The following is a 110,668-nucleotide window of genomic DNA, read 5'->3' on the forward strand; positions in this document are numbered from 1 at the left end:
AGTCACAGCGATGATTTGAACATACTTTCAAGTTACCATGGCCACGGCAAGGGATGCGTCAGTATGTATGCGTACTTGCAATACTGGCGGACGCAGATGTTTGTTCAAGATGTTTGACTGAACAGATTAATTTTTATAGATCGTTTGTATTTTTATATATGTTGTCATTTGCAGAGAGTGACTGATCTCAACAGCATATAACCGAAGTAGGGAAACATCTGCGAGATTGTAATTAATAAGGCCGTCATGAGTGAGATGTCGGCCAGGGTATGCTTTTGCTGCGCCAGAAGCAATCAACTACAAGAGGTGGTCACGTAGATGAAGTACGCTTCTCTTGTCTGTAAGAACATTGTCTGTCTTGATCTTGTTGGTTTTGCCTGCCAGGACATCAATGGTATTAGAGGTCATTCGATCCTCACTCACAACCAGTTTATAGCCAATACTAGCTTTTGACAGGTCTTCAAATCTACTCAACAACTATTCAACATACATGTTTGACGTCTCTTCTGACTTCTGTGCAGAAACACGTACATCAGCGACAGGAGATCTTGTGAGAGTTGGACGATATGGTTGGCTGAGTGCTGAGCTCTAAGTTGATGGCATATAACATAAAGGTGGGACTTGGCCGGTAACGTACGATAGTTGACGCTTAAGTATAGTGCAAGCGGCAACAAATATGACCGGAAACATTTTACATAGTACGGCCGGTTACTCAGCTTCTGCTCGAATCAATGTCTTTAGTACACTCTCGTTTCTGAGAAAAGTCATATGTCGCGGTCCCATGCTCAGGTTCAGTGACATTATTCTCTCTCAGCGCGTCTCTGAATGAATCATAATCTTTGCTGTTTTAGGGCACTATCCAATTCGTCTATTTACGAAAGTCCTCGTAAACGGCATTGTTCTATTGTGTATTGATTCATAGATTGGTTCCATCCTGGCTATTACAATAGGCGGGTTTTGTGATGGCCATTTCCATATGCCTGACGCCCGAAAGAGAGGCACAGTCATGAAGCAAAATGAGCGTGATGATGCCTTGAAATATTTCTTTTTTGTTGTTTGCCAGTAGATATAATACGTAATTACGATAACCGCAACAGTGCTAGTTGTTGCTCAGAGATACTGCCCGACCATTTTACCTTGCGCCCAATGCCAATCGTACACCTTATTTAGGTGAATAGTACGGAAGATAATGATATCAAAATCATAGTGACCCTTAAATTCTGTTTCAAGAGACTCACAGGCAGAAACGGTTTTGCTACAGCAGCAGTGATAAGTGGTCACTCGCCTTTGTTCCGTCGTCAGTAGTGATATGTGGCACAAAAAGTTAAAAATCCCACTATAGAAACAATGGGGAATTTAACATGGGAATGGCACTATAGGGACAAGTGGACAAATGGGAATGATTTGATATGGGAATGGCACTATTCGGACAAGGGTGACAAACGTAAATTTAACATGGGAAAAGCACTATTGGGACAAAGGGAAATGTAACTTGAGAATGGCAATTTAGGGACAAATGCGAATTTAAAATGGGTGAGGTTTTTATGGACACAAACAATACATACACAAACAAAGAAACAAATACGTATACAACGCAAAGACAACAAACGTCTTTGGGCAATAGCGAAAGAATATATCTTTTCTAGGTAAGTGAGTGGCCATGAAAAAGGTCGTTTGGGGTTCTTCTCTTGTTGGAAAGTCCTATGGAAAAAATCAAGCATCATTTATAGCCCCACATTGTAGGACAATCTTATGGAAAAACCCTAGTGTCTATTTATAGCATCAACTTGTAGGAATATCCTACGGAAAAACCATAGTATCTATTTATAGACTCAACTTGTAGGAAAATCATATGTAGAATCCTTGAATATACTTATAGCCTCAAATCGTTGCACTGTTACAGGTGGCTGACGTCAATTGGGTGGTTACATAGTAACAGTGTTCGAGTTAACCTCACTACTCGCTTGTTTAAGTTAGTATGGGAAATTCTATATTAAACAGACCATAGAGTTAATATGTGGGGGAGTCTATGGCCTCAAAAAGAGTTTTAATGAGTCAAAAGGACTTACAGGGTCAAATGGGAAGGATAATCTCTAAAGGATTTAAGTTTAAATTGTCACATTATAACACACACACACACACACACGTCGATTTGTTTTAGCTTAAAGTGTACGCGAAGAAGTTGAAATCCGACAGAATTGCAAACAGACTCTCAATCACCTTATATACAATGCACACCCCTTGACACACTTTGTAAACCACCTTGTATTTACTTAGAGTGTAAGCGAAGAAGATGAAATCCAACAAAACTACAATCACACACATCATATACCATCACAAATTTATCGTGTTTAATCTGACTGGGATGAACTTTTTGACTTCCATAATTATGTTCGTAGGTCAGCAGCCATGTACTTAGCAAAACGAGAATAATTCTTCTTGTTCTCCCAAACTGTTGATGCCTAGAGTATTTCAAATTCTGGACACAAGATGACATTCACCGTGTTGGGTAGAACTTCTACAAACTGAAGTTCTACTCGAAGTTGGACGGATTTGATAAGGAGGAAGTGGCCCTCATCGCTGCCTTAGTCTGGAGTGAAATCAAAGGCTCACAAAATGTCCTGCATAATCGTCGTACGAAATGACGTGGCTGCTATTAGTACCTAACTGTCCCGTAGCTTCTTATAGGAACAATTAAGATCACAAGTAAGTTTTTGGTTCAAAGCAATGTTGGAAGGGCCTGGTACGAAACGTCTGGTCATTTCGATTGAATTCTATCTTGGTCACTTTGTAGTGCGTAAACTCGAAAGGATTTTTAGTGATGGCTCCGTTCAGAGCTTCACTGCTGACCATGCCAATGACTGAACGCTTGGGTAACTATCCTCGGAAAAGATGATCTTTTATCTTGGCTCGGGGTAAAGCGGCAATGGTGAAGGTTTTCACTTCCACTCTTCATATGGGATACTTGGTGGTCGTTTTGCTCAAAGTGTGACTGATGTCGTTTTCCACTTATGGTAACACTTCTATACGTCGTACGTAGAGTCGGGCTTTTTGGTTTGTACTCGTTCACATTGGCCATGAAATGGAAAACAGCACTGCTTCGAGTCAGTCACAGGCAGACATTCACTCCGTTTTATAAATACTTGTCGTGCAACTACATGTCCAAATTCAAACGATCCATCAGTTCATAGTTAGCCCCTGTAGAATTTTCTTTCGATGGTCGTTAAATCCCGCATTGTGAGGATTGCCATCTTCTGTTAGGGATGTGTCATTAAGCTTCCACATGCATTATTTTAACGCGCGTCGAAAGCGTTCCACGATGCAGGCTTTCATTTCGGGATTATTGGTAGTGAAAAATGGATGTCTCTTTTCTTCAATTCTTTTTGGAAAGCTTGGTTCAGAAAATGGGTGCCTAGTCTGTTTGCCAGTTTTAAGGGAGACATCGGTTAAATCAGCTTATCATTTATGATCAATACTCACCACTTTGGTGCGACTTCTGGATTATTGTTGCCAAATGGGTTTGTGTAACGTGTACGTTGCTTGGTCTTGCAACCATCGTTGCACCTGGGGTAAGCGTATACTATTCAGTTGGCTTCTGGCAGTACAATACAATTGTTGAACTCTCCGTAATCCGTAAGATGGGCTGGATTTTAGTAACTGCTAGCTAAAAGGTTCTCCATCATGGCGGCTCAGTAAGTCACCCACTGTTCACTGATGCTACTCTTGTTGTCGTGGGGTTGTTTCGAAACTGCCTGACGTGTATGTTGTGCCACAGAAGTCGGAGCCGAGGGTGGTGATGATGGTATTTGTGGCAAAGGGGTCACTCTTTCTTGCTTTCTTTTTCCACTTCTGGTTTCTCTTCTCTCTTTTCGACTTCTGTCGAAGTATGAGTCGACATCATTTTTTTATTAAGCTAAGCTTTGAGTTCTATTCGTTACGAAGTGGGTGAAGGGGTCAAGAAGGACGCTTAAATCTTTCTAGGGATGGGAGCCGACGGTGTTGGAAAGATTTCTCGTACGTCTCCTTCTGACATCCGTGTAGGCGAGTCTGTCTTGACTGCCTTGAGGTGGTTGTGGCGGTGGTGGTGGCTGGCTTTTCATCATGGCCTTGAAATCTTTCAGTGTCGGTATAGTAGTTTTTTTAGCTATTTTGTCTAGAGCTTTATGGTGAAAGAGTTGAAGGCGTCGCAAGTTTAGAAGTACAGTTGCGATTTTTTTGTATCGGTGCGATTTTTCGGTATCGGTACGATCTATCAATGATTGTAATTCGTGTTGTAACTGTGACATCTCAGTCAGATTATGATTGGGAGTTAAATGAGGGTTCCGTTGTGCTTGCCAACAATAGAATTCCATCCATCGTTTGTAGGGCACTAAAGTTAACTTTCGTCCTTCCATGAAATTCCAAAGTACACGTATGACGTCTTTTAAAGAGAAGGGCTTCTTCTAATTTTCTAGCTCTTCCTTCTCATCTCGGAGCGTTGGCAAAATATTCCAATCAACCAAAACGGGAGCAACCACTCCTCTAAGCAAGCGTCTTAAGAGCCAGGGCGAAATTCCTCAGCGTTGCACCAACATCTTTTTTTTTTTGACTGATGGCTATCTTCTTTTTGACCATTTGGCAAGGAACGTTTCGATACTTTGCTAAGCGTTCTTTATGATGTTTAGACATTGGTGTCGTTCCTTTCAAGACATTCACTCAACATTCACATACGGAATCGATGATATATTTCTTGACTGTTCCTTTTTTGACAGGAGAGTGACGGTCTTGGTGTACATTTCTTTTGGGTGACATAGTTTTATTACAGGTGCATAAAAGCACTGAAGTGAATCGCCTAACACGGATCATTTTATACTGGAATACGTCTTCACTGATTGTCGGTATGTCGTATTATTGTCATGATGGGCATCACTCGACGTTGAGTGGTCTGGAACGGACTAAATCGTGACAGTATTTCTTGTATAAATCCCGTTAACTCGAACATTCCTATCTTTCTTGGACTTTGGTCTTGGTGAGAGGACTTTTATTTCACGGCTAATGCTGCTGATAAAGAAGAATGATGGGGTCGTCGCCGGAGAAGTTCTTTAGAAACGGGTTTCCATTTTTTCATCAGACTGGGAAAGACGCGTATCAAATCGGGTTTGGCTGGCACCACGAGCAGTGGCGAAAATGAAGAAGATGCTGGAGACACGGTCACCGAAGGTCGCGGTTTAGGGGAGTAAAGTTGAGTCCGGGCAGCACTGCTTCTTTTTCGGATAGATTTTTTCTTGGGACTTTTCTTTACTGGGGATTTGACCTGGTCCTGCATCTCTTTTTCGTTTTCGAATGTCTTTGGGGAAAGGCTTTTTCATGAGGTTGGCTGCTGCTGTTGTATTAAGATCCCATTCTAGGACGAGGATAATTATGGCACCTCCAAGAGAACCGCTACATCCAGGTTTCAAAATGATTTGTTTTTTTAGTTGAGTATCGATTCTGGGATGTGCCACTTGCGACAAGGCTATTTTATGTTTATCAACAAAAAAAAACGTTTGGTTTGATAAGGGATGAATATAGTCGAAGATGACCAGATGTGTTTGCACCGTGTCCAATATGAATACTGTCTGTCTGTTAGTGAGATAGTTAAAAGCTCATGAGCCAAACCAGACGAAATTTTATATTTAAATACAATGAAACTCAGATGATTTTTCATTTCTCTACTCATCTCAGGGGCGCAGTTAATCTCCTTTATGTTTGCTTCACTTTGCAGTGCCAAGATGGTTAAAGCTTATAAACTCACAGCCACAACTCGAAAGTACTTGTTGTGCATCTCCACAGTAGATGGTTTGGGAGGCATCAGAGTGATTGACATTTGAACAGGTCTATGCATGAAGACCATCCATGCCAGTACATAAAGACCCACCCTTGAAAAAACGGACATCAGTACTTCATAATTGGAAATCAAAGGAAAATTCATCTTTAATTCAGTTATATGATGTTGTTGTTGTTTGGGTTTAATGCCTTATTTCAGTGCATATACGGTGGCCAGTTTAACAGGTGGAGCTGAAGAACCTGGAAAAACACTGATCAGTCCACAGGAAGCTACTGACAAGCTTTCTCACATACCCACATGGGCTGAGTCCATAAACCGAAACCATGCGGACAGAGTTGTAATGGCAATGGTCAGTAAAGCCGAGCACTTTAGATCATTCGGCCACCCAAATTTATGATTAGAAAATTACAAATATCATTTTGAAAGATTGTGAAGTATTCAGTGCATATGTCTTTAGAAAAAGTTTGTGTGCTTCTGTTGATTAAACTGTATGTAGATTGTTAATGCAATATGATAGTTTTCAGCAGTATGACATATTGTTAATACATGATTATAGATTTACTTTAGCATTACAGATTGTATAGTATGCAATCAGAAGATTCTTGAAAATGCAATTAATCTTTTTAACATTCTCTTTCAGCAATGGTTAGGCAGGGTGCAGGTGGGTGTACAACCCCACTTCCCTCTCTCAGGTCAGGTGATCTTCGGGACCTCTTTGAACTTAATCATACATAAAGAAGGAAGACAGTTCCTTCCCTGTCTCTTTCTGAGTTAAATTGGAGTCTTCTGTGGGTCCCTCAGATCTCAGGAAGGCTGTTTACCTTATTCTCCTTTGAGACATAAGGTTTGCAGGCCCCCTCCTAAGGGAGGCTATAAATGGGTGGATAGTGAGTCATGCTCTCCCATTAGAGAGGAACAGCACCTTCTCTTTTCCGCCAAGACAGAGCAAGCTGTATCATTCAGGAGCAGAACTTTCTCACCCACAGCTTGGTTCAGGCTGAAAGTGAGTTGTACCCCACCCACCTCCCTTAGGAGGGGCCAGCATCTTAAATCCCTGGAGCCTATTGTCGGTAACAGGATCAAGCCACCCAAAAAAGGAAGAGCTTAATTCCTATAGGATGTGAGACCTTTCCCAGCCTGATCATTTCTTCGGGATCATGGAAACATTTTTGAGAGGTTAATGCTGCATGTTGTCGAATATATCTTCCTCTTGTGGCTTTGGGTCCAGAAAGGAGGAAGTCAGTGATTTTTTTCCCAAATGCTCCAGGAGGGTAGAGAGTCACTTTCCTCCCAATTGCAGAGCCTTCTACTACGGACATTTTAGCTCCATGTCCGGAGTGAACGAATTCAGGTCTCTCTTACCACCAAAGTCTCCTTTGCAGGAAACGGATTCAGGTCTCTCTTACCACCAAAGTCTCCTTTGCAGGAAAAGGATTTAGTCCTGAGTCCTAGGAATGATTCAGGATGAAAACATTCTTACTGTCCTCAATGTTTCACAAGAGTTATACAGAACAGGAATGCCCTTCCTTTGGATCCCATGCCTCCTAGCATCCATTGGAATAGGCAGCAGAGGAGGATGAGAACTGGTCTTTTGACGAAGTGGTAAACGAGGCATACTGTGTTTTGTCTAGTGATCTGTGTCCCAACCCTTCAGACTCTAGTGACACTAAAATTCTTTCAAGCTTGGAGAAACTTTCTAGGTCTAACTGTCAACCAAATCTTGTGTTGCCTCTCACTCGGTTACGATTTAGGTGCTTTCACAAAGGCCATGATCATGTGTTGGAATGTCTGTCAGAAAACAGAAAGGGAAACCCTCCTCCATGCTGAGATATTTGGTCTCTGCTTCAGACTATATGATTGATATCTGTTCATGGCCAATGAAACCTCCCACTTTGGATGCTGAACAGAGTCTAGTGTTTATTTACATGGGGACAAGAGCTTGCCTCGCAGATTTAACACTGGAACCTTGGGGCAAAAAAAAATATTTTCATCATCATTTGTGTGGATGAATTTCAGGACAAACATGATTAGTATGTGTCCCTTTGGACAGAGTAGTTAAGATTCTGTCCTTGTTTGAGGTGCCAAGGGCAATGACTACATTGTCCGTTCATCCTTTTCTTTCTCTCCTGGGGACCTTGTACTCCACCATGGACATGGTTCCCCCAGGTAAAATGCATTTTGCCCTCTCCATTTTCTCCTTTTGACAAACTGGAAACTGTAAAGGGACCCTTTCATTGCTCAGATTTTTCATCACCTGTTTTCGTGGACAAATTGAGCTGTTTCTGACTGGAATCCCCATTCGTGCATTTAAACCACACTCCTATCATTTTGCAGATATATCCGAATCCGGATGTGGCACTCATGTTGAGCTGGAAAGACTGATTCTTCAGAGTTCACATTCCAAGAAGAATCTATCTCCCACATCAGCGATTTGGAAATGAGAGCTATCTTCTTAGCCCTTCAAGGGTGCATCGATAAAATAAAAGTTCACTGCATGACACTCCCCTGACAATACATGAGTGGTAGTGTATATTAGGAGACAAGAAGTCACATGCCCCTTCTTTCTGTGTTGAGAATTGTGACCTCTTTTGCTGGATGCCCGAGGTTTTAACAAATGCCAGCTTTAATCAGTTACTCCAATTCAGATTGTGCTCCAGTCTCACTTGTATCTGCATAGGGGTTGATCGAGTTAGAGCTTTTTGCTTTTAGCTGGCAGCTTCTAAAGAGAGTAGAAACGTCTTTTCCTCTTCCTAAAGGGTTCACCTGATCTTTCAGCATCCACTATTTGAAATGGATGGCATTTCCGATCAGGGGAGCTTATCAATCCCTTCCTGAGAGGGACCTTTCCTTCTTGAAATTAAACTCATGAGGTTTGAGCCATTGCTACCTCATGGGTCTGTCATTAGTCTCTGGAGGATGTGATGAAATCCACATTTTCATGATCTGAAACTACCGTCTTCTCTTTTTAACTTTTCTAGTTTACCAAAGAAAGGGCATATTTTCCTTGGGTCTGATTGTTGTAGCTTAAAAAGTGACCCATTTTATATTATTTGGTTGTAGTCGTTTATTCTACCGGCCAACCATGGGATCATCAGCCTCCTCCAAACTAACAGATTCAGCTATGCAGTGACAACAGGTTTTGTATTACTGATATTAAAATGTATATTGGGAGGGGGGTAGAACTAATTTTCATAATGTAATACTTCCTTGTTGCAATTGCTAGATTCCCCCTTCTACCTACAGTGATGTCCCAATAGTTTAGGCTGCATCCTAAAAAGAAAGGAGGGCAGTGAACATGGGCAATGTATCTGTGGGTTGGATCAGGGGTGATGTCATATTCTAGGATCTTGTTCATTCTAAAGGTAGGACAAATTTTTGTCATCCAGTTGGGGCACTTTTCCCCCAGAAAGCTAACAGCAATGCAATAGCAACAGGTCAGTTAGGGTATTTTCCACCAAGAAAACTACAAGCTATGCAATTGCAACAGGTGAGTATTACATCACTAGTTTTACCCTACAAACAACTACATTTAACAGTTGTGAGAAAATTGTTAATACTGGATGTGGTAAATTAACAATTGAATGAAGATTATTAATACATGTAGTATTTCAAATTGTTAATAAATAATTATAGATTTATAATAAGTATGACAGATCTTTAATACATCATGAGAGATTTAGAGTAATATGACAGACTACACTAGTACAACAGATTGTTAATACATGATTCTCTTTTTGTAGGTATGGAATTATGAAGTACAATGAATTTCTTTCATGTGAAGATGAGTTCCTAGCCTTGAAACTGTCAGACTAACCTTTGACCTTTTAACCTGTCTGTGATGGATATGGTGTTGGTTATTTTCAATTTTCATTTAATGATTCTACATTTTTTAACAAGAGAAATTCAAAAGATTTCCACAATATAATGAGTTGATCTCATAGTTCCAAAACATATTTATTTATATTTATATTCTGATAAATGTAGTAATTTTACTGTAAGTATTGATTGCTTGATTTCTTAAAGTAAATATAATATATTTCATTATATTTGAAATATTCTATGTTATTTTAGATGATGCAATAGATTGCTTTGTAATCACTGAGGATTTTTGACCAGCATCAGTACACAAGACCATCAGTACACAAGACAGCCATGTAGCTCACTGTTTAATTCCTCATACTTTGTACAATAAAACATGTTATCTTTGAGTCTTGTGAATCTGTCTGGATGCTTGGTTTTTAAATGGCAAATTTTGTCTGAATAATTGACTGTTTCCCAAATTGCTTAGAATGATTGGAGAGCTCATGTAAGTGTTCAGGCTAAAACCCAAATAGATCCCATAAGGTGTCAAATTGACCTTAAGCATCTTTAGGAATACAGTTCCATGATACTTTTGTTTTGGAAAAATGTCTATTTGTTTGGAAAATCATTGTTAATTATATGTATTATAAATGTCATTGCTTAAATGATATACCCATCATTACATAAATTATGTGCCCATCATTACATAAATTATGTGCCCATTACATAAATTCTATACCCATCATTACATAAATTCTATACCCATCATTACAGAAATTATGTACCCATCATTAGAGAACTCAAGATAAAGAGTACTTTTTCCAAGTCTGATCTGAAACCATGTATCATATGCATAACTGATACATATTTATCTACCTTGCTGTCTAGTATGGCATTCAACAGTTGCAGGTGTAACAGCTATGCTATATTTAGACTTGGTGTACATTGAGAGGAGATGGATGGAATCAAAGTCAAAGAGAAATAACAAGATAAAAACATCTTTTATTTTGAAATAATCACTTGAGGTGTATAATAAACACGAGTTTAGTAACTTGATCTGGGTGTTTGTTGTCTCATTTAAAAGTAGCTGGATACTGAATCATGTTTTGTGAGATAGATCCAATGTCTCTTCCTTCAAGTTAATGTACCGAAAACCTAAGTGTCAAATAACTGTTTTGAGCCCTAGAAAGTCCTTGAAATTGGTACCCAGTTTCCATTTCCACAAAATGTTTGAAACTTTTTTTCACCGATTAAGATATTACATTATCTTGCTATTAATGACAGGACTGAGTTTTGTATCGAATTATATCTATGACAGTATTAATGACAGGACTGAGTTTTGTATCAAATTATATTTATGACAGGACTAAGCTTTGTATCTGATTATATTTATGACAGTACTGAACTTTGTATTGGATTATATTTATGACAGTACTGAACTTTGTACTGAATTATATTTATGACAGTATTAATGACAGGACTGAGTTTTGTATCGAATTATATTTATGACAGGACTGAGTTTTGTATGTGATTATATTTATGACAGTATTAATGACAGGACTGAGTTTTGTATCGAATTATATTTATGACAGGACTGAGCTTTGTATCTGATTATATTTATGACAGGACTGAACTTTGTATTGGATTATATTTATGACAGTACTGAACTTTTTATCTGGTTATATTTATGACAGGACTGAACTTTGTATCGGAATAGATTTATGACAGGACTGAACTTTGTATTGGATTATATTTATGACAGGACTGAACTTTGTATCTGATTATATTTATATTGCACTGAATTTTGTATCGAATTATATTTATGACAGTACTGAACTTTGTATTAGATTATATTTATGACAGTACTGAACTTTGTATCAGATTATATTTATGACAGCATTGAGCTTTGTATCGGATTATATTTATGACAGGACTGAACTTTGTATCTGATTAGATTTATGACAGGACTGAACTTTGTATCTGATTAGATTTATGACAGGACTGAACTTTGTATGAACTTTGTATCTGATTATATTTATGACAGCACTGAACATTGTATCGAATTATATTTATGAGAGCACTGAACTTTGTATCAAATTATATTTATGACAGTACTGAACTTTGTATCTGATCATATTTATGACAGCACTGAACTTTGTATCGAATTTTATTTATGACAGTATTAATGACAGGACTGAGTTTTGTATCGAATTATATTCATGACTACTGAACTTTGTATCTGATCATATTTATGACAGGACTGAAATTTGTATCGAATTATATTTATGACAGTACTGAACTTTGTATCAAATTATATTTATGACAGTACTGAACTTTGTATCTGATCATATTTATGACAGGACTGAACTTTGTATCAAATTATATTTATAACAGGACTGAACTTTGTATTATATTTATGACAGGACTGAACTTTGTATCGAATTATATTTATGACAGTACTGAACTTTGTATCAAATTATATTTATGACAGGACTGAGTTTTGAATTGAATGATATTTATGACAGCACTGAACTTTGTCTGTGAGGCAGATACTCTTGTGACTAATTATTTGGCAGTTCTCTGAAACAAGGTATCCAGTGCTACACTGTATAAATACATGGTTCCCAAGTTTTTTCATGAACTTGGAAAAGAATCTGTGAATAAAGGTGGTTTTATTTTTATATTTTTAAATGAACTAAATTTCTTTGTGTTCCATTAAGCAAACAGATATTCGTTGACCCTGTATTCTCAACATTCACTTGTGCACTACATGTTTTTCATACCATACCATATCATATCATACCATACTGTACCGTACTGTACCGTACTGTACCATGACCATTCCACACAAAAGATCAGACCACACCATACTATTTGAACTTATCCATTTAGCAGTGCCCATGAAATTGATTGCACATAGTAGTCTTAGTTTTCACTTCATTTATCTCTTAATTGATTAATCCTGTACGAAAAGTATCGGCGTATTGGTTCCTTTAACAATTTTACACAGTATGACCTTGATAAACTGTCATTACGCAAATGACACCCACATTCACTGATAAAAGATGGCAAATGCAGTCAAAATAGTATTATTGTAGGAGCTTTGACCTTAATTACAAGCCCATAAATTGATGATTGATATTTGGACAGGGTTATGGTCACGTTATACAAGGTGTACAGCAGCATAAACACACTCATGATTCCGACAGATTAAATCAATTTTAGTGCTCCCCAAAGTTACATCTATGGAATAGTGAAATTTAATTACTTTGGCCAAAAAAAAATTCACAGTAGGGGATGAAAGGAAATGAACTTGATTATGAAGTCAACAGAATCAGGACTTTATACATGGGAGTATATTTTTTTAACATTAACAGACAATATGCCTTCAAATAATTAACAGTTGTTTTCTGTAAGTTTTGGTAAATTTTATGTATAAAATGGATGGAACTTAAATAGTAAGCAAATTCTATGCAGCAAAAAAGAACCTTTTCTTTGTAAGTACTTACTGTTATATATACATTAGTTGGTCATAATTTTGTCCATATTTTATCAATTCATAAACTAGGATCTTGACCTAAATTAGATACCTTACTAAGTAAAACGTAACCTTCCTTTTACAGTGTAATTGGATATTGTCAGATCTACAGATGTGGTCATTTTGTTCATTCAAATTAACATTTTGCAAATGAACATCCCTAGCTATAGCTTACCTCTGAGTGTAGTAGAGTGATGGTCTTTCCAATAGTAAAGGGGCCCCGAGTGGTCTAAAGTACTCACCATTGCCATCTCACCTCTGTCTGCATGGCTTTGAGTCTCAGGTTTGGCCAATGTGGGTATGTGAGAAGGCTTGCCAGTAGGTTCTTGTGGTTCAGTTCTTTCCAGAGTTTTCGCCATGTATAGCATATCTTATGCTACAAAATGGCATCAAGCCCTACACAAACAACAAGCAACAGTGAAAACGGACATCAGTATATAGTGCGTGCACAATGTTACAGGTCATGTACTGATCCTCCTGTTAATCATTGAGGTTTAAAATATATAAATATTCGCTTGTCAATGGATCCTAAATTCATGTATTATCCTCAATAGAAGCCTTTTGGATATTTAACTCAAATTTAAAAGAAAAATGAAAATATCAACCATTCATTTCATATGATAGCAGGGGCCATTTTGGGCCGAGTGGCCTAAGTACTCACCTTTACAGATCACTCATGCATCTCATCTGTCTGCATCAGTTCCTATCTTGGCTCAACCTAAATGGGTATATGAGAAAGCTTTCTTGCCAGTAGTTTGCAGGAAGTCATTGGTTCTTCCTTCACCAATACTGGCTTCCATGTACGGTCTATTTTGTGCTGCAAAATGGTGATGAACCCCACACAACTAAAATTATACCTTAGATTTTGGTGTTGAGTAATTAAGCACCGCCATTTCTGTCAGATATATATGGTTCCATTCAATCACTCATGCACCTTAAGAACAGTTTTTTGTTTATGAAGAGGCATTTTGTTGTGCACATGTGACAGTGTCACTTCAATTTTGAACATGTACAGGAAATCAGTTAACGTTGAGACACGTATAAAATTGTATGTTTCATCAAGATGTCATGTGCCACATGACACCAGCTGACCAAAGAATGTGCTCAAGAAGGTAAACGTTGATAACTTTTCCTGTGTTCCCACTTTATATTTGATGAAAGCCACAATTCATGGATATTTTTCTTATGGGAAAGAGGTCCCATTGTCTTCCCAGATGGGAGATTGATGGCTCGTTAAATTTTTGGTTTGTAGTAAAATCCTATAGTCATAAGCAACCATCTTGAAACATTTAACTGTTACTGCTTCATCTAAAGAGAAAGTCATATTGACATGGGGGTTTCACTGCAAGACTTCTTATGATGTCTAGTTGGTCCTAAATAACAAAAGATACCATTCAGCCATACAGTATGGTCACCTTGACAGTCTTGTTACCAATACTCCACCAGAGGTCTTTGTATCTATTATAGTGGTCTCTATTTATACTGCAGCAGTCTCTATTTTTATTAGTGCTCTGTTTCAATTACAAAGGTCTTTATTTCTATTATAGAGGTCTCTTTCTATTCCAATGGTTTCTATTTATATTACAGTGGTCCCTTTCTATTAGTGGTCTCTATTTCTATTACAAGTACAATGGTCTCCATTTCTATTATTGTAGTTTCTATTTCTGTTACAGTGGTATCTTTTCTATTACAGAGGTCTCTAATTATATTACAGTGGTATCTATTTCTATTACAGGTCTCTAATTTCTATTACAGAGGTTTCTATTTCTATTATAGAGGTCTCTAGCTATGTCCATTAGAGAAGTCTTTAAATCTATTACAGTGGTCTCTAATTCTATTACAGTGGTCTCTATTTCTACTACAGAAGTCTAATTCTACTACAATAAAAAAATATTGCTGGCAATAATAGTGTTTATTCTCGTGTAAAAAATTTCCAATTAATTATTACTGTTGGCCCCTAAACTTAAATAAATTCTTTGTTATCTTCAAATTGGTTATTGCAAAACAGTGCTTTTGCAAGAGGTTTCAAAGGAGATAGCTATTGTCTAAGAATAATTATTATCAAAGTAAAATTTGAGTTTAGATCACAGGAAGCTAATTATTTTATGGGCTATTTTATGAATATTGTAACCAATCTATGTGTGGTGGTACCATATGTCAGATATGTGCAATGCAACATACCTTTTTCATCAGATTTCCTCTTGGATTGAATGTGGACAGGATGTAAGCGTGTTTTGGCTGTCTTATCATAAAGTATACTAATTTCATCAAGCATGATCATGAAGGTCTATCGGAATAGAGCTAGTAGTCTGTACCCTGTATTGTAATACTTATAATTTATGGGGTTTTTTTTCCCTCAATAAACTACCAATGAAAACATAGGATATATAAGAACTACAAGTCTGTAATGATTCATGATCTGTACGAGTTATTTTTCCTGCCTTTTAGCAAAAAGTTGGGAACATAATATCTGCATTTCTGTCCATCCATCTTTGTTGCCATTGAACTTTCATTTCTGCTCATTAATGTTAAAGCCATTGGAGACTTAGGGATGAAATTTTGTATATTTAATATCTTTGTTTAAAGCCATTTGAGACTTACGGATGAAATTTTGTATATTTATACTTTGTCATTTAAAGCCATTTCAGACTTTGGAAAGAAACTGTATATTTATATATCTTTCTTTAAAGCCATTTGAGACTTACGGATGAAACTTTGTACTGTATATATATTGTTGTTAGAAGGTGTGTTGTGTATGACATTGAGCACCCTATTTAAGGTCACAGTTAAATATTTTAGGTTCTCAACTGCAATTTCTTTTCATCTATAAAATCACAGATCTCTTTCAGTTAAATAAATGAAATTTAGCATACTTATACATTATCGCTAGACAGTGTGTCTGTCATACCACATTGGGGGTGACTTGTCTTCAGTGCACTCTTTTTCACAACAGTTCACTAGAAATTGTGAGACATTAGTTGCATTCACAACATTTCTGCAGTACACTGCATTATTCGCAAGATAAATATGCAATGGCAATGACAATAATGAAAACTACAGGGTAAAAATGGTTTCTTGATATGAACATCTCCTTTAGATGATCATTACATGTATAAAGCTTCAAAGTGATTTGCTGAAAACGTTGAGACTAGCTATCTTAACAAGATTCTGTTGTATGCCACATGCAACTCCAAGTCAGAAGGGAAGTAAGCATGCTGTTTATCAGGTTTCAGAATAGTCTATCAAAAACTTCAGCGACTTGATGCATTCCTGATATTTTGTGATGGACAGTACTTGAAAAGGGCAGAGAGATAGACAAACAAAAAGAATCCTATACGGGGTGTATGGGATTCTTTTTGTTTGTCTGTCTGTCACCATGTTGGCAGGTGTGATTGGTAGGGAACATGTCGAGCTCAGTGTGTGGTAAAAATATTTTTGATCAGATGATAATTCTACATTGAAATAGATTATAAATATACTGTTAAAAGCATTGCAATTGTAATAAAAGGACAATGGAATAAGGCCAGACTGAGACCAGAATGGGAATCAAACTCTGACCACATGTCCTGAATAAAGAATTTCAATACATGTGTCTCCATTTCATCGTTACCAAAATTAGAGAACTGTCATCATTCGGTATTCTTCAGGTAATATCCATAAACTGGATTTGATAAAAATCCATTTATTTTTGTTTTCTTATCATGCTCAAAAGTGATTACAAATATATGAAAAACCTCTTAGTCATGGCTTTTGATCTTGAAATCAATGTGATGGCCTCTGAGTTTCAGAAATCTGTGTCCAAATAATATCAACTTGTTTTATGATAAACACCAAATACAGAATCTGATCAGAATTCATTTGTATATAAGTGCTGATACACTCAATGAAGTACAGATGCAGGCAATGACCTCTGACTTGACCCCAAAGTTACAATTGCACCGACATTGCTGGTTGTCAGATCTGCACCATTTACACTGAAGACCAATTGCACATTACAAAAAGTCCTTTTGTGAAAACCCCATGTCAATGCCACTGCTCCTTCTCGATTTTTTAGATGATCACTTTGGTTGCCATGTTGGAGATCATATCAGCATCATTTTCATTCAGGACTCACTTGTTATAGTGTTAAAGTCAAAGCCCAAGTAGCAATAACTAGTTTGTAGTTTATTCAAATCCAGATAAAACTCTAGGAACATTTTTGGCTTGACGTTATCAAACACAAGATATCAATATCTACCGTTTATTTTTTTTTTATCTGTTTAATTTTAGTTACGTTTTTAACCCAAATATTATATGGTCTTTCTAACAATACCAAATTCTGAATGGATACTTTGTCTTTGAATGTGTTGACTGTACCTATTGGATGCCACTTTGTTTAAAACCCAATTGTTTTTGCTTAGGAATGTGAGTGAAATAATAAACCATGTGTATTGATGTGGAACAAGAAAATCCCATGCTTGGCCACATATTTCATGGGCAAAACTTCAGCAATGTCTCAATCCTGCCAACAAACTATTTTCTTTTCCATTGTAGGAAATATCTTTGTCCTTATTTATGATATTCAAACCTGTATTTCCATTTTTAGGTGTATATATTTTTCTTCGCTCACTCTATTTATTCCTTTCTCAGGGCCCTGAATGGCCAAGTAGTCTAAAGTGCTCACTGTTCCAGATCACTGCTATCTCACTTATTTCTGTGTGGGTTCGAGTCTTGGGCTTGGCTAACGTGGGTACATGAGAAAGCTTGCCATTAGCTTCTCATGGGTCACTGGTTCTTCCTCTGGTTTTGCGGGGTTCTTTCCTTACCAGTTATACTGGCCACAGTGTTAGCCTATTGGGCTGAAAAATGGTGTTAAACCCCATAATGACAATATTCATTTCTCATTTTCCACATTAGAATGAGCAGATCTTCAAATTTTATAAGACTTTATACGAGCTCTTTTATACATACATGTAATGAATGAGGAGGCAAGACAATATACCCTCTTTTATACATACATGTAATGAATGAGGAGGCAAGACTATATACCCTCTTTTATACATACATGTAATGAATGAGGAGGCAAGACTATATACCCTCTTTTATACGTACATGTAATGAATGAGGAGGCAAGACAATATACCCTCTTTTATACGTACATGTAATGAATGAGGAGGCAAGACAATATACCCTCTTTTATACATACATGTAATGAATGAAGAGGCAAGACTATATACCCTCTTTTATACATACATGTAATGAATGAGGAAGCAAGACTATATACCCTCTTTTATACAAACATGTAATGAATGAAGAGGCACCATAAAAGTGGCTAAAACAAATTACATACAACAAAAAGTAGGCTTTAAGTATTAGTTTTGTAATTTTGCACATTAAGTGACCAGTTGCTATTCTATATTCTGTGTCATCCATACAGTATTGTATACCTGTTACCCTCTACAACAAATGGTATGCATGTTCAAGAAAAACTCTTCATCAATGTTTGAAAATGATGGAAAAAGTGGACATTGATGACTGTTGAGTGAAAACTAAAATTATTAATTAGTAAGTGATAATAAAAATTTGGGTACAGAGTTTGTTTCCAAACTAGACTGCAAACTTGCCAAGTCACATAAAAATCACAATTTTAATGCAGAAATGAACAAAAAAGGAATCAAAATCCTTACAAGGAAACTCACAGTAATTTAAATCTTTATTTAAATATGTTTCCCTCTTATGTCCTTGATTGTAACAACTCTGTGATATTACTAGAGTACCCATTCTCCAACTCTATGATGTTGATAGAGCACCCATACTCTATCTCTATGATGTTGCTAGGGTACCCATAGAGTACCCATTCTCCAACTCTATGATGTTGCTACAGTACCCATACTCCATCTCTATGATGTTGCTAGAGTACCCATTCTCCAACTCTATGATGTTGCTAGAGTACCCATTCTCCATCTCTATGATGTTGCTAGAGTACCCATTCTCCATCTCTATAATGTTGCTAGAGTACCCATACTCCAACTCTATGATGTTGCTACAGTACCCATACTCCAACTCTATGATGTTGCTAGAGTACCCATTCTCCAACTCTATGATGTTGCTAGAGTACCCATTCTCCATCTCTATGATGTTGCTAGAGTACCCATTCTCCATCTCTATGATGTTGCTAGAGTACCCATTCTCCATCTCTATAATGTTGCTAGAGTACCCATACTCCAACTCTATGATGTTGCTAGGGTACCCATAGAGTACCCATTCTCCATCTCTATGATGCTGCTAGAGTACCCATGCTCCAACTCTATGACGTTGCTAGGGTACCCAAAGAGTACACATTCTCCATCTCTATGATGTTGTTAGAGACCCACAGAGTACCCATTCTCCATCTCTATGATTATGCTAGAGTACCCATACTCCAACTCCAACAAAGTTGTTTGCAATAATCCGCAAATAAAATGCACTGATGAAAATAAAAATCTCTTCATTTTCATATGGAATCATTCATTGACTGACAAAATACACAATTTGAAGCATTACATGTACAAGCTAAATTTGTAAAAGTGTCTGACACAAAACCATTGTAAACTTTAACAATTTTTTTTATCAATGCAGTAATGCAGTCATCAATCACATTTGCACAGAGTCGAAACACAAAATCCATTCATACTGATGGCTTTTGCCTTAATATATCTTAAAAAAGTCAATATTTTGATTTAGTAGATATAAGGTAACATGGTGGTGGATAGCTGAATGTATTATCATGGTAAATCACTGATGTACAGCAGAGAGAGTAATGGTCCTAAAACAGATCCTTATAGAACACCTGCCTTTGTAATTTTCTTATCTGAATGTGCATTAAAAAAGAACTTGATGTTGTCTGCCTTCAAGCTAGGATTGAAACCAAGTTACACTTTCATTGCATCTGATTAAAAAGATAATTCATGTTCAAATAGCACATTTTGAGACCTTTTTGCTTAAGCCACTGATTGTGAGACAATTCGATGTTTTGATGGTCTTGAGATGAATGGTAAAGAATGTCTGAATTATTATTTTCACTATAAATTTTTGAACTATTATATTCCTCTAACTCATCTATGCAATATATTGATGGTAATAAGAAAGCTGACTGCACATTTTTGCTAGTATTAAAAAGGTTCTGCATAGACTCTCTTTGGGGAGAAAAATTAACAAGTCTGCAAACACCCTTTTGGGTAGAACTATGAGCAAGTTTGCAAACTCTCTTTGGGAAGGAAAATATAATGTCTACAAATACTGGGATAGAAATAAGAACAAGTCTGCAAATACTCATTGTAATAGAAGTATGAACAAGTGTGCAATCACTGGGAGAGAAATATCAAACAGGTCTCCAAGCTCTCTTTGGGATAGAAATATGAACAAGTCTGCACCTTTGCGATAGAACTATGAACAAGTTTGCAAACTCTCTTTGGGATGTAAAATATAACATCTGGAAATATTGGGATAGAAATATGAACAAGTCTGCAAACACTCATTGTAATAGATATATGAACAAGTGTGCACTCACTGGGAGAGAAATATCAAACACCTGGTCTCCAAGCTCTCTTTGGGATAGAAATATGAACAAGTCTGCAAACTCTCTGGGATAGAAATATGAACATGTCTGTGAACTCTTTGGGATAGAAATATGAACAAGATTGCATTCGCCATTTTCCTGAAGGCAGATTTTATTGATATTCATGATTCGTTTATGATATATCTATTTAATGGTTGATATGGGATTTGATACAGGTGTTCAGTCTCTATATCAAACTCTCAGACTGAAACAAATAATTGTTTTCTCTGATGTCCACTACTCGATCATGATGCATTTTGAATGTCATTCACACTATAAAACTGCAACGATTTGGAAAGATTAAAAAAGGGGTAGGTAATAAAAACAAAACTCCATTTTATTTTCTTTGTCATTTTATATGGTTTATGAATACAACTCAGAATATAGCTATGTAATATCAGGCTTAATTATTCTTTCTGACTATTCAGATCAAATCGTGTACATAGTTTAGTGCATCTGTCTGTTGGATGACTGTGAATTCACTTCTTTTTGTTGGTATCAGTTTCTATTGTTTTATGAAAAATGCTGTTAGAGTGCAGACCTGCCAACCCTGACAAGTCCATCTCAGTAAGGCAGTTGATTTTTTTTTTCGTAAGTTTGACCAGTTTTCAGTAATGTGTAACAAAATACCATAAACTGTTATTGTAAAGCTGGAAAACATAATTAAAAGTTTGGTATTCGGAACGTGCAGAGATGATATTATAAACATTATGTTCAAGTTAAAAGTTTGTAAAGTACGCATAGACTTTATTTACCACTAGTACAGTTGCACATATTTTAGTTCCAAACCCTATGGAGCTCAATGGCTTTTTGCTATCTCTCAACTTGATGTAATTCTTGGAAATTCTTTTTTCCATTTCACATGACAACGGCAATCATATTTCCCGCCACGAGTCATACTCAAATTGGCATGTGATGTCCAATAAACATAATTGTGTCCCTTCCAGCTTTTATTCACAAGAATCTGAATATTCCTTTTTATTTTTCTGTGTTAATTATTAACACTTTTCAAGAGGCTTATTTCCCCTTTTGTCATAATCATGCATCTCTTGCTGGACGCCATTAAAAAAAATAATCTATGATCAACAGTTTGCTCATGCAGACGCTTCACATTAACAAATATGTGCAGTTTAAAGCATCTAATGTGCTGCTGTAAAGTTAGACTGGTTCCCTGACCAATTTTACTACTTCTAACATGAAACCCAGATCCAAATCAAACGATGAACAAATTTTCTGCAATTTTCGGTAATGATCATTTTTTCTTAGTTTTTGCTTGTATACTGTAAGTCCATCTTTTATGGGTAAATTTCGTAAGACTTAAGGCAAAATCATAAGAGTTGGCAGGTCTGTTACAGTCATACATCTGGGGAAATGGCTTCTGTTGTTTCCAGAGAAGATTAAATCATTGTGGGTCCTTACAACATTTGTAATTGGTACTGATGAAGAATCCATGAATACTGGAAGCCAACAAAAAATACTGAATTCACAGTACATACTAAGCATGTTGACATATATAAAAATTATTCATACTACTAATTTATGCAAGGTTCTAGTTCTGGCAAGGAACTTATGTAGCTGAAGATCTAAAGAATTTTAGGGAAAAACCCTCACTCACAGCTGTTATTACATTAAACGAATTCTGAATGTGTAGAGACTAACTTATTTAAAAGGTTTTGCATTGGAAGCAAAATAAACAAAAATATAAATTAAAAGAAATACAAAAGCCTGAGCTGTGGATGTGATTGTCCTGCTTTTGGAGAAAGACATATACAATCAGATACTAGGCAATTACTAGATTCATCATCAAAGATAAATTTAAAATAAGATGTAACATACAGAATGAAAAGAAAGTTTCTAAAACAATTGGCAATGCCATTATGAAACTGACAAAATCTACTTCCTGATTATTTTATATCTTTTTTTACTTGCCTAAAAGAATACATGTATAATGCCCTAACTTAATTTTTGATGAGAACACATTCTATATCAGTGACATTAAAATTGCTTGCATTTTTTTTTAAAAATCCGTTTGTTAACTTTTGACATGAGTTGTATAAATAACCATATGTCTGTATATGAATTTTACAAACAAAATATATCTTCACGTCTTTCTATCATGGTCACAACTCATCCTTCTCCTTGTCAGTAGATCTTACTTCCATCACAGAGTTTATTATTTGGCTTGTACTCACTTCTGATCCATTATCTGTATGTTCAGCACCAATATCTTTAGATTCTTTCAATGCAAATTTACTTGAAGATTGTAAATTTTGGTCATCAGCTTTTTTATTTTGTACCTCATCTGCTATTGCATCGTCAACTTCATCATCTTTCATTGTGTTCTGTACATTATTTCTTTCTGTTATTGTTGTTGTTGTACCTGCTTCCTCCATTCTGGAAAACACCCTTCTAGCATAGATATGTGACACCTCATTGTAGTTGGGATCCATAGTGTACCACATAGCCAGAGCACATCGTTGACCTTTCAGGACTGCTTCAACACCGTGAAATTCTCCAGCATTAAAAGCAACTAAACGACCACACTTAGGTTGCACAGATACCTAAAAAATCAAAAGAAAATTATAAAAACACATATATCACCTTTCACATAATGCATCGTTACAATACAAAAATGTATGTTATCATAAATAATAATTAGATTCACTTCATTGTAAGCATGATCACATGTTAAATGTTTGGAGCATTAAACTTTTAAAAAAATCATATATTTACATAAGACATACAAAGAAGCCCAAGTGGGTCTGATACTGTTCACCTAGTTACAATTAGACTAACCAGTTGATCATTTCACCAAGCAGGTTAAAGGAGTATTTAAGAACATACACAATTTATTTCCTGGATATCATTTTGATTTGATCTATTTATTACATCCCAAGAGCAAGTGTTTCTAAAGATAAGGTATAATAAATATGCACAGTCTCTTGCATATAAACAGTCATCCAAGATAATTAGAAGTGATGGGTATGTGAGAAAGCTTGCCAGTAGCTTCATGTGGGTCGGTGGTTCTTTCCAGGGTTTTCCCAGGTTCTTCCTCTACCATTAATACTGGCCGCCATGTATAGTCTATCGTGTGCTGAAAAATGGCATTAAACCCTGCTACAACAACAACAATGGTTTTAAGTGCATGGTATGGTTGAAAAAGTAAGTTTGATAGGTGATTAATGTATACCAAGATCAGCTGTGTTAAAAAGTCAGTTGACCACTATTCACAGGTTTGACTGCACAGTATATGGGAAAACTGTATATCGGTTCAGTGTGACATAATTACTGGGATCTCATCACTTTTTCCACAACTGAAAGCCTCTGTGTCTCATTTACGAAAGGATGCAAATCATTTTATCATTTTCTTTCACTTCATGTTATTAGCAAAATTGTGTAACTATTTTTCTTTGTTATTATTTAGTACGATACACCTAGGTAAAATGTGACATACAGATTAGATCATAATATAACTACTCTTTTATTTTGAGCTGCGAGTAGCAGGGCTTGAAGAAATTTTAGAGATCCACTAATCCAGTCAGGCAAGTACTCAGCATTATTTATTCTGCCAGACATAACCTTATTCATCCAGATAATGTTGAAAAATAAAAGATGATGATGTTAACAACCTCAATTTGATAATGTGAGATCATTTGTTTTCTGCCCAACCAACCTTATTCTGTGACCCTTCTAACACCTGTTGTAAGTAATTATAAATTGAGACCATTCCGCTCTCCTTCTGCTAAGTATTTACTAGTACTGATGGATGAGAGTAAAGTGCTTGTATGAGTTAGAGCAAAACAAAATGTAAAGTTTAATTCCAGTAGAAAGTGTGGACTTGTAATGAACATAGTTCACAATATTCTCAGCAGAACATCTTGTACATTAAAGAAAACTACTGATCAGTCCTGAATCAATACACATCCAGAAATTTGAAAATTTGCCTGATCCCTGATAATTTTCACTGGCCATTTTGAATTGGTGTTTGTGTGTGTGATTTGGATTTTTAACGTAGCTTTAACAATTATTCAGTCATATCACTACGATGTCTGCAGTGAGACAGTTTATAGTGATGTCTAGCACTTGGGCATCATGCCGCAGACATGTAGCATGATGTCCCACCCAGTCACACTATCCTGACACCAGGCCGACCAGTCCTAACACTAACCTCTTAATGCTGAGCGCCAAGCGAGGCAGCTGTTAGTACCATTTTTGTAAGTCTTTGGTATGACTCAGCCGGGGATCAAACCCATGACCTCCCACATCCGAGGCAGACGCTCTAACCACTAGGCCACCAGGGCGGTCTTGAATTGGTCATAAGAGTTAGATAACTGATAGATTTGAGCAGAACACTGTTACAAAGGAAACTAAACGTTAGTATCACAATGCTCCTTGGTTTGGCTCCATCATACAGTTTTACAAAAAAGGACTCTGGTTTGGCTCCATCATACAAATGTATGAAAACAGATTCTTTTAGCTGGCTCTATTGTATAGATGTATGAAAATGGATTCTTTGGTTTGGCTCTATCATACAGATGTATGAAAATGGATTCTTTGGTTTGGCTCTATCATACAGATGTATCAAAATAGACTCTTTGGTTTGGCTCTATCATACAGATGTATCAAAATGGACTCTTTGGTTTAGCTCCATCATACAGATGTACGAAAATGGATTCTTTGGTTTGGCTCTATCATACAGATGTATGAAAATGGACTCTTTGGTTTAGCTCCATCGTACAGATGTATGAAAATGGACTCTTTGGTTTGGCACCATTGTACAGATGTATGAAAATGGACTCTTTGGTTTGGCTCCATTGAACAGATGTACAAAAATGGACAAACATAGACTCTTGGCTTTGCTTCCATTGTAGAGATGTATGAAAATGGACTCCTTGCTTTAGCTCCAGCATATGGATGTATGAAAATGGACTCTTGCTTTGGCTCCATCTTACAGATGTATGAAACTGGACTCTTTGGTTTGGCTCCAACTTACAGATGTATGAAAATGGACTCTTTGGTTCAGCTCCATTGTACAGATGTATGAAACTGGACTCTTTGTTTTGGCTCCATCATAAGATGCATGAAAATGGACTCTGTGGTTTCTCCCCATCTTCCAGATGTATGAAAATGGACTCTTTGGTTTGGTTCTGTCAGACAGATGTTTGAAAATGGACTCTTTGGTTTGGCTTCATCATACAGATGAACAAAAATGGGACTCTTTGGTTTGGTTCCATCATACACATGTATGAAAATAGACTCTTTGGTTTGGTTCTATCGTACAGATGTATGAAAATGAACTCTTTAGTTTGGCTCCAGCAATGAGCATACACATGTATGAAAATGGACTCTTTGGTTTGGCTCCATCCTACCGATGTACAAAAATGGACTCTTTGGGTTAGCTCCATTGTACAGATGTATGAAAATGGACTGTTTGCTTTGGCTCCATTGTACAGATGTATGAAAATGGATTCTTTGCTTTGGCTCCATTATACAGATGTAAAAAATTGGACTCATTAGTTTGGTTTCATCATACAGATGTACAAAAATGGACTCTTTGGTTTGGCTCCATTATACAGATATATGAAACTGGACTATTTGGTTTGCCAGGCTCCATCATACAGATGTATGAAAATGAACCTCAAACATAATTTTAAGGAAATAGTGGATCATTTTAATTGACTAATGGCTTTTATTATAAAAAAAACACAGCTGGAATGTTTGAAATAACAAACTGCATCTGAAAAATATATAATAAAAAACTGACCAAATGTAGAAAACTGACCTGTACAGATGTATTTGGATAAGCAAAGAAGAAATCTCCCCCTTCTATGTCCTCATTCAGGTACAAAATTGCACTGGAAAAAAAAAAAGATTAATAAGGTTGTGCCAGTCTGCATATGTGTGAAATATGTATAACTTGGTGTACCTGGAGTGTGTATATGTGTGTAACTGTTGTGTTTTGGGGAGCTTGGAATGAAATGAGATTTACAGAATAGTTAAATGCACCTTAAAGGGACTTTCAATTATTTTGTGGTCTGTTATTTACAGGAAAAAGTTAAACTTTACAAAAATAATAAAATCTAGCCTTCCAGTATATATCCTAGATAGAATTTACCAAGTCTGACTTATTTCATAAAACTCTTTGGAGATATGGTTAATATCTGAAATAGAAAATATCATATGAAAATAAATGAATGGCAGATTTGCCTCTGCATTTGATGAACTATAAGTCACAATCAAAGAAGCCTCCGTCTGTATGCATTCCTCTACTACCATATATACTCACTTATAAGATCGGTCACATTGCATACAACATAGACCTGATCTGCTGTTGCATAATGTGCTGACAGATTATGGTCCATGTTGGTCTACTGATTACCCCCAACAAACTGCGCAGATTTTGGCCCAGTCTGTTCTACTGAATCCTCCCAACAAGCTGCATAGACCCAGATCTACTGGCACATTATGAGATGGCAGATCTGAGTCTCTGCATTTACGAGTGTCAAAATTTCCTTTGCCCTCTCCATAAGTGGAATTTGCCAGAATCCTTTCAAAAGGTCAAATTTGGTGACAAACATGTGTTTTGCATTTCCAATTTTATCTATGCAATCATTGATTCTTGGCAAGAAAAATGGATCAGTTTTGGTCACACTTTTCACTTTTCTATAGTTAGTGCACATACTAAAGTATTATGTTTTTTAGTACAAGAATACATGGTGAACTCCAGTCACTTTACTTGGTTCCATAAAGTCATTCTTAAACTGAATTTCTTTTTTTCAAACATTCATGTTTAAGAGGGTTCATCCTGTATGGATGCTGTTTCACAGGTGTAGAATCTACAATTTCATGGTCCTGGTAGATTTTATTTGCTTGTTTAGGAACATCTTGAAACAAGTGCTCATATTCAAACAATAGTTGTTTCATTTCACTCTTTTCTTCTGGATGTAGATGTAAATTTTCAGGTCCAGATTATTCAGTATATCTGAATTTTGAAGACTGACTACACCAAAGTCACTACAGTCCAATTGCATTCCATCTCTTAAATCCTCACTGTGTGGGACAGGTAGCACTAAATTGACTGCGTGATTGACATGACCATCTCAATCAACATACTCCTTAAAGTTGTTGTTGTTTTTGCCTCGCAGGAGAATTAATGAAATAATTTAAATCACTTCCTTTCTTTTCAGCTGTGCAAGGACCTTAGTGCTTAGCCTGAAGTGGATTTTGAGGTAAGGGCAAGAGAGCCACAACTCTATAACCAGGCAAAAAGTTTCTTTCTTTGGTATTTTTGTCATGCCATAATTTAATTTTTGACTGAGTTGAGTGCAGATTCATTCTTGCAACTTCATAAGCCTTATATTTAAAATTAGAAATGTATTCAAGAAGATTAATTTGTGAATCTTCAACTGAAAGAAGTTTCTTTTTAACAACTTCAATGGTCAATGAACAGCATGTCCAAAAACTAGTTCAAATGGACTGAATCCTAAAGATTCTTGAACTGATTCCCTAACAGAAAACAATAATAAATGAACTCCAGATCCCCCACCCCACCCAATCCAGTCCATTATCATGCTCAGGGTAGCAGAGTTATTATTGGAGATAAGCAGGTCATTCTAAATCAGTGAGTTTCAGAATCTGTCAACTTCTCATCATCCATCTCATGGTCTGGTCAAATATTTGCATTAAGATCATGATCCAACACAGCAAAATGGTTTGTATGACCTCTGAGAACATTCTCAGTCAGTATTGCCCATTGCCCCTGCCAGGGTATAGGACACCCACAAGAAATTGCCAGAGGCTTCTGTCCTTGCCATTCCCTCGAGCTGACTCCAGGTGTGACCCATCTTAGTAATGTCCACCTCAAGGTCGCGTTGACAGGTGTTTCTTGGTCATCCCATTCTCTGCTTGCCTTGAGGGTTCCATCTCAAAACCAGTCTGGTAATGTTGGTTGGTGGCTTACATAGAGTGTTTCCTATCCAACCCCAACTTCTCTTTTTGATCTCGTCCTCTACCAGAAGCTGGGAGGTTCTCTGCCACAGGTTGGTGTTGCTGATGGTATCTGGCCAGCAGATCTGGAGAATTCTTCTTAGGCAGCTGTTGATGAAGGTCTGAACTCTCTTTACAGTCAACCTGGTGGTTATCCAGGTCTCTGCTCCATACAGTAGGACTGACTTCATAGTGGAGTAGAACAGTCTGATCTTGGTAGTCAAGGAAATTTCTTCGGAGCTCCAGATGTTCTTGAACTGTATGAAAGCTGCTCTCGCCTTTCCGATCCTTGCCTTGACATCTGTGTCTGTGCCACCTTGCTAGTTGATAATGCTGCCCAGGTATGTGAAAGACTCCACCTCTTCAAGGGGACTTCCCTGCAGTGTGACTGGGTTGTTACTGGCATAACTGACCTTGAGGATCTTGGTCATGTCTTTGAGGATGTTGATCCAACCTGTGCTGATGTGGCTGCCAGTATGTCGGTCTTGTCCTGCATTTGTTACTGACTATGGGACAAGAGTGCTAGGTCATCAGCAAAGTCCAGGCCCTCAACTTGACTCCACAATGTCCACTGGATCCCATTTCTCCACCCATTGGTGGATGTTTTCATAATCCAGTCGATTGTGAGAAGGAAGAGAAATGGCGACAGCAAGCAGCCTTGCCTCATGCCAGTCCACACTAGGAAGCTGTCTGTTTGCTGTCCTGCATGAATGACTCTGCAGGACATTCTGTTATAAGTGTTCTTGATCAGGTTCACCAGCTTGGTTGGGATGCCGTAGTGGCAAAGAAGTTTCCAGAGTGTCTGTCAGTCTACACTTTCGAATGCCTTCTCATAATCGATGAACTTGATGTAGAGTGAAGAATTCCACTCCAATTATTGCTTAACTATGATGCAAAGAGTAGCTATTTGGTCCGCACATGATCCGTTCTGCCGGAAGCCCTCTTACTCATCTTGTAACTGTGGGTTGACGGCCTCCTTCATCCTCTCCAAGAGGACCTGGTCAAAGACTTTCCATGGTACTGACAAGAGTGTGATTCCTCTGTAATTGGAGTAGTTGCTGAGGTCGCCTTTCTTTGGGATCTTAATGAGGTGTGCCTCTTTCTCAAGTCAGTCGGTATTTCTTCTTCATCCAGATCTTCTCAAAGAGGGGGTATAGCATTTACACTGAAGCCTTTAGGTCTGCTCTGAGAGCTTCTGCTGGGATGTCATCAGGTCCAGCTGCCTTGCTGTTCATCAGCTGGGTGATTGCTTTCCTGATCTAGTCTCTGGTGGGATTGTCACAGCTTATGGAGAGATCTGCGTTGGCTGGGTGGATTTCTGGGGAATTTAGTGGTGCTGGCCTGTTTGACAGTTCTTCAAAATGCTCTGCCCATCTATTCATTTGGTGTTCTGTACTTGCCATGGTCTTTCCCTGCTTGTCTTTTATGGGTCTCTCTGTTTTGCTGTACTTGCCAGACAGCTTCTTAGTGATGTTGTACAGCTTCTTCATGTTACCACTTCCGGCCACTTCTGCCTCTGCTGCCAGTCCTTCAAGGTAGTTTCTCTTGTCTATCTTGATGCTTCTTTTCACCTCTCTGTGGGTGTCAGTGTACTCTTTTTGTACTTTTATATTTTTAGTTTTTGTCCTACTGCTATTTACTGCTGCTTTCTTCTGTTTCCGTTCCTGAATTTTGCGCATTGTTTCAGCTGAAATCTATTCTTTCTGCTGGTGTATCATGGAGCCTAGTACTTCTTGGCATGTTGATTTTACTGCCTCCTTAACTTTCTGCCATCTGTTGTTAGCACTGTCTTCCTCATCTTCAAGAAGCTCTTGTAGCACTTGGTACTTGTTGTTAAGTGTCAGTCTGTATTCTTCTTTAGTTTTTGATCTTTCAACAGGCTGATGTTATATTTTGTTTTCTTCTCTTTTGTGTCCATCCAGTTCTTCTTCAGCTTAAGTTTCAGCCTTGCAACAACTAAGTGGTAGTCAGATGCCACATCTGCTCCCCTCTTCACCCTCACATCTTGCAGGGATCTTCTGAACTTCTTGGCTATGCAGATGTGGTCAATCTGATTTTCTGTCACATGGTCTGGTGATATCCATGTGTTCTTGTGGATTCTCTTGTGGGGAAAGATGGTACCCCCGATGACCAGGTTGTTCACTGCACAAAGGTCTGTGAATCTCTCTCCATTTTCGTTCATCTTGCCCAGGCTATGGATCCCCATGACTTGTTCATACCCTGTGTTGTCTGACCCAACTTTGGCATTGAAGTCACACATGAAGATGCTGATGTCTTTGTCTGGGAAGTTCTCTACTATGTTCTGTATTCTTTTGTAAAACTGGTCCTTATCTTTTTCTTTGCTGGTTCCCATCCTATTAGTGCAATATATGATTGCTTCAACAGCATGAGCCCCACCCCATGTCTATGAGGTGCATTATCTTCCTCATGTCCTGAATACAGTAGCATCTCTCCTGTCATCAGCCTTCTTTGTCCAGATTGAATCCATCTTGTCTCGCTAATGCCCATAAGGAAAGGTTGTAGTTCCTTATCTCTGCTGCTACCTGTGCTGTTTTTCCTGCCTCATTCATTTCCTCACATTCCATGTTGCGATGTTAATTCTCCTGTTTGATAGAAGAGTGGTCTGCTTTATGGCTTCTGCGGGCTCGTGGCTTTCACCACATAGCATCATAAGTCTTCCAGAAAAAGACGTGAACATTTTCAGGGTTCCTAGATTTGAGTAGCAACAACTAGATCAAGACCTCTGTTGAATGATCATGTTGTACAGCTTGTGGTAACAAGTGCAAAATAATCTCTGCCTCTTCAGTATCATTAGCCTCATTCCAGAAATCAAGACCACCCAAAACACAGCAAGTACCCTTTATCACTTCGTTCCAAACTGGGAACTTGTGCTATAGCTTTCCATTAGCAATAAGTTTCACTCAGAATCTAATAGAGGCAAGTTTACCTTTCCACTTGGCTGCTTTATATTTTGACCATATTATTCTCCTCACTTTGGTAATCTCCTTGGGACAATCCCTATGAATATGTACTAATCTCCTTGGGACAATCCCTATGAATATGTACTAATCTCCTTGGGATAATCCCTACAAATATGTACTAATCTCCTTGGGATAATCCCTACAAATATGTACTAATCTCCTTGGGATAATCCCTATGAATATGTACTAATCTCCTTGGGATAATCCCTACAAATATGTACTAATCTCCTTGGGATAATCCCTATGAATATGTACTAATCTCCTTGGGATAATCCCTATGAATATGTACTAATCTCCTTGGGATAATCCCTATGAATATGTACTGACTTGTTGATCAGATTCTTAGCACTATTCAGGATCAGTTTGGTGTTCTGATAATCCATGAATGCAGCAATTATAGGATGATTATATCCTTTGTCTTTGTGTCCAGAACCACGAGGCATGTACCTCCTACCGACACGATGTGCACATTTTTATATTAACTTCCTTGGGGTCAAGATAAAGCTGAGAGCTTTAGAAAATCCTTAATTATGTCAATACAATGTTCCCCCAATGACTCATGTATCCCTCTAAATTAAAGATTGCCTCTCCTATTTCTCGCATGCAGATCTATCAACTTGTATTCCAACAACTTTACCTTTTTGTTGACAGTTTTGTTCTACGCAAGCAGAAGACCCAGCGGGCATTCAGTAACACATACATTTTCACTCAAGCTATCAATGTTTGATAGCTTCAAGAATAGAGTTACTAATTTTTCATCCAAAGAAAGGCTTTTGAATTAAACCAATTCTACAGCACTGCTAGGCCCTTATCACATGTGTGATGCTGTTCTCTCCAGTAGTCCTCCTCTTCATTTTCTGCACAGTTTACCAAGCAGATTCTCTCGATTTGACAATTGGTTCTGCATGTGCTGCCATCTTTAACATTTACGTATGGGGTAGTCTTAATTAGAATACAATTGATTATCACTTCGTGTGGAATTTTAGAGGCATAAATAGCAATATGCTGAATTTTCCAACTTTGAGAATTGATTTTCTACAGGAGTATACCACATGTTGATATGCAAGTGCTGTGACATGTCCATCCCATTCAGTAACAAATTCAAGTTCCACAAAATCCAACTTAAACCAGCAGCCAAGTTTGTTTTATCAGCGAGTCTGCCATGTAAAGTGCCATATGTTTTATTGGGTGATACATTGCAACCAGTCATTCTTCGGGTGGTGTTTTGACTCTGAGTTATTCTTTTCATTGCATAATGGAAATTAAAAAAAAAAAAAAACAAGAAAAGAAAAATGAGAGAAAAAACATTCGACACTTCTTGTGCTATAAAGTTCCTTTTGCTTAGCCTCACCCTATTTCTCCAATTAAGTTTAAAAGGAAATGAATCTGAGAGATGTTGAGAGACTATATACTACTTACTGAACCCAATCTTATGACAGCAACATGAAATGTATATGACTTTGCAGTCTAATAATTTAGACTTACATTCAAATGGTGAATATTTAATGGAAATCTTTTTCACCTCATCAACTTCATTTTGTATAATGTTTACACAGCTAGTTTCAGCCAATGAACATACAAAGCTGAATATATTTTCTTTTTTGATTTTCCTAAAAATGTTTGAGAACTAAGAGATTCAATGATTTGACACTTTGTATTACATTTTGTTTCAGATTATCATCTTTTGCTATCTTTACATCTTTTTCTTTCATCTTTTCTCTCTCTCTCTCTCTCTCTCTCTCTCTCTCTGACAATATGAACTTTCTTTTTATATGTAATCAATGTCAAACAAATCAAATGTTCACAACGTCAGTTTTGGATAAGAACGTCCCTGCAGATTCTAGAAGAAATGTTCTCATCAATGTCAAACATGAAGAATTCTGTATCAAAGGAATGGATGACTCACTGAGAATTGCCTATATGAACTGCGAGGGTTTGGGGGGACTCAGTCAAAGAGGGGATGTTGTGAATTGCCTATATGAACTGCCAGGGTTTGGGGGGACCCAGTCAAAGAGGGAATGTTGTGAATTACTTAAGAAGGAATACTCAGCATATCTATTGCAAGATACACATTTTTTTAAAATGATGGGAGACATATATTAGATCATCTTGCGTTATGAATGTATCGTCAATTTTTGGGGCATTTTGCATCCAATTCAAAGGTCCACTATTGTATTGAATTGTATTTAGTTACCATACATAGTGTATGAATGTATCATCAATATTTTGGGCATTTTGCATCCAATTCAAAGGTCTGCTATTGTATTAAATTGTATTTAGTTTACCATACATAGTGTAAAAGTAGATGTAAATGGCAACAAGATAGTTTTAGATATTTCAACTCAAAACTACAGGTACACACTTATGAACATTTATGGTCCTAATGTTGACACAACAAATTATTACACTGATGTGAGGCTGTCCGATATCGAGGATTTAAATATTGGCATCTAAGTTTTGGAGGATACTTCAACCTAGTTATGAATCAAGCTCTCGATACATATAATTACAACTCAGTAAATAAGGCATTAGATGCAGTAATTGGTATTTGTACTGAATATAATATAATTGATATCTGGTGAGAAAGAATTTTGGATTCAAATTAACGACACACATGGAGAAAGAATAACCCCCTCAAGGTTAGATTCTTCCTAGTTTCAGAAACTCTTTTTACTATGGAAAATGATGCCTCTATAAAACCAGGTTATAGAACAGACCATTCCCTAGTCCAACTAATGCTTTCTTTTCGAAAAACAGAAAAACACAGAATATTTTGGAAATTTAACAGCTCTCTTTTGAAAGATTTACAATACAAGTGCTTGTTAAGGACTCAATTCAAGAGTACCAGTCCAGAACAAATATGTCTCAGGCCACAGCAAATTATAACATGGAACCAGATACAACTTCTGAGATTAGATTCTCCATCAATGGCCAATTATTTTTTTAATGCTTTTGTTAGAGGGAAAACTATTTCTTATGCTTCATAAAAGAAAAAAAAACATGCTCAACAAGAGTATCAAATTACAAATGAGATTACTATTTTAGAAGAGTAAAACAATATAAATTATCTACATAAAGAAAGGAAGAAGAGCCAGTCAGTGGAAATTTTTGCCAAATAATGGAATGGGTTAGAGTAAGATCTAGGCAAAATAGATTGAAGATGGGGAAAGGGTTTCCAAATATTTCCATAATTTGGAAAATAGGAATTATACAAGTAAGATGATGCCAAATTTAACTAAACAATATGGAACATTTACACAAAATGAGCTAGAAATCTTAACAGAAACTAATTTATACTATTAAAAACTAATGTGTTCTTATGACACTGTAGACCCAGTTGATCTTGAAGCATCACTGAATTTTTCAGATATCCCTAAAGTGGATAGTACACAAAGTAAATCAATGAATGGCCCAACTTTCCGGGATTTTCCCAGGTTCTTCCTCCATTATTAATACTGGCCACTTTGTATAGCCTATCGTGTGCTGAAAAATGGCACTAAACCATACAACAACAACAACAACATTTTTCAAAATGTCCATCACTGTTGTATCCTTCTTGCATTACTATATATACTTGTTTACACATCAAGTCAAACAATGAACTACAAAAATCCTGATCTGCTATAGCATAGTGTATCTACAGATCAGGGTCCATTTTGTTTGTTCTATTGATTACGCCTAACATATTGCACAAACCTTGATATCTTGATGCATTGTGTGACAGCAGATATAGAACTACGCAGTTTACAGTTGGACTTACATGCTAGTAAATATGGTATATTTGCAATGGATTTATTCAGGACTGTGAAAATTCACTATACACTAACTCTTTGTTTTTTTTTCTCATTTGCATTAGTCACGTTTTACAGCATATAAAAAGTTGAGAATCAGTCCCTTAGAGGGACTAATAATGTGGATTGCATTAGTCTTTTTTTAAACTGCATACAGACTTTATAGCATCAGTCCCTTAAAGGAATTTGTGTTATTGTTTCCATTAGTCATCTTTTACTGCATACAGACAGTAAAGCATCAGTCCCTTAGAGGGACTTTTGTTATTGTTTAAATTAGTCATATTTTATGGCATATTTTTATCAGGTGTGAAAATCATCAAGTCAGGTGAGAAGGATCTACTTGGAAGAGAAAGGTTTGTAGCAGATGGTCTAGCAACAGAAGAGGAGTGTGCAAAACTTATAAACCTCATCAGGGTAGGTCCATCATTTTAAATTTTCATTTTTTTTAATAAAAAAAGAGATTTCACAGCTTAATTTGAATTTATAGAATGAAACTTTCTTAACAAGTTGATACAAGGATATTAGAGACATATCACACATCCATCAATCAGTTACTTATTAATCACAATCCATACATAATACTGTCAAAACCTACATTGGGTCATGTTTAATTATGTAAATGCACTTGTACTCATAGCATAGCAGACTCAGCATTTTCTTAATACTTGAGTAGTTGTCATAGTACAGCTATCATTCACTATAATGTGATTGTTGGGATAAATAACTGCCGATTGTTATGCACTACTTTGTGATATAGTGAGAATGATCAGAAAATGACCAGGGAGTGAGATAAATGCCAGTTATATATATAATTATAATTTTAGTTTATGTAAATAAAATACATTTTTTTCACTTCTCTTATTTGTGCATTTTATTTTGTCATATAATAATATTTTGAAAAGGAAATAGATATAATATTGTTTTTTTTCCCAAGCCCATATTGCTTACATTTGATAAACTTTCAATTGTCTTACATTTGATGGACTTCAAAACCCATACTGGCATCCATTTGATGCATTTCCCACCCATATTGTCATACATTTAATAAACTTTGAACCCATATTGTCCTACATTTGATAAACTTGCAACCCAATTTCTCTTACATTAGATGGACTTCCAACCCATACTGGCATACATTTGATGGACTTCTCACCCATGCTGGCATACATTTAATAAACTTTGAACCTGTATTGTCCTACATTTGATAACTTTCAACCCCTATTGTTATACATTTAATAAACATTGAACCCATATTGTCTTACATTTGATGGACTCAACCCATATTGGCATAAATCTGATGGACTTCTCACCCATACTGTTACACATTTGATAGAATTTCAACCCATATTGTCATATATTTAATAGACTTTCAACCCACATTGTCATATATTTGATGGAGTTTCAACCTGTATTGTTACACATTTGATGGACCAATTCAAATACAGTGGTTTGACTTAGGGCATGGGGTTCATAGCAGTATTGCATTATATCGAGAATCATGTGATAATAATGCCACTATAATGAGGAAGAACTATGTACCAAACTTTCATAATGACTTTAAAAATTAAAAAATACCATCCAAGTTTCTAACATTTTCAGTTCGCACTTTGATGAACAAAACTTCTTCTAATATTCCAGGGGGGAGAAGGGTAGAGGGAGCTTAAAGCTGCTTTTCAGGAGTAAAAGATTTCACAGCAAATGCTGTAGTAATGAAAGGACAGAGGTATCACCACTTTTGTCCTTGGTCAGTTTTTATTTTGCACCAGTAGGGAATCAAAATAATTTGTAATTGCACACTTCAACTAATATTGTTGAAACATTTCCTATACAAATTTACTTTCATATTTCACTCTCTTCCACTCAGAAAGGAGGACTGTATGGAGATGGTTACAATGGTGAAACCTCCCCACACACTGATAGTGAGATGTTTCTGGGAGTTGATGTTTATTGAGCCAGCAAGGTATTTCTAAGTTTGTGTTTTACAAATGTTCTTGCTTTTATTTTAATCATGTTTTCACCATTTCATGCTTACAGAGGCTTGCAGTGGATATTATATTATTTTTATCATGAATATTATTATTTCAAATGTCTCTTTTGCTCTAGCTGAAAAATGTATAACAACATTTTTTGTGTGTGATTGTAATTTAATTAAGAATGTACTTTGACATATTAATGTAACTTAATGACATTTTAATCATAAGTATTTTACAAGTTATTACTGCACAGATATCTGCAATTACTTTTTCAAATGTGGTTCTTGATAACAACTATCATGTTTAATGAGAAGTTCAAAAAATGGCACATGATTTTATTTCCCTGCTTTAGTTTCGATATATGAAATTATTTCCCAACCTACTAAACTTTAATTTGTTAACAAGCCCTGTGGCATCTTTAATAATCCAGAAAGAACTTTTCCAAGGTTATTGTATTCAGTTGTTTTGGTGTTGTTTTTTTAAAACCAAATTTACTTTTAAGAGCAATATTTCCAGATTTTTTTCTAAAGGAAAAATGTATATTTCTTTCTGAATGCCTTAAACTTATTTGATTATTTAACACTGAAATGTAATGTTTCAGCTTGGATACTATCAATCCCTGAATTACTTAAAGCATTAATAATGTATCATTAATCATTAATCAGAAGTGTAACTAATTAAGACAGTACTAATTAAGACAGTAGGTTGACCGGAATCAGTTTGATTATGTTAGATAATACCAAATACTGAAATATTATTTGAAACTCTATTACGACTCTTGTATGAAACAGATACATGCAAATTATAAGTTTATTATGTTGACTGTTATGTTTTGCAGATAATTTGCTCCCATAAAACCCTTTATTCACATCCTTTGAAATCTGATTGTGAAATCTGAGTGGAGTTTGTGAATATGTCAATCTGGTTATTTCTTCTTGATTGAATTGCATACCTTTTCAGCATTGCTGCACAAATTTCACAAATAAGCCCCATAGAAATATATATTAATTTCTATATGGTTTCTTTCAGATGTTTCTAAAGTATTTGGTTATTTTGAAGCTCTTTTATGCAGTACTGGTATTGTTATTTTTTGGTTGGCAGACATCGAGACTGACTGACATAAATTCTCTTATCAGTTTGTTTATCTTAAACTGCACTCTCTTTACCACCTTCCCATTTGCTACATGCTGTCTTTTTCATAATCAAAAAAATACCACTTTACAATTCTTCATAGCAATAATGTAAAAGTTTGCAATTTGACAATCAAGCCCATATATATATATATATATATATATATATATATATATATATATATATATATAAATTCCAATTGGAAAATTATCAGAAAAAGGAATTTCATTTCCTATTCAAATTATCATCTTTCTAGGAATCACATTATGCTGTGAGAGTGTGCAGTGAAAAACTTTTGAAATTTAAATTTTTGTAAATAGGTATTTTTTAATAAAAGAGGTAAGGCATGATTAAGATGCTTTTCAAAATGAAAATTTACATTTTTTCCTCCATCAAATTTATCTAATACATTTCCCATCACATTCGTCCTGCCCTCCCAGAATTCTATATCTTCTATAGACAAAGGGAAGAATCTCTTACCCAGTACTTACAATTACCACTGCTAAGTGGCTATCCATCTCCATGGGAAGCATGTTCTTGTATAAACTGGATTGGAATATTTCCACACCACCTCCAAGTTAATGCAAAACATTGTGACAACTCTATCATCAATATGTGTCACTAGCAATTTTTTTGTCTTGCAGAAAAATAAGGCAGTGATCATGTTTGAGAGTTCACAGCCTGTATTGCAATGGGCTCATCTAAGATTATTCACCTATTTCTAAGTTTACCAAACCCTCCTAAAGCCAGATTCAAGAGTTTGATGTAGTTTTCCATAAGTTTGTATGGGGTGGTAGGAAAGATGAAGTAAAATGGAAAGTTTTATATATTAAGAGAATTTTGAAGCAGTTTGAAAATGTTTAATATAAACAATTTTTTTGTTTGTATATTGATTGAAACTCACTTGGGTGAAAAAACTTATCACCTCTAAACATAAATGAAAAGAGCTTTTTGCAACTTCCATACTAAATATAAACATGTTTTTCACTTTTGGTATAGATTTTATGATAAAGATGAGAAATACTTTGATTACATTCTGTACTGATGTATTTGCAACATATTGAATTACATAAGAAATTTATCATAGAAAACTCTGATGATTTCCTTAAAACTCCATTATTAATGATTTCTAATATTTTTAACAAAGTGTCCTCAGACTGAGATTCTTTCAAGCTAAAGTAATACATAGAATTTTACCAACAAATACATTTTGGAAAAAACTGAAAAAGTCCCTAAAAGCATGTTATCTTTATGTAACAACTCGTTAGAGACTTTATGTCATTTAGGTTGGAACAGTTCCAAAACTCAGTCATTACTTATTAGTTTTATTGGGTGGATAAGGAGTAAGTACAATCATCTGCACAATGTTCAAGTTTGAATAAGAGAATTTATTCTTGGCATAATAAACTAAAGACAAAAGAGCTTCATATGTATGCGTATGTGTGCATAACTTATGTGTGTATATATGTGTACATGTACAAAGTGGCTACAATAAATACTTTTCTCTCTCTCTCTTTCCCTCTCTTGTAGCCAATATTAAATTCTGTATTGAGTTTAGAATTAGAATAGGAATGTACTAGTGTTAATCATTGTTCCCTGTAAAGTAATGTGCACTCGTACTGAAATGTGAGGTGATCAGTAGAATTTGGTTCTCCAACCTACTGCTACCTATATATGGGGAATAATAAACATGAATAATAAGGAAGTTAAACAAAACATGTTTAAAAAGGCTGTTCTGATAAAATTGTGTTCGAAAAGTTTTGATCCACTACTGCCATTGAAAACAACAAGCACATTAATTTTTATGGGAAAAAAACGTTTTAATCTGAAATTATATGAACACTTCAAAAGCAGATTGCAACTACATACTAAACTTAAAAGTCTTGCATGACAATTTAATCCATTAACTGTTCTCAAGAGTTTCAGTGTGTGTTTGAAAATAATACTGTATTAACTAATGTCATACTCTGATACTTAAACAGGTAATAAATTAATGCTATATTAAATAATTTTCTGTAAGGAAAACTGCTTAGGCTTGGCACTGTATTTAAAATAATAAATCACCAGCTATTTTTAATTTCTTGCTCACACAATTTTAAAAGTTTGCATGGAAATAAATCCCTGAAAATTGAACAAAATCTTTTATTTAATAAAAACGTTTTTGATAAAGTGCTTTATTTTAATCCATATTGTTTTTGCATGAAAAATAACTACCTACAATTCAGTAAGGCTGAGACCTAAAGTTAGCATTTTGTGGTTTTCACTGTTTATCATTGAGAGACAAATACAGCTGTAACTTTATCTAATTGAATTAATGATCAATCCCATGACTGCAATATCCACCAACATAATCTAATTAACAATAATAATTTTGTAATTAACGTGGTCATAATCATAATCTGTTGAGATTGTTGCAGAGAAATGTATTTTATTAAATCTATTTTATTAAATCTATTTTATTTCAAATATTTATGGCAGGTTGCAAGTAATCATCATTACTGAAACCTCACAAGTCTTCATCTCTGACTCATAGTCCACAAGAAAGAATTATGTATACATCAGTGCTTTCGGTAATAGTGACTTTCAGGCCTCTCATTATATCAATAGCTCTGCTCCAAATACCTGACAAGAATGGTCACTTGCAGACATCTACACTGGACACAAGAGCTCCCCTCAAGTGTTGCAAACTTACATCTCAGTGGTTCATTCTGTTGTGCATTTCAGCCTCAGGTGGCAGTAAAAGTTAATTTGTTTGGCTTGGTAACAGTTCTCAGCTGATGTGTCATACCATATGTAACCAGAAAATAGTACACCACTCTATTGTGTCAAGAGAAGACCCAAACAAATGGCTGTGATGATACTTCTGTACCTGATGATATTACATTATAAACTTTCAAATGTTGATTCTGTGGAATATTACTTAACCCAATACGTAAATTTGGTAGACCATTGACAGTTAAGCTCAAACAAGCTGAACATTAGAATATTAAAAATAACATCTTAAATCAACTTGCAAAGAAAGTTATTCTAGAACTATCCTTTTGGTAATAAATTAAACATTGCATTAATTATCAAAGCTATTAAAGAAATCACAAACATAATGTATCCAGTTTGCATGTTAATAGATTGTAAAGGAAAGTTAAGAGGCACAGAAGAATAAGTAGTGGAGATGGCAAAAATATTTATTTAATTAATTATCTGAGTCTAGAGATGACCATAAAAATTGTTAAATCCATGAATGAAATCCAAACTTTTTTGAACATTTAAAAGCAAAAATATTCAGAAAGGAAACTTTCTAATTTGTTTTGCTGTAAATGATGTGATAAGAAAATTAAGTCCACTGCAGTTTATGATAAAACTCCAATTGGATTGTGTGTCAGTTATTACATTTGTCACACAGACAATTGTATCTGTCAAATTTATTCATGCAAGCAAGAGTAATTGTTTATAGATCTGTTTTCATTTAAAAACTGGAAGATATCTACCTTTCTGTAATTTTCAAATGAGAAAATTAGTTTTCTGTTATACTCGCTTAGCTTGACTTCATTGCATAAACAGTATTCTCTTCACATTGTAATTTATATAAAATAATTGTTCTACATGTATTATAATTAATATTTTATCTTCACAATTAAAACAGGCAGACAACAATGAGTTCTTTAAAAAATGAATGCTGTATTTAGTTGGATAAAAGAGTTTGCAAACAATATTATTTTACAAAATATGTTAAACCTTTGAAACACTAGCATTACCTTTGGTTGCCATGGCAACCAAATTAAATCTATAATTATTTTTCTGTTTCATTTGAGTAGCATTGGTTCCTTATCAATGAACTATAAGTAAGTGGATAGAATTACATTTTATATGGAGACAATTTGTGATTAATAACACTACAGAAATACTGCATCATCTAAATAATACACAATACTGAAATGTATAGACATGTTTGAAAGTACAGTTGTAATTACCTAAAAGCCCTAGGCCTAAAAGTTATGAATCGAAGATATAAGTGATATGTAGACAAAAATATAACTGTCTATGCCCACATCTTGTGTGTGTGATTTGGATTTTTAATGTAGCTTTATCAATTTTTTCAGTCATATTGCTACGATGTCTCCAGTGAGACAGTTTATAGTGATGTCTAGCACTGGGGCATCATGCCGCAGACATGTAGCATGATGTCCCCCACAGTCACATTATCCTGACACCAGGCCGACCAGTCCTAACACAAACCTCTTAATGCTGAGCGCCAAGCGAGGCAGCTGTTAGTACCATTTTTGTAAGTCTTTGGTATGACTGGGCTTGGGATCGAACCCACGAACTCCCGCATCCAAGGCAGACGCTCTCACCACTAGACCATTGGAGCAGTGCCCACATCTTGAATAACTATATTTTTATGGAAAAGAATCCATTATATTTGATTTTTTACATCAAAAACCTTTCCACACTTTGTCTCTATTTGGTTGCTCTAACAATCTTGAAGACGCATCACTTCCAATGACATTTTTAGTGTTAGCAATCTGCATGCATATATGAATCATTCCATACAATTTCTCCTGAGTCTGAATAAATACTAGTTCTGAGGCAGTAACTTGGATTTTTCTGAAAAGTCTCTATTGGCTTGAAACAACTATGCAAGTGCTGATAGGGCAGTAAGAAGCAATTTATCATTGGTAACAAGCTCATGCACAAACAAAATATCACTACCAAGGTTAATAAGGATTTTAAATATTTCAAATTTGGCTGGTCCAACAAATTCCCAAGATTGTGCTACTAAATGTTTAGTGGATATCATTACTACCAATTATTACACAATAATAAAACTTGTTGAACTGCTTTGAAACAAAAACAAACAACAATATATTGGCTAGAATGGTTAAAAATACAACACCATCTGTACAAAGATAACTAAATACAGGACACTGAAATTATTACCTTGTACATTCACAACAGAATATTTGATACAGGAAACAAGAACCATGCAGTGATCCAAAACAAAAATTATGGCCAGTGTGTTGTGATTAAGATGGGTGAGACATTCATGGTTTTGCAATTATACAACACTGATTGGTGAAAGGTGTTGTCTGAATAATCACTAGTCAATTAGATATGTACTGGTTCTTTTGCAAAAAAAATTGTGTATTATAGTGATGCAATGATTATCCGTATTTGGCTTTGCAAACTAATATCACATAAACATATAGATATTAATTAAAACAATAAGTAACATTATACAATGACATATTATATCATATTATTATGTTCTTCATCTTGGAATACACACACACACTATATATATATATATATATATATATATATATATATATATATATATATATATAATTTTTATGAGTGTATTAATACATGCAAAATCCAACTGCAATGTTGACAATAACCAAACCAAGAAGCATGTTTTGAAGACACATGAAAATCCCAAACAAGTGAAAATTATGTAGAACTCTTAAAAAATTATTTAAAATTGTACAAGCTTAATGGCTATGAAGAAAATCAAACCTGTTTTTACATTACTAAGCATTATAATGGAAATTTTGATGTTGATAAGAAAGAAACGATACATTATTTTCCTTGTTGCCTGATTGCCATTATATGTTTAAAGAAGCAGTGAACAAGGAAAGGTCAACCTTTTTGCTTAATTAATTCTTAATGAAGTTCTTCAGTTATTTTGAATGTAACATATATACTATCAATGATGACCAACCAAAGTATACCATTTTGGAAGAATCAAACAAAACAATAAAAAATAAAACTAAAAACAAATATTAGATATCTAACCCCATCCCCCAAATACATTATTTCATTTAATAAATCTAGATAATGATACACAAAAAAATAATGTTTGATGATATTACAATTGACCACAGTGAAATAAAAAACAAAAACGGCATCTATGTAACTCAATCGAATTATGATGCACTAAATCATTTGTTGTGTAAAACATAATTATTTTGTGATGTTTAAAAGATGTAATCAAATATTTGACTATCACTGATATAGATATAAAAAGCAACTACTTGTAGATGTGTATAATAAATGCACAACAGTTCCTTGATAGTCTTTGATATAAATCAACTTGTAATAAAACAGGTATATGGGAAGGAATTTGATTAGTAGTAATGGGAGAATATTCCTTTCTAATTCACAGCACAACTTTTATTATTTAAAAAGAAAACAAGAAATGTATCTAAACGTTTACAGTTCTTTTAAGTGGGCAAAAATGTTTTAAAAAATTGTGTGAAAGACTGGTTTCCTGGATATTAATAATAATTTCTACTGAAAAAGATGCAGAAAGCTCTGTCAAAACCCAAATACCCCCACCCACTGATAAATTTTCACAAAGTGAGCCAGGCATACATTTCCCTATTATCAAAGTGAAACTTAGGTCCACCTTCTATGAAGCTGGAGGATAGGATGATAAATGACGCCTCCACCAGCATGTCTTGTCTCTGAACTGTTTGATGTAGAAAAGACAAAAATAATAGCAAACATACCTATAATGTCTCTGTGTAAATGAAGTCTTTCCTACAACACAAGTTCCATCTGGATGCAAGTCACAATTATCTGCATGGACTGCATGACTAAGGTCATCTGAATGATTTCCTGCAGCTTCTAAAACAGTTAAAACCATTATTTCAATGCAATCAGCAGATTACACTTTAATATTTATTATCAGAACAGCCAGGGAGATATGCATTTTGTCTGGATAAATGACTGTTCAAATGAACGATAAGAGTTAACTTAAATCATGATGACATTCTGCTGGCTTGGATGAGTGAAAAGTACCCTATGAATAATCAGCATTACTTTATATGCTACTTAAATTCAAGCTCCCTCAATTTCATAAGATTTTGTGCTTTGTTACCATAGCAACATGAAAATATTATATGTGGAAATTCTAAGTGTCAAAAAGCAATACTACAAACTTGCTTGACATATGTACTAACATTAACTGAAATACAATGAACAGTTTGAATATGTTATTCTCTAAGAACCCAATTGTTAACAGAAAAATGCACACAGTAAGATCTATTTCAACCTAGCCACCCCACCCATGCAAATTAAACACTGGGAGAATAACAATTCTAAGATATAATGCACTTACCTTCTTTTGCAGTGCGGCATACAAGATGTGTATAATCAAAGTAAAGAGGACGGCTCAAATTTAAGAATTTTTCCACCAGATGGCGCGACATTTCACTTTTATCCAATGCCAACTGGACAACATTCATTGATATCACTCTCTCTTGTACAAGCTAAATTATTGAGTGCAATGAAAAAAGAGATAATATATGTAATGGATTAACTAGGTTAATCAAAATAATGACCAATTTATGTGTCAACATTAAAAAAGCAAATCATAACATGGACATAAAAATAAATAACAAGTATGTAAATCTGAATATGTTCAGAACTGGATACTCTTACTAAAAATCTGTCCTCTGGAGTATTTTAAAATGCTACACATATCAAGTGATAGAGTTTATTTATTAATATCCTCATCTGTCACCAATATTCATGAAGATCAGTTCATTTAATGATATCTTCATTTGTCACCAATATTCATGAAGATTAGTTTATTTAATAATATCCTCATTTGTCACCAATATTCATGAAGATCAGTTCATTTAATGATATCCTCATTTGTCACCAATATTCATGAAGATTAGTTTATTTAATAATATCCTCATTTGTCACCAATATTCATGAAGATCAGTTCATTTAATGATATCCTCACTTGTCACCGATATTAATGAAGATTACTTTATTTAATAATATCCTCATTTGTCACCAATATACATGAAGATTAAATCTGTATGAGAGTTTAATCCACACAGTAAATATCCTCCTCCACCTCCACTCCTCCTCCTCAAAATCATCATTGTAAAATAGCACATTCAAATAAATCAAGGAATTAAGAAATCAGAAAGAGAAGGTCAACATAAAGGAATGACAAACACAATACATTTCAGAAATCAAAGTCAAAATATAAACTGGAGACATGTAAGTAGCTCTCAACCACATTAGATCTTACTTTAATTTTTACAGTGTTAAAATAAATTCAACTCAGAATGCTAAGACAGGGCGTTTAAACTTCATTCCATCATTGATTGAATTACAGCAGATTATTGATATGTTCTCCAAGATGGAGATGTGTAATTCTGAAAAAAATGCATTATTATGTTTTCTAAGATGGAGTTATGCAATACTGAAAAAAAAAACATTCCAAATAAAACAGAAACCTATAAATAGAATGTGAAGCTGCATGTTATATTTTAGCACCTTAAACGTGTGCAAACATCAAGCCATTTTTGAATATTAATAAGCTTAATATTGCTACGGTTAAGAGTTATGGTAAAACTGTACATGTTGCTATGTTCTGAAACTGCAATTATTTCAATATGAATAATACATTCTTAACTTGGGACAATTTCTGGTACTTGATCAAATAGCATTTTTTGGAGAAAACATAACGTCTGTATATTTATTCTGTGTTAGACCTGTCTATAAATGCAACCCAATAAATGTGACAATAATGTGCAGTGGCAAGGATTTCAGAATATAGTGTTGTTGGAATTGGAGAATATGTTTAGAACAGACAGTGATTCTGAATAAATAGGGTCATGAAAGCAAAAACAGTAAATGATTTGCAGGAAGTGTAGCCAGGGTTTCAATTGAAATGGTTTCACTGAATACGGGAAGTATACAACAAAGAGAGTTTATACATGGATGATCAAAGTACTGAGAGTACTGATGGTTTGGAGGCATTGAAGTGACACTCATTGACATACGGTGGGATGGAAGAACATACCTCCAGAGATATCTCATTCATGGTCCTTGTTATTATTGTACACATACTACTCTAAGTAATCCATGTTTTCTAACTTTCCTTCTTTATGGATCAAAAGAATTTAGATTAACATCTTGAGTATCAAGTGGTGAGTTGAACTATTCAAATATGTCATGTCTGCTTAGGTTATCTTAGTCACCAGGTCAGACAACTGTCCTGTAGGAAAGTTCACACTGTCAATATTTACAAAATCAAAAGTCAGGTGACTGCTGTATTTCATAGCCAACTGAATGTTCTTAGCATGGCTCATGATTACTTATCCCTGCTACGTCATAATAGCCTTGACTGAAATTCAGATGGTTGATGTTGGAGTCAACGGTACTATTATTAGTACTAAACCCCAAAACTGAGATTTACTTATAATAAATATGTTGAAGATCTGAATTTTAATCAGGACATACACAATAACTACACACAAAAAATAAAAATATATCAGATTCATGGAGCATCAAAAGAGGATGGCATGTAGCTTCCCTTACCTCTTTAGATGCAGTTCTCGGGAGAACAAAACTACTGATGGTGTCATTACAACAAAATTTGCTTACATTGGTTAACACTGATTCATAAATTCAATTTCTCATCGGTTATGAATTGAAACAAAGACGCACATTATGCATTTAGTCAGCTATTCAACATTTGATATCAGTGTGACTTTCTATGGATAACTGCACCCATAACTTGTTTAGAATAATGTACTGCATTACAAAGTCTCATGTGATGCTGTCATCACTTAAGATCAGAGGTAACATTTTTTCTTCATACGGTAGTCTTTTCTATCAGATGACAAACTGGTGAGTTAAACTTAAGAGGAATTGTTTTCAATATTCTTTTATAATTAAATGAATCTTGATATATAACTTGTTTTGACCTCCTGGTATTTAATATTCATAACTTGAAGATGGTAGCAACAAATTCATAAACTAAATCTAATATTGTTTACTTAAAATTAATTAATTTTGGTATAATAATTTATTCCAGTTTGATTAATTTGGCTTTTGAGAAGAAATCTATCCGAAAATAAATCTTAAGATGAAAATAAAGATAGCTTTTGGAATGCTAAAGGAAGTTTCTTTATGTGGTTTTACCTATAAACTTTTGTTCTCTTTTTCTGTGTACTAATTATGTTACTCTGCCATATAGTTTTGTTATAGGGCTAATTATGTTACTCTGCCATACAGTTTTGTTATGGGGCTAGTTATGTTACTCTGCCATACAGTTTTGTTATGGGGCTGGTTATGTTATTCTGCCTTACAGTTTTGTTATGGGGCTAATTATGTTACTCTGCCATACAGCTGTGTTATAGGGCTAGTTATGTTACTCTGCCATACAGTTGTGTTATAGGGCTAATTATGTTACTCTGCCATACAGCTGTGTTATAGGGCTAGTTATGTTACTCTGCCATACAGCTGTGTTATAGGGCTAGTTATGTTACTCTGCCATACAGTTGTGTTATAGGGGTAATTATGTTACTCTGCAATACAGTTTTTTTATGGGTCATATGTACAACAGTATAAAAGGTAGAAGCAGTTTTATAGAATGTAATTCAAAACAAGTGATGCAATACAAGAACCTTCCAATATGGACTAGTCTGTTTGTAAGCAGGCCTAGAAAAGTATGAATGAAGATATAAATGACATTTTATCTGCGTATTTCAAGTTGCTATCCATATATTTTTTACATGGGTCAAATGTACAATGGAAAGTGTTTCACAAGTGATATCACATACGAAAACTCCAGTAAGGGGACATAAGCCATCAAGGGGATGAAAGCATGCTAAGAAGAACATGTGGGAATAGAGCAAGTAGAAATGACATTTTAAGTGTACATTGTGCTCAAGAAACTAAAGTTTAAAATGAAATGACAGGTATCAATCAGAGTAGAGTATAGCTCTTACCTGGTGAAATAACATATTTATATGAATTAAGACCAATGGCTCAGAAATACGTTGATACAAGTGAAGAGTGAAATTTGGTAGAAACTTTAATTATCAAAGACAAACAAATGAGAATTCATGTATCAGTTAGTTAACTTCTTAGTAACTATTTGAAACAAAAACATTCTGTATGATAAGTAGACACTCTGACCAGTCCATTTCAGCTGATGCTTAGGACCAGTCCATTTCAGCTGATGCATATTTGCATCTCAGGTGATTCACCTTTAAGTGAAGGGCAGTTAGCAATGAACCTATATTAAAATGATAAATAACATTTGGTATCAAAAGAAGACACTCTGACCAGTCCATTTCAGCTGATGCTAAGACCAGTGCATTTTAGCTGATGCTTAGGACCAGTCCATTTCAGCTGATGCTTAAGACCAGTCCATTTTAGCTGATGCTTAGGACCAGTCCATCAGCTGATGCTTAGGACCAGTCCATTTTAGCTGATGCTTAAGACCAGTCCATTTCAGCTGATGCTTAAGACCAGTCCATTTCAGCTGATGCTTAAGACCAGTCCATTTCAGCTGATGCTTAGGACCAGTCCATTTCAGCTGATGCTAATGACCAGTGTATTCAGCTGATGCTTATGACCTGTCAATTTCAGCTGATGCTAATCTGCATCTCAGGTGGTTCACCTTCAGCTGAAGGGGCAATTAGCAATGAAAGTATATTAAAATGATAAATAACAAAACTTGTCTTAGCTGATTTTATTAACTATCAAGATATTGATTTTGTTTTGGAATCCTTTTGAATGCAATTTCAATTAACAAGGCAGAGATGGTATCTTGATGTGGTCTCAGAGTTGAAGAAATTGATATTACTATTCATTTATGTCAGAGTGTAATGGGACAAATAAGAAATTGTTTAGAACCAGTAACTTTACCAAAATCATTTGTACTGAATAAGTGGGTGACAATATTTTTCTGGACACTTTGTTACATTTTGAAGATTCTTCCAAGATTATTAATGTCTGCAAGAATAATTGGCATTTGAGATCAGAATCACATCTATTTATACTTGTTGTTTCTAAATGAAAATCAAATTTGTTGGAATGCGAAGTGGTTCATGTACACGAAATTATATCATTTTCTTGTTGTATGTGCTTTTATTTCATATTCTGATACTCAGAGTTACACCTAAATATAAGATAGCATCCAATCTTCAACCTTGTTTTCAGAAAGGTGGTACTGCTTCTGAAGGAATAGAATTGATAAAATATATTCAAAACTCTGAAAGGGAGAAGAGATCAGACACAAAGGAAATGCAAAAAGCTGAAAAGTAAATAGAGCTAAAAGTAAATGAACTGGGTAGAACTTAAAGAAAGGGAGTCATAGCATCATCAGGTTAAAGTTTGGGAGGGGTTTCTTCTAACAAAACAAAGGTTAAGTTCACACTTCCAAAATTTGTTGAAGGTCATGATATTGCAGTTTTACTCCAGTCTTTTGAAAAACTTGAAAAAGTGCATGATTGGCCAACAGGTAAATGGGTGATCTGCCTAGTCCCACAGCTGATGGGAAGGCTTTAGAAGCATAACCAAGGCTGGATGATGAAAATCATACTGATTATGAAATGGGGAAGAAGGATATTCTGAAAAGATATAATCACAAAGCAAATAAGTATCTTTTACAATTTAGAAACGCAACACAGGAAAGATTAATGAGACATTTAGCGAATTTAGGATTCATGAAGCTGGTAATTTATATATGGGTGTGAAATTGAAAAGATTATTCCCACCGTTAATGAGCTCACCAACATGATAATAAGAGAATTTCTCAGAAAAAGTACTTTAAATGAGCTGAAAATTTGGTTAAATAAGTCAAAACCTAAATGGATGGCTGAGCTAGAAGATCTTCAAGTAGTGTATCATATGGCCCTCTGCAATCAGTCTAAAAACTGATAGTTTAGTTCCATCCAGGAGACAGATGGCCAGCAAGTTTGTGTTTAAATTCAGAAGCTGATTCAGATACGGATAAATGTATATGTTATCTTGGCATTGGCAAGGTCTTATTCAAAGAGACTATTTGCCAAAGATATAGCAATAATGGGGTCATAGATTTCCATTACGTTAAGTTCTAGAAAGCATAAATCATTCATCACATTATTGCCTCCATCTAAGGAAATATTGATTTGATCAACTATGAACAACTGGTTACTGTAGCACATGTACAGATTTCAAGACATTACACAGCTTTTACACATGACAGAGGGAAGGGTGAATGGGAAAGATATAAATGTTTTCTGGGATACTGGAAGCACAACAGTTTTGTTTGAACTGAAAATGTGATGTCAGATTAAGTGATTGGTCAAAACGTGTATGCCCTGAAGCATGAATAAACATTGTATCTTAAGAATATTTCAGTACTTCTTTTGGCCTGGTATTTTTAATGATGTGGCTGAAGCACTGTAGATTCTATCACAATTGTTGAAAATGGTATGCATAAGATTGGAGTGCTCCTCTTGTACAGAGTGTTGCTCCTCTGGTGCAGATTCCCTAGACAAAACATCCAAACATATCGATTTCATCAGATCACAGATCGGAGATATGAATACATACTTGTAGCATGTGATTATGTTACTCATTACCCTGAAGCAGTGCCTTTGAAATTTCAAGAAGCCAAGGTTAACCCCGATGTTTCGCCCAGATTGTAGTAAGATAATGATTAAATAACTAATTATACATTGAGTCCAACTGCAAATTGCACAGAACCAGATTTGCTGCCATATAATGCATGGGCAGATCTAGGTCTGTACAGTTTGTTAGGAGTAATCGAACAATATAGATCCATTGAATCTGCATTATGTTATGGCATATTAGGATCTTTGTTTGACTCAACTTATAAGCAAGTATATATGATAGGTCTGCTCTTAGATCTTGGACATCTACTTGCCCGTTTAGTTTTTAAGGGGAAGGAATGTGTAATGATCAGCATTATTCTGTTCAGCATTGTGTCAGTAATATAATACTTTCATTTTCTGTCTTTCTTAGGGGTTTACATCTGTTAGCATGGGCTCATAACTATAGGGCTGGAAAGTTGTCAGGTTTAGATACACCTTGTGGATATTAGACTTTTAATTTTACACCTAAAAATAGTGTAAGGTGTGTTATTGTTTCTATGGAACAATGCAATGACTAGATTCAGAAGTAATAGGTATCTCCATTCTTTGGGACCTCGAGTGGCTGAGTGGTCTAAAGCACTCTCCATCACAGATCACTGCCAGCTCATCTCTGCCTGCATGGGTTCGAGTCTCGGGCTCGGCCAATGTCAATATGTGAGAAAGCTTGCCGGTAGCTTCTCATGGGTTGGTGGTTCTTTCCAGGGTTTTCCCGGCTTCTTCTTCCACCATTAATACTGGCCACCATGCTTAGCCTATCTTGTGCTGAAAAATGGCGTTAAACCCTATAACAACAATAACAACAAAATCTCCATTCTTTTCTTTTTCTTTTCTCTTCTGTCTTTCTTATGCATATAATATACTCAAGCCTCTAGTTTTTTCAACACGTATCATTTTTGAAACAATCCATTTTTCATGTTTTCACCAGTAATGCTTGCATACACATCAAGTGTTATTTTTTTGACATTTTGTTCCAGAAGGAATGTTCACCATGAAGAAGGAAGACATAAGGGCAAGCAGATGGAATCGTGAAGACCAAAGCACCTCTTAAACTGCTTGGATTACCTGTTTGCATCAGCCACAAAAGGTTAACCCAGGTCTGGTGAAAATAAAGGATTCACATTTTTACAGGCACTAGGTAATAGATGGATGATTGGTTGGTAAGTCACTAGAAGTTGTTAAGAGCATTGAGTTTCTGATTCCTATTTATTAAACTTCCTCTGAAAGTAGAGGCCTGATGCCATTTGAAATTAAAGGCTAGTAACTGCTGTTGTTGAGAAGTGTTCAGCCTTCCCTTTCATGACTAAAGTCATCAGAGGAAGGAAAGTAAGACGGAGAGGCAGCTCCTGTGTTGTATAATTCTGTACATCCTCAAATCTACCACTGAAGTGCAATGGCATATCAAAGCACACTGATCTCAAAAGAAAAGAATGACGTAGTTTAATTGAACATCAACAAAGTAGATCATCTCATCTCAGTAGGTACAACTTTGCTTAAGCTGTTTGGGCACTAGCTACAGACATGATGTGTAACCCTGTTATTTACTAATATATGCAATACAGGCTGTGAACTCTCAAACATGATCACTGCCTTATTTTTCTGCAAGACAAAAAAATTGCTAGTGACACATATTGATGATAGAGTTGTCACCATGTTTTGCATTAACTTGGAGGTGGTGTGGAAATATTCCAATCCAGTTTTATACAAGAACATGCTTCCCGTGGAGATGGATAGCCACTTAGCAGTGGTAATTGTAAGTACTGGGTAAGAGATTCTTCCCTTTGTATATAGGAGATATAGAATTCTGGGAGGGCAGGACGAATGTGATGGGGAATGTGTTAGATAAATTTGATGGAGGAAAAAATGTAAATTTTCATTTTGAAAAGCAACTTGATTATACCTTACCTCTTTTATTAAAAAAATACCTATTTACAAAAATTTAAATTTCAAAAGTTTTTCACTGCACATTCTCACAGCATAATGTGATTCCTAGAAAGATGATAATTTGAATAGGAAATGAAATTCCTTTTTCTGATAATTTTCCAATTGGAATTTATATATATATATATATATATATATATATATATATATATATATATATATGGGCTTGATTGTCAAATTGCAAACTTTTACATTATTGCTATGGAGAAATGTAAAGTGGTATTTTTTTGATTATGAAAAAGACAGCATGTAGCAAATGGGAAGGTGGTAAAGAGACTGCAGTTTAAGATAAACAAACTGATAAGAGAATTTATGTCAGTCAGTCTCGATGTCTGCCAACCAAAAACTAACAATACCAGTACTGCATAAAAGAGCGTCAAAATAACCAAAATACTTTAGAATCATCTGAAAGAAACCATATAGAAATTAATATATATTTCTATGGGGCTTATTTATGAAATTTGTGCAGCAATGCTAAAAGATATGCAATTCAATCAAGGAGAAATAACCAGATTGACATATTCACAAACTCCACTCAAATTTCACAATCAGATTTCAAAGGATGTGAATAAAGGGTTTTACGGGAGCAAATTATCTGCAAAACATAACAGTCAACATTAATAAACTTATAATTTGCACGTATCTGTTTCATACAAGAGTCGTAATAGAGTTTCAAATAATATTTCAGTATTTGGTATTATCTAACATAATCAAACTGATTCTGGTCAACCTACTGTCTTAATTAGTACTGTCTTAATTATGTCTTAATTAGTACTGTCTTAATTAGCTACACTTCTGACTAATGATTAACGATATATTATTAATGCTTTAAGTAATTCAGGGATTGATAGTATCCAAGCTGAAACATTGAGTACATTTCAGTGTTAAAATAATCAAATAAGTTAAGGCATTCAGAAAGAAATATACATTTTTCCCTTTAGAAAAAATTCTGGAAATATTGCTCTTAAAAGTAAATTTGGTTTTAAAAAAACAACACCAAAACAACTGAATAACCTTGGAAAGGTTCTTTCTGGATTATTAAAGATGCCACAGGGCTTGTTAACAAAGTAAAGTTTAGTAGGTTGGGAAATAATTTCATATATCGAAACTAAAGCAGGAAAATAAAATCATGTGCCATTTTTTCAACTTCTCATTAAACATGATAGTTGTTACCAGGAACCACATTTGAAAAAGTAATTGCAGACATCTGTGCAGTAATAACTTGTAAAATACTTATGATTAAAATGTCATTAAGTTACATGAATATGTCAAAGTACGTTCTTAATTAACTTACAATGACACACAAAAAATGTTTTTCATACATTGTTCAGGTAGAGAAAAAGAGACATTTGAAATAATGAAGTTCATTATAAAAATAAACAATATAATATCCACTGCAAGCCTCTGTAAGCATGAAATAGTGAAAACATGATTAAAAAGAAAGTAAGAACATTTGTAAAGCCACAAACTTAGAAATACCTTGCTGGCTCGATAAACATTAACACCAAGAAACATCTCACTATCAGTGTGTGGGGAGGTTTCACCATTGTAACCATCTCCATACAGTCCTCCTTTCTGAGTGGAAGAGAGTGAAATATGAATGTAAATTCATATAAGAAATGTTTCAACAATATTAGTTGAAGAGTGCAATTACAATTTTGATTCCCTACTGGTGTAAAAATAAAAACTGACCCAGGATAAAAGTGGTGATACCTCTGTCCTTTCATTAATACAGCATTTGCTGTGAAATCTTTTACTCCTGAATAGCAGCTTTAAGCTCCCTCTTCCCTTTTCCCCCCTGGAGTATTAGAAGAAGTTTTGTTCATCAAAGTACAAACTGAAAATGTCAGAAACTTGGATGGATTTCTTTTTTAAAAGTCATTATGAAAGTTTGGTACATAGTTCTCCCTCATTATAGTGGCATTATTATTCACATGATTCTCGATATAATGCAATACTGCTTTGAACCCCATGCCACTGTATTTGAATTGGTCCATCAAATGTGTAACAATATGGGTTGAAGCTCCATTAAATATATGACAATGTGGGTTGAACATCTATTAAATATATGACAATATGGGTTGAAAGTCTATCAAATGTGTAACAATATGGGTGAGAAGTCCATCAAATTTATGCCAATATGGGTTGAAAGTCCATCAAATATAAGACAATATGGGTTGGAAGTCCATCAAATGTAAGACAATATGGGTTCAACATTTATTAAATCTATAACAATAGAGGTTGAAAGTTATCAAATGTAAGACAAATTGGGTTGCAAGTTTATCAAATGTAGGACAGTATGGGTTCAAAGTTTATTAAACATATAACAATATGGGTGAGAAATCCATCAAATGAATGTGAATATTGGTGGGTTTGAAGTCGATCAAATGTAAGACATTGTGTCGGTTGAAAGTTTATCAAATGTATGCAATATGGGCTGAAAAAAACAACAATATTATATCTATTTCCTTTTCAGAACATTAATATATGACAAAATAAAATGCACAGATATGATGATGTGAAAAAATATATTTAATTTACATAAACTAAAATTATAACTATATATATATATATATATATATATATATATATATATATATATATATAACTGGCATTTATCTCACTCCCTGGTCATTTTCTGATCATTCTCACTATGTCACAAAGTAGTGCATAACAATCGGCAGTTATTTATCCCAACAATCACATTATAGTGAATGATAGCTGTACTATGACAACTACTCAAGTATTAAGAAAATGCTGACTCTGCTATGCTATGAGTACAAGTGCATTTACATAATTAAACATGACCCAATGTAGGTTTTGACAGTATTATGTATGGATTGTGATTAATAAGTAACTGATTGATGGATGTGTGATATGTCTCTAATATCCTTGTATCAACTTGTTAAGAAAGTTTCATTCTATAAATTCAAATTAAGCTGTGAAATCTCTTTTTTTATTAAAAAAAATGAAAATTTAAAATGATGGACCTACCCTGATGAGGTTTATAAGTTTTGCACACTCCTCTTCTGTTGCTAGACCATCTGCTACAAACCTTTCTCTTCCAAGTAGATCCTTCTCACCTGACTTGATGATTTTCACACCTGATAAAAATATGCCATAAAATATGACTAATTTAAACAATAACAAAAGTCCCTCTAAGGGACTGATGCTTTACTGTCTGTATGCAGTAAAAGATGACTAATGGAAACAATAACACAAATTCCTTTAAGGGACTGATGCTATAAAGTCTGTATGCAGTTTAAAAAAAGACTAATGCAATCCACATTATTAGTCCCTCTAAGGGACTGATTCTCAACTTTTTATATGCTGTAAAACGTGACTAATGCAAATGAGAAAAAAAAACAAAGAGTTAGTGTATAGTGAATTTTCACAGTCCTGAATAAATCCATTGCAAATATACCATATTTACTAGCATGTAAGTCCAACTGTAAACTGCGTAGTTCTATATCTGCTGTCACACAATGCATCAAGATATCAAGGTTTGTGCAATATGTTAGGCGTAATCAATAGAACAAACAAAATGGACCCTGATCTGTAGTAATGTAACAAAGTTTCAGCTAAGTACAGGAGGAGACACAGAAGAGAGGTGATCTCAGAATACTTATTACAGAAGCATAGCTACTACTGATAGGGGGGCCTTGAGTGGCCGAGTGGTCTAAAGCGCTCTCCGTTATGGATCACTGCCATCTCACCTCTGCCTGTGTGGGTTTGAGTCTCAGATTCAGCCAATGTCGGTATGTGAGAAAGCTTGCCAGTATCTTCTCGTGGTTCGGTGGTTCTTTCCGGGGTTTTCCGTGTTCTTCCTCCACCATTAATACTGGCCGTCATGTATAGCCTATCGTGTGCTGAAAAATGGCGTTAAACCCTACAACAACAACAACAACTACTGATAGGCCACCTTCTCCAATGAAATACAATTTCTGTGTCTCATCATTAACAGACTGAGGCAAAAATGGTTACTTGGTGGCTCAGATATGTTTTCACATTTAGGAAAATGAGGCCAATTTGTACAATACTTGTTATAAATTCTGTTCTTACGTATGGGTCTAACATTTGATTAATTGAATATTACATTATTAATGTATTCCCCCTTAAATTTTTAACAAGTATTTTTAAGCACACAAAAATAACACAGACAATTGACCTGAGTTTTCTAAGGTTACCATGGTCATAAAACGTTTGCAGAATCTCAGTGTTGTCCACTTCAGATGGATGTATGGTTCTTTCCTCATCCATTTTATTAAGAAACTCCTTCACCTGTCTTTGCGACTTGTCATCATCATTCACGTTTGATGTGAGGTGCATAAAAAGGCTACACCTTTCATCTACCCAGGATGGATTGACTCCATGAAGATCATTAGCCTTGAAGATCATGAGACGACCGCATCTGGGTGCCACAGATGTCTGGAGTATAAATATACATCACAACATCAGATGAAGTGCATGCAATTACCATGAAATCTTTTAAAACAATAAAGACTTTAAAACCTTTATGATCTATGAATTAATACACACATATAATAAAGCAATATTAGATTTTGTCAGAGAAAATACTATAATCAGAATTAAGCAATATGCTCATTAAAAGTACATGTAAGTCTGTATATTCAAAATAAAAAGTCCTTTATTTCGTCAAAAATTCACCATAATCATAGATGTTTGTTTGGAGAAGTTTTTTTTCTTACGCAGTACAGAAACAATTACATGGACTTTGCAGGGAAGATGATTCATTTATATGATTGATTATCTGTCAAAATTGTTTCATGTCCCATCAACACACTCTGGGACTACTTGTTTGAACATGACTCTCTCAATAAGACCAAAGCTCTACTGGCTGTAAAAAAGTCCATGTAGCCAAGATAAAACCATTTCTTCTTTTTAATTGCCAAGTGTTCAAACCATCTCTGATATTCTTGAGCATTAACAAAAAAAGATTTTGGAATCTGCCACCATGGTGGTCATAATGGATGTAGGATTGTCATTATTTTTATTTAGGTTCAATGAGACATCAATAAAAGTCTCTTGTTAAAACCCTGTGCAAATATGACTAACTATTTTGGCGTAGCAATAAAAATGGTTTTAAGATGGTTTTCATAATGCCTATATTGTATGTAAGATTAGTATCACAATCCTCTAGGATCAAGTGCATACTATATTGTTAAAATTCTTGTGATGAAAACACTAAGTTGATATGGCAATATATTAAAGTGGAGCAGTGACAAGATTTTCAAGATAGCTGCCATGTAGTCATATTGGATGTCAGGTCACAATTTTTATTTAGCTCCAAATAATCAGTTTAAGAAGAATTTTGGTGAAAAGTAAATGTAAATATGACAATTCATCTAGAAGTAGTGATAACAAGATTTTAAAGCTTGGTGGTCAGACCTGTACTAATTTCATTTGGGACTATCTAGACAACATATGGATCTTTTGGTGAAAACCCCACATGAATATAACTTTCTGTTTGGAAGGAACTGATGCACGGTAACAAGATTTTACAGATGAATGCTACAGTAGCTATATTTGATTTCAGATCAGCACAGTTTTCATTTAGAGTTAAATAAACATCATAATACACCTCTCAATGAAAACCCCATGCTTATAGGACCATCCATCTAGGGTGTAGCAAAAAAATTTTTTAACATGGCCACCATGGTGGTTATATAAGAGGTTAGATAGACTACCCTAACTTCACAAGCCATAATATGCAATAATTTCATTTCATCTCATGGGTTGGTTATCTGTATGCAGAGAAGTCAAACATTTATACATATTCTGCAATATTTTATGAACTTAGAAAAAAAAGAGGTGGATCGAAAGGTGAAACCCTTTCCATCATTGTAGGATATTCAAAATCAATTACATATGCAATGAAAGAAAGGAGTTGGTAGATGTGTAACCTGAATTTGTTTCCACTTGTCCATGAAGTAAAGCTGTCCTGTGCCATCTGTAATATTTGTCAAATAGACCACTCCACTGAAATAAAGGGAATATGCAACAATTCCTTCAGTCTAATTCACAATTCCATAGATAGAGAAATAGTAAAACAAAAATTCTCAGGCAAGACCAAGAATGAATTTAATGCTTGCTTTGTACTATTGTTTAGTATGGCCTTGTTGCTTTGTAGGTTCAACTTCATTTTTCAGCATGACAGACAATCCGTAGTGGCCAGTATATTTTGTGGAGGAAGAACCTATCAAAATCCAGGGAAATACCATCAACCCATGGGAAACTACTGGCAAGCTATCTCACATATCCATGCTTACCAAAACCAAGAGAGAGATTGAAATCTCAGTGACCTGCAAAGGCATTAGTGCCTTTGACCACTTAGGCACATGGGGTTCCTTTTCATATTGAACTGGTACCAAAAACGTTATTAAATATAGTGTTGATATAAGCATTCACAAATTCATTGCATTGTTTATGACATTGCTTGTCTTACATGTCACCAAGTTCACAAGGCCTTATAGTCATGTAATCAAAATGGAACTACACAAAAAATGTGTCGACAGTGATATTGTGAAAATATCTTCATACAGTAAATTCATTTATTTTATTACTATTAATTATGTTTCTCTGAGAATACTTACCCAGTAAAATTAATGTTTAGAAATGAGACCCACTACCTCTCAAACTGAGCACTCCATGAAAGACAAAACTTTGGTTTGTCCTGTTTATATACCATATAGAAAAGGGGAAGAAACTCTTACCCATTTTCTTCCTTGCTACACTAGTTGTCTTTTTTCTCATGTGAGAAACCTTATTAAAAGATCAATAATGGAACTCAAATATGCTTATGATTACTAGATTTGAATATTGATCTTACTTTGTTTAATTCTTGTATTCAATAAAAACTAAATACTATAGTTGTTTTTTGTTGTTTTTGCTCATGTGAGCAAGATGTCGCTCACGTGAGCAAGATCTTGCTCACGTGAGCAGATCTTGCTCATAAGCATGCCATTTTCACATGAGCAGACTTGCTCACATGAGCAAGATCTTGCTCTTAATTGTTAACAATTGCTGCACATGTGATTTTATTATTAGAATCTATTTGCCCACGCGAGTTCTACCTAATTTGCATGTTAAATTGCATATGAGACTAACCTGTGTTAGATCTCACATGAGAATCTCATGTGCAGAAGGGTAGGCAGTTTTGGTGTGGGATACTGTTCACATTTCTGGACACAGGAAGAGAAAACCCCATCTAGGTATAATTGCTTGCTAATAATTAATCATCAGCTGTCAGTCATTTACATTAGGCCTCAGTCAACTGACATAATTAACATCATGGTCTGGTCTTCAGTACATTTGATTCATAAAAAATGTGCTGTATCTGGTGCTATTCCAGAACAATTAATCTGAGGACCAGTCAAAGGGTCAACAAAACACTTAATGTGTTGAATATACTTTGGCAATTTGATGATGTAAACCAAGTCTTTTTCTTTTTTCAGCTTTTTAAATCCACAATGTTCAATTATGTTTTGAGTCTCTGACTTATCCTATCTGAACAAAGTGTACCCATCAGGACATTTTTAGGCGCACAAAGTGAAATTTAAAACCATTTTGCATCCATGTATTTCCAACACTGCTGTGTCTCAGCTTAAGTCATTAAAAAGTCAAGGAAAATGGTAATTTATCAGATAAATTAAATAAAAATAGATTTCCAATTCATTATTTTCTTTGTTATCTATTTTATTAAAAAGAAAACCAGATTAACTACAGTGAAGTTTACTTTTGATAAGTCTTAAATATCCCATTTTCACATTTCTGACCATTTCTATGTGTTTGTCATTATTAAAGTTATAAACTTGATGAATGAGAGCACGATTTCATAAATGTAAATACTGGCATATAAAAGAGGTGACCTTACATGTATTCTTGATCAGATAAATGTGAAAACCTGTCGATGCAGCCTCCATCTTCCTGAGGAATACAATCTTCATGCCGCTTTTTCTCTGAAATGTGAAAATGTTGATGCATCCATACAACATTCATGGATGATAATTCATCAAGAATAGCAAAGAGTATATAGCATTCAATTACCATCCATACTTGCATATGAGTCGAGTCCAACTCCAGACTGCAGACCCATATCTACTGTCACATCATGCACCAGATATCGGGTCTGTGCTGTATTTTATGAGTAATCAGTAGAACAAACGAAATAGACCCCAATGTGCAGGTACATTATGTTACAGTGCATCAGACTCATTGGTGTTTGCAGTTTGACACGACTTATAAGCAGACATATATGCTATTCTAAGAGACATCTATTTAACTCTAAATTGGACAAAGTCAAGATGGCTTCCTGCAAAATGTCATTGGTACCTGTAGGATATATCATTAAACCTTTTTAATTTGTCACCAAAATAATGAAGCTTTTCTGAAGAAAATATATTTGCCTGTTATATTATATGATGTGCAAAAGTAAACTAACTTTTATGAACAGACCACCACAAGTCTATGACATCTCACTCTCAAAGCTTTTCATGGCTTCTTAATTGCTGCTGACTAATGATCTGGATCTATAACCATTTAATCTGTGTATTAATGTTCCATGTCGAACTCATGCAACTAATCTTATGACATCATGTGAAGCATAGATGGGAAAGTGATGTTTCAAATGGATTTTATCAATAAGCTAACACCAGACAGTTGAATAAATAGACAAACAGATATTACCTGTATTATAAAAATAATAAGAAAACAAATTACTTAAACCACAATAAACTAGTAATACATGGTAAGTTTGACACAGCAGTCATACATGCTAGATTCATCACTGTAGTAATACATGCTAAACTATATATTGTTGCAATTGACATGTGATACTTGCCACTGTAAAATACATGCTAGACTAGACACTGTAGTAATGCATGCTAGACTTATCACTGTAGCAATGCACGTTAGACTGCACGATGTAGTATAACATGCTAGAATAGACACTGTGGTATTACATGCTAGACTTGACACTATAGCAGCAATAAATGCTAGATCAGACTTTTAGGTTACTGCATCTGTATGGGAAAATATGAACGAGTTTTGGGATGGAATACTGCACGACCTTGTGAATGCAGTATATCCTTCCGACAAAAAGAGTTCATATTTTCCCATACAAAGGCAGTAACCTTTTAATTATATGCTCATTTTTTAATTCTACATAAGGTGTAATTATATAAACACAATACACTATAAGAAACAACGTAAATGAATCTATGCCACATTCCAAACTAAATACACAAGCGCATATTCATCATTACACAAATCAACATTATTACTGCGCACATAACTCCGCCCAGATAAATTTGAACTTAGTCGCGCACTCGACATAACTTTTGAAAGAAAATGGCGTGTCTAGTTAAAATTGAAATTTGGAGTCATATTGTGAATGAACGTGCATTGCAACAACTTTTTCATTTGATCTGGAATGAATAGATTTTGGTATTTTTCTTGATTCTAGGAAATTTTGTGATTATTGACTGGATTTGTATGTGACAATTCCAAATGAAATACATGAGATTTAATAAGCTAGGGAGAAGCGTGTTGACATCTGCAAATGTGTTTCTGTTTCTGTCATTAAATGTTTGAAATCATGATGTGGGAAAAATAATGAAGTCTTTCAAATTATCAAAAAGACGCTATGGAATTTAATGCTTATTTCATTTTGAGTGCAGTAAGGATTATGCAATTGCACTTATCATCAAAATTACAGCACAATTTCAAAATGTGTAATCCAGATTGAAAACCTATGACATGGCTCATGTAATTCAGATTTACAGAATTAAGAAAATACATTTTGAGGAAATTCAGGATGTAAAACTGTAAGTATATTTTATTTTGCCATTCTTATCACCAGCTAAAGAAGAGAGTATATGACTTGTCACTTGTATGTTATTTGTTAGGACATTATCTTGCGTTTGTTATATAATGTAGCTAGCCTAAATCCATAACATTGTATCAACGTGGAATGTGCCAAAGCAGCTGGTATGTGGCAGTCCATGAAACATCTGTTTTAGTTCATTCAGAAACAAATTTAAACAACCAAAGAGCCTCTTACGCGAGTGTACATGATTTGTGTACAAAATCAAAGGTGCTGGCATCTGCATCCATTGTTTGTTTACAATAGAAAGTAGTTCTTTTATGCACGTGAGTGCTATATGTGTATTGTCGCATGAGTTGAGTATTGGGTAATATTGAAAGATTCTGACAATGTAAAGTTAACGGGGGAAAAATGAGCATATAATAAAATGTAATAATACATGCTAGACATGACACTGTAGTAATACATGCTAGACTAAACACTTTACAAATACATGCTGCACTTAGTACTCTTGCAATAAGTGCTAAACTAGATACAGTAGACTAGGCGTTGCAGTAATATATGCTAGACCTGACACAATACATGGTAGACTAGACACTGCAGTGATACATGTAGACTAGATACTATAGCAATACATGCTAGACTTTACGCTGTCTCAATACATGGCACACCAGACACTGCAGCAATACATGCTAGATTAGATACTGTAGTAATACATGCTAGACTTTACACTGTAGCAATACATGGTAGTCTAGGCACTGTAGTAATTCATGCTAGTCTTAATACTGCAGTAATACATGCTAGACTTTACACTGTAGCAATACATGGCAGACTAGACACTGTAGTAATACATGCTAGATTAGATACTGTAGTAATACATGCTAGACTTTACACTGTAGCAATACATGGTAGTCTAGGCACTGTAGTAATTCATGCTAGTCTTAATACTGCAGTAATACATGCTAGACTTTACACTGTAGCAATACATGGTAGACTAGACACTAGTAATACATGCTAGACTTTACGCTATCAATACATGGCAGCCTACACACTGTAATAATACATGCTAGATTAGATACTGTAGTAATACATACTAGACTTTACACTGTAGCAATACATGGTAGTCTAGGCACTGTAGTAATTCATGCTAGTCTTAATACTGCAGTAATACATGCTAGACTATACATTGTAGCAATACATGTTAGATGTGACACTGTAGTAATATATGCTAATCTTGACACTGAAGTAATACATGCTAGACTTTATACTGTAGTAATCCATTTATTGATAGTCTGCTTCCTTTTGGGGCCTTTAGGACATTTTATGAACTCTGCAAATTGCTTAAGGATGACAAAGTAATTATGCATATATTATAAACGTTATTCTGCTATCTTAATTTCTAGTCTTCTAGTGTTGTAATATTTATTGTTATTTCAGGCAATGTTTAGTTTGCTTGTTCAACAAAGTTTTAGATGTTACAATGCAACTGTTTCTATTATTCAAGACCTCAGAAATGTTCCTACCCCGTTTCTCATCTCCTTCTCTGCAAACAATCTTGGCCTGCTTGATGAAGAGTCCAGTGGAGTTGTAGTAGGCAGAAATGTATTTCCGGAATGATTCTATTTTTGTTAACAGAAGGCGTAGGTATATTTCATTCTCATGTTTCTTGGCTACAACCTGAAAGTAATACCATTATTTGTGTAGTATTATCAGGATGTACATAAGCCAATGGGAAGTTTATAAACTTCACATTTATAAAATATATTATCATTCTGGCAAATGATACAATATGAAAAGGGAACGAATAGTGTTGAGTATCATTTTTGAATCTTTAAGTTGTAAGTTATAAATACATAATTATCTGGTTCAAGTAATGTCAAGTTCAGGAATACTCTTCTGAGTAATGAAAAGCAATCTAAACTTTAAAAAAGGCAAAGAGGGACAAGTTACTGTCATGGGTCAATGACCATTGGCTTGAGTCACCACCAATTGTCTCGGATTTTTTTAAGGTTTGCAAAATGACTATTTCAACTACTGAAAGCTGTATTGTTTTGAAGATAACTTAAGGTTTTTTATTGTTGGAAAAAGTAACAAATAATTCCTAGAGAAAAGCTGAAAAAGAATGCGCACAATGTTCAACATTGAAATAATATGACAACATATTATCTCTGTAGAACCCAAGAACTACAAACAATCTTCTCAAACATGTAACACTGATCTGATAAGACAATGCACACTACTCTATATAAAATCTAATAAACCAATATTTTCTTGTGAAATATGTTTCTTTGATAATACTTACTTGGATTTGTGAGGTAGTTGTAATTCTCCAAAGATATCATGATTGGATAAAGTATTTGAAGAAGAAATTTATACAATCTTCTCAGTGTGTAACACTGAACTAATATGACAACATACTCTAATCTTTGTACAACCTAAGAGCACAATCAAAGCAAGGAAATTTGTCAACAAGTTGTTTATGATTTATATTTTGTCAGTTTAGTTAGTTGCAATGTCATGTGTTAAATTCTGACATTGGACTGTTCCAAAACCAGTAACTAATATTCCTTTCAGACTGTGCCTGTTTTGTTGAAACCCACCACTGCCTTTCACCTTTTTTCATAACAAACTGCTCATAAACAACATGAACACTCTAAAAGAGTTTTCATTTGGTCTCACTAGCACATCAAAAAAGATGTGGGGTCTAACTTTTCACACTTGTGTACACAGAATATCACAGTATCTCAAACATGACCTAAATATAAAATTGAAGCTGACGGATGGTTTTGATCTTTATTTACTGGCACATCAGTACAATTAGGTTATTCATTTGGCAACTAGAGCAAAGTGCTTTGCTCTGGAGTACCCTACAGCAGTCATCCCAGGCTGATCCAAGGGTAGGATTTTAATCACGTTGAACAATACCCAATGGGCGACATATTTTGTACCCAATGGGCGACATATTTTGTACCCAATGGGCTACATTTATTTTTTTTTCAATTTTGAGGCATGTCATACAATTGGGTCATGCAGAAAAATATGAGTAGACCATCATTACATGAAAGTAAAAACAATATTGAGTAATTTTTCTGTTTTATCCTGATTTGAGAGGAAATGCAACTTTAAAAGCATACCTGTTTAAAATCATGCATTTAAATACACACCTGCATTATTTCTGGAATGGTAATCTGTCTCACACCTGTACTGTCTGGCTTCCTTTTCTGGAGAAAAAAAAACTCCAGTCAGCTCTTATTACATCCAACACAATGGCTTCCATTGGCATGGTAAGAAATCTGTTAATTTAGATTAAGTTACATTTAAGGTCTTATTGTTGTCAGACCTGAATCATTGGATAAGAGGAATAAATCATAAAAAAGATGCCTAAATAGGCAAGATACATCTCAACTGACTGACATTGCTTAACAATCCAATGCAAAGAAGTTATCAAAGAAATCTGGGCCAGCAAGAGGTTTCCTTAAGAAATGCCTTCCTATTCTTTTGATTTTGTATGAACACAACTGTTTCAAGGTTTCTCCAGTTGTTGTATCTTCAACTGATCTAATGCTACATCAGAACAATTTGTCCAATATTGCAAGACCTCTATGCACAAATAGTTTTTGTGAAAGTCTGTAAAATTCTGAGAAGTATCAGTTTTAGGCAAATCTGTGTAAATGCTTTTCTATTTGCAGTGCTGGCACAATAGTTGATGGTGGAATAGTGTGATTTATTTCAATCTGAAAGGCTTTCAAACTAGGACACTGTCTATAGAATTTGTAAATTCTGTTCATCTGTGTTTTGAATGAAGTTATGCAGGATTTTCAATTAGATGGCAGCTTGGCATCATATAGCTTAAAACTTTTAAAAAATAATGTTAGCAAATTATATTGAGAGTGGTTTGTGAAAATAACTTGTTTTAAGTATATTTTTGGTGGTGGTAGCTATGTTTCATGTCAAATTGGTATCGTTTGAACAAATAAAACTTTACATTCCCAGAGAAGTACACATGGCAAACTGAAAGTAAAATTATGCAGACAAAGTTGGATGAGGTCAGCCTAGAGGTGCGATGAAGTACAAACCAGATTGAATGTTGCATATTGTGATGTCACAATGAAAGCAGAATGTGTTGAAAACAAATTTGTGCCACACTTTGATATGTTATGATAGGTCCTCTTTTCTTGACACAGTTTAATATCTGGCATCATTGTACATGATCGTACTGATCAATAATTTTCGTCTGATGTTGTTGTTGTTTTGGCATTTAATGCCAGACAGACAGTATAACTGGCAGACAGTATAACTGGTGGAGGAAAACCCTATGAAAACCCTGATCAGAACCACCAGTACAATACATGTGAAGCCACTGGCAGCTTTCTCATGTACCCACAATGGCCAAGCCCAAGACTCTGACCCACATTGACTAAAGTAGGGAGCCATCTGGGATTATAGTTTTCATAATAAAGTTTTGGGATGACATTTAAGGTGCTGAATAATCAACATTTAGGATTGAATAGACATTTTTAAAACTAGTTTAGAATTCAGTTTTAAAACAATAATTAATAATTAATATACTTAATATTTAATTTAATTAAAATAAAAATGCTTATAGAATACATTCACATACTCTTTACCCTAAAACCAGGAACCAGTAGGAGGATAAAATAAGAAACATAACTTCATTGTATGTGTACAAAGACTCTCAAATATATTGCTAAAATGAGACACATATAAAAATAAAACATGCTAGAGAGAAAATGTCAAATGTGACACAGAAAGGTATATTATATCACTAAGAGTAATTATGTAAAAAGACAAATTCAATGGTGAGAATCGTGAAGTACAAGGAAACGAAGGACAATATTCCAAATGATTTAGGTAACTATGACATCAGACTGGGATCATATTTGTGTTTTTTTCCAAGACATCCAATAACTAAATGGAGGAGTGAATTCACCTTGGACTATGGGCCGACACCAGATAAAATGAAAGTGAAAGCTGTAATAATAGCCAGTATAATATTATTCATATTAAATGTTGGAATTATATTAAAATTTTCTAAAATGAAATGAAAGACTTTTAGAGAATCATATATTTTAATAGAAATTACAGATGGATATAATCCATCTAATTAAATTATTGTCAGCTCACTGAAAGTGAACAATGACTGACAGACTCAATTTGTAAAAATAGAACTCTCTTTCAGCAAAGATTTATCACTGAATGTACAATAACTTGGTTTGCTATAAGCAGATTTTATGAGTAACGTTTCTATTTTTAAGTTGGTTTTGTTATCTTAACAGTATTTGCTTACTCTGATGAGGTCTGATATGAATTCACAATGATAATCACGGAGGACACCATCAACTGCAACGTATGATGAACCATTCAATTCAGCCGAGTGAGCAACTATGGTAACCCCAGATCTTTGGGAGTATTCCTTGAATTGTTGGTGGTTGTAATGAGTATTATTAGTCTCCTTTGAAGATGGAGGTTTTCGAATCCAAGCCTGGAAATAATCCAACCATGGTGTATACAAAATTTAATTAAGAGAGGTACAATCCAATTTTTAAAAAAAATTAAAAAGACTTAAACAAGAAAGTTAAATGCTTTTTCATAAATTGTCTTACCTTCACAAAAGATTTGACATGAATGGAAAAAAATTGAAATAATTGTTGCCCATGTTTAGTTGTTAATACACAATTTTATATACAATGTGGATATACAATGTGGACAAATGGAAGAGACTCTTACTCATTACCTTCACTTGCCACCACTAGAAACATAATTTACTAAAAAAGTACACTTCCTGTGAAGAAAACATTACATGATCACATTAAAATCTGGAGGCAGAATGAGGAGGAGACTGCATCAAACCTCTGCCATCAGTATCCTTTGACTGTCTGTATTCCGTATTAGAATGATAAAAAGACTTTCCTAATATGGCCACAGCACAACTGATGGTCACATATTGCAGAGATGGAAAAAACTGTGACTTGAACGAATACAGTGAAAGAACTACACCCATGACAGTGAGATGGTTGTGCCAACTTCAAATGGATATGCTTGATGCATGTGCTCTATTCAAATAGAACCTGCAGATTTAATCCTTGTCTCAGTCATAATAATTCTCCAAGATAATTTTTTTTAGAGTAGGTTGACCATGTATGCTAGCAAATTGCTTCCATTATATCTATGACTTAAGCATTGTGATTGAACGTGATACTGACTGAGATCACTTTAATCTCCTATGTGGATATCCTTATGAGGAATATCTGATTAGTTTAGGATATGCTATGCAGATTATCAACAGGATATGCTATGCATATTATCAACAGGATATGCTATGCATATTATCAACAGGATATGCTATGCAGATTATCATCAGGATATGCTATGCAGATTATCAACTTTAGTCACGTTGCCATAGCTTGAGATGTTATAACCTCTTTTACTTCATTAAACGGAAACATTGTCAGGACCCATGGTTCTTCTCCATGCATTTCAGTCTCTCTTGAAATGTCAATGGATGGAGAGAGAGATAATGATATAAATGTCTACAGTTGGTTCTTAGCTATAAAATGTACCCATGGCATTAGGATCACAGAGTCATCCAATCTGAACTAAAGATAATTCAGGTGCATTGACAGGGCATGCAGCTCACTCACTCTGCAAGCTAAGGCTAGACCTATATGATAGCATGTCTTGCATGATAACAGATTCAGAAGGTTGGGGCTAAGGGAATAAAACTAGTCAAGTCAAAACCCATTAAAGATTCCAACATTGGCGAGTTATGGTCATTCATGTCAAAGATATCCAGCAAGTCTGATATGTCTTTGATGTGGCATGTACTTGTTCTGCCATGATGCCTGAATGTGTTGGAAATCATGGGGACACATATATTGATCATAACAGGAGCTCATCTTTCCTCCTCAAAGAGCCAGATAAAGTTGGATGATGCCATTTTCTCTTCATCATTCCCTTAAAACTTGTCATGTATCTTGTAAACCTGATATAAAGTACCTTGTCCTCTGGGTTACTTTCTTAATTTAGTTTACTGTCTCTAAATATTGTTATGTCTATTTCAATTTATTGTTTGTCTGTTAACCTTAAAATATTTTTTATTCCATTACATGCTATTGTAATGTAATATTGTTTACTGGATTTTATTTTTTTGTTTAGAATTAAGTTCAGTTGTGTTTGACCTGATTGAATCTTTTTAATTTATTTCATTGATGTAAATACCTAATAATAGAAACATTGTATCTAGTTGCTGACCTTAAAATCAGTGACAGTTTTGGTAAATAAGATTTTAAAAAAATATATTTTAATTCTTTCTCAGAGTAGGAATCAATAAGTCGAGCCAGGGCCACACCTGGACTGCGTGACATGAGGCACATGTTAATTCGTAAACAAACTTCAATTTCTTCTGGAAGGATGAACTCTTGACCCCTATCAGGAATCTGTTTTGCATTTTAGTTAGTCTTATAACTTATGTTATGATAAGAATTATATCAGTCATGCCTTAACACTTGATAAGTCAAGTTGTTTTATGTTGTGACCAGTTTAGGACTGAATTTTTATTTTCTTCAAATTATTTAATTTTAAGTGATTGTTTTCCCTGGAAATACAAAAGTGCTCTGATAATTCTTGGACAAAGACATTTACCAGAATTTATACAGAATTCAAAAACTGGAATATTTTCTGTGATTCAACAAGAGACTGTTGACACATCTGCATTTCATAGGTTATTACAGATGACATTGCCTTCCATCTTGGATTTTCATCAGGATTTGAACTGTGATTCACTTAGAACTTTTTATTGATAGAACTTGTTTTGTAAGTCTTGGAATATAATTTGGATTTAATTCACAATACTGTAAGTTCTTCTTTTTTATTTTTTTTACTTTGTAGTCTAGGGAAGTAAACTATTTGTTAAATTTTACAAAGTTTGTTGTCCTCACTCTTTTCTGTTACTTCTTTTAAGAGAATAGACATAACAACATATACAAACTCAGTAAATGTGTAAAGGACCTTTATGTGGCTATATTTGATGCAGGAACAACCCATTAAAATTAATTTTTACATCTTTGATTAAGGGTGTTTTTTTTTATTTGTGAATTTGTAACATAGCTTTAACAATTTTAGTCATAGTGCAATGATGTCTGCAGTGTAGCAGTTTATAGTGATGTCTTGCACTGGGTCATCATGCCACATACACATAGCATCATGTCCAACCCAGTCACGTTATCCCGACACCAGGCTGACCAGTCCTAACACCACCCTATTAATGCTGAGCGCCAAGTCAGGCAGCTGCTAATAACATTTTTTAAAGTCTTTGGTAAGACTTGGCCGGGGTTCGAACCTGCAGTATCTAAGATGTTTTCAACCACTTAGGTTACCAAAGCAGTCTTTGCTTAGAGGATTATTGAGCAGGATTTGTATGTTCATTGTTTTCTTATAGTATGTATATACATGTGTGTGATTTAGATTTTTAACGTAGCTTAAACAATTTTTTAGTCATATCGTTACGATGTCTGCAGTGTGACAGTTTTATAGTGATGTCTAGCACTGGGGCATCATGACACAGACATGCAGCATGATGTCCCACCCAGTCACATTGTCCTGACACCAGGCTGACCAGTCCTAACACAAACCTCTTAATGCTGAGTGCCAAGCAAGGCAGCTGATAGTACCATTTTTATAAGACTTTGGTATGACTCAGCTGGGGATTGAAACCATGACCTCCTGCATCCAAGGTGTATGCTCTAACCACTAGGCCACTGGAGCGGTCAGTATGTATATAGGATTTTCACTCTGAATGTCACATCAGGAGAAAAAGGTAGACGTTTAGAAGAATTGGCTATAGCACCCATCATATGACATTACACCTCAGACTTATTTACTGACTACATTTCTTTAAAATGCAGTATTTACATAAATATACATGAAACATAATGAATCAATTCGATGGATTGAATGCTTTTTTTTATCAGGGTCATTAAAAAACTATGCAGTGAAACTTGAAATAGTGTCTTTTTTAAATATAATATTACTAATCAAGGGTTGTAAAAAAAATTTGGTTAAAGGTAAATACTGCATTTTAAAGAAATGTAATCACTTCAAAGGGAAGTTAATTCTGGAAACTCATTTGCAACCTAAATGGAACCCATTTAGGTTGCAAATGAGTTTCCAGAATTAACTTCCCTTTCCCATTCCAATAACTGTACACCTGATCCGATGATAGAAACGTTTGCCAAACATTCCTTTCTAAAGGGAGAAAGAAAATTATACTGATTTTATGTAACCGTATCAAATGACATTGAGTAATTGAGAAACATGGTATTTTATATTGCCTAGCAGCCAATGTATTATTTTGTGGAAAGTGTTTTCAATTTACTATTGTAACAGGTCCCCAAATTGAAAAAAATTCCTTGATATGTTCAAAAAATTGCAAGAGAACTATGCTTTTCCATGAGGTTTCAAGAAAATCTGCTGCTGATTATGAATAATTATCATGCAAGTAAGATTTGGTTTTCAAACACAACCAGCTAGTCATTTAAAGAGCTGTGAAACCAGTCTATGTGTGGTGGTATATTAAATATTGTATTTCAAAGAATAAAGGTTTATGATTGCCTGAAAATAATTGCTGTAAATTATTCACATTTTTTTGCAAGAAGCCTATCTATGAGCACATTATACACAATAATAGGCTTGAAGTTTAGAGAATTTTAATTTCATTGCTGTTGCCACACAGGTACGTTTGGTTGTAAACAGGGACATCTCACTAGGTTGGATTTTTTTTTGTGGGATCAATAATGCTATTTTTCTCAGCATACCAATTGTATCATTATAAAAGTTAGGATGTCAGTGTGTTTAGCAGATATTACCATCAAATTACAGTACTTTGTCAAATACATTACAGTCCATGGGATGTGAATTGGATAAATTTGCTCTATAATGTTGAGCCTGCCAGCTGCACTGAAAGAAGGGCAGAAGAAGCTGTATTTTTCTGCCAAAGCAGAAGGATGGCTGAACATAAGACTGGAAGGCTGGCTCCATGGGCTGGCCTGGAAAGTGGACAGATTGGATTAATGGGTCCTCCATGTAGATTTGTACACAACAGAATGTACAGTTGCCATGTATCACACTCCATTAAAAGGACTGATTCTTGCTTGACTGATACGTATGCCCACCTGATGGATGGACCAGAAGGTCTACTACCAGAATAGGAACATGTGTCATGATGGCTGGTAAGAAAAGATGAGTGGCTTAGTTCTAATTATTTTGTGTGTCATGTCATAGGAATACTGGTTGGGTGTAGGGGTGGAAGACTTATTTCAAGAAGACAATCTCCTAGCCAATTCAAAACAGCATGAAAAGTGTCCAAATTACAGACAGGAGGACAAAAAAACACCATAAACGAAAGCAACTGCACTTCGTGTCTTGAATAATATCCTTGCTTGAAATTACAGTAAGGTATTAGAGAGGTGTATCACATGCTTCCAGCACCACTGTATTGTTTGCATCTAGCTACCTGGATGGTATGAGCCTCTGATGATTTTGATCTTTCAAGTTCTGACTCCTGCCCGTGACTGAAGACCATGTTCATTCTGACCTGCAAACACTACAATGTGCTGTTGATGTACACTTCACATGAACAAGGCAGGTGGCATGATTCCAAAAAGAATGAAGCTGACAAACTTAAAAACATTAAAAATGTTATCAAATAGAAACCGACAAATAAGGTTACAAGTCCCTGCAGAAACTGTAAACCATAATACATATATAACACCACGCTTATTTCAAGGATGGATAGAATTAGCAAAGATCTTGAAGTTTCCATACAGTCAGAGTGGGATAATATTAATCATACCATACCATAAGTTTAAACTGGTAAACATTCAATAGCAACTTAATGGTGGCAAGAGCAAGTAATGGGTAGAGTTTCTTCCCTTTGTGTTATAGAAAAAGGAAGACTCTGGGCTTCCATTATTTGAGAGATAGCAAAGCTTATTTCTGAATGGTAATATGATTGGGGAATGTATTCAAAGAAGAGACCATTTTGTTTCATTGAATGACACTGACCCTTGATTCCCAAATCAATAGGATTCTTTCTTATCCCAAGACTGCAAGCCATCCACAAAGTTTGGTATCTTTAGATGGTGCAGGACAACTGTCAAGGTACTTTCTTGAAAATAAATGGCTACAGACTTAAGGATGGATGACCAGTTGGCTGGAAAGCATCATTACATCATACACTTTGCTATATGACAGGTGTATAAAAGGAATGCATATATAGCACAGGAAAGGCAATTTCAGATTAATATAGCATCCATAAATGCACTTCAATAAATTGTCACTATTCCACAGAATTACTAGCTATTCCACACTCTATGGTTTTCTTTCAAGCTGCCTTACACAAGAACCATGCATAAAATTATTCTGCCCTAACAATGGTTACCAGAAGTAGTATTGCTCTTAACAACAACCATACATTGTATTAGTTGTGCAGTGATGAAAATGGGGGGGGGGGTAAGCTAAGCTTAGTGTTCAGAAAATTTCCTTATACAAAACACTTAACAAAAATGTTTAGGAATTTTCAATATGCTTATCACTTTGCATGGGAGAAGTACTGTATAATCGTTGTGACCTGCAACCTTTACCCTGCAGATGGTCATTAGTTCAGTCAACCATATAGCTTAATATGAACACAGAGTTGTGTTAACCTTTAATTATTTGCACTTCAGACGTTATGATCTTAACCTTAAAAAAGAGTGTGGATCTAAACAGTACCATATACTCGATTAGTTGAGTCCATCTGCAAACTACACAAACCCTGATCTGCCATCTCATAATGTGTTGGACAATCTGTGTCTGTGTAGTTTGTTAGGAGTAATCTGTAGAACAAACAACATAGGCCCTGATCTGCAGGCACATTATGCTACAGCAGATCAGGATCTGTGTTGTTTGCAGTTTGACTCAACTTAAAAGTGAGTATATATGGTAATTCCCTTACTCATGTACAAATAATAGCAGAAAAAGTTTATTCAAATTTTATCTCAAATGACCAAAATCTTAAATGAGACAAACAAAGTGTAGATGGAAAATTTGATGGATGGAAGGCTGAATGAAGACACATACAATGGAGGGGGTGGGGAACAATATTTATCCATCTAATTTTGTATGTACCCCATGTATTTGTTCAACACATATGAAGAAGGTGTATTATGATTACCTGGATCATGTAACTGAATTACTTACTTTTCTGGCCTCATCCATTAGTTTGTCAGATGACAGGGCATATTCAGTTTTAACATAGTCTATAATTTCAGTGAAAATCTTCCTTCTTTCATAATACTGTTTGGCTTCCTGAAAAGGATGGTGAAATGAGTTGACAAGTTAAAGCTACTTTCAGGCAGGAAAATCTCATCCTTCACTAGCTAGAATCCTACTTTTTTATGACCAGAATTTGCTGTCAGGAATGCAGTAATTTAGCATCATCCTTGCCACCAAATTTTGACCCTGTGGTGGGATTTGTTAATACCATGCTAGTGCATACAGTGGGGTATATTACTCTCTCAAGTAGTACTATAGTTTCTGTACATGACTTAATAATTATTGCTAAATTTTAAATTATTTAAAAAAGGTGACAATGTTACAGCCAGACTGCAACCAGAAATGCAATGCATCCAATCCATGTAGGTGGGAAATAATCATGTAAACATTAAGAAAGATTACACCACACTCACTTATTTAGTGAAATTTGTTTTTGTCCAACAGAATTATACAACATTTTCATCTATAGAGATAATGTGAAATGGACAAAGGCAAGAGAACACAAATCATTCCCCCAATACTTTACTAATATTTCATTAAACTGGAGAATGTAAAAAGTCATTTGTAAATCTGACATTTCTCCATTTACATAGTATTTCAAAGTTTATGAAGGTATAGTTAGTTTTGTGAATGTGATTTGGATTTTTAGAATAGAATTTAAAAAAATTCAGTCATATCACTATGATCTCTGCAGTGTGGCAGTTTCAAGTGATGTCTGGCACTAGGGCATCATGCTGCAGACATGTAGCATCATGTTCCACCCAGTCACATATTCCTGACACCAGGCTGACCAGTCCTAACCCTAATCTCATAATGCTGAGCACCAAGTGAGGCAGCTGCTACTACCATTTTTATAAGTCTTTATCATGGCTTGGTTGGGGTTCGAACCCACTACCTCCTGCATCTGAAGTGGATGCTCTGACTATTTAGGCCATCGGAACAGTGATCAAATAGTGTACAGTTTATAAAGGTATAGTTAAATGATCAAATATTACAAAGTTGGTAAAGGTATAGTTCAATGATCAAATATTACAAAGTTGGTTAAGGTATAGTTCAATGATCAAATATTACAAAGTTGGTAAAGGTATAGTTCAATGATCAAATATTACAAAGTTGGTTAAGGTATAGTTCAATGATCAAATATTACAAAGTTGGTAAAGGTATAGTTCAATGATCAAATATTACAAAGTTGGTAAAGGTATAGTTCAATGATAAAATATTACAAAGTTGGTAAAGGTATAGTTCAATGATCAAATATTACAAAGTTGGTAAAGGTATAGTTCAATGATCAAATATTACAAAGTTGGTAAAGGTATAGTTCAATGATCAAATATTACAAAGTTGGTAAAGGTATAGTTCAATGATCAAATATTACAAAGTTGGTAAAGGTATAGTTCAATGATCAAATATTACAAAGTTGGTAAAGGTATAGTTCAATGATCAAATATTACAAAGTTGGTAAAGGTATAGTTCAATGATCAAATATTACAAAGTTGGTAAAGGTATAGTTCAATGATCAAATATTACAAAGTTGGTAAAGGTATAGTTCAATGATCAAATATTACAAAGTTGGTAAAGGTATAGTTCAATGATCAAATATTACAAAGTTGGTAAAGGTATAGTTCAATGATCAAATAGTGAAAAGTTTTGTGAGAGGCAGTATAAGTAATTCCTATACAGGCCAAGATAAACAATGGCCAATTCATCCATCATATATTATGTATAAATGTCACTTCTCTATGGTTATTCATGAAATGTATAATTGATTTTCATGCTTGAAGACTTCATGAATCCTTTAAAATATAAGGTTCAATATTTTTAAATCAATTTTTATTATATAATGAATGGGTCATAGTTTAAATGATTTCATACATATAATGGAGGTGCCTGGTGTCATCAAGTTTTAATAGCATTAAAATGGCCCTTGTAGGGCCAAAATTTGTGAACAGTCTGCATATAGGAAGAGGGATACAGAGAGGCTTTGTAAAGTTTTATAAGGATTAGAATGGCTTTTGTGTGGTCAGTCTGCAGAGGAAGTGGGACATAGAGATATTGGTTTTGAGAAGATGCAATGTACTGTATACCTTATTATGTTCACAAGTTTTGTTTTAAAACTAACTTTTGTGTGAAAAAATTGCATAATATAAGAAATGCAAAGTACTGCCATAAATAACCTATATTATTGAGCGTTTGGAAATGCATATACTACAGTATGTTCATTATTCATGGGTACAGTCTACATTAAGTCAACAAAACTGGACAGTGCTGTTGTTCACACTTTGTTCTATGATAATTCACACTCTTATGTGCAATGGAAATTGAACTCTGGGTTATAACTGCTGACTAAGGTGTTTAGAGTACAACCTCAAATGGAATAAAGTGCCCCTGATGGAAACCAAACTTCCTCATGTAGTATGCCTTGTTCCTCAGCATGATCTTATGGTCAGGTTGAAATAAGAGGAAAGTAGCCACAGCTCTTACTGCTTTGTCCACGTCTTTCACTGAAACACAATAATTATAATGTTTAGCATAAATGGGATACCCTTCAGTAATAAATCAGCATAAATAGGATACACTTCAGTAATAAATCAGCATAAATGGGATACACTTCAGTAATAAATTCAGCATTTTCTTTGCCATTACCTATACTATTCTCATTAATATCACTAACGTAAATTTTTAACATTTTGATGAGCCCAACATTTTAATGAATTTAATGTGTCAACTGGTGCTAAAATTGTATACCCTCTTAAGTTATGTAATAATAATAATAATAATGATAATAGCAATAATTACTTAATTTAATGATTAAGACACTATTAGTTCCATGGAACTAATGAATCCTCCTTGTAGTCCTCTTTTACATGCATAATTACATAAAATATGTACATTTTTGCACATGATAAATAAAAGCATTGAAAATTGGTTGTTGGATAGGCCTAGGATCCATGATTAAATGCACCATAAGTTTTGTAAACTACAACAATAATTTATTTCCCTACAATTCAAAGTGAACATTTGAAAAGAACTTAAAGTATTGTGAATTAAATCCCAAACAGTCCTAAAAGTTTTATCACATGATGCCCAAATGTATGAAGTTCCAGTTGAATTCCAGTAGCGATCCAAATATGTTCCAATATTGAATGTGTTGATTTTCCTATATTCTCGAACATGCTAATGTGCCCATGGCCTGGAGTGTAATTATGTGCTACAGTCTTTTGATGTATCACAGTAATATAATCCAAAATGTCCTTGTGTGAATTAACTCTAATTGCAAATTAACGTTCCAGTGAAAGAATCTTACTGAGCACTTTATGATTCTAGTGAATAATAAATTTGAATAAGTAAATCCACCCAAAGTAAAACTGAAGACAATACAGTATTGATTCTGCTTCAGAAATTAAATGAGTACCATTCATTTAGTAAAGAAGATAATATACCCTTCTAAGGCAAAACAGCTCACAATGTTTTGGCTTGTCTCCATATTCCAAAAATGTCATAGTATTGAATTTTCAAAGTACATGTATTATGCAAGAATCAAATCCATGCCCAGTTTAAAAGCATTTATGTAATGTGTTGAATTTTGAGTAAGTATTGAACGTTAAAATCGAATACATTGTACATTAAAATTTTATTACAGTCAAGCCAGCAAGGTTTTATGTGAAGGTTTACTTTGACCCTTTACCATGTCAGTTTGTTAAATTTCATGGGAGAGGGAGAGGCCAGCATCTACAGCTAATTTAGAATTGACCTGGGCATCACAAAGCTGTCCTGGAAAAGTAAACATTAAGATGCTGACCATACCCATTTAATGAGAACGCCATGTCGAATAGTCATTTAACAGAAGGAAGTTGGTATGTGTCATATTTCTCAGATTCTAGGCTGTCAAAATCTTGTGGAAGAAATAATTATCTTGCTGGAAAAAAAATTAGGAATGGCTGATTATGACTGGATAGTTTAACTTAAGGCGTACACCCTGGAAGAAATGTTGAATTTATAGTAGCAACTTTTGCTGAATTTCCTCAGTCCGAAATTTTTCTGCAAGAGAGCAAGACTCATCTGACTCCGGGGAAAAACTAAAGAGTAGTTCTTTTCTCGTTAAGACAAGTAAGGGGACCAGGTGGCTGTCTTGTAGGCAAAGACAGGCCTTTAGTGCTAGGATGCACATTTTCTTGGAAAGAACAGCATACCGGTACACAATTTTAATTTTTCATGCAATTTTCTGTTTTGTTTGTTTTGTTTTATGCAAATGTATTTGATATGCCTAGGATCCATAATATCCATAGTTTATTTGATTTCATGGAAATCTGTTGATATGCTAGAGTTGTTTATGCAATTTATTTGTTTAATTTTATAGTTACTAGTTCATTGATAGAACTGAATGATTGCATGCAATCCAAATTTTCAGATGTGTATGATTTCATAAGGTTATATGAATTAATTTCCTTTGTCTGTTAGGATGATACTCATTATCATGAATTAATGATAATTGCATATTTATATTTGATTTTTTTTAATGCATAAAGAATTTTGTAGGTTAGGGATTGCCATGAGCTAGATGTTAGTAAATCTTATGCAATATTAATCGATAGCATGTATCATATTGAGTGGAACTGACTAGGTTGTATGTCTAAGGAATCATGTGGTAGCATATGCAGAGAGATATGGGAATATTTATTTATATACACCACTCACATTTAATCTATGGTCAGTTGCTGTGAAGCAAGGGTGATGACCTATTGAATTAAGTCAGACTTAGATGTACATTACAGGTGGCATATGTAACTAGAGATAATGATTGTACCTTACTCAAAATACAGTCTAAATTTGTAAGGACCATTAACCATTAAGGTCACCTTACGTCAGAATTTATGTGGTGTTTGGATAGCAACTTTATGCTTTCTGAGTAACAAAAGTGAGAGAATTTTATATACATATTGAAGGTGATACAAATAGAGACTGAGTGGTAATCTTGTTATTCAGGGAAACAGCTCTCTGGAACAGTCTGTGACAGTCCAAAAGATGAAAGTCCAGATAAGAGTTCAATCAGTTAGGACAGAAGGATAAAGAAAGATCAAACATATACATGTGAGGGTGGGAAGATGTGGGATACACAGAGACGAAGACGGGAAGTGACACTCAATGATGCAAATCAGGCATGGACATTGTGCTCATTTCACCACTCTCGTTATCATGATGAAATGAATCAATATGTGAACACTGCTATTGAAATTCTGTAAATGTAAATTTGTTTGAATTGAATCTAGCACTATTAGTTTATGTCACTGATTAAATTGTTATTTTATTGGCTAAAGTGGGCCTGTATTGTATTATTTCTTCTCAACAGTTAAGCTCAGTTCTCTGTTGATGTTCTATCTATCCATTCACACCGGGAAATAAAATTGAGGGAGGTCATCCTCTAGTTAACAATATCCAAATCTAATTAACCACCCCTCTTTACCAAGAAGGAACATCGTTACAATTAAATTATATAGTTTGCTAAAAGTCTATTCTTAGTCCTTGTCATGCTTTTGATTAATATATTTGCCTTTGAGTATCAGAACCTATTCATTTACTGCATAAAGAATGAGTGGAAGTCCCTTTTTGTTTAAATGTATTCTGTCCATATAGTCATGAGGTGTTCCAGCATCAAGTCAGACTTTGTATCAAATGTATTTTCAATGTCAATCATTTTGTGATCTCATTCACTGCAAAGCTGCTCTGTTGAGGCATTCAGGTTTCAAACAGCAGTGTCAGTTCTAGAAGAAACTGTGCTAGTGAATACCTTACAATCTGTGTTATCCAATTAGATGTTACTGTAAAACCTGTCTTGAAAGACCACTGCTATGTGAGACCACCTGTCTTGAGAGACCACACTCTCAATGCACAAATGTAATGATTATATAGCAGTATGACCTGTTATGAGAGACCACCTGTATTGAGAGGTCATATTTTGACAGGTTCTACTGTCTATAGATATATATATATATAGATATGATAAAAATTGTCTTCTATTTGTTAATCACAATGTTGGTGCTAATATCATTTCCTCCAACACTGATAATAATGTTTCTTGGATCACATCAAGCACATGACCAGTTACTGCCCTAGGTAATAATAATAATAATAATAATAACAATAATAATAATACTGACTTTATTTATCATTTTACTTTGGCCCAAAGTTTAAGATCTCTTTCACTGACATATTTAATAACTGAGTCCCCAATCAGCAGTGTTTGTTTTATTGAAATTTCCTGACATTTGAGGTGGATTGATTTTCTATCATGAGAAGAATCCTTGGTATTGGAAGAGCCAAGTGCTTCACTGCAAATATTAGAACAGTGATGCTCATCATTAAACAACATTATTGTGCCCTGAACTATCTCCACAGATTCATTCTTTTGATCTCCTTTAAATGATAACTGTGAAATAAACACTGATGACTTTGAAATGATGACTATAAGATGAACACTGATGACTTTCAAATGATGACTCGAAGATAAACACTGATGACTATACTCAGACAGCAAGTTCTGAAAATGTGTAACCAGGATATCAGTAGTCACATTTACATAAATAATACAGTAACTTTGCTACTAAGGAATTATGCAATGCTGCCAAGTGAGTGTGTGGACTTAAGATGTTTCCCATTCAATTTATTTGGAAACCCATTGCTGTTGGTAGGTGTTAGTGCTAGATTAGTTAAGAGAATACCTTGTACTGGAACCTAGATACACATCTTCTTGCCATTGGTGTCTATCATAAGGCATGAAAATACATATAAACACCCTTGTTCAACTAGAATTAACGTACCTCCAAAATATTTATAGTTTCATCCACCAGTAATTTGTGAAAATTTTATGTCACTAATAGTTTTGAAATGATTTATGAAAAAAAATGATTGAAAAGTCCAACAACCCAGTGTTTCATTGTGATTTTTCATAGTACAGAATATTGAATATTCCTTTTAAACTGTTTGATATACTGGGATAATCTTCCAGGAGACTTAAGATATCTGAATAATTGTTTCAACTTAATATTTCTTGAACTGGTATCACATTTTGTGGGTTTCTTTTAAAAATAACATTTTCTTTGGTACTTAACTTAAAATCAATGGTTGATTGCTATCATAAATGAATAATTGGTCTGTGAATTTTTAATTTGTTTCCAACAGTAGTCACTAAAATTGTGGAATGAAAGATTTGCTAAAATTTAATGATGTTAAAATATTGCCATTTACAATATCTGCTTTGGTCAACCGGCCTGCTTAGCTTTTTATCCCCATGCAATTAAAACCCAAACTAGAAACAGCATGTAGGTGGTGTATTGCAACATGTACTGGACAAGTGGCAAGCGTACGTGTTCAGCTTTGCATGAACAGTTTTAACTCTATTTGTTGTGTAATGTGAAAGCACTGTCTATGACAGGATGCTTTCTGTCACAGCTGGCCAGATTTGCATGAACAGTTTTAACTCTATTTGTTGTGTAATGTGAAAGCACTGTCTATGACAGGATGCTTTCTGTCACAGCTGGCCAGATTTGCATGAACAGTTGTAACTCTATTTGTTGTGTAATGTGAAAGCAGTGTCTATGACAGGATGCTTTCTGTCACAGCTGGCCAGATTCTCCAAAGTGGTTTTTGAGAATAAGTTGTTTAATTTTTTCCTCATTTTAGCAATGTTAGCCATATTGATGGCAAATCAGTGACAGCCCTTTATGCCAAGATGCTCTGGACCCAAATTTGGTCCCAAAACATTAACAAAAGCAATCATTGATGGACGAATGATGAATGATGGATGCAAGACTGTACCATAAGCTCAGTCGACCTTAAGTCCTAGTGAACAAATCTAAATTTGTAAATTAAACAGAAATATTGGTAAAAATGAATTTAAAAAGTCTAATTGGATCATCTACATATTAAAACAAGTTAACAAAATTCAATTTGTTTGCTAAAGATGAGTTTTGCTTAATAACTTAATCAACCTTTTTGGCTGAATTATTTTTTTCACAGAACAGAAAAATTCAAAATGTCACATGTTTGTTGGCAAAAAATATGCTAGAAAATAAGGTTAAAAACTGGAAAAAGATGAAAGTCAGGATCAGTTGCCCAAACCTTTGGCCCCTACTGGGGCATATGAATAACTAATTTGGTCTTTTTTGACTCAATAACTTTTCAGCTCGTAATGAATGGACAGAGAGACATCACAAACCCAGCCTCTGGGTGATGTAATATGATATATACTTGATAGGTTATTAACCCTGAATGTTCCAATTTACATCTTTGAAAATGCCTTTTATGCATTTTCAAAACTTCAATTTACTGGACATGGTAAAAACCAAATGCGCATCTATAACATTTTACAACAAATGATTGAAGAGTTCCTCCACTGCCAAAAATTTCAGTAATTTAACTCTACACACTAAGTTTTGTGTCAGATAAAGTACAAGTACTGTTTATGTTTTTTTTTCTCTGTCTCTGATCTAATGTTGCTTTTGACAATTCCCAAAATGGACATGTGAAGGGTCTGTTTTAAGACATGGCTTGGGGATGTGTAGGGTCTATTCTAAGACATAACATCGCCATGCATATTGTTTATTCAAAGACATGGCATGTGCATGAGTACTGCCTATTCTAAGATATAACACAGGCATACATAGGGTCTATTCTAAGACATGGCATAGGCAAATGAAGAGTTTATTCTAAGACAAAACATGGGTATATATAGTGTCTATTCTATTCTATGACATAATGTTGGCATTTGTAGGGTGTATTCTAAGACATAACTTAGGCATGAATACTGTCTCTTCAAAAACATGGCATGTGGATAAATACTGTCTGTTCAAAGAAATGGCATGTGCAGGAGTATTGTCTAATCAAAGACATGGCATGGGCATGTGTAGGATCTATTCTAAGACATAACATAGGCATGTGTACTGTGTAATCAAAGACAACATAGGCATGTGTACTGCCTAATCAAAGACATAACATAGGCATGTGTAGGATCTATTCTAAGACATAACATAGGCATGTGTACTGTCTTATCAAAGACATAACATAGGCATGTGTACTGTCTAATCAAAGACATGGCATAGGCATGTGTAAAGTCTATTCTAAAACATGGTATGGGCATGTGTACTGTCTATTCCAAGCAAAACATGAGCATATATACATGTCTAAGACATGACATGGGCATGTAGGCATCTATTTCAAGACATGTCATGGGCATGGGTTGTGTCTATTCTAAGAAATAACATGGGCATGTGTAGGGTCTAATATAAGAAATAACATGGGCATGTGTAGGGTCTAATATAAGACATAACATGGGCATGTATAGGGTCTAATATAAGAAATAACATGGGCATGTATAGGGTCTAATATAAGACATAACATGGGTATGTATAGGGTCTAATATAACAAATAACATGGGCATGTATAGGGTCTAATATAAGACATAACATGGGCATGTATAGGGTCTAATATAAGAAATAACATGGGCATATATAGGGTCTAATATAAGACATAACATGGGCATGTATAGGGTCTAATATAAGAAATAACATGGGCATGTATAGGGTCTAATATAAAACATAACATGGGCATGTATAGGGTCCAATATAAGAAATAACATGGGCATGTGTAGGGTCTAATATAAGACATAACATGGGCATGTATAGGGTCTAATATAAGACATAACATGGGCATGTATAGGGTCTAATATAAGACATAACATGGGCATGTATAGGGTCTAATATAAGACATAACATGGGCATGTATAGGGTCTAATATAAGAAATAACATGGGCATGTATAGGGTCTAGTATAAAACATAACATAAGCATATGCAAAGTCTTATCTAAGACATGGAATTGCCATGTGTACTATTCAAAGATATGTTATCACAGGATTCATACTAATTTCTAAAACAAAAATATACCAAACATTAATTAAATGCACAAAACTTGCTCATCAGATTTTCCTGACATACCTTTTTTTTCTCTAAATTTCTCCAATAAATGGGTCTTTGACTGTGAAAGGTAAGACAGCTTTTATGATTGTTTTGTAGATTTAAGACATGTTTATTGCTTTTCAAAAGATTTCCATGAATAAATGAAAAATGAGATCCAATACAAATATATGAATATACAGGAATTTTCTTATGAGCTTCCTTATAATTGCATGGCTATGCATTGCAGTGGGTGGATTTTCATTCACCATGGTGCTTGCAGAAATCTGGACCTTGCTTGATAGTATTTAGTACATTCCAATAATAATCATAAATTTAAATCTTAACTTCTAAGAAATTTAATTTCATAACTGTAACTCAATTTTTTTTGTAATTCTACTGCCTAACTGAAAACAAAGTTTCTCCATAGACTTTTGGTCACTAACTGAATTATATTTTGATCTTGTACTTACCATGGAAGTATGTACACTGGAGATAATTGTAGTGTTCACTGACAAAATTGGGCTTAAACTCTTCACCAAAGACACTCAATTTCTCCTCACATTTGTATTGACAAATCAAAACAACTAGGAAATGGTCTGAAAAAGAAATGTTTACTGATGAAGTTATGAGTGAATGTACACTTACAATTTTACAAAAATAATTCTACATCAATTTAAATTCATTTTTCTCAAGTTGTGCAGAACCAATAATTAACACATCAGTAATTTCCAGAGGCAGGTAATATAATTAGATGGTGCAATGCTATATCAAATATAGGTCAGACAACACATTTTAAACTATATACACTGAACCAGATTAGTTCTCTAGGTAGGTCTAGAACTAAATTTATAAGACAGAAAAGTTGTTTTCATGCAAGGTAACCTTGATCATGGACTTGTTTTTAGCCCAACATCAAAAGGTTTCATTTTTTTACCACAGTGTATTAATTACCATCGATTCTGGTGAAGGTGGTCGATAATTTACATTTTGTTCAGAAAAAAATTGTAGCTTTCAGTCACAGTGACCTTAAACTTTGATGCCAACATAAATAAGCTAGCAACATCGTAAGTCCAAATTTCATGACCTTATCCTCTAATAGTTTGATTCCAAAATGGATAGTTTTATTTAACCCAAACTTAATGCTATCTACAAAGTTTAATCTATGGTTGAGATCTAGAACTAATGGTGCTGTGTGGAAACTATCTATCTTCTCTCAGTTCACCCTAAAAATATTTAGACTAAATTTGCCATGCTTCTTCCTTATTCCGTGTGCAAGCCATATGCAACAGTGACTGTAGATAGTGTAAAATTTAAGTTATTGTGCACAAACGAAGAATGTAACAGACAGACTGACAACCAACATCATATGATAACATGCTGTACATTATGACAGGCATATAAAAAGAAAAAGCCTGGATACAGAAACATGTTAATGCATTGAACTGTCCCTTGTTGTGACCTTGACCTTGAATCAGGTGGGATGTTTGTGAACACACAAGACATTGACAATATATCTAACAGGATAGGTTCATTAAAATCTTAATGAGCTCAAAATGGATACCTATATACAGATAGAAGTCAATGATTTATATTTGTCCTTGCTATGACCTTGAGACAGAGGTGTGACTATGGTATGTGACATGCTGTCAATTCGTGACATATGACTGCTTAAAGTTTCATAAAAATATCTTGAGTGAATCAAAAGATCTACTCTGGACATTGGTACAAGTGAGAATACCATTTTCCCTGGATGTGATCTTCACTTTGATGTAAATGACATGGTTGTAATAGTGCAATACACATTATATGCATGGTATACAAATGGTTAAATTTCATTATAATATATTCGATGCTTCAAAGGTTATAGTCCTGACAAAAATGCATTTGCATTTGTGGTGGAAAGGATGGCTACGGTAAGTGCCACGCTGTTTAGTCCTGACTTCGGTAAAGATAAAAAGTGTATATTTCCAGTGGAAAAAAAAGTTACTCCTCAAAAGAATTAGAACCAATAACTACATTTTTCCTTCCCGTGACCTTGACTTCGAAGAGAGGGGATTTGCTATAGAGTACAAAACACCTTCAAATGTAGACCTCGAAGTGGAAGGTCGAGGCTAAAGCATGTGAAACATAATATTTAGTCCTGATATTGACGTACGCATATTATCATATATATATATATATATATATATATATATATATATATATATATATATATCTTTTTGGACGCTGCATGGCTAACTAATATCTATCTTTTTGGCAGCTGCATGGTTCACTGTCTTATATATATATATATATATATATATATATATATATATATATATATATATATATATATATATATACCACAGTGTTGGCCAATTCTGCGCATCCTGTAATTCTGAGTAAAGACACGTCATTTCTGTAAAAACATTGGTTGGATCAGATGTTGCTTTGGGTCCAAAATCTCATTAGTATCAAGAAAGAACGATTGACCTTCAATTATGGAAAGTGATATTCATTAAGTGTACAAAAATATCCCACATTTCTATTCTAAATGCACGTAAAATGTGATTGCTAAATGCCAACATGAAGACCCACTCCATGACCTTCTTGAACTTGTAATCCAGAAAAACCTATTTAATGTTTATCTTTTAGACTCGTACAAATAAATACCTTATTTAAAAGATGGAAGTGTTTACCTTAGACTAATACTGCATATTGATCCAAGTTTCTAATTTTGCAATAAGTTGTCACACACCAACTTTATCATCTGCTATCCAACTTGTCAACTTGCCGTTCGAGCGAGATTCGAAAGAAATTACCCGGCGCATAGACTGTTTCTAAATTCTTTAGTATTTTTCCCATAAATGAGATGGTGTAAACACATTACATCCAATTCATTGTTGTTTCTCTTCAACATAATAGCTTATAGCTTTAATAAAATGTTACACTTTTACTAATTTGTTAACAAGATCGTTTTAGTTTGCTTAATATCTCTTACCATTTGTTGGTATTATTATGTTGAATTTTTAAAAACCAGCTATGAACCTGACCTAATTGCTTTTCCATAGCCCAGTGCATGCATATCTTTTCGAAGCTATTCACAGAATAGGCCGATATATCACGAGTCATGAAAACACACGGGTGTTATCCCGTGTGTCCAAAATTAATATTATTTTGAGGAGAATATTCCTGTGAGAATTGCCTCTTTTCAAATGGTAAGCATTGCAGTATCTTATTTTCCTCAATCAGTCGAATTCGGAATGCGTTTTGCGTCAATATTGGTGATGGAAACCTTGCATGCACAGAAAAGCACGATAGGGGTGTATATTGGCAATAAAGTTCTCTGCAACCATTCAAGGTCCAGATATTAAGAGACACCCACCCACCCTTAAAAAACCGAAATAAACAATGCACGAGAATTATTTTATAAAATGATAATCTTATATATAAACCGTTGAACAGACAAGTCAGTGTTCCTTGTCCAGAATAGCCAGTGATCCTTATGGAAATCAAACCAGCAGTACACCTTTTTCCTACCCATCTTTTCTTTCGACTGCTACAACCAATCCAAAAATGAGATCATACATGTCATTCGTGTTCAACACATGCAAGCATTCGCATATTTGTCTTACATAATGTCGTGAAGTAAATTTATTCCACTTTTGACAAAGAATCATTAAGCTATTTTCACACTAATACAGCCAAAAATATGACTGTCTTGGATTGCAGATCTTCACATATATTTACTGCTAGTCTTCTGAAACATATGCCGCGGTTCTGGCAGCTAAACGGATTGGAAGAAATCATGACTGAAGAATTTTTACAGAGTACAAACAATTAAATATTTCAGCAAAAATCTTGTAAATTATACAACTCATAACCGGGCTAAATAGCATGAAACAAAAATAAGTACTCTTTTACACCATTTAGGATAACATTTCTACTTTTGTTTTCCTAAAATTAGTTTCATCAGTACCCTAAAACCACTTGCACACTAGAACGAGCTTGCCTTTGCATCAGTTGTTCAGCAATCAAGTAAACCATACATTTGAGCATGCCCAAAATGAATCAAGTACCCGCCACAGCATTTGTGTCCACAATAAATCAAGTACCTAACATAACATTCGTGCCCACAATAAACCAAGTACCTGCTACAGCATTAGTAAAGTCTGGATGCCCTTTGTGACTGTACGGCCCCTCACAGGCAGCTCGGCATTTTTCTTCCTCTTCAAAATACAGCCTCAGTGATTCCTCCATGTGTTGAATGGTACTTGTCCAATCTGAGGCACGGTATGCATGTAAACCGCTTGCATAGGAATTCTGAGAATAATAATGTGTCGCGAAAATGTTTTAACAGTCTAACATTAAAACGTTTTCGTTCCACAATTATCTGCGTTTTGCTCTTACCATTTGTACAGTTTGCATTTAAAGGAAGAGCGTTTATTAAAATAATCTCTCGTGGGTAAGATACAATTTGGCATTTCTGCGAATTAATTTTCCACTTTTTCAAATATTCTGCAGTTTTGAGGCATGTTACTTCTTTAAATTTTCTTTATGTTTATCTTATAGGTAACAAAAGCGATTGAAACATTAGAAGAAAAAAATAAAAAATGTGTCAATTAGAAGGACTTGTGCTTGGACCTTGTGTGGACATTTTACATGTCTAAGTATCCTTTCAGATGAAATAGGGTTGTGTATCGAAAGCTTCCAAAGCTACGTCTGAAGAACTCTACTGTAAAGGACCGATCGTTTAAAAAAATCTTTTGGGGAGAGGGAGGCCTTGGTGTCATCCATTAATTATGTCAACAAAATGGGGGGGGAGGGGGTTTGAAGAAGTTTGACAATTGTTGACATGGGGGAGGGGGGAGTTCAAGATAAATTGACGTCAACAATGTTATTTTTTACAATAAATTTAATAAATCAAAAAATAGGAAATTAGCCGGTGCGTTGGTATGGCACACACTCGCTCGCCCGTCAACAGCCCATCAGTTTAATCCTAAACCGGTTGAGCTCTTGCCAAGGAAGTCATAGTCTTGCATCATCATATTTTGTTTTTATTCAATGTAGATTGTAGACTGTAGACAGATTAACCACATATAGTATTAATCTGAAGAAATTAATGAATGAGCCACTACGCCCATTATAACAATTGAGGAACATTTGGCTTTCCCATGGGAAAATGATAGAAGCTAGAATATAAAGTCTCGATTTTTTCACGAATTCAAAGTGTTATAGTCAATTTGAAATCTGTTAAACAAGTAAAAAAAAATGTATTAAAATTTATTTGTAGACCTTTTAATTTCGATAATTCTATTTTTAACATAAAAGCCAGCCGTATAAAATATTGTTAGTTTGGGGGGGGGTAAAAAAATTTTGACATAATTTTATTAGGAGGGTCACTGAAAGTTTGACAGTTGTTGACGGGGAGGGGGGGGGGTAAAAAATTGCCTAAATATTGTTGACATAATTAATGGACGTCCCCCTTGAATTTCCACCGAATTTTATAATTTGTTTCTCATTGCAATTTCTTCACAACTAATATAATGCACCGAAGCAGTTATTTTTCTACAAATCAGAGCAAAAATATTTGTCAAGTCATATGGAGGTAATCATTATTTTAAAAATCCCAGTCACCCTCCCCGACCGCTGAAAATTAAATGGACAATCCCTAATATTAGAATACTTGCACAAAGCAAGATGTTAAATGACCTACGCACAAAATAGAAGCAAATAAAAATATAATATCTGAAAAAATGAATTGGTTTTACTCATATATCTTTTAATAACACAGATTATTGACTGTACGTTTATGACTTCATTCAATTAATATGTTATGTAAGAGGAACAGGATTGCATATTCAATAAAACATCCAGTTCACAATGGGTGGATCGCTGTCTTCATCCACCCTATAAGAAGGAACCCTGCCTCGGTACGGAGTTTTGTGTGACTAAAACAACTGGCAACTGCATTACTCTGTATACCGAATTACTGTAGTTTTTTGGAAAGATCTATACAAAACAGGAAAGTTAAATAAAATTATTTCATCCTTAAAGCTAAGTCAAGAATGTGAAAATTATCATGACTGAATGAGACATTTAAGATGCTGCTTCCTACTTGATAGGCATTTCTCTCCAGATCCTTAAAGTCTTCATCTGTGACACCTTCCAGCCCCCTGTAGTACTTCAGATTATCAATAATCCTCTGCTCATCCTGATGCGTGATGAAATATGTGTAGGTTGCAGCCGCGGCTTCCTTGTTCTTCCCTAACTGAGAAAAAAAGAATTAAGATAAGGAAATTACAACAAGACCCGTCTTCTCAGACCACTTTTGTAAGTGCGGACACTGAGTACTGAGGTATCATCTGTGTCATAATAGTAAATACAAGCACATTTAATAATGTAATATGATAAAGTGGTAACTGGCTCTATCCTATAGGAAGGAACCCTGCCTCGGCACATATATTTTGTGTGGCTAAAACAGCATCACTCAAAAAACGCAAATTAAGTAAAGTTTATCTAAGCTGATAATGAGGGACGTCACGGTAAATGACCATTGCACAGTCACAGTAAAATAAAGTGTCGTAGTAATACCTAGTATCAAATATTAACGGATACAATTAGCAATAAATAATTATTTAATATTATTATATCATCATCAAAATCATCCCTAATACAATCAAAGTGACGAAAATACTGATGGCTTGGAGGATTTAATGAAAGTACTGAGAATGCTGATGGCTTGGATAATTGAATTAATTTACTGAAAATACTAATGTCTTCGATAATTGAATAAATGTACTGAGAATACGGATGGCTTGAATAACTGAAAGTACTGAGAATACTGATGGCTTGGATGTATGTCTCGAGATAGCTTGGAAGAGCGAATCAAAAGTATTGAGAATAATAATGGCTTGGGAGATCGAATAAAAAATATTGAGAATACTAATGGCTTGGGAGATCGAATCAAAAGTATTGAGAATACTAAAAGCTTGGAGGATTAGATCAAAGTATAGAGAATACTAATGAATTGGAGGATTGAATCAAAGTACTGGCAATACTAATGGCTTGGAGGATTGAATCAAAGTACTGAGAATAATAATAATGGCTTGGAGTATTTGATTAAAGTACTTTCAGTATTGATAGCTTGTAGAACTGAATCAAAGTACTAAGAATGTTCATGGCTTGGGAGATTCAATTAGAGCACTGAGAATGGTAATGGCTTGCAGGATTGAATCAAAATATTGAGAATGTTGATAGCTTGGAGGAATGAATCAAAGTAACGAAAAAATACTGATGGCTTGATGTGATACTAATTTGCACAATACCAGATGCACAACCTCCTGAGCTACAGCTAAAGAGATGGACCAGAGAGACATACTAGCATTAACCGAATTCCATGAAGATGTTACGCATCCGAACACGGGCCTTGTAAACAGCTTGCAGGGCACTTTAAAATAGAATATGCATGGTAATTTAAATATTGTTCTATAAAAGCAGGCAGAAGGCTGAGATTAAACCTTTTTGACGATTTTGATGTAGTGATTGAAGTGTACTGAAGTTTGTTTAGACATTCCTATACTTAAACTATTGACAAAGAACTATTCGCAACCATCAGAAATATTATGATACTTCTTTAGATATAAAAAAAAAGATCTGGATGTTGCTAGTTTGACACAACAAATACATACTTCGGTGAGTAAAAAAAAACTTAATAACCAAACATTCATTCAGGTTATCTTTTATCAGATTAGTTTTTCACGGCATTTATATAAGGTTGTATGTTTGCATGTATGTATGTATGTATGTATGTCTTCCTTTCTCCCTCTTTATATATATATATATATATATATATATATATATATATATATATATATATATATATATATATATATATATATATATATATATATATATTAAAAATAACATGGCATTAAAAATGTTGGTATAAAGCTAATGGATATACCAATACTATTGGTATATCGAATTGTGATCCGCTCATGGCGCTATAATACGAATATATAAACATACTTTCAACTGTAGGCCTATAGATCAATGATGAATTTCCACTCATTAATCATCAATGATGTATGAAAATAATGATAAAGTATTAATAGTCCCCGTTTTCTGCATGAATTTAAATGATACACAATTTCATCGCCATCCTTTCTTTTTTCCGTTCTTTTCTCCCCTATCATGCATAAGGGGATGAAAACCTTAAAATTGATCTTACACCAAGTAACATACAAGAATATGGTTAGTCTTAACCGTATGTTTATACTTTCCTTGGGATCTATCTACAGTGTTCATAATATCAATGATACATAGCTGCAATAGCCAGTCGACATTATAAGTTAAATTTGTCGGTTACGAGGCACACATATAGTAACGTATCCAGTGTTTTGTATTTTTTTTTGTAGCTTTTGTTTCTTAAACAAAGAAGACGATGACTGCACTTGATCTGCTTACTGATAAGTGTACCTAGCACGATGGATATAACAGCCGATTTACGAATGAAACGGATTAAGTGATGGGAAATATCTACGCTGGGACACAAGTGTTAGCTGACCAGATTTTTAACAACGTGTGAGACGAATAGAGAGAGAGAAACATGAACTTTGTCCTATTTGATTGCATGTTACTTGTTTTGTTTTAGCTTTTTCTTATAAATGAACATTAAATGTAAACAGGTTTACTAGAGCCAAGAACTAAATAACTAGTAAATAGGTTTGTTTGATGTAGAAATGCTTATGTATTAAATGGATAGTGCTTAGACCAAAGCACAGGCCAGAGAGCCCATGTATATACTTGAATAAATGTTTTGAACCCATACAATAGACTTTTCTTTTTTGAGCCTCTATTCTCTCTGTGAGGTTTGTTTTAGAACATTCTGTCGTCTTTTCTGTGTGTTTAAACGTGTATTTGTATGTTTGTCCCTATCTACCATTTGTCCTTACAAATACATTAAAATCCCTATAAAATGTTTTGACCCTATAAACCTCATGACGTCACCCAAAGTTCAATTCCCATTGACATCCAGGTGACATTCCCATGTTCAATTTCCATTGACGACAAAGTGCAAACCCCATATTTTAACGTTAAAGTCCCATTGACGTTAAAGTACCGGTCCTGTTCAATTTCCATGTTCAATTCCCCTTGACGCTCTACAGTTCCATCCATGTTAAAATTTCCCATGTTAAATTCCCCTTGACGCCAGAGTGCATCGACTGTTTCTGCATGGTAATTCCCCTTGACGCTAGGGTGACCCCATATACTACTGACATTGACACTGCTCAGCATTGCTAAACAATACATTGCCGTGTAAGACATCCTTCGTCCAATTTTACAAAGCAGTGGATCATAATGTACAATGCTATGTAGATGGTTTTCACCTTGAAACTACTGAGTTGTTTCAGCAAGGAAACAGTATTCAGCAGTGAATTATGTCACACTAGATTTAAGAATTCATACTGTATTTACCTTCAAATATAAATTGTTCAAAAATATGTAGTGTTATGCAGTATATATTGCGCAACATTGTTTAAAATAATTATATATATATATATATATATATATATATATATATATATATATATATATATATATATATATATATATATAAGAAAATAAAACATAATTATGTTTTTAAAATACTTTGACATGCTAGGCCGAACAAAACAAGGGTCTGGTGCCTTATTCAACACATGTTTACCTTGAAATAGCAAAATTGAAGATAGTCGTATGGCATCCGATCCTCAAACTTTTTCTCCACTAGAAGTGGCGCCGATATCTTAGCGCGTTTTCCTAATTTCTCTATTTTGCATCTCCGGAGACAATCAGAAATTTCCACAAGCTGCTGGTAGTAAATTAATTCGAAATCAATGTCAACTGCCTCTGCAAAAGTCACACTCTTCTTACATTTAAGGCGACAATGTGTGACAGCTTCCACATAAAGTTTGTAATCTTGAATAGATCTGTTCAAGTACGATGCACAAGCAAACCAGTTGCCATCTTGGTATGCGTCTATTCCTTTTTCATATAATATCTCGTATGTGGATGAAGGATCGTCTGGCAGACATTTCACAAGACTGAAACAGACTATGGAAAGTATGGAAATTGTGGTACATCCAAACGTATAAGCCATTTTTCAGCTTTGGTCTAGTTTCTCCGTGTCACAAACTACTCATTAGGAAGAAAATAGACGATGCACAAAGTTTAAAGAACAATAGTTCAACGTAAATATTTTTTTATAAAACCTAATAAATAACAAGGCTCACTATATAAAAGAAAAAAGAAAAAATGACCTCCGAAAGTTTGGTTCTCCAATGCAATATGTTGTTATTGTACTGTACTCCGAGACTGAATGCCTCACGAGAACCTCTGCTTTCCCTTAAATATTCGGAACACGGAGGAAAATCCACGTGGCATGTTGATTGTTAGAATTACATGATTTATGAGTCAAATGCAGCAATAACGTGTGGCAGGGATTAAGATAAATGCAATAAACTGACAACGAACAGTGAAAAACTAGTAACTAGCTAGCCTGAGCACTTTCGACCCTTTAAAGAGTCTTTTTCAAAGGCAAATACAAAACATTTACAAGACAAACAAATAAAACAGCAAAAACGGTTATGTTTGCGAAACTTTACATTGCTGTTTCTACGGGCTTCGCATTGCTCGTTGTCAGTTTATTGCATATATATATATATATATATATATATATATATATATATATATATATATATATATATATATATATATATATATATATATAAAGTGGAAAAGAATTAAATTAAAGAATCTGACTCTTTAAAAAATTATCACCAAACATGTAAACTTGAAATTATAGTAAAACAGTACCCTCTCTCTCTCTCTCTCTCTCTCCGAATAACATGTGACAGGTTTGTTTTGTTTTATTCTCTTGGTTAATACAATTGTAAAATGACTCTAACTAATAATTATTATGCTGGTCACAGTGTATCTGTTTAAAGCCATGGAATCTGTGTATACATTTTTGGAAATGTTCAGAAAGTGAGTACATATTAATATGTGACCTCACTCTCCATCAAAATTTCTACTTGTCAGTTAACTTCATATTTAAGCCAAAACCTATATTTTAGAATATTGTCTATTCTAATCTGTGGCAATAAAATCAAAACGCATGAAACATAAACTACATTGTAACTTGCAATTAACCGAATTACCCGACAAAGAAGACGAGGTCATATGATGTTGAAAGTGGTTTCATATCAACTGCCACGGTCTGCAGGCCTACGTGGCTTAGTATTAATATATTTCATTTAAATCGCCTGCTTTTTTACATACAGTTCTTAGATGTTTAATACAATTAGGAAATAAACAAAAAGAATCCAGCCAGAATCGTTATCTCATCAAGTAAAAGCATTAAAGTCAACCGTGAAATTAACGGAATTTGTTGATTCACGTATATAAGTATGCATATATCCCCAAGGCAAAGATGAACGTTAGCTAGTACCTGAGAAAATCTGATCGCGAACACCGAGTTCTTTCCTCCACGCAAGCCGATTAGCATTAGAATATATATTACTATGGATCGCAACTATTGTACTCTGAAAAAATACCCAGTTTGTAACAACAGGTTAATGACATGTTCAGAACACATTATTATTATTATTATTATTATTGTTATTTGAGATGCCCGCATTGCTGAATTCGTAATTTTGCGAGAGGTTGCATCGTGGAGTTTTTGTTCCTAAACCTTAAATATTAACATGTAATCAGTACGTGATTACACATCTACGTGTATGTGTGACAGTGTTTGTGCGCGTGAAGAGAAAGACATAGCCAGAAAGTTTCTGTGTGTGTGTGTGTGTGTGTGTGTGTGTGTGTGTGTGAAGAAAAGTATATAATCAATAGGTCGAAATGAGATAAATATTGTATTAAATTATTTCATGCTTTTATGCTGTGCAAGGGTGTGAGCTTCAAATTATGCTGTGTGTGAAAAAAAAAGAAGCATGTAATTGTTGGTGTGTTCGAAAGTTTGAGTGAAAATATTAATTATTGTGATTGCGTGAAAAGATAGGAACAGAAGGACAGAGAAACAGACAACGCATTATCAGTAAGTTCGGATGTTTGGAATCAAATATTATTTCAGGAGTGGTGCTAACACCAAGACTTTATGCATAAGAGGGGTGGGTACGAGAGGGAAAAGAGAGAAGCAACAGTCATAGAAAGACAGTAAAAGAGAGAAATTAGTAGATGTTTGATTTTTACCTGTTGAATTAAAGATTTGATGAAGATGCATCTATGCAGATTACTTGTTCATATATGCTCATTTATGTTGGTTGTTCACAAACACCACTTTAGAGAATTCTATCTTGTATACATGTTCAAACACATTTTGCCATTGAGGGATAGTAACCAGTTATCTTGCCTTTAAATTTATAGTTGACAGCATAGGCACGGGCAAAAAATTGATTGCATCTTTATTTTGCTTTACAAAATATTTCAATCGTACGGATCATGGACGACGATATCGTCGACAAGAGACGAGTTTAAAAGACGATGAGATTTTCGGGCGAAAGAAATGGTTCATCGATAGTTTAGAAAATGGGCACAATCGGTGATATTGTTGAAAATGGCAAATCACATTTTCTCATATCTGCATAAAAATGAAATGCGCGTCATATTTACACAGTTAATTTGTGATTCATTTATGTAATTATTTTTCAACAGATCCATATCCATAAAATTATATAACTTACGGAAAATTTAGCAATTTGTTGTGAATAATTCTATAAATAGTTGGTAATATAACTGAGTGAAAATTCAAGACTTCCTTAGAAACGATTTTTGCTGCATAGTTTGAAAATATACGAGATACTCGTTAAATATTTATTATGTTAAACAAATATTTGATATATTTTAAGGTAATATTATACGTGCATTATAGTCAACTGTAAATTTATTGTTCTCCGTTTGGAGGCCTATGACTGTAAGCGTTTCAAAGATGTCGCCTTTGACAAGTAAGTCATATAAATGAAAATTTGTTCTCGCTATGTTACTGATGTTCTCCTCCAGAAAATCTTTTTCTGTTAAAACATACAAAGTTTTATTATCGTTATAAATACGATAATGTTTCTTATTTAGAACTGGTTCAATGTGATATTAAGCCCATATATGGCTAGAGAGAGAGAGAGAGAGAGAGAGATGGTTGCAATGATATAGGTAAGATTAGCTGCAAATAAAATTCTTTTTTTTTCCTTATTCAGACAGCCTATACTAAAAACATTACTTGGGAAAGACAAAACGAGTGAAATTATCAAAGTATAATTAAAGCTGAGTGTTTATTAGTGTATTCTGAGTTTTGCAATGACAGTTTTTAAAATGTAATATGATTTGGAAAAATTGCATTGCATTTTATCGTAATAGAACATATTATGTAATATTTTGAAGGGAATAGTTTTTGATTACCACACACACACACACACACACACACACACTATATTCATTTATGTATCAATCAATATCAATGACGTCTGAAAATGTTCATAGAGGTAATTGTTATAAATTTATGCCAAATGTATCTACCATTCCGTGGCCATGTATTTCACATTTATTCAACAAATAAATGCAAATTTGTATTTGCCTTATAATAAATGAATGCAAATATGAAAGCAATAAGTTTTACTTTTGCATTAACTTATCTCGTTCTTTTTTTCCAAATACTGAATTGTAAAATGAAGCATGTCATTTGCAATTTTTGTTTAGGAGATTTTCACTAATCCACACTAATCAGGAGATTTTCACAAAGCCATGCTAATCAGGAGATTTTCACAAAGCCACCCTAATAAGGAGATTTTCACAAAGCCACGCTAATCAGCGGATAAAAAATGAAATTAAGAGCATTAATGTTTGACGTAATAGTTTCGACCTGAAGAAGCCCAACATTAGTAAGATATGAACTTTTGATTAACGTGGAAAAGAAGACAAGTGGCAATTTTAGTGTCTTGTAGTGCTAATATAGCATATATTTTGATTCACCGAAAAATGAAATAAGACAATATTTGTATTCATTGATAAATGTTTTATTGAAGTTTGGATAGTCGTTCATCGCTCGACTGATCTACAGTGGAGTGTTCTGGTTTACGATAAACTCCGAGGGTCAACAAATATTGGACCGGGCTTATCCGTGGTTCCACGTATTGGAAAGATATTTGGCTAAGATCCCTCATTACTATTAATCACATCTTCGCTTGCCAAGATTCCGATATATTAATCCATCCACACCTTTGCGGATTGATTAGATATTTCAATGCGTCGAGTCTGTTAGTTTTATTGGATATAGCGGCAAGCCACCGCATCCAATCAAAATAAAGTTGTTCAAATTTGAGTAATATTCTTATATGATTGAGACAATGGGAGTACACAATTGAAATGAACTTATAAATAAGCAATTTTCCACTTAAACTTTTAAACTTACAAAATATCCTCTTGAAGTCAATTGCCCTACCATTTTATACCAACGTACAATGCGCCGCCCTTACAGACTATTGGTTAGTTGTCATTACATAATATGGGAGGCAGATGAAGAAATCCAATGGATGTCGCTAGGACAAAACACTGAAATATTTGATCGATCCGCCAAGGTGTAGGTAGGTTATTTTATCGGAACCTTGGCTAGCAAATATGCACTAATAATGAAGGATATTGAAGAAGAAGCTTTAAGAAATTTTCACGTTCAAATGTTTGATCACAAATAGCTCTAATAAAATGCTTTCAATGATATGGTTACGGGATGGTTTCTTCGAATCTGGACACGTTTTAGCCATATAAGCAAGCGGTGAATACTGTTATGTCCTGGGGGCTTAAACTATGTAATAAAACAAGATAAACCCAACAAGCATTCCATTTTCTTAAATAGAAATTTATTTCCCTAAAACATAAAATCAAACAAAGTTACAGAATTATAATAAGTTACAGTATGTATGAATTCCTTTATTTCGCAAATGTACTATCATTTTCACAGTATTCTGGAAACGATCCAAAGGTATTCCGAATGGATGTTATAGTGTGCTTATGTGCCTATGTCAGCACACTGAAGAAACATTTTTTTAACATCTAAACGGTTTACATGAAGGTATTTCAGTGGATGTTGAATGTCGATAAAGTCCATGAATGTTTCACGTAATCCAACGAAATTAATTAATATCTAATTCCTTGAATAATTTCACAATAGTCCAACAATATACTGCCTGTTTAGAATAAATAGTTTCTATGCTCTTTAATTTCAACGAACAAATTATAATACATCAAATTTCTCCGACTGACTCTTACAAGACTGAATATACGTCAGAATAAGAACGCGTTGCTTTAATTCTCTTATATAGTCTCCTAATGCAAATCAAATAAACAAGATCAAAATCACTAGAAAAAATACCGGAACATTAAAATTATTCTATTGTGAGATATCTTCACAGTCGGTATTTGATTTTTAATATTTATTGAGCCAATCAACAGTTTGGGGGCTCATGATATATCAGTAGTACATATGCTCTTGTAGGATCACGTGATGTTTTCGTCACCATATATTCAAACTATTCGTCGGCCATACTTGAAAGAAGTAGTTGTTGACATAAACTTGGCAATCAACCTTGATTTTATGAATGGTAATTTTACAACGTACTGTACTTATTCTATACACGCTCGACGTGACCTCACCTTTGAAGTGCGTTTTAAAGTGTTAGAATTAACAATCGAAAGAATATTGACATTAATCCAAATCACTTAAAAAAATATTTTATAAATAGCATGTGATATAACTATCCGTAACAATATTTTTACTTACATTCGGTCCAAACCACTAGGTGATGACCCGTAGGAACAACGTTAACACACTGGGTCGTCTATAAGGAATATAATAATATTAATGACTAGAAAGGAATCAGAGGGTCCCAACTAATAAGGAACCTATTAATACGTTCTAGATATATTCCTTTCCAGAACTAATTATGTCCCAGCTCAGAATCAAACTTTTAATTGATTAAAAAACGATTATCAGCAAAGAACCAAATATGACCCAAATTATTACCAAGATTGGTTTTTTGCGGACTATACACGCTCAGAACCACTGTGTTCATAACCCTGGTAGGGATATAAGATAGAGTCTAAATATAGAGGAAACCTATTAAAACATACTATGTGTGTGTGTATGCTCCTACCCAGAACCAAATATGCCCCTTCTATGAACCAAAGTCTGAAAATAAACTTAGATTTTTGTCTGCAAGGATCCAAGGAACCAGCTATACCTCAAAACAGAACTAATCTTTAAAAGACGTTAATGATTATGTCGTCACTCAGAACCAACATTGTTTCCTCTGAGAATAAACTTTGTTTCTGCTCAGAATTAAAAAAAAATTGCAATAGACTGATCACTGCGCTTGCAAAAAATCAAACAATATTACTGCAGAGAAACAGACTTTTAATGCGACTTTAGCAAGTGTATTCCGTTAGAACCAATATGTTTATATGGATTAGGTGGTTTCCGAGCTCAGAAGAAACTGTCCACGATAGAGATCAGTTTTACAAATTTGAGGTTAAGATTTCTTCCCAAACAACTAACCTTAAAACAGACTCACGGGTATGTACCTGCAAAAAACAACTATATCCCCAATCAGAGTGAACCATCAAAATACAGCCCGAGAGCGTGTCTCAACTTGAACGGAACCTGTTACAACATCCTTGGTTTATTTCTCTTATAGAAAAAATCTGAGATGTTTATCTGCAAAGAGCAAATATGCCCCAGATCAAAACCAAGCATAAAAGAGGTTTGTAAGTGTGCTAACAAGCATTGCACTATTCAGTACCTTTATGGGCCAGTTCTCATTCGGAATAAACTTGGTCCCTGCTCAACAGCAAACATAAAGCAGACTAAAGAGACCGCGTTTGGAAAAACTCAACAACAGTACATAAAGTTGTTATTTACAAAGTTCATAGTTCACTGCATAAATACAATTACCTTCTCACAGATGGGGACTTAGTGTAAAATTTGAGTGTTTACCCTATGACGACAAGGGGAATTTAACATGAGTGAGACTGTATAACGACAAGGCAAATTTAACATAGTGAAAATGTATTGGGACTGTATAGCAACAAGGGGAATTGGAAAGGGGTGAGGTCACGGTACTGGACACTGGAAAATAATGGCAACAATGGTGCAAGTGGCTGACCTCAATCAATGGTTTTTTTTATAGGTAATTAGGGTTCTTCTTCTTATTTATTGATTGCTATGATTGGCGACTGCTTTGGCTCTATGGTATGGTAGATGAACCTTCTCCATCAGGTTGATTACTTCTTCTTCTCTCTTGGCATGTATGCGAGTGCTTGTTTTGGGATGGTGTGATTAACAACAGTTGGCACACGTCTGTCCTTGGAACGTGCATCTGTTGGTATGTTGACCACCACAGTTGTCAGATCCGGGTTTGTATGTGCATTTCTTGGTGTAATGCCTCCAGGCCGTGCAGTTGCTGCATAGCCTAGGCTTGTTAATGTAATCTTCTAGTTGATATAAATGGTCTTTATCACCAAATCTGACTAGTAGGGGTGGTGTTGACAAAACTTCCACCAAGACTACTGCTGTTGTATAGCGGTATCTGTTATTTAGTATATAGGCTCGGGTTTTATTTTCTCCCCTTTTTCAGCAACTCTTCCGTTATTTTGTGGTTGTGTCTTATATGTAGTTTGAAGACCTATTTGTAGGTGGAATATTTTGAGGGAATATTATGGTCTTTAGTGTGCTTATTTCCTGCATTGATATCCTTTGTGTTCCTGTGGAGATTCCTATCTAAGTTTTTGCTGCTTGATTTGCATGAGCTGGTGTTGAGAAATGTGTGTCTTGACACATCTATTTTAATGGGACCAATACAATCAAGTTCCATGTACTTAGCGACTTGTTGGAGTATGCTGCTCCTTACTATGAGATAATGACTTTTCGGTCTAATTATTTTGAATTCGCCTCTATGCGCTTTGGATAGGTTTGTTGCAGTGCTCTATCTGTTCATGTTGAATACCTAATTGTTGTCACTGCTAATGTATATGGTATGTTCTTTGCTGTGGTATTAGGTATTGTAAGATTTTGGTTTGCTTGATTTCTTTGTCTTTTCATTTTGGGATGGGTTACTTCTATTGGAGCTATCAGTAGCTTTCCTTTCATTTGTTTGCTGGTACCATATTTTTACACCGGTTTCCTTATTCCGTTTGGTTGCCTTGGATTTTTCCCCTTGGTTGGACTTGTCATTTGTTTTGGTCGATTTGGCTTTGGATTGACCTTTTTAGTATATAATTTACTAAAGTTATTATTATTGGGTAAGCTATAATCACTAGAAGAAAATCTCGCAGTGGTTTTCATGGTTTTCGAGCTTACAAGGATTCCACCCAAGTATGGGTCAATATGATTCCTGACACCAGTTGTGAGTTCTAGTTCACCACGTGATTCCTGCAAGTAAATAATGTTTGGTTTGATAGTTTACCTTACTTATTGATTGTTTGGGGTCAACTGATATTATCAAATATTTACTAATTGATTTCCTTATCACCTTGATTGACTAAAGTAATTAACGAATAAATACTGGGAAATAAAATACACTGTATCATTTAATTGTCAGATAGGTAGATATGTAGTAACAGTAAAGAAATAGATGGGAGAGCATTTAGAGTAGGAATGGAATATCATAGATTTATCAACAGCCCAGAGTACAATACCCGAAGGTTTAATAGATCCATTTTCTTTCCTACCTTACACAAATTTGCTCCTCCCTTGCCAAAAGGTTCATAATTAAGGTGGAGTCAATTGTATGGACTGTCTGCTGGGCGGGCTGCTAGACCTCCGCGCTGGTCGATACTGGATGGCGGTCTGTTGGTCCTCGTCTGCTGGTCGATACTGGATGTCGGTCTGTTGGTCCTCGTCTGCTGGTCGATACTGGATGGCAGTCTGTTGGTCCTCGTCTGCTGGTCGATACTGGATGGCGGTCTGTTGGTCCTCGTCTGCTGGTCGATACTGGATGGCGGTCTGTTGGTCCTCGTCTGCTGGTCGATACTGGATGGCGGTCTGTTGGTCCTCGTCTGCTGGTCGATACTGGATGGCGGTCTGTTGGTCCTCGTCTGCTGGTCGATACTGGATGGCGGGCCGTTGGTCCTCGTCTGCTGGTCTGGCTGCTAGGCGGACTGCAATATCTGATGAAGGTGACACAGTGGTTATAAATGCCCTGTATGCTCCAACTGCAACTGTTTTGTATGTGGGTGTTTGCTCTGCTCGATGTGCAATGGAATGATAGCCAGACTGACTGACATTTAATTAAGGTCGCATGCGCCTATCAGGAATGCGTGATCTGTTAATACCCCCTTACGGGGGTTAATTAATTGTTCGCGGGGAAAGGAAAGAGCGCCTTATCCTTTAGCGTGTTTATGCACTCAAAGAGTACTGTTTAATTCAGTCAGCAGTCTGTAGTCCTGCTTTCATGTGCTCTTATGCTCCAGCCGGAGGCTACTAAGAGACCAAGACCTCTTAGTGCACTCAACGGATGGGCGGGAATCATCTCCGTCGCTAGCTCCATTACTGATTGCATGTCTTGCTCGTTGCTCTGTTCGCTGCAGACTTAATAGCCAGACTGTTCGCTCGTTCATTCGATTCAATTAGAGACGCTTTCGCCCATTTGGACATGGATGTCTAGTTAATTTCAGCACCGCCGGATATTTAGTTACGCATACGGGAGGGAATTAGTGCTACCTTCCGTACGCTTTAATGCATACGCCGTATGCCTAATCAATTATGTCCGACTCCTGGACTATAAACGCGCCACGGGACATTTGAGTGGGAATCGTAACACACATACTTATCTTAACACAATTTGCACCGTCTAATATGATATTATGTCCGGAAAGGGCATGGGAGTTCAGGGTCCGAGAAAAGCGCCATGTGCGTCACGCAAGTGCCCGTTTATCCAGTGGTAATCATTTTTGCACCCCCTTGTCCAAAATATAATTTTTGTCGTCTTGACGGAATTATGAATATATGCTCTCTCTACCGATGTACATTATTACTGAGTGGACCAAAATGTGAGATCCGCCAGTGGGTTTTTACTAGATATTAGTTATTCATATACACATAGCTTATATTTAAGTTTTAAATTGATTCAATTAATATTACAGGGCCAGATGGTTCTGGATTTGAACCACATTATATCTCTTAGTTTATTGGACCAGGTTTCATATTATTTTACCAGTTCTGCCATGTTTATTTGATAATATCCTATTCTATTTAGTTCACATTGTGAGGGGGACCTGAAATGGACATATCAGCCTTGGGCTTTGGCTGATTTTTAATATTTATTTCGGGATTTATAATATATAATGATTAATTGATCATATTTTAGTAGACGGTATACCAAGTCCTAATATATATATTATGTCTATTTATTTATAATGATCACCAGCGGTTCGTGCTAATTTGATGTTTGTAATTCTATCCTACTTAGATTATATTTACTTAATACTTGATGTTTAATATTATTATTTATAGTTACATGATAACTCATAGTTTGTTACTATTTGCATTGCTGGAGTTGGTAAGTGTAATATTGCCTTGTTCACTGATAATAATTAGTCTAATACCTGTTACCCACTGACATTGCTAAATTGAGTACTTATAGTCGCAGTATGACACGGGGGGGGGGAGGTTCCATCTGTTTCAGTCGTTATAGAGTATGCCGTATGCGCACAGGCATAACACCACACCCATAGCGGTTGATCTCCAGCTTTTCCTATAATTCTTGATTCATTTGTCATGCCCTCCCCCCATTCCAAGGCCAGTGCGCTGCATTCTCAGTTTAATCCTAATATAAGGACATCGGTTCGTGCTAATTTGATGTTTGTAATTCTGTCATAGTTAAATTATTTTTCCTTGATGTTTAATATTATTATTAATAGATACACGCTATCTCCTAGTTTGTTGCTATTTGCATGGCTGGATTTGGTAAGTGTAAAATGGTCCTGTTTACTAATAAGTTATTCTGCCACCTGTTACATTGTCATTGCTAAATTGAGTGCTTACAGACGCAGTATGACACGTGGGTGGGTGGGTGGGGGTGAAGAAGGTTCTTATGTTTCAATTGTTATAGGTCAGCCGTATGTGCACCGGCATAACACCACACCCTAATCGGTTGATCTCCAGCTTTTCCTATAAGTCTTGATTCATTTGTCCTGCCACCCCCACCCCCAAGGCCAGTGCGCTGCATTTTCAATTGAATAATAATATACTAATTTTTTCCTTATAGCTTTATATTATTGGAAACATCATCAATGGGCGCAAGAGTGAATGGGTCAATACTTACCTTTAAGGAATAAACATAAACAGAGAAACTATTGGATGGTGAGAGGTCAAAGTTTGAATTTTGCCTTTCTTTCCTATATCCAAGAGGAAGAAAATGATTGTAATATAGGATAACGTTGGGTTATTGTTTGGTGGTAACACAACTTCCGGTATGAACTCGAGGCATCTATTTTGGTTTCTTTTTCTTTTGTGTTGCGTAGGGAAAACATTCATTAAAGACATGGTTATAGTCTTCAAGTTTCGGGCAGTGGGGACAGTCAGCCCCCGTAAGGCGTTTATTTCTAGGGATCTCCCGAAACTACCTGCCAGAAGTGTTTTTCCTGTTTTTAATCGATCGATCATATTCATGTCCTGGCTGTTAAGGAGTTCTGGTTTTATTATAGTAAGATTCGCGTGATTTCATATCGTATATAAGGCTCTCCCTTTACTACTAGTGCTCCAGATTGACCGCCATTTTGTATCAATCTTTCTTCTAATTTGGCTGTATACTTCCTGTATACTGTATATTATGTCGACAAGGGTCAGTTCTTGTAACTTCAGTTTGGCCTCCTTGTCTGCTCTTTCATTGCCTAGAATGTCGATGTGGGATCGTATCCACATGAATTCTACTACTTGGTGGTTATAGCCGAGTTTTCTAAGTATTAGATTTAATTCCATTAAAAAGTTTGTTCGGCTTTGCGATTCATTTGATTCCAGTGATAGTAGAACGCTGAGCGGGTCGCTGAGTATGACTGTTTTCCTTTGTTTGTTGTCGTCTATCCATTTAAGGGCTTCTGCAATAGCCCAGAATTCATCAGCATAGATTGAGCAGTCGTTTGGTAGTCTTTTTCCTCGTACTAAGTTTCCTTCTTGGATAAAGGTTGCTCCCGCTGTTCGATTTTGGTTCTGTGGATTTAGATTCGTCAGTGAAAATCTTTGTGAATCTACGGTATTTGTCTTCTATTTCTTTAATAATTTCCTGTTTTAACACCTGTGTTTGTTCTGATTTTTGCCCCATTTAGTTGCTCTAAAATGTATTGACGGATTTTTGATTTCCAAGGTGTTGGATCAAGGTAGGTTATTTCTTCTGATTGGATGTTATCCAATCCTAATTCTTTCATCATGTCATGGATCCTTCTTCCTCCGGGTACTTGCAGCACTAGACGAAGACTGAAAGGGATTTTACATCTTTCAATGATTTTCCTTGTTGGGTGCAATATTCCTTGCGTATACATGTATATTCTTATCGCATACTTTGATAACAAATCCTCTCTACCTAGTTGTAGAGATGGCTCGTCTGCTAGGATTTACATTTCTTCTAAAGATGTATTGTTTAATGACCCTGTACAGATATTTAGCGCCTTAAATTGCAAGCTGTCTAATTTCCTTAAAATGCTTGTGCATGCTGACGCGTAACCCTGACAACCGTAATCTAGTTTGAATCTCATCAAAGATCCGTATATCATAAGTAAGGTGTCCTGGTCAGTTTGTTCCTTTGAGATTATTGAGGAGTGTTATATTTCTGTTAGACCTTTCGATTAGTTCACCTATATGTTGTTACTATGGTAAAGGGTGGGTGGGGGACTCTTCTGGTTTTGGCCTTATGGGAGAATAGAACCCCTATTGTCTGTTCTGTAGATATTTTAAATCCCCATTTATCAGACCATTTCCCTATAATATTTAAACCCTTTTGAAGTTCGCTGATAACGGTTTCGCTGGAGGGTTGCCTACTTTCCAAACACCGCTATCAGCTGCAAACTGTGATAAATTTATTTGAGTTTGGTTAATTGACTGGTTTAAATCATTTATCATTATGTTAAAGAGTGTTAGACTTATTACACTTCCTTGGGGGTGTTTCATTTTTTAATGTATAAGTTTTGAATAATCAGTTCCAATTCTGGTTTGGATATTTCGATTAGTTAAGAAACTGGTTATCCATTATGAATACGACCTGTGATTCCATATTAATTTAATTTAGCGATTAGACCGTTTAGGCAAAGGTCACATGCATTTTCCAGGTCGAGGAAGATGGCAATGAGGTGTCTATCACTTTTGTGTTCTGCATTAAATGCCAATTTAATGTGCGATTCTAGTCTAATTAGTTGATCAATATTAGATCTTTTGTTTCTGAATACACTTGGGTTTGGAAATATTAGATTCTTTTGTTCCAAGTGGTGTTTTAATCTGTTGGTAATCATTATCTCCATGAGTTTACATAGGTTGTTCGTGAGAGATATGGGTCTATATGAGTTAATATCTGTTGTAAATCATTATCTCCATGAGTGCAAATCGGTTGTTCGTGAGAGATATGGGTCTATGTAAGTTTCCTTAGGTTGTTCGTGAGAGGTATGGGTCTATATGAGTTTACATATGTTGTTCGTGAGAGATATGGGTCTATGTGAGTTTACATAGGCTTTTTGTGAGAAATATGGTCTATATGAGTTAATATCTGTTGTAAATCATTATCTCCATGAGTGTGCATAGGCTGTTCGTGAGAGATATGGGTCTATATGAGTTTACATAGGTTGTTCGTGAGAGATATGGGTCTACATGAGTTTACATAGGTTGTTCGCGAGAGATATGGGTCTATATGAGTTTACATAGGTTGTTCGTGAGAGATATGGGTCTATAGGTGTTTATATAGGTTGTTCGTGAGAGATATTGGTCTATATGAGTTATTTTATGTTGGATCTTTACCTGTTTTTAATATTGGAATAACTGTTACATTTTTCTAACTACTGGTGATTTCGCCTGTTTTCCATATTGCATTGATAAATTTTAATATCAACAGTTGAGTATTTGGAGGGATAATTTTGTACATTTCGTACCCCAGCGAGTCCTCCCCCGGGGTAGTTGATTTCTTGGATTTGCTGACTTTATGCCATTCATCTATACTGAAATCATCGTTAAGGTAGTTGGGTTGGTATCCTTTCTCTAAAAAACGGTATGGGAAATTTGTTTCGACCTTTATTCGATGTTGCTGGAATTTGCAATATGGTTGATGTTAAGCTCATTCCTACAAAATGTAGTGTCAGTTTATTGGCCTTTTCTTGGGCCGTTATTGTCTCAGGGATCTTTGGTATATTGTTAATTTGTATTCCTTTAATTTTTTTATCTTACCCCATACCTGTTTTGGATTGCTTTTGTCATTTAGGGATGAGCAAAAATCTGACCAAATTTTAATTTTTACCTCACGGATGATCTTTTTCGTTTGTTTTTCTTTCTCCATATAATTATTTGAAATCTGTGGCAAGCTACGAATGTTTAAACTTTTTCCTTGTC

The 110,668-nt window shown here is 34.9% G+C and overlaps 2 protein-coding genes across 2 annotated transcripts; one reads left to right on the forward strand and one right to left on the reverse strand.

Annotated features, from left to right (window-relative positions):
• Positions 1 to 21,062: 21,062 nt before the first annotated feature.
• On the reverse strand, positions 21,063 to 96,187 carry LOC149785076 (prolyl 3-hydroxylase 1-like). Its single transcript, XM_089931273.1, has 18 exons — positions 95,933 to 96,187; positions 95,756 to 95,896; positions 92,162 to 92,314; positions 90,195 to 90,366; positions 86,535 to 86,660; positions 78,481 to 78,617; positions 76,042 to 76,149; positions 69,092 to 69,286; positions 66,948 to 67,004; positions 65,307 to 65,460; positions 61,834 to 61,918; positions 58,036 to 58,383; positions 56,934 to 57,105; positions 55,419 to 55,514; positions 45,704 to 45,854; positions 45,093 to 45,201; positions 26,504 to 26,576; positions 21,063 to 23,282 (listed from the first exon to the last, which is right to left on the reverse strand). The coding sequence occupies exons 1-18, from the start codon at positions 96,185 to 96,187 to the stop codon at positions 22,842 to 22,844; spliced, it is 2,973 nt and encodes a 990-aa protein (XP_089787399.1). The 3' UTR covers positions 21,063 to 22,841.
• LOC149785077 (prolyl 3-hydroxylase 1-like) lies at positions 33,486 to 81,430 on the forward strand. Its single transcript, XM_089931255.1, has 5 exons — positions 33,486 to 33,621; positions 35,784 to 35,893; positions 37,344 to 37,439; positions 52,976 to 53,158; positions 81,100 to 81,430. The coding sequence occupies exons 1-3, from the start codon at positions 33,486 to 33,488 to the stop codon at positions 37,428 to 37,430; spliced, it is 333 nt and encodes a 110-aa protein (XP_089787381.1). The 3' UTR covers positions 37,431 to 37,439; positions 52,976 to 53,158; positions 81,100 to 81,430.
• Positions 96,188 to 110,668: the final 14,481 nt, after the last annotated feature.

The sequence above is a fragment of the Sinohyriopsis cumingii genome, chromosome 13 (assembly GCF_028554795.1).
Source record: "Sinohyriopsis cumingii isolate HCF-2022 chromosome 13, ASM2855479v2, whole genome shotgun sequence".
Lineage (NCBI taxonomy): Eukaryota > Metazoa > Mollusca > Bivalvia > Unionida > Unionidae > Sinohyriopsis > Sinohyriopsis cumingii.

Excerpts from the sequence above, each read along its gene's own strand:
- LOC149785076 (XM_089931273.1), bottom strand. The coding sequence starts at position 96,187 with ATGGCTTATACGTTTGGATGTACCACAATTTCCATACTTTCCATAGTC. Across the intron at positions 67,005-69,091 it reads TCATATCAGACCTCATCAGA|AAAAGGAAGCCAGACAGTAC; the intron begins GTAAGCAAATAC and ends TTTTTTCTCCAG. Across the intron at positions 61,919-65,306 it reads AGAAGGAGATGAGAAACGGG|AGAAAAAGCGGCATGAAGAT; the intron begins GTAGGAACATTT and ends TTCACATTTCAG.
- LOC149785077 (XM_089931255.1), top strand. The coding sequence starts at position 33,486 with ATGTTCACAACGTCAGTTTTGGATAAGAACGTCCCTGCAGATTCTAGA. Across the intron at positions 33,622-35,783 it reads TGCCTATATGAACTGCGAGG|GTGTGAAAATCATCAAGTCA; the intron begins GTTTGGGGGGAC and ends TATTTTTATCAG. Across the intron at positions 35,894-37,343 it reads AACTTATAAACCTCATCAGG|AAAGGAGGACTGTATGGAGA; the intron begins GTAGGTCCATCA and ends TCTTCCACTCAG.